Raw genomic sequence first — 121,896 nt, forward strand, 5'->3', positions numbered from 1 at the left:
TATTTACTTCCCGGGAACAATCATTAATAGATATTGATCAGTTTAACTGTGTTTTCTGCGTGATCTGTCAGATCTGAACTGAAATATCCAGCTGGTAAGTTTGCACACATTCAGTCTCTGTCCTAACATGCAGATCTAGTCTGGCAACTTTGTTTTTTGAATTATATAATCCATCAATGTGCCAGTGTTTCGGCAATAGAGTGTTAAAGTTCATACATATGAAAACACTCACACACCCAGCAGTAATAACGTCTCCTTCACAGACTCGTATCCTGTTCTTGCAAAATTCCAATTATTATTGTTGTATTGTACAGTATTTGCTATAATTGCTAAGATTTTAGTTGCAGTGCTATGAAGAAAACTACTCTGATTCATTGTTTTGTTACAGTGAGTGCAGTACTTGTTTTTGTTTTTTCGGGCAGATGTGTCTCAGTAAATGCAGATTCTTTCCCCACAGGGATGTAAATGAATGTTTAGCTCTTTTTTTTTTTTTTTTCCTCCTTTTTTCAATTTATTTCGAAATAACATCTAAAACTAACATGCAGATTGCCTCTTTGAAACAATGGACAATAGCTTTGAGGTTTGTTTTTTTTCCTCCAGTTTCCGTGTTAGAGACAAAAACAAGTTTACTCATGAGCAGACAGTCATTTTAGGTTATTTTCTTTGACCTCTCCTTTTTGCCGAAACCACGCAGAAAGACATGTCAATAGACTTATGACAACATTGCTTTTGATTTAAAAAAAAAAAAAAAAAAAATCCCACAATGAACAACTTGTGCTGTGGTAAAAGTTATCTTTCTTATTTCAAACATTTTAAGCAATCTAAGTGAGTCTAAAATCAGTCCGTTCACCAGCTGGACTCAGACTGGAATATTTCAGCTACTGAGGGGATTTCGGTGAATTTTGGGAATATTGTGTGAATATTTCAATATGCCAACTAGAAATCAGACTCTTCTCAAAGGCTCAAACCAATTAAAGAAATGACTCTTCCTCCTCCTCAACATTTGAAATCAGCTTGGAAAACTGCTTTGGACTTGTGCTTGAAGTGATTCATGAGATTTTTCAGGTTTAAAGAGCTTTGGCTAACGTGGATGGGTGAGGAAAAAGTACTCCTCCAATCCTTTTCTCAAAAAAAAAAACAAAACAAACAAAAAAAACGAATAATACATGACATGTATAATATTATTATAATTTATTTAAAATCCCTGTAAAGGTGTATAAATTGTCAGATAAATTCTATTTTCAGCATCTGTGAATACTTCTTTCGGTTTCAAAGTGAAGATGGTTTCATACTTTATTTCCTTTGCTCCAAAGTTTATTTGGAGATTAAACTCTTTGTTTAATTTTTTTGAATGCGGCCTCAGCACCGTCTAGTTCCCCCCGATCTTAAGTTTAAAAATAAATAAATATACTTAAGAAGTAAAATATACATCATAATATAATAATGTAAATGTACACAAACCCACAAAGGTGGATAATGATATCTGGACTTAAATGTAATTGTACTGTATTGTATGGAGCCTCTGTGTGAACACACTCATACACTCAGACACACTACTTATAGAAATAGAAACAGGAACTGCTAGCTTAATGGGACACACATTATTTGTTTCTGTCGCACAAATTCACATTAATTTCACATTTCAGACTGTTATCTAAATGGACCCATTAGAGAAGCCTCTGCTGCCAACGCCTGATAAAACATGAGCCCGACTCAACACAGCTTTTTGTACTGAAAGTCGTACCTGCTGGTCTCAGATAAATTCAGTGAAGTCAAAAAGTAGATAATAGGCGAGATATAGCTGGAGGGTAGAGAAATGAATTTATGTCCCATAATTGCAGCCAGTCATTACATTTCTGCATTCAGCGCAGCAAAATTAAAATACAGTAATTAATCACATTTGAAAAATGGAACACAGAGAAACACTGACACACCTGAATAACTGCTCTCGCAGCGGGGGTGGCATTGAAACAGACTGGAGAGAGAGAGCGCTGAACTAAAGCCAAACCTGATTGGTATGCAGAGACTTGCTCATGCAGCCATTTCTGCAGAAGCGGAGGGGAGGTGGACCGGGATGAGGAAGAGGCGGGGGAGGAAGGAAGAGAGCGGCTCTGCTCTTCAGAAAAATTCAAAGCTGATGTGGGTTTGGGTGGTGTTGTTGTAGATGATGCATTTTTTTAGAAATGCAGTTTTTGGTCCAACAAAGAGATAGCCTGTTGCTGTTAACTTTAAGATTATTATTAAGGTTCGTTTTTCTCATCTCACAATGAGGAAATTCACAGTGTTGACAGCAGCAGCACACACCTGCGTTTCATATCTGATTCTCCTTCCGTGGAGACAAGCTGCGTTCAGTTAGTATCGTCTGTTGTGGCTAATCACTTAACCTCTGACTCGGGTGTTTTCTCCACCTGTAGGAAAGCACCTTTGTGGACCAGTCTCGGGCTCTATGGAGACGACCGAGCAGAGGGACATGTGCAGATGACACGGTCTGACTATGTTGACATAGCAGGATGAACAGCTGATTGAGATCTCAACATCACCGAACACTTCCTGCCATCGCTGGGCCTGCTGCCCGCCGTCCGTCTGTCCGTCTGTCTGTCCATCCAGCCGTCCAGCCATGTTGTTGAGGAGGAAGCTGTCCTTTGCCTTGTTCATCGCCGCCATCCTCTTCCTCATGCTCGCCAGTCAGAGCATCAATAAGAGACACTTCCTGCCTGTGTCCTTGACCCTGCCCACCATCTGGGCCACGGGGGCCAGCAGGGACTCAGGTGCTGTCCACAAGCTTCATTTATTTTTCTGCCACAATAAGGCACGAACACCAGAGAGCTCAGCTTCAGTGCATGTGTCTACACAGTGACTTAACCATCAATCTGCTTCTGATCACATTCTCAGCCCCAACAGACTCTCAGCAGTAAAATAAAAAAAAAAAAAAACAACTGTCTGACGGTGGCTGCTCTTGGCTAATTGGCTCCGACCACAGAATATCCATCTCAGATACGCCGAGCAGTGATTAGTCAGTCTGATCCTCTGCCTCACCCCCTGCAGATGTTTGGCCCTCACACGCCTTTTAAAAATGTATAAACATAAATAAATATCATATAAAATATAATCTAAAAAATATACCAGAAGAGCGATTCACTAACAGAAGTTAAACCTTAAGGTCAGAACAGCAAATGGCAGGTGCGCCATAAAGACGTCAGCTGTTTTCTGACTCGGTTTTCTCTTTGCAGTGGTTGGACTCACAGAAGCCCCTGCTGATCTGACAAATGACGACGCTGAGGCGACCCCTCCTCCCAGCATGAACCAGCCAAAAACCAAGGAGGAGCCCAAAATCACCTCAAAGCAAAGGTAGCACACAGGAGGTCACGGACGCTTTGAATCCAACCGTCGTGCACTCTGCGCCTGTCTGACTCCACCGTGTCAACCTGTTTTCAGATCTTGTGGTTGCTCCAAGACCTGCATTTCCGACCTGGGCACGTCGAGTTGGTTCACCCAACGCTACAACCCCAAAATGCAGCCCATCATCCGAAAAAATGGAAACAACTTTGACCCCAACTCACTGAAGTGGTGGCTGGTAAGGAGTTTTTCTAAGGCTGATGTGATTTCCTCGACTTGTGATAACACTGAGAAAAGAAGCAGCATTATTACTAGACAGATAATCTGATGTCTAATCAGACATCTGCATTGTGTCCATACAGCGAGTTTAAGTAAAGCTGCCTTTCTATAGAAGGCGGAGATGTAACGTCTTAAATTTGTCTTTGTGGAGGCAGTCAGCAGTGAGCATCAGGAGACAAACGTCTCTTTTCCAGGCATTTATAGATTAGAAGTCCTGCAGCAGAAACCATTAGTAGATTAAAAGGAGTACAGCACGCAGCATCCTGTACATTCAGTGTGTGTTTGTGTGCGAGTCTGATTGAGCTGTAAACAAACCGGAGACACCTGCCATAGGTTTACTGTAACTGTGAAAAATACACAACTAATGTTACATTTCAGTTATTTCCGAGATCACTTTGACACTTATGGTCCTCGTGGAAGGATCAACTATGAACTGATAAATTCAGATACTTCCGATATCTCAGCTCGACTTCCCCCCTCCCCTCCATAGGGTCTTCAACATTCTGGAAACGGACAGAATCTGGAGGATGTGTTGTCAAAGCTATTCCAGGTCATTTCCCCTCCCACCATGGACTTCAGCCCCCTCCCCACCGTTTGCCGTAAGTGCGCCGTGGTCGGCAACTCCGGCAACCTGCGGCTGCACGAATATGGCAGCCAGATTGATTCCCACAGCTACGTGATGCGGTACGTATGTGCGCCCCATTCGAACATCTTGACTCTTTCTCCTCATCTTCCTCACCTCGGTTTTCCTGATCGTTCCTCAGGATGAACAAGGCGGTGACTCGTGGGTTCGAGAAACATGTCGGGAATCGGACCACGCATCACTTAATATACCCGGAGAGCGCCGTAGATATTGAGCCGGGAGTCAACCTCGTCCTGCTGCCGTTCAAAGTGAGGGATCTGGAGTGGCTGACCAGCGCGTTCTCCACCGGGGAGATTAAAATGTACAACACCTGCACCTGCTTTCTGTACAAATTCCTACTCATGTTTATATGCAGCAAAGAACAACTTTTAAATTAATTCATTTGGCACAAACACGGATCGCACTCTAATGTAATGTGTGTTTCTGCTCTCTAATCTTTACATAAATGCATGTTATAACAAGTACACATATTTATTTCTGCTTCAAAGTTCAAATGAACTTTTAAGTCTGATGGAGCAAAAAGTGTGCTTACACGTGAAGTGTGTGGATTTGTATGAATTAATTCGACGAGAGAAACTCCAAATGTTGTGTTTGTGTGTTCAGGACCTACATGAGGGTGAAAGACCGGCTGGTGGCTGACACGGACAAGGTAAAGTAAACACTTCTACATTGTCCTTGCCCTTATTTTGCTAATCCCTATATCCATCGCTCCCATCCTGGTGTACACAACATCAGGAAGGCCTTCAGGGCACAAACATTCATTTTGACTTGAGTGAACTGATCACATCTTGGTGCTGCTTGAATGTGATCTCTCACATTCCCCTGAAGGGAATTTCTGAAGATTTTGAGAATTTTTTGATCAAATTGAATCCCAGTTTAGGCCACAAATTAATACACTAATTATTCAGATTTTAACCATGTTTTCAGGATTCTGGCCCGCTGGCAGAGTTACACACATTTACAGCTCTAAGCTTATTATCTGTACGTGTCAGTTTAGACACGTACAGATAATATTTCCAGTTTTTGCATTTTGACTGTTACCAAAATTCAGGAACATTTCCTGGATTCGTTAAACTTTTGGTTATCAGATGATTCAGTTGACAATGGGTATTTATCAAGATGTTATAGTGACACATGGAAACTGCTGAGAGCCGATGAACGTCAGCACATTTATCATTTGATCATGGGGTGTGTGCAGGTGATGGTGTTGAATCCAACCTTCTTCAAATATGTCCACGATCATTGGAATGAGAATCACGGCCGCTACCCTTCCACTGGAATGCTGGCCATCATCTTTGCTCTGCACATCTGTGACGAGGTAGGTGGGGAGAGGCCTCCGCCCACTACAATTAAATCACTGGAACCAATCATGTCGTGACGTGACAAAAGAGTGCGCAAATCTGTCCCTGAATGCAGCACTAAGGGAAATAACTGCACGCGTGTTTTTTGAGTCTGATCTTAAATGCATCATCAGATAACAAGAATAAAAGTTAGAGCCTATTAAAGTGTCATGCAGCCGCAGGATGTTTTAGTGACCTAACAGCATGTCATGTTCAATTGTGTTGTTATTAAATGGCAGAATTTCAGGGCATCACTTCCTGTCCGTCCACAGGTGTCCGTGTTCGGCTACGGCGCCAACGAACAGGGACACTGGCATCATTACTGGGAAAACAACCGCGATGCCGGAGCCTTCAGGAAGACCGGCGTCCACAGCGGCGACTTTGAGGCGCAGGTCATCCAACAGCTCAACAAAGAAGGCAAGATCACGCTGTACTTGTGACACGGCAACTTGCCTGTCGACCCCCCGACCTGCTGACAGACCTGCAGACCTCATCACGGACTCACTGACAGTCTATCGCCAGGCGGACTTTCCGACTGACTGACACTTTTGAGAGCTTAGCATGCCGGTGGATGGACAAGTAAAGACGATCAGACTCCTGACGGACCAGCACACTGACACAGAAAGACCACAGTCTGGAGACATGCTGACCTTGAAGCCGACCTACACCCTGACTGACGGACTGACCCGCTGACGTGCTTGACTGTCACACCGGTCTGCTGAGTCCTGGATAAGAATCCAGGTATGCTGGACTGAGGCTGCTGTTGAGCCTGAAAATGCAGACTATCTGTAAAAAAAAAAAAAAAAAAATGGGGCTAATGGGGTGGGAGGAGCTGAATCTGCTACCTCCAGCTAGTTGTGGGGCTTCCTCCATGTGCAAACTCTTGCTGTTTTAAAGATTTTTCAGCTCAACTTGAAGAAACAAAAGTGCTTTTTCCGGGGCTCTCCACTGTTCACACAGAGAACTCGTCCTGCCATCTACGACTGCATGGACTGACCACACTAGTTTTGCTCTGAGCGGGACACAACCACAGACTTTTTATATCTTTATATTTTTTATTGGGTTTTATAGACATTAATAAATGGGGATAATATTTTTCTCTTTAATCAAAGCACTTTGCGCTGAAGAAGAAATGACACAAGGAGGCCATGCTGTTACTCTTCTGTCAGACCAAGTTACAGTACTTTTTTTTTGTTGTTGTTTATTATCCATCCATTTATCCTTTTCTTTAAAAAAAAAAACAAAACAAAAAACATCCTGATGTGGAGGATCCTGCCAAACCTGGAACTGAAAACAGGATGATGGTTCACATTTTAAGATATGTCAATCAGTTTTTCTTTTTCTGCCTAAAATGTCACTTCCTGTCTTGACAATATGTGGAAGCAGCGAGTGGGAGAGGCCTGTATGAGGCTCTCAGCCTGTGGTTACGATGATTCAGTAGTCTGCAGGTCAGCGTACGATCGAGTGTAGAAAACTGGAATGTTTTTATTAGTAGTATATTTGGCAGGTTTTAATTTGTTTTAAAGGAACCATCCAACATTTTTTTTAATGGCAGTTTCCCTGATGGCCATCAAATCCAAATAATAATACTGACTTATCAGAGCTTAAACTGCAGACTGCTGAACTTCATCAACACCTAATATACAGATGTAACTGCTCCTCCGTCATGACATAGATAGACAAAGACGACTTTTAACTTGTTTAGTAAAGAAAGCTTAACAAGGACAAAATCAAACAATCAGTAACTTTGAGTGTGAGAGCTGTGCATGGATGTAGTGCAATGCATCTTTAAAAAAAAAAAAAAAAAAAAAAAAAACTAATTCTGAGGTCCAACCAAAAATGGCCAGCCATATAAATAATATAAGGAGAAACTGACCAGTCCTGCAGGTTACAGAAGAGTGAGTCGGCCGACGGCTGAGGTTTGTGTCAAAGGGAGATAACAGCATGCTGGAGGTTTCACACCTCTACTGTGAATGTAGAAAAAAAGCTGTTGCATTTTATCTAGGGCTGGGAGATCTGAGGAAAATATCCCCAGATATTGTGATTGTGATTTTATTTTGTGCCTTTTTCCAAGTGGAGGTGGTTTGTTGTTTTGTTGTGTCATTCACAGCAGTTGTATTTTGTGTGAAAATGGGCTAACACTTCGTACTGAGAAGATTTCTTAATCAGCATCTACTATAGAATAAAATAATGTGTGAGGGGTTAATTGAATGGATTTAATTAATTTCCAGTGCAGTTGCAGGTTTGGTGTATTTCCGCTGATATGGCCACCAGTTTTTGAAAGTTGATGAGATTGCAGTGCGTCTCAGACATGAGGAAGATTTTCCAAAGAGTAACCTGATCTGCTTTACGGAGACATCAGGTTTGATGACCGTAGAGTCCTAAAGGCAGCGACACATATCCATTGGGGGATGGATCCTATCAGACACTACATGGGCCAATCAATCATTCACGAGAAACCACGAGCTGCTGTCAGTATCTTTTAGATTGTTAATTTATTGATTTGTGATTTATTCTGACTAATCCCCCCAAATATTTGTTTTTGTTCCTGAGATGAATTATGACGACAGCTTTCATCAACTTGTCTTCATGATGGGTCACGTGAACGTGGGTGTGCAGACAGCTGGCTGAGGCCACTTCTGATTTGGGGAACATTGCTCAGTATGACCGTCTTATAAGGAGAAAAGCCATGCCTTTGGTCTGGGTCCAACTCGCTGCATTAAATTGTTTTTACATTGCAGCTTTTGGCAGTTTGCTTAATGTGTTGGCTGAAATGGCAGTTACGATTAACAAAGGATTAATCGTTCAGCCGTACTATTGTCCACACAGATGTGTAAGTGTTTGTAGTTTGAGGTGTCTTCTCACTCGTTAAGTTTGTTGGATTGTGAGTCTGATTAATATGTGGTTTGATGTTAGAACAATTCGCTGAAGACAGAGTTTAAAAAAAAAAAAGCCTCACAGCGCCTCTTAGATTCCTCCAACAACTGTTTCTTTTGTGCGACGCACTCTCAGCTCAAAGAAAAACTGTGTTTTTATAGTCATGTTCGTGTGAAAAGTGACAGAAGTAGAGTTTGAGAGACAAAGAGAAGCTTAAAGACATTCTTACTTCCACAACTGGCCAGTCACTGTCTTCAGACCTTGTTCAATGCATTTGTCAGAAAAAGACGTTTCAGATACTGTCAGACAATCCAAGAAGCACTGTGCTTGAAGCCGACCGAAGCCTTAGAAATAATCATGAATGCTGAATCATCATTTGGAGGCTGCTGTGCTGTTGTTAGCTCTGCTGCTCTTCTCTTCTGCGTGAGAAGAGCGTAGCTTAATTTCTCTTCGTTTGGAACAACTCACGTAGACTCTTAAAGTCGACTGCTGAGTCATCTAAAGCTGCCGGTTTAATTTGAAACATCTGCTGCTCGTTTTTTAAAAGTTTTCTTTCAAAGCTGAGGTGTAACGTTTTGTTGGAAGACTTCCTGCTAGTAAACTCAGAAATTATCCGCTTTACGACTTGACAGGGAATGCCTGAATGTGCCATTAAACCAGCTCAGAACTAAGTGACAGAGCAGCGGCCCTCCAGTGTCCTGAGCTGGATCTAACTTCCAGCTTAGAACAAGCTAAGTTGTTTTAAACTTTTTGCTTCCTCACAATTAAGCAAGTTTATTGTAAGTATAAATCCAAAGTTGTGCTTCTTCATTTCTGTGCAGTCTGTATAAATTTTGAGTTTATTTCCATCAGGGACGCAAGAATGTGCAGAGTCATTAAAATCAACCAATCAGCTGCTTGTTATTTCATCATATTTGGTTGTTTGTGATCTGAAAAACTTAAAACAGTGTCGTCCGCTGACCAAACAAGATGTATGTGTGATGTATGTTCAGTTACTATAGCTTTAATTCAGCGCATCAATTTTAAACTGTGACTCTGTTTGAAAAAACAGGCGTCAGTTTCTCTTAAACAACCTACTGATCATCCATTCATTCATTTATTCATGTATTCATAGATGAATGACTGACAAACAGAAGCACTGTCATATCTCAGCCGACAAAAAAAACAACATGAACCATGAACCAGCCACTGTCACTTTGAACGAAATAAAAAAAAACAAAAAAACATGTATAACACAAAGTTCAAGGTGTTTTTGTCTTTTGTCCAAAAAAGTCCTTCAAACTTTGGAGGTAATGGTTGAAGCGATCAAACCCAGATGGGCAAGAATGGCATTAACGGCCACTGTGACAAAATCTGCTCAGTTTTGGACAAGATATTTTTTGTATTGTTAAATGTTAACACTAAGTCACAATCTTGTTAGATCAAGAGTTAATGACATAACACATATGTTTAGTTATGTTAGAAAAGTTTTTGGCTTCTTTTTTTTTTTTTTTTTGGTAGGAACTTTGTTTCTTAAAATTAAAAAAAAAAAAAAACAATTGTCATGGCACTTACTCACTGAGCTGTTGTGATATCTCGGGACATCGAAGGCAGCTGGAAGCATCAGATGTGTCTCATTTCAGGCTTCACCTCGTCTGAAGGTCCAACTTTACGGACCAAATCAGAGAAAACGGGTCAACAAGGTGAGACTACTTTAACCTGAATTTAGAGCAGGCGTGGTTTTGATCCTTTGGTCTTCAGTGTCACTTCACGGATCGGGTCCATTAGAGGACCCATCCTGTCGGGTCCTGCCCCCCCCTGAAGAGCAGAAGCCTGAAATGGGCCAGAGGCAGCTTGTATGAGGATCAGTAACTTTCAGTAGATTGAGATAAATAAACACGAACTGGAAACGTTGTTTAGAGGAGCCTCAAAATAAAAGTCCAGCAGACTGGAGTTTCGTTGTGCAGTCGTTGGATGTGTGCTTTTGCATTTTTAAATAAATCGACGGAAATAAATAAAAGAATCGTCAACGCTGAATCATCGCGGATCAGTCTCGGCGTGAGGCCGTCTCCATGGCGACGTTAAAACGAGACCCACTTTAAGATCTAGTCTTCACTTAAAGGTCATCTGTGACGTTTCCATGGTAACGGGAAGCAGACGGTGAGTAGGTTGCCATGACAACCCGGCTGTTAACAGGCTGTTAACATAAACCAGATCGCTGACCCGGTCCACTGAAGATCAGGGGTTTCAGCTTCAGCTGCTCAGCGTGGATCTGGTCTGGTGTCGTTTGGATCCGTCCAGGATTGTGTCAGTCTGAGAGTAGCTGGACGAAGGAGGACGGAAACAAACCTCTCTGCTCCGGTTCGTCTTCGATGTAACCGTGCTGCACACACAGACACACACTCACATGTTTAAATGTTCATTAAACGTTTTCAGGCTGTCCACAAGCCGGTTGGTTTGTGAGCTGCTGCTCTGAAGCCTCAAGTCTGCAATTTTGCCATCAAACATTTTTCTGGTTTTTTCAAACCAGGAACACTGTGTGTGGTCCAGTCTCCTCATCACACAGCCTCTGGTTTACTCCAATTTATGGCCTGTTTTCCTCGAAGCGGGGGAGAATTTTGAAATAGGAATATTGCATTGAAGAAGACTTGAAACTGGAAACTGGGGCCATAAACTCATGAAGAAAACATTTACCGATGTCATAAATCAACAGAAGGAGTGGAGCCATTTTCACTTCGACCTAAATACAATATGACTCCTGAGAAGAAGAGAAGTGGAGCCTGATGGTCATTAGACAGAGTGCAGGTTCAGGGCTCTTCTGCGGTATGGCTGCATCCATTTTTAAAAACAGTGAAAGGATTTAATGTTTCTTACTGAGACTTGTAGTTGAGTTCTAACCTGCACTCTTCATATTTTGCTGTATTTTTGTGGTGAAGGTCATTCAGCATAAGCTGCTGAATAAGTTTTTGTTCTAAAACTTTAGTTATTCGTTCAATGAATTATGTGATACGTTTGTTTTTAGTTTTCTAGCATCCAAGTTTCTATCATCCGGAGCTGAATATATCGATACTCACCCACCAGTCGCTGTCCTCCTGTCCCAGAACCACCAGCACCTGTCCCTCTAAGAAGCTCAGCTCATCGTGGTGATCGGCCTGGCAGTCATACAGCGCCTGAACCCGCCGACTCGCCGTGCCCCGGGGCTGATGGACACAAGGAAATAATTCTGGAGATGTTCCTCCTAATAATATTCTTTCATTTAATAATTATCAAAAATACACTACACTGCGTAGCTACATATTTGGTCACTTTCTTACTTTCTGTCATTTGTTCTATTGATTTTAAAATTTGAAGCAACCACAATAACAGCGTTTGCTGTCTGACTGACCAATGATCTTCGAGGAAGTGGCTGGGGGGCGGGGCCTCTGAGGTCATTCTCAAAGCTTTGAGAGCGCTGATTGGCGGGGGACCCATTGGGCGGAGCTTTACTCACTGGGTGGAGATAGTGGGAGGAGCTACCGTCGCTGTCCGCCCTCCAAAAACCTCAGAGATGAAAAATTCAAAAGATTTCATTATTTTAAGAGGAGGAGGAGCAAAACCGGAAGCAGCTGCTTCATCTGGAAAATTCAAAAACATTTTCTCTAACTCACTTTTATTTTGTAAAATAAAATTCAATTACAAAAAAAATGATGTTCAATTTCCTTAAGTACAAAATAATATAATCTGTTTTTGTTTTGTTTGTTTTTTAACCCCTTTTTTCCTTTTTCTTGGCCAATTGGTCAAAACTAAAAGATCTCATTGCAACAACAAGAAACTCTGCCATCAGGGAAATTCTTTGTTGGCTTGAAGATATCAAACACTTTTACTTTATAAGACAAATTGATAGATAATCACAACAGTTTCTCTTGACCACCTCATCATCACATCGTTAAAACAACAAATAAAATTATGAAGGTGATTGTAAACTAATCTGCTTAAAAAACTGGATTAAAAACCAAATGCGTGTCTGCCGTCCTCCTCCTCCTCTCCTGACCCCTGGTTGAGGACACCAGGCCTGCAGCTCACTTTCGCCGCAGGTACACATGATAAATTCAGCAGACCGCAGACAGGTAAAACAGATGTGGAAGCGAGACGAAGACTCTGGATCGTACCTCTGTCTGGTCGTTCAGCCAGCGAGCTGAGAGGAGAAGCCGGCCTGGAGACGGGGGGGACACAGACAGGGACAGGTTTGTCATCTGTGGTGTTTCCATTAAACAGACCTGAAATGAAGCTCCAGTCCACCAGAGGACAGCGCAGTCACATCATACGAACAGAACTATCTTCATTTCACTTTCCGACTTTACACTTTTAACAAAATGATCCTTCAATTTCATGAAAGGATGTTTTTTGTTTTTGTTTTCTTGTTGCTGCAGCTTGTTTCCCTCTAAAGAATAATAAAAAAAAAAATACAAACCAAAGGCTACTAGTTTTTTTTTTATGGCCCATTTGTCCCAGAAAGTGGAAATATTCTACATCTGCTGCATCATTTAAGACATTTAAATAAATTTCAACAAACCACAGTTGGACACTTTGGGATCTCACTCACCAAGGTCAGGGAGTTTAAACAAATACTGGGCAGAAATAAGTGCATGAAGATGAATGCAATTTTAGAGTAACTAATTCAAGAGAACCTAAAAATTTAACATTTACCCTAAATCAGCTTTATATATATATATATGTATGTATACATATATATGCGGGATGTCTGTGATTCAGATGTTTAGTAGTGTTTCTTTTTGTCTTGATGAGAATGACGACAACCATGTTGTTGTTGCGTTGACAGTTGTATTTGTTCAGACTGCCAAGGTTTCTATTGTTTACTTATCTCTTTTGACATGTGTTCCCTTTGATTATACGTAATTTGTTTTCTCTAAAACATGTAAAATGCTGCATGTTAGTACACGGGCTCAGCTCCTGGACCAATCAGAGGCCTCGCTCTCTTGTGCTTTTTGTGATACCATTTCAGTGTTTGTCTCTCAGATACTCACACACACTTCTTAAAGGAAGAATCTGGACCACCGTAGATCCTTGGACTGGTGGGAAACCCATAATCTGCACACACACACACACACACACACACACACACACACACAGTTAATTACATAGCGTCACTCAGACAGATTAATTCCAGTGCATGGCTCAGATGTTACCGTGCTTGCTGGACTCGGAGCAGCTCCTCTTGTGCCGGGCTGCGATGGGAGGGGGAGGGGTTGACTTTTTGTTTCCCGTTAAGGAGAAGAAAACCTCCCCCTCTTCATCCTCCTCCATACCAACTCCCTCCCCCCCAGCAGGAGGCGGAGGTGGGGGAACACTGGGAGCTGGGGGGGCGGAGGGGGGACAGAGAGCAGAGCTGGAAGACTGATCTTTTCTTTCTGCTCCTGTTTATATAAATGAACTTCCTCTATCTTTATCTGACTGCCTTGATAAAATCTGTGTACTTCACGGGCACATACCGATTGATTCACTGCTAAACGTGCCGTTTGAGATATTGCAGTGCAGGTGATCAAAGTCAGAGCTCACCTTTGACCCTAGGGGGCAGCGGGGGTGCAGGGGAGGACGGGGGAGGTGGAGGGGGGCTGGGAGCGGGGCCAGCGGGTCGGCCGTGCAGCTCCATGGCCATGGCGAGCCGCCTCCCCACACTGAGCAGACCCCCTCCTGCTGCTGCTGCAGAAGAAGAAGGCACGATGACGGAGGAGGACGTTGACTGGCTGAAGCTGAAGGGACGGGAAGTGAAGGAGAAGGAGGAGGTGAAGGAGGACGAAGAGGCGGAGGACGTGCGCTCCTTTTTCACGGGACCGTTCTGAAGCGGGACAAAATGCAATAAAAAGCTAAATAAATAATATTCAATGTACATAAAAGATCTCATACTACATATACAATGCTTCCAAATACTAGAAAGAGAATATAAAAACACATAAATGCAAGAATTACAATCCACAATCCAAAAACAGTACTATTTAAATGTCATGTCACTTTTATAGCTGCAGGTTGATTTTCTTATGGAAGCGTGTCTGAACTATTTTTAGTCTGCTCATCACAAACTGGATGAGAGAAGAGTTTCTAAAAATGAAATGAGTCTTCAGCCTTACAGCCTCAAACAAAGTAAAAAAGGAGTTTTGTTTTTTTTATTCTGCATGAAGGCTGTGCTGCCATGTTGGTGGACATTTTGGGACGAATCAATAAAATATGCTTCACTGAAGACTAATTAGTGAAGCACGGTTTAACAAAAGATGTCAATAGAAGTCTTGACTTAAATATCATCTATCAATAAGAATCACTCAGTTACTCGTGTTAATCGAATTAATTAGTTAATTTAGTTATTTTAAGCGACATTATTTCTTTATTTTATAAAAGCAAACCATGACCTATTAACCGTACACGCCTGGGATGAAGACAGATTACAGAGCTGTCCGTTTCCATAGTTACCCTGTCATCAAAGTCGTCATCACTGTCATAGAGGTCATCGTGACGAAGCCTCCATTCATACTCCACATGGATGTGATGGTCAAACTGGTTGGACTGGGCCTGCAGCAGCTGTACACACACACGTACAGTCACCACAAACAGTCTCATGTGAAGAAGGGGGACTATGATCAGAGGGATCAGCTCACCAGCGCCTCACAGTGGTTGTGCTTCAACCTGCGGCTCACATCCAGAGCTGTTTCTCCCAAATCGTTCTCTGGTCACACACAAACACACAAAATAATTGTCTGAGATGTCTTCTGGCAGCACAATTAGAAAAGTCTTGTGTATTAAAATGCCCCGGATTTGCATAATTGCCCATAAATCAAGACAACACTGTCAAAAAATGTTGCCATGTTTGGAAATTTACCCCCCTCGAATTTCTTTCAGTTATCATGTTTCTAAAAATTTCTTCAATCGTGGCCTGACCTTAGACATACATCCCCATGCTCCCTGAATGTCCTTAAATTTTGTAAAAATGCCTTAATTTCATTCTTTGAAATAAATCCTCACCTTCAGAAGTCTTACCATCTTCCAATAATAACCTCACATGATCTCATTATCAAAAATTTACCAAAAAATATCAGTGTTTCCTCTCAAAGCAGGTCGGTCAGTCAGTCAGTCAGTCAAATCCAATAACACAAGGATTGTGTGTTTGTATTACTGATGTGTGTGTTGGCTCTGGCTCTCAGCAGTAGTTTCACACAGTCGCTCTTGTTGTGCAGACAGCTGTAGTGCAGAGCTGTGTTTCCTGATGATGTCGGCATGTCAACATTGGAGCTACAAAAAAACAAACAAACAAAAACCCATGTCGGTAAACACAAGTAAACACAGTACACAGTACACAGTAACACACACTGAGGTGGAAAAATCATTGTATCAGACCAGTTTTGAGCCAGGAAGTCCAGGATGTGCAACGATGTCCTGTCAGCCAATAGGACGGCTAGATGGAGAGCGGTCTCCCCTTTTTCCTGTTGGCATGGAAACATATTTCTGAGTGTATGAACTTGTGTGCGTGTGTGTATCTCTACATACAGCAAAGTACATGTATTCACCTGTATGTGAGTGTGTGTACACTTCTATATCCATATATGTGTGTGTCAGAGTGTGCACACTGTGTGTGTTTGTGTCCCAAACACCTGTGTATAAAAACTGCCTGTTTGTGCATACTTATATGTATATGTGTGTATACCTGAATGTGTGTGTGCAGCGGCTGGCTCAGGTCCATCCTCTGAGCGTACAGCTGGATCAGACTGTAGATGTCGCAGCTCTTTGTCGCCTCCTGCAGTCCGAGCCGCAGAGCTACGGAGGAGCTGTGGGTCCGCCGGACAAAGTGGACGTCCTGATACTTTGACAGGATGAAGTCTTTGCGCTCCGCCCTGCGCAGCACCACAGTGTCAGCGTGTGTTCCCATGAGACGTGTGCGACCGTGTGTGGTTTGCTTACATGTGGCTGTTTTGGGAAGGCTTCAGCGACGGACTCAGCAAGTTTGCCTCCAGTATTTCATTAAAACCAGAGTTTCCAACATTCCTGGCCAACTGGGAGGGAGAGAGAGAAAGAATGAGGAGTTTCCTAAATGATGTACATGTCGAGGAAATTTGAATTAATTAACGATATTCACAATCTGACATTAATCCCAGAAGGCATCGCATCTGATTGAAAAAAACACTTTGAAACTGGTTTGAAAAGTGACAGTAACACAAAATATTAACACTGAATCTGTGTTAAGTCTAATAAGCCCACAGCTCCCCCCCCACACACACTGTGACTGCTGACCTACCAGCAGGTCTGAGGTCCCTAGACTGTCCAGACTCAGAGACTGGATCCTGGAGACGTGGACTCCCATCTCTCGATGGATCCCCGAGCACTCGATACAGGTCAGGATACCCAGGTTGGTCGAGAGCCATCCAGGATCTACAGAGAGAGAGAGAGAGAGAGTTAAACAATGAAGAACCACATTTCAAAGACAAAAATCACTGTGTTTTAGTTAAAGAGGTTCATCTGGAGCGCTGATGGCCGAGTGCTTTCGAGAGCATGCCATGTAATCGCAGCATCTCTGGTTTGAATTCAGTCAGGGATCTGCCCCCCAGCTTCCTGTTTCCTGTCGGCCTCTGTGCCAGTTACTGATTAAAATAGATGCATAAAAGACGAACAATAAATAAAAAGAGGGGAGAATTTATGGAGGAGCTGAAGATGACTGACTTTTAAAAATAGGAGAAGGCTTTCTTCTTTGTCTTTGCCTTGAAAGTGATCAAATCAAATCAATAAATGTTGTTATGACTTAAACTGTCCGAGAAGTCGTGATTGTTTTTAATAATCAGTTTGTTCTTTGTTCAACGTTTTCGTTGTCATGAAACGACCTGCTTAAGTAAAGCGTTACGGTCGGTGTTTGGTTAAAAGAGGGCAGAGATGAGGAGTGTTGATTCATTGGTTGATTGATCGTCTACCTGGAGCGCCGCAGTCACAGCAGTTGTTATTTCCTGGCATGCGTCTGATGTCATCAGTGATGGCCCGGGTCAGATCCTCCACGCTGTTCTCCCCGCCTCCTCCTCCTCTCCTCCCGCCATCCAGAGCCATACTGAGAGCTTCCTGCTTGCTGTTACTGAGCACCGAGATCCAGCTGAGCAACGCACAAATACACAAAACACATCCAGCATGTGTTCAGAAACACTGGAGATCCATTAATACTGTGTTGTAATTTTTTATTTTTTTTTTTAAGAATATAATCGACACATATAAACACACAAATATCAGTTTGTATCAACAAATGAAATACCGTTACTTACGCCACACATTCAGCTTCATCTTCTGCCAGGAAGTGGTACGTCCGATTGTCTGGAAGACAAAGTGTTTGTCATACATCACATTTTAATAATGCTCAGTATTAAAGCCCGTCAGATTTCTCGGACAGAAAGACTGACGCGCAGTTTCTGTCTTGTCCAGCAGGTTTACGTTCAACCCAGGTGTCCTCATCTAACTAACGTTGTGCATTTGTGTCTCCTCTTAGCGAGGCTTCTCCCTGCATCCTTATCTGGAAGAACCTGAGAGGATGAAGATGGATCCATACAGAGATCGACAGTCATAAGAGGAGCTAAATAGTGAATAACCGCCTATCAGTGAAAATGTTTTCACCAGCTGACCTCTCGGAGTGTGAGTGAAGCCTATAAAATAGGATTTGTTAAGCAGGAGGAATAATGGAAAGGTCGCGGCAGTAAAATGTCTCTCTAAACTCAGAGTAAACATGAGATTGGAAAAATATTTCTGTCCTCAGCATGTCCCTGATCCGCACCGATTCTTCTCTTAAGACAAAAAAACTGTGTCAAACCAGTGAAAGAGCAAAGAAACAAATCAAGACGAGTGAAGATCAGCAGTAAAAATCACGATGAATGTTAGTGAGCTGGGTTAGGATTAGGATTAGGCGTTTAGTCGAGATGGTGAAGAGCAGGGGAATACTTTACGTCAGTGTGTGTGTGTTTGTGTGTGAATCTGTCTTACGAGAGATGAGGTCAAAGCATTTCTTGTCCTCCACACTGGGTTTAACCTGACAGGTGAGCAGGTTAAGTCTGGTAGGAGGTTTGTTGGGCTGAGGAAGAGAAGGGGGGAGGGAGGGTGGTGGTGGGGGGTTAGGTCAGGTAGGTTAGTATTAATCCATTAACCAATGAGCTGGTGAAATGGCTGAAAACAAAAAAGGAAAGAATTAGCAAACATTCGTTTTCTGCCAGTACGTCACAATAAAAGCATGGCAGCTTTTATTGTGAAGCAGCCAGAATTCCTGCTCCGATTTTCACTTTAATGTTAAAGGTCAGAGGTCGCACACAGGAGCTTACAGTAGCATGTGCGATGGTCAGGTAACAGTTGTGAACTGAACATTTCCTTTTCTGCCACATTTTCCTCAACCTGAAACACAAACAGACAGAAATGTAGTCACATTAATGACACATTGCTTTGTGTGTGTGCGTTCCTTTTGTTTTTTTGTTTTTTTCTTCACCCGTCACTCTTCTTGTAGAGGAATCCAGATCTTTCTATGCCATATTGTTTGTCTCCCAGCAGCTGATGCATGCTGTACACCTGCTTAGGCAGAGAGTCCTGCACACACACAAAGAAACAGACACACACAGCTTAATAACCTGTGAGTGTGATAATGTCACTCTGTCGGTGTGTTTCTGTATCTCACCTGCTCTGTGTGGACGACCGGCCTCAGCTGATCTCTGAGCGTACAGAGCTGCCTCTTCTCCTCTTCCTGACGCTGCTTCACCTTCACACACAAGCAAACGAACGCACAACATGATTTAGCGACCAGGTTAAAGTGATCTTTGCTCATCAAACACTGTCAGACGTGTTGGACTCATCATACATGATAGTGAATTAGTGTGCTCTTATTTTGAAAACTCAGCATGTGATATGGTCATCGCTCTGATGACTGATGATAATGATGAGTGTTGATCTTTGAATAACAGCAGTTTAAAACTTACACATAGGGAAGACTTCATTTTCTAAAGCTGATGCACTTAGCGTCTCTTTGGAAGATTGGATGAATCACTGCTTATTATTTTGTCTGAGATGTTATTATCATGAGATCATCTCTGATGTTTTTCCAAATGACAGTATATTTAAACACAACTTTAAGAAGCTTTGATGCTAAATAATGAATTATGCCTCTTTTCTGGTTTGGTTGGTGACTCCTGAGTCACTGATCACTCACTATTGAGCAAAAAATCAAAGTTGTCGAATGTAAGATGTTGTATGCGTGCTGTTGTATACAGGATGTTGTGTATGGGCTTTTGTCGTACTGTGGTCAAGACCCCGTTCAGCTCCTCCATGTACTGCTTCAGCCTCTGAGTGGTGGATACACACTCCTGCAGGAAACTACGCAAACACACACACAAATTATTTTAGTGCATGTAGGCTGCTGAACGTGTGTGTGTGTGTGTGTGTGTGTGTGCTCTTACTTGTTGTGGCTGTGGTAGTGTTTGATGAGGTTCTGCAGCAGGTCGACTCCTCTCTTCGTCTTTATCTCATTGACCTTAATTAGATACTGAGAGAGAAGAGGAGGGTGTCAGTGTGACAGATCAGAAATCAGGCTGACGCACATTTCTCAAGTGATGATGGTGAAATTTCCTTGCTGAGTTGCTGAGAAGCAGCAGGGAGAGTGTTGACTATCTCAGATTCCTTTACTTCGGTCTTTCCCCTGCAGCTCTGTCTCTCCTGTTGGGCAGATTTGAATCATCACAGTGAAAGACGCTGAGCAAAGAGCTCGATGGATCTCATAACGGCTTAAACTGAGCATGTTTACTGAAGTTTTAACGAGCAGAACTGAGGAATCATCTATTCTGAGCAGAAGCGCCTCTGCTGTTGGCCTTTGTGCCCTTCCTGCCCTGAACCTCATATTTAGTCATATCTCTTCGAGGAATGTGCAGGAATCCTATTGGTTTGTTCACCAAAATCAGTGACCATGATTTCCACCGACTCAGCTGTAGGTCCTGAGAGAACAATAAACAATAAGAAACAATGACAAAACAATCCTAAACAATAGGAATAGCACAGCTGAGCCAGCTGAGCATTTACTAACCCAGCAGGGTGTCTGATGAAATCAAATTCAAATCTTTCCTTTTCCTTAAAAAAACTGAGGAGTCTGGTTATTTCTCAGGCCTCTTTGTGTTTTTGGTCTGGCCCAGCTGCATACCACTGATGAAGACATTGAACACAGCAGCACTGTCACAACTGACAAACGCTGATACCAGATTTAGAGGGTTCAGCTCATCGAGCGGCTGATAACGCTCCGGCTCGGTGAAGGACGGCCATGTGGATCATCAATCCAGCCGTAGATAAGAGGTTTGTCGTGCTGACTTTCCCACGGTAAGGTGATGATTAGGAGGAGGATTCGGTCACTGACCTCGCACATGCTCAGTTGGAAAGAGCGCCTCTCCTTCTCGAGCTCCTCTGCGATCTCTCCTCCGCTCACCTCGCTCCTCACCATCCCGTACTGACGAGCCAGCTCCCTCTTCTCCTTTTCCACCTGTTTACTGCAGACCCGCACGTAAAAACAATAAAAATAGATTCATAGATATGTTGATATTGTTCGCTGGTTTCAGATACTATGAAATGAACTTTCTTTGGAGGTTTTAGTTTCACTAAGCTTTATTATTTCTACCAGTGTTGGTCTCATGATAAAGCTCTTTTGTATCTTCCAAAGGATGTTGGAGTTTCTTCTCTTCCCACATCTACCTGGGAAATAATGAAGTCGAGCCAACAAACCTCCGCTGCGCTTCTTAATTAACAGATCAGTCTCTCTAATTTTATTTATTTTATCTTATTAATTTTTCTATTTTCCAGATTTCTCTCTTCAGCTTTAAACAACTAGAAAATCTAGTGTTGTGTGAAAACATCAACGGTCCAGAAAAGCAAAGCTCACATGTACTGTGTGACCATCACTCACAATCTGCTCTCATAGTCTCTCGAGGCTCGGTCAAAAGGCTTCTTCAGGTCCTGAAGAGGCAGACACAGCGGGAGAAGATCACACTTTAGAGCCACGGCACCCCTCCCTGCTGCATGAACCCTTTATGATCAGTGAGCTGACAGACAGCGCCACCCCGTGGACCAAAAGGTCTATTCCTGTTACACTTGATATGAATTATGCACAAGATACAGTGAATAAAGTCCTCACCCCCTTCACCTCCCGCAGGTCTCCTTTAACCAGAGAGTCCAGAAAGAAGTTGATGTTGTGGAGCATGCTCTTTAACTGCACACACAAACACAGCTCAGCAATTATGGAGAAAATCCATTTACATTCAGACAGACAAACTATATCTGCAAAATTATTACACATATTATTTCAGTCTTTGAGAAAAATGTCTTTAAAGTTATTTAAATAATGAATAGGAGATAATTTCAAAGTTATTCAGCTACAGACACAGCTAAGATCCAATTGTTGTTTAATTAGATTGTTTACCATCTGAAGTTTGACCAGACCTGATAAAAGCCGGCTAGTTTTCAAGATAATTTCTTAACTGCCTTGAATTTGGAAAGAACGTGTTAAGCAAATTAATCGGTTTTTAATTGGAGTTTCTTTTTTTTTTTTTTCCAATGAAGTTTGGGATGGAACAGTTCAGCAATTAGAAGTTTAAAATTGAAGGGATTCCTCAATGTAGTTTGGAAGAGATAACGTTTTCTAACAAGAAGGTGTTTCAGCTGGTGGTGAAATTAACCAGCGGAGATCAAACTGCTTTTGAATGGCTGAGAGCTGTTTTTTAGTGAAGCTTGGAACAAACCATCAGTTTGTAATCAAATTGTTCTCATGAGGGAGTTCTAATTGGAAAGGTTAAATAGATAGCAGTGTTTTTATTAGAAGACGGTGCTGAATTAAAAAGTTAAGACTCAAGTGGTTTTAATCAAAGGTGTCCCTAACTGAAATCTGGAATGACCAAGCAAAAGTAAAATTTAGACGGCTCAGAGAAGAGCTTGGAGTGGATTAGTTTATCTTATCTTAGATTTTTCAGTGGAGGTTTGGTGTGAGAGTTTTCAGCCAGAGGGTTTATCAAAGAAGTCTGGCCGAGGTAGCCTTCATTACTTGGCTATTACCATCAGGTTTAAGTTAGACCGATGTGGATTTTCAAAAGGTGAAGAAAGTAACAGAGAGTTGGAATCCACCTTTGGGTTCTTAATGCATTTATGGGTGGTGTCACACTTCTGTCACTTACCAGGTTCTTCATTGGAGACACAAGCTCTTTAGAAAAGTCTGCGAGGCGGCAGAAGGCCGAGCCGACCTCCGTCTCTCCGTTTGAGTGACAGTTGACGGACAGCTTCTCCATCGAACTGATGTACTGCTCCAGTTGAGACACGTGATCTGAAGGAAACGTTGAGTTACTATAGAGATTAATAGGTGTGTGTGTGTGTGTGTGCGCGTGTGCGTGTGTTTACCTTGTCCTGATGTGTATTTGGCTTTAGCAGCTTTCTTCATCTTCTGCAGCACCAGCCGGTCACTGTCCAGAGCCTGAACACACACAAGCAAATACACACATTGATCACTTAACACATTGAGTCATGTTGCAATTATATGTGCGTGGGTGTGTCTGTGTGGTGTTCATGCAGGAGGGGGGGGGGGGGGGTTGTGGTGCTGACTCAACACACAGGCAGAGGACAAGCTTTGTTCTCTGACAACAGACAGCTACATCCCCGTGTGGTTTCTCGTCAGCCTGATTGTCCGCATGAAGCGTCAGAGACACACGAGGAAATGAAGGCCTCAACTGTACAATTTCATCCTTTCTTAGCTCTCCAAATAAAACGTGGGGTAGGCTATTAAAAATCAACCTTCACAAGGCAGCAGGAAACTTTACGGTGTGGTCCTGTTAACAAGGTGTTTTATGAATAAAGGTTTTCTCATTAAGGTTTTCCAATCTCCCTTTAATCTGGCATCATTATGAGGGTTGCACATTAACGCTCCTCCTCGTTAACAATTATCTCTCTGGCTCCTCCTCATTAACAATAAATAACAATAGCTACGAATACTGATGAGGTTTAGCCTGCTTCTTGGTAACATATGCTGACTCTGTTGGGGTTTAAAGGTGGGGGCAGAGGGGGGGGGGGGCAGTTTGAGTGTCTGGTCTCAGCCAGGCCAGCCAAAGACCTTAAGTCTCCAGGTCAACGACTCCAACGAGCAACAGAGTGTGTCGGACTAAAATCCCTCATTAGAGTTTCCAGGAATTTGTGGTGTCAACATTTTTTCTTCACTTTATTTCACTTTCTTCATTCAGCTTCACAACTGAGAAATAGGCATCTAAAAGATGGATAACTGTGAAAGATAAGATGCAACACAACAAACAAGGAGTTTATAACAACACAAACATATGCAACTGGAAAAGGTGTATAAATTGCAGCAAAACAAAGTGGCACACAGTCGAGCCAAGCTGTCTACTGGATGTATGTAAATGGGATTTATAAGTGTGTATTTGTTGGTTGTTTACTGTTTAAAATGGTGGCATTAGTTTTGTTTTCCTACATTAGAAAAGAATTAGAAAAGCAGCAGAGGGAAAAGGTTGGGGTGGGGGGGGGGGGCTCCACAGTAACTCATTAATGGCGTTGGGGCCCCCAGGCGACTTAGACCAGCCCTGATTGAAAGATAAAGAAATGATTACTAGACCTGTCACTGGTTCCTCCCATTTATCTGGTAACATGAGTCACAGTTGTTGAATGAGTGACCACACAACCCCCCCTCCAGGGCCCCCAGGCCCCCAGGCCCCCATCACCCCGGCAGACTGACCTCCTCCAGCAGGTAGACCGTGTTTCTGCAGCTCATCATCTTGGAGGTGAAGGAGGAGGTGGTGGGGGAGCTCCAGTCATCCTGAACCTCCTGCACGAACTCTGACACCGACACACACTCCGGCATGGTGGTCCTCAATCCGGGACACACCGGGGCAGTCTGACAGAGTCCGGGACCGACGGAAGAGCTCCACACAAAAGACAGAGGGGAGCAGGCGCAAACACAAAGCCGGGGACGATAACAATGATGGCAATAATAATAAAAACAAGAAATAATGATTGTGGAGAAATGATCCAGTCAGAGCTGTTCACACACTCTCACAGTCCGGTAGAGAGAGAAATGAGCACGAACAGGCTGATTTAAAAAAAAAAAAAAAAAAAAAAAGAGCCACAATTAAAAACCGGATCCGGTGAGTCCTCCACCTCACCGCAGCGTCAGCCGCTTCTTTCCCCGAACAAAAGGTGATCAGATCCTGCAGGGATCCGGAATCCTGCCGGGTTCAGAGAAACCACGGAGGAGGAAATTAGAGACAAAACACCCCCCCCCCCCCCGGTCACCCCCCCTCCCCCCCCCCCGCCAGCCCCGGTCCAAACCGAGCAGTCTCCCTCCGGCGGAGCGTCCTCATTCACAGAAATCCTACTCTGAGCGTGAAGCGGCTGACAAAGAGCAGCTGAGATGGGAGGATGAAGGAGTCTCTGCTCTGCTCCTCGGCGCCGGTTTCATCTCTGTTTCGGCATCAACTGATTCTTTTCCTCCTTTATTCAAACCGCATTGGGAGGCGCGTTCACGGCGCACAGCGGCTGAGCCCACCGCCGCGGGGACGCGCACTGCTGACCCAGCACAGAGGTATGCTGTGCAGACCCGGAGACACATGAACCCCCCCCCCCCCCCCCCCCAAAACCTTCTACCAGGACACAGCCTAATTTATACCAAACACCTAACTGAAATAATAATAAAAATCATAAAAAAAAAAATTCCAAACCTTTGATTTTTACATTTCTTCTACAAGACAATAATAACAAAAGTCCAACAAGCATAATCTAAGAAAATTATTTTGAGCTTGCTCTTTTTCATGAATGTTTAGCATGCTAAGATTTGTAAAATTGAGTTGAACTGATTTTTAACGAGGTTGGATTTGCAGGTATTTAACTGTACAACAAAGAACTGGACAAAGGAAAGTTAAACGGTGAGGAATGGGAATGTTTGTCACAAATGTCTTTAAATTCACTGTGGGGTTTAAAAAAAAAAAAAAAAAAAAGGGGGGGGGGGGGTTAATAAAGTCAGTAACAAAAAATTCACATCAATCCCTCCAGCAGTTGTTGAGAGATCTGAGTCTGACCCAAAGTGGCAGAAAAACAAAAAACATTTTCAGACATCACTTCCTTTTATCGGCTGACGCAGACTGACCCCGACTCTGACATCATCAGAGGAAACAATCAGAGCGAGCGTCTGTAAACAAACAAATCTGACTTCCTGCTGTTCAGAGTGAATACGAGGACCAGACCTCAGTGAGTCTGAATCCTGGCTTCTCTTTTACACTCCTACACTTTGTGGGTCAAACTTTCTTTCTCTTGATTGGATCTATTGTGTCAGCCCAATTTCATCTCCTCATCTGCTGGATTGGATGTCATTCCTGCTCCCCAGAGGATGATCTCTCTAGGTTTTAATTACCCCCGTGACCCCAACGTCTCCAGCCTCAGGACAAGCTTTACATTTATGTAACAGATAAACCATCAGGATGTTTGTTCATATCCTGACTTTAAAGCACTTTTCCGTCTTAAGACTTTGATTTCAAACTGATGAACAGTTACATCAGCTTCAAATATCTATCCATGGAAATGAAAAAACTTTATTTATAATCAATGTATCAAACTGATTTGGTGTTCAATGCTGAATGTGGGAAATTATACACCAAATAAAATTTTTATTTCTAATAATTCGGATTGATCACCTTCAAACTTGCACAAATGAGAATATCAACTTCTATGGTGAGCAAAATGAAACAAAAATTAATTTATTTATTCTACAAACTTAATCACTTTCAAAATAAAAAAAATTGTCTGCAGATGTTAGAAATCAACAATTATACCTACGCTTGATTTATTACAACAGATAAATTCTCTGGGCTTTTTGCAGTGCAACTATACAGTTGAACAATATTTAAATTCCATTGTATAGATATATAAATCCTGAAGTAATAAGTGTCCAATAATGTCCTGAGGTGATCAATGAATCCAACTGTAAAAATGGATCCTGATTATTCCTCTCATCAGGTCATGTTTACAGCGACAGGGATGCTGGGTAATGTAGTGCAGTCCATGTTGAATATATTCAGATGTGCTTATTGTAAAAAGCATATTATTTTTAAATACCATTTGTGTTTCCCAGAAATTAGGCTGAGGAATAAAACGTGACGTCAACTCATCGTAAACGGCATCAGTCCAGGACACGAGTCCTGAGCCAGTCTGGGACATCAGGCAGGAGGAGGTGAAGACTCCAGGTTTGCTCATCCCTTGATGATGAGGGAAGAGATTTGCTGCGGCAGAGTGTAGATAATGAGGACAAGGAAGAGCGTGAGGATGGCGAGGATGACAAAGGCGATGATGAACTTCTTGAAATTTTTCCAGATGAGGAAGATGAAGGTCTTCATTGGGTTGACGAACCAGGTGAAGCTGGTGGTGGGACGACTGGGGAGACGACAGAAGACAGTTTACAGCTGTTTTCCTCCTGGACTACTCTAACAGGTCCTCTCTGTGTGTGTGTGTGTGTGTGTGTGTGTGTGTGTGTGTGTGTGTGTGTCGTACTTTGGTTTGTCCAGAGGCTCCGGCTCCTTACGGGCCCGTCCAACAGGATTGGCCTCTGCCTGCTCCAATGTCACCAGCTGAAGTTCGGCCTCCACCTTCCCCTTCACACACACAAAGAATTATGTCACCAAAAATATTTACACTTAAGCACTTCCCGTAGATTTGCATTAACTTAAGCTAGCATGGTAAATTCAGTATAATGTGCATTTCCTTTTTCAAATATTTCAATTGCTTTTTTTTTTTTATTTATTTTCTTACACTTCTGGGTTCCTTTACCTTTCTTCTCATCCCATCAAAATTCAAATTCAGAAATTAGAGTGATAAATGTAGCAGTAAGTAGCTGTTTTAGGGCAGCATTAGCTTAGTTTTTACCATTAACAGGTAAACGTTGCCGCTGCTGTCAGTGTACTGAATGTCCTCCTCCCTCATCTTGCTCCTCTTGTCTTTGCTCTTCTTCTTCTTCTTCTTTCCCTTTTTCTTGGCCTCCTCCTTCTCCTTCTCCTCCTTCTCAAAGTCCTCGGCCGTCTTCAGGCGGGTCAGCGGCCACCAGCCCTTCATCTTCTTGGCGCGGAAGATGGAAAATCGAGGGCTGGCCCGATCTTTCGCCATCTGAATTGTGCACTTTTTGGACGACTTCGCTCCTCGCACCATGTCGCTGAGACGCAGCTCTATGGAGCCTGTAAGAGGAGACACAAAGGAGTAATGGTGGAGATGATGAGGATGAAGAAGCTGAGAAAGTTAGGAGAAAAAAAGCTCAGTTATAAAATGCTTCGACGTCTATATTAACTGAAAGGGTGAATTTGCCCATTTTGAAAAACAAAACAAACCATATATATATATATATTTACACACACACACACACACACATATATATATATATATATATATATATATATATATGTATATATATATATATATATATATATATATATATATATATATATATATATATATATATATATATATATAATTCATATGTGAATATAACAGCGTTTGTTTGCCTATAATCTCTCTTAAATCAATAGTTTATTGAGTAAAAAACAGAAAGGTAAAGTGTAATTGTGCGTTTTGTGGATTGTAAACTCTAAAACAAAGCAATAATTAAGTCTGAAATACTCATCTAATAATTACATTTAATTCTAGTCTTGATTCTACTTTGTTTTTGTGAAATTATTGAAAGCCTGTGAATGTATTATACACTTTCAGCTGCTTTGATTTGAAAATGCTTTTTAAGTTTTTACTAACTTTATTTAGGTTATCACTTAAAAGAAGGAACAGCTAAAAAGACAGCAAAGCAGAAGTGATTAAAATAAAAAAACAATAATAAATGAAAATAGTATTTCAGTCAGAGTTGCATGTCATTAAAATATGAGAGCTGGAAAAAATGGAAATTAGTCGCACCCAGGAAGTCATTGGCAGCGATGCGGTCGTAGTCCCACACCTGCAGCGTCAGAACAGCTGGCTGTCGAAACTCCGACTCCTCCAGAGAGAAGATGGACTCCTTCTTTTTATAAACCACCTCTTTCTACAAGACCAGAGAGTTCTTAGAGTAACAAGACTAATAACAAGACTCTGGACGAAACTGTTATCACTGGGTTCATCTTCTGAGAAGCAGGAATGGGATCAGGATATTTACTGGATAATTCGACTAAATATTGATATTTGTTTGTGTGCAATGACTCATCTGATCTCACCAAAATATCAGTAATAATAATTCTAAAAATTGTTAGGTTACACTATTTTCCACTTCTCTTGGTTTAATATGTTTATAAAACCAATTATCTTTGAGCTTTTTAATATTGTCATGGAGAACCAAAGAGTTAATCTTTCTTACTTACATACTTTTATCTTTGTGAGGACCAGTTTGAGGTTTAGATCTTAGCAGTGCAGAAATTTTAGGAAAGTGAGGAAATTTTGTTCATCACTTTCTAAAATAACTTCAATTAGCTGCGAGTGTGTGTGTGTGTGTGTTCACTTGGCATTATAATAATAATAATTCAGGGTACTGCTCTTCGTCGTGATGGAAACGGGGCAGTGTGTTTTTACCTCAGTGGGTAGGTAGTCGAAGCGGAATATGAATCTCCAGTTGAAGTTTCCCTCTCCGGTCAGAGAGTTGAAGTGGACGTCAGTCTCCTGTTTGTCTCCTTCCATTCCCTTTATCCATCTGCACAGACATCACTGAGCCAGTCAGAGAAATCCCTTTCTTAATACAGCTCCAACCACAACAAGTCAACATGGGGACGAATCCAAAGACACACTCGATATTTTCCCCACTCTTTTAATCAAACTTTTTATTTTTGAGTCCTGGAGAGTTATTCATATTTTCATCTTTGAATTCTTTTTAAAGATGATCGAAGTGTGTGTGCACTTAACCCTTTGACATAGATGTCGGAGGACGGGTCACCGGTGAACGGGTTGACATCGTCCAGATACACGTCGTCCGTGTTCCAGATGATGACCCGAAGCTCGTACCTGTTGCCATGGAAACACTTCAGGTTACACACAGCGCCCTTCTGTTCTTTATTATCTGACATTGTGTTGACCTACTGTTCAGGTAGGCGGGGCTTGATGTCCACAGGGGGCGGGGCTGGGACGTCATTAGGAAACATGTCCACCCACATATGAAGGTACCCCTGTAACATGCACGTACACACACAAGTAGCATTATGGTGTTGTTATTTTCGTTGCTGACATTTCATAATGCTGTTTGTGTTGCGGTTACCTGAGGCATTCCAGGCTTGTCCTGGTCCATCAGAGACCGGATCTCCACGTGCTCCGGAACTAGAGGGAGAGCTCCAGGGAGGAACTCGTTCATCTCAGCCCAGCGCTGCAGCACGCTCAGGGCTGCATGTTCCTCCATCTCTGCCTCCTCCTCAGGAGACCGCTGGTTCTTCTTCAGCAGACCTGACAACAACAGCAACAGTCTTTATATTGTTATACTGCAGGAAATCTCATTAGAACTGCCTGTCTACCTGTCTGTCCTACCTTCAGGTACTGCCTCTGGTGGGATTTTGAAGATCTTGTTGAGCACTTTGACCTCAGATGTTCTGTACTCTGGAGATGGGATGCCATTCTTCCTGCAGAGCTCAGCCAAGATGGCTGATGGCTTCTTGGCATCACGCCACATGTTGTAACCATCACTACAGAAAGAAAGAAAGAGAGAGAGTTGTGTTAATGTGTTCTATTGCTGATTTTAATGTTAGTCTTTTGATGTTTTAGTTTTTGTATAAAATGTTCTTAAATGTGTTCTCAAGTGCCAGTTTTGACACAGATATGTACTTTTCGTAATCCTGTGCTGCATGTAACAGATTTTTAATAATAAGCCTTCCTTTTCCTGGTGCCCTAATACTGGGTCTCCCATGCCATGTTCAGACATGTATGACTGGTTCTAATGTGTTGTAATTCTGGTTTTGGTCCTCCTCTTTGGTGAGGCTGCCATTCAAGCTGGTATTACACAGCCTGTTTGGCTTTGTTGTATTATGTGTTAATGAACTTTTACATTTTGTAAAATAAATTAAATCGCCTTTAGCCAAATTGTGTAACATGACATGGATTAATGGTGGCATAGTTCCAGTACTAACGTGTCATAGTAAAGCGCCAGACCACAGGAGGCTCTGTGGCGGCTGTAGAATCGGTTTTCCAGGTCAACCCTCGTCTCGCCAATGACGTCATCAGCCCCCACAAAATCGTGGTCCATCACCATGATAACGAGATCTGTCTCCAGTGGGAACGACACTGTGAGCTCAAACACCCTGAAAGACAAAGTCAGACACCCAGACAGTCGGACCATTAGGCAGTCAGAAAGAGTTGGACAGGTTGGACAAACAGGTACTGACTCTCCAAATGTGGGGTTGAGCTGTTTGGGGATGTATCGTTCTTTGGTATCTAGACTCTTATCTCCAACTCGGATCACCAGGTATGGGTCGGCCTTGCCATTCGGGTCTGTGGGAGCGAGACTGGTGGCCTGGACACAAACAAGTGTTTATTTATTGGACAGCTATAGTAAGGAAGACAAAGACAGACTGTGACAGCGAGACAGGCACCTTGACGATATAGACTCGGACTAAAACTTTGATGGGCGAATTTTTGGGGATTCCATTTATGATCTGACACTTGGTGTCTTCCTCGTTTTCTGCATCAACAGGATAAACCAGGAAGGAGCCCTGAGGAAAGACAGTATGAGAGTAATGAGCACTAAGAAACAGAATCAGAATACATTTATTGTCATTGTGCAATGTACAACTAAATTTAATGCAGTCCTTAAGGTGCAAGTTCAACACATCTAAAACCACAACTATGAAAATAAATCATTTAGAAATTTACAGACAACCAGATGGACAAACAGCTCTTCAGCCACAGTACCTTGTACTTTCCCATAAACCTCTCCTCTTCATCCTCTTCCTCGTCCTCAATGCTTGATTTGCCTTTGTACAGTGGGAAGATCTGTAGCCAGTCCTGAAACTGACTGAACTCTGACTCCAGATCACCACCATACAGCTTAGGACGCACAAAGAACACACAAAATGTAGAGCTGACTTTATTTACTCATTCCTCCTTCCACCTACATCATAATTCACTCTTATATGGTTATTGAATTGAAGGCCTTTTTGGGTCCACCTGAGTTCCTACTGTCCAAGACCTGCGACTAGATTAAGACTGGGCCGAAAGTATATTTAGACCATTCAGGTCTGGTAGGATCCCTTTGGATTCAGATGGACCAAGTCCGTTTGAGTCCACCACCTTTTGGATAGGGCTTAATCATGGTTTGTTCGTTGCTGCCATGACAACCAGAGACACATTCAAACCTTCATATCTAATTCAGACTGGACCATAAAATGCGACCTCTGACCTTTAGTGTGGCGATCTTTTTGCGCTTGGGAGGCTCAATCTCCACCACCACTTCTTCCTCTTCCTCTTCAATATTTGCCATGGTCAGATTTGCTCCATCTGAGCAAAACAAAAAAAAGAAAGAAAGAAAGAAAGAAAAGATTATTTTATCAGCACTGACTCAGACAAAGCTGTTCTATTAGCATTTATTTCTGTGCTGATATGTTTAACACACTATTGACATTTACTCATTTTTGGTTTCATTCAGATTTTAAGTACAGCACATTCTAGACTTTAGAAAGGTTGCAGCAGATCACACTTAACCCATTAAACAATTTAAAAATACAGCAAAATACACTTTATTATGTCTGAAATAACAAAGTACCTTTCTCTGCTTGTTCCTCCATCTCCTCCTCTTCGGCAGCCTGCAGACACATTAACTCATTCTCAGCAAAGAACGTATCAGTGCAATTACTTTCCTTTTTTAAGGCTATCAAGGAGAGTGATTATACTAATTTTTTAAAACTTTTTTCCCATTTAAAGGCATTCGACTACACTCAATTGGTTCAGTTTAGTCTCGCCTGTCTCGCCAGCTCCTCAAATGAAGCGTAGTACTTGGACCACCAGTCCAACTCCTCCACCTCTGGTGGTTCCTCCTCCAGCTCCTCCCCTGTCTTCTTCAGTTTCTTCAGCGGGGCCTGAGGAGAGATCAACACCAGCCAATTCTTCATTTTTATTTGGTTCAAGGCTGGTTTAACTTTGTTTTTACAGCTTAGGCTTTGTGATTTTAACAAAACAACTGTACATTAACTAGCTTGATGGGGTTGATGGGAATCTTTGACGTTTTGATTGAAAGGGCGCTGAGTCCGATATCCTTCACCGACTTCAGAGTGTTGATCTTCACTGTGTTTTTCCTCACTGGGGAAACACACAAAGAAAATGTGTCAATAAGACGAAAGGAAGAGAAATATAAGAGTCCCAGGAGACTTTCCATTTCATCCAATCAGTTTAGACTCATGATGGGGGCATAAAGTCAGAGATCAAATCAGCAGCAGGAAAATATGAAAGGTAACTATCTATCCAGTTTTAACCATAACATACACATTAGGCCTGCAAAGATTTGAATTTCTTTGCATTTTGGATGTAAAGTAAGGGTTGGAAATAGCAAATAATGCTACAACTTTAAAATATGGACTGCCAATTTATCCACTTACTGTCTAAAGTACCTTTGCTTTGTCTTCCTAACGAACTTTTCAGAAGGTAGGGTGCCGGAGAAAGCAATATTAAAGGGTGTGTGGCTTAATTAATGGCCTTTTATAGTATATGTACAAAATAGAACAAAATTAGCACTTCCATTGCTTCCTTAGTAGGTTTCACCTTTGGGTTTAGGCTCCTCCTCTTCCTCCTCAGGCTCCCCCCCGAGCTCAGGTGGGGCGTAGTCCATGAGGCTCTGGACCACATGGGTCCCGACCAGAGCAAGCTGACCGAAGGCTCGCTGCTCCACCACAAACAATGTGAGAGGAGGGTGGAGGTAGGCCTGCTCCGGCAGCTCCTGATTGGACAGGTAAACAAAGGGGAGGATGTTTGCTGTATCTCTATTCTGTCTGCACGCAATGGACACACAAGTTAACCTGAGCACGACAGGAACGCACCACGTCGATGTAGCGGACCAGCTCTTTGAAGTTGGGGTAAGATTTGTAGCTCACAATCTCTTCAGACTCTAGTTGTCGTCCTGCACATTCGACCTTCACCATGGGACGCTCCACCTCAAACAGCTGCACCCTCTTCAGTTCCCGCAGACCCCAGAACAGCACCTGAGCGCACACAGAAACACACAGGCTTGGTTCGAGTTAGAGCCCAGTGTCCGAAAAACATACGGATGGCAACATGCTGACTCCTGGAGTGTGTGAGACCTCGATCCTGAAGGTCTTCAGAACAGGCCGGACTCCTTCGGGGATGATGTAGTATCTCTCCTCCTCAAGGTAGGTCAGCTCCTGAGGGTCCAGACTGCTGGGCAGGCAGGGCTGAGGGCACAAGATGATGTTCTACTTCGTTATACTTAGTAAAATTAGAATTCATTCGTACATAACAACTTATAACTCATCTCAGAAGTTTCATCCATCATTTCTACCAGTGAGCACATTTGCATTGATGGTCAATGCACAGTAAATAAAAATAATAATAGAAATAAGAACAAAGAATTATTCTTTAACTCCGAATTGTATGCTTGTTTTCACAATTTTTCCAATAAAAAGGTTCTCGCTGAGAGACACAGACTGAGTTAATGATAGATTAACATGTATCACCTCTCCAAACCCAGAGTAGTCGAGCTCAATGAGCTCAAACGCTGCCAACAGTTCGCCAGCAGGTGCCTTGCCCATGCTGACGTCATAAAAACGGAGTTGGGGCTTCTGATACAACTGCTCAACGATTTTAAACTCCGGCTCAGCGAACGCCCGACCCAGAGGCTTTGGGCCACCCTGCACACACAAAAAGAAAAAAGGCTGGTGCGGCACAATTTCCTGAATAAATTGACAAAAATAATAATCTAAGGAGATGAACTTGTTACCACTGCGTCATAGTCAAATATGCTGATGATGATGAGAGGTGGGTCTTGTTGAAGGTCCTCCCTGGTTCCTTCCAGCAGAACTCTGTCAAACACCAGACACTCACACCAGGCTGGGGAGAGAGTGCCAGACAGCACCTGAACGCAACACAAAGACATAAAAGCATTGATAATTTACATAAATTAAGAATTAAGAACAATTTTATAAATATCAGTGTGCCTACGTAAAGAGTGAATATTTTTACCAGTGGTATAATTGTACCTACCCTGGTCACCTGGCACTGGGTAGAGAAAAGGACCTTGGCGAAGGGATCTGATAGGCCATTAGCATCGGCTGCCCTCAGGCCACGCCCTTGGTACAGGTGACATCGTAGCTGGAAGTATCTGCTGTCTGCAGACAGAGCAAAATCTAAATCCACCTGGCCAGGACTGGATGGTTTTCTAAAAAACTAATCTCGGGAGTTTTATTTTTAGATTCAGGCTTTGTTAACTGACAAGAAGTCCCAAATATTCACTGTGCTGGAGGAGATCATGCAGCTTACCTTGGCAGGACAGACTAACAGGAAGCTTCCTATGCCCCGCTGGGACCATCTTCTTCTGCTCTTCGTCCTCCTCCTCAAAGACCGGCAGGAACTCCTCCGGCAAGCAGTTGGTGGCCTCTTTGCTGTATTTGGCTAGGCCGAGCCACAGATACACCTCCAGTTTTGCAAAGATCTCACTTGATGAACCTCCTGGAGACTGGGAAGACGGGAAGGACGAGAGGCAGATGATGGTGGTGATTTTGCAGACAAAATGACAACCGCACAGTTATCAGAGAGACAACAATGAAAAATCTTCAGGGATTTTCAAAACAGATTGGAGAATGGTGTTCAGGATTTTAAATACATAAAATACAGTGTTATCAATGGTTATAGACATGAAGTGACAAACGGTGTCATCAAAGTTTCTTCAAGACAAAATACACGGACAAGATGGAGGGTGTAGTTTTGGCCATGAATGATTGTAGAAACAGATTGCTTACCTTCATGTACAGAGTGTTTACTTTCCCACAGTCCCTCCCCCTCTGTTCCTCCACCAATGCGAACAGGATGGAGTGGATGGGTATCCTGACGTAAGCCAAACGCTTGTTTCCATTCAGTAACCACAGAAATACATCTGGGATGGTAGTCTGGGGCTGAAGAGAGTGTGATGTTTGAGTGGGGGGGGTGTCAGATCTCAGACATACTGTACCCTTTAATCGTTAATTGGTTATCCCTCCATGACCTCTGACCTCTTTAGCCAGAAGGCGAAGTTTCTTCAGAAATTTCCTGCCATCCATCAGCCGCTGTTTGGCCGTCCGCCTGGTGATCCTGCGCCTGGCCCTCACTGCCTGTCTGGCCAGCAGGACCTTTTGGAAAACAGGACATAACAATCTGGGGTGTTATAAGGTACTTACTTACATAGAAAAAAAAATCAGTGGAGAAATCCACCATAGAAAGAGAGGTTACTGACTATAAGAAACAGACACAAAGTTTTCAGGTATGTTCTGGAGCTGACTTGGGTTCATCTCTTGTCAAAGAATAAAGTCTGTTGGATTGGACTCTGCCTATCGCCAGGGAATTTTTAGACATTGTGAAGATTCCAGTAGGTGCACAATGAAGCAGTTTAAGTTGTTGGTGTGGAAGGAGTGAAATCCTGGAAATCCTGAAATTCTAACAGGTCCTGTTAGGACGTTAGCTTGGCCTGGTCACCATGACCTGGGTGCTGATAAGTCTGGTGTAACCCTGACAACATTTGAGTTAGGCGTAGTGAAAAAGTGTGAACCAAAGGAAATAAATGACCATTTAGCTCAAGCCCAAAGCTGGAATTATGACTATCCAGCACAACAGACAGACAGTGACCAGTGGAGGTAGAGAGAGAGACTCACCAAATTCTTTTTAATGAACTCCCTCCTGCATCTGTCCAGGTTGTTGGGGCGAGACTGAGACCTCCTGTCTACGGAAACACTGAACTGTCTAGAAAAGACACAATCAGACACACAAGGGGATAGTTAAAAAGACAAATGAAAACAACAAATCCATTGCAATAAAATTTTGAAAAAGAGACTGACTTGCAGGAGGCCACCAGCTCCAGCAGTACCTCCACCAAGCGCGCCTTCACGTTACTCCTCGGCCTCCTCAAAAGGCGTTCCACCTCATCTAGACCAATTTCCTGAACAGGAGGTGGACAGCAGGAAATATAAAACATGAACACAGTTTGTAGACTTTGCCAAATACACAGCACACTATTCCTTTAGTATGCGTTAAAAAAAAGAGAGAACTTAACACTCACCAGCCTGTCGGCCATTTTGCTGAGCCAGTTTGTTTGGTAGAAACGAAAGCTGTGATCTTCAAACTGACTCCAGACAAACAGACAAGGTTTCTGCCTCATGAAGGGGGGCTGGAGGGGAAGACACTGGTATGACCTGAATGATAAAGGGACAAGTATAAAGGTGAAATCGATCGGATAGACAGGAAGTGGGTGATGTTTGTGCAGTAGTTTTCCCCTGCAAGAATCGCCACCATTTTGTTCCCAAGGAAAAGTTTGTGTCTCTGGAAGTGGGACCAGCACTCTTCTGGGCCACACCTCCTGATGTTTCTAAAGGCAACATGCTGCTGGCTTTAGGGGCCAAGCTAAGAGCGTTTCATCTACGAACTGAGTTGTTCTTTCCCGGACGGTTCTGTGAACTGAGCTATTGGAAACCAGTTAGCTGTGTAGGTGAACAGGTGCACTTACCTGTCATATTCAGTGGGCTGGGGTCTCATGGCAGCAGACAGCGATCTGTTCTCAGGTTCAGGATTCAACAGCTCTTCTCTGTCCAGCTCATCCTCTGAATCCAGCAGACCCTGAACCTCTTCATTCAGGTCCTCCCGGCTCCTCCTCAGCTCCTCTCGGCTCCTCCTCAGTTCCTCCCTGCTCTGGCTCTTCTTAGATCTCCCGACTCCCACTGCCTTCCCATATTTCCCTGTCAGTCATAAAAGCTGATGAGGCTCACAGGTTTTTATTTTTATATGCAGGGAAAGAAATTAAAAGGATTGCTCAGCTTTACTGAGAATCTACCACAAATACATCATAAAATTTCTACTTAGAGAACAACTTAACATGAAGGTAAAAGGCAGTGTTTTGGTGCTCCCTCCAGTGAGCCCAGGCCATAGAAAACACATTTTACCTATGGATAGTTCAAAGGACAACGGTCTGGTTCCTACAGAGGGGTCTATCATAGTGACTTCAAACAGAGATGCGAACAGTAGAAAATCCTCCTGCTCCCCGAGAAAACCCTGAACGGTAAAAACAAGAAGAAAAATGTGATTCCTGTACTTTTATTTTAATTATTTTGTATATCCATCCACTTAGGCTAATAAGGAGTACAACATAAAAAGCACATTGAAAGAAAAAGGAAGAACTTATACAGAAGAAATTTCCTAATATTAAAATGTTCATGTAAATATTGACACGAGTGTGCTGACCTCAGGGAGAGGGTGGATCTCCTCCATCTCCACAGTAACAGCTTCAGGCACCTCAACTCCGGCCTCCCCTGACTCATCGACCACTCCACCAGCGGCTGGAGGTGCTACAGCAAAAACAAGCAATAACTGTTTCATTTTTTTATCATATCATTCTACAGCAGGTAAAGTAAGTAATATTACAGAGAAATATATCACTGGTGCTTCTAAATGAAAAACTTAGACGTGAAACCAATCATTTTAAACGTAACTATAAGAATCCAAAAGCTTTGGAGTCAGGACCAGAATGAGAATCAGAATCTAAAGGAGAGATCTCAAGAAAACCTTTAAATACATTTGGACCACTGCAGTAGAGTTCCTTGTTTTTTTTTCATTGAAATGATGATAGTTAACTAAACCCTCAGCCAACTGACCCTCCTTTTTCTCTTTCTTGCTGCTCCTCTTCTTCCTCAGTCCCAGCTTGCTCAATGCTCCTTTCATCTGTAGATCACAGAAATAAGTGGACCACAACAGAGTCGGTGAGTTAACAAGAGTGTTGTGTTGTTTAGGTCACAATATCATAATAACTAATGTAAAATAATATCCTGACTGACGAAAAAGGAAATAAATGGCGATCAATTTATTTGGTGCCCCATTCCATACTGTTTCGCCAGCTGCTATGAAAAAGGGAGGTACCTTTCCGATGGCCACTGAGGTTGTATCTGTGGTGACAGCGGTGGGAGAGGCATAAACCTCCACACTGAGAGCGAGTAGGAGCCGACCACGATAAAAGATTCCCTCACCCAGTCCCTGGTTCAAGGCCTGGAGAGGAAGTGGAAGGGTCATCTGGATTAGTCTGTTTTATTCATGCACAGCCTGAAATTATCCCGGAATCATTCAGCGTTTTGAGAAATATTTAATAAAAACTTTCTCGCTAGATTGATATGTTCTCATGTCTGTATGATGTATAAGATCATAGCTAGAAGCCTTTAGCTTATCTTAGCACAAACTATTTAGACAGGGGATTAGTTACCCTGGCTCTATCCAGATGTAATAGTTGAATTTACATTACCTGGTGGTAATCTCCGAGGGTGGAGTTCTGTGGAGAACCATAAAGGTTGACCCAACTTGGACCAAAGGTGGGGTTGAATCCTGCAAAGAGTGACTTATAGTTTTAATTTAGGGGTTAGGGTTTAGTAATTTGCAATTTGTTTTTTAATTACTGTCTATTAAACCTCAACACTTCAAGCAGTGATTTCACAGTAAAAGTCAACCAGGAAATGGTGGGAACTTCACTTTGAGCCACTGAAAACTTTCAATGTGATGTTTGAATAGATTAGGAAAAAAAGTGAGGCCTTCAATTAAAATAACATCAAGTATCCTTCTAGAATCTGCAATCAGAAACAAATACTAATTTCTAATATAAGTCTGTTTAGAGCGTGTGATAACTGTTGGGATTACCGTTCCTGGTGGGGTCAGAAATCTGCTGCAAGTCCAGGAAGTGCGTTGCCAGGGCAATGTCTCCCATCTTGGCATCGTCAAGGACCTGTACTCTGATTCGTTGTGCCAGAGGAGGAAACTGCTCAATAAAGGAGATCTCTTCATTCCAAACTGGAGAGCTGGTGGCGCTGGCAACTGATGTCTCTCCCTGGATGCACAAGTTCACACAAAAACACAAAATCCAAAATGTTTTAGGAGCTAATAGAACCAGAGAAACTAAACTGGGGGATTAAATGTCATACAAGTGTCCCATTTCTTCGCCCCTTTCTTTACACTGAGCATCACCATTAGATACTTGCTACTTTTCTGATCAATAGTCTAATAATAAGTGTTAACTTTTTATCTTGAGATTAGCAGTATATTTGTTCAGGTTAGTTGGTGACTCTAATAGAGAGTTTGCATGGAGGCCCTTGCAATAGACCGGACCAGGGTGTGACCCACCCTCACCCAAGGTCATAGGCTCCAACCATTCTGGCATCACAGAGGAACTAAATTTCATTGGAAGCTCATTGGTTTAGTCACAATCCAAGAGAACCCAACTGTGGCTTTCACTTGAGTACCTGTTGTCCTGCAAAGGTCACTTGCACGTAGGGGTCAATGAAGACTGTCCGATCGGTGACCTTTGACATCTTCGCCATTAGTCCTGCCTCCATGGTGGGCAGATCCTCAGCCCGGTAGATCCGGACACGGAACCGAGCCCACGGACGCTCAGAGGACAGCCCGCGAGGAAGCAGCAGGTTCCTGCAAGATTTACAACGTGAACTGCCCGGACCAGCTGGTCCCACATTTAATTAAGTTACAATGTGACTGGAGATTTTATTGATGACATCACTGACTTTTCTATGTCCTCACTGGCTCCAGATGAGGAGCTGGGTGGCAGACTGGGCATGCTCAAAGTGCTGCCCTTCATCAGCACACTGAGGGTGGTCTTAACGTAACCTTTGACCCCTGACCTGGTGTCTGTTGGGTCAGTGAGAGGAGCCCACTTCTGGTAGAAGCGGTGGTCTGGAGACACAGAGAGGTCAGAGGTCAGAGGTTGATCAGAGGTCAATGCAGTGTTTTGATCCGGACTGTTCCGCTACCTGGCTGGTTGTAGACAGTAGCGATGTCAATCTTAAAGGTTCCAATGTGGGTCATCAGGAAGGCCAGAGTGCGCCTGTGGAACACCTGAGAGGAAGTGACATCACAGGTAATGCCCAGGCATGTCACCATGGCAACAATGATGGACACAGATGTGAAAGAGACCCAAGGAAGTGGGAATTACCTTTATCTCTATGACTTTGTCAAAGAAAATCTGTGGCGCATCCTGAAACTCAAACTGGAAGTTCTGAAACAGAAGAGGGAAACACCAGTGTTTATTCTACTCTACTATATTCTATTCTGTATTATTCTTTCTAACTTACAGAATTCTACTGAATGATACAACTCAATTTTCTATGGTACTGCATTCTTTTGTATAACACCATATTATTTTGCACTATATTCTATTCTCCTGTACTTAATTTTTCACATACAATTCAGTTCTCTGCTGCTTTGTATTCTACTACATTGCAATAAATTGCGCTCCACTGTACTCTCAGCTTTACCTCATTGTAGAAGGGGCAGTTGGTAGATTTCTGTGTCGATGTGTGTTTTTTCTGATCTCCCACTCTGATGAAAACTGCAGGATTGATGTTCACTCCAACCAGCTTCTGAGCCTCCAGGATGTTCACATTGACCTGCTCAAACACGGCCAGTCATTTAAAGAAGCCAATGTCAGCTAAACAGACTTGACTGAATTTGTTTTGTATTCACTCTCTTTTAGTTCTGTTACTGAAAATTCTTGAAAATGTATTTTATCTGAAATAGGGTTAGGATTAGCTGGATGAATGAATAAACTCACCTGGAAGCTCTGGACTTTGGGTGTCCCTGCAATAACACTTCTGGACACCGGCCTGCAACGACTACACACACACACACACACACACACAATAGACAGACATACATAATATTGTCAACACTCACTTTCACTGCACCCAGATGAGTCAAATAAAACCATCAGACCTCAGCAGAGGCGTGAAGGTTATGTTGGAGGCCTCCATGTCCATCATGTCATCATCATAATCATCATCATCATCGTCATCTTCATCCCCGGTCCCGACCAGGCTACGCCCCAGACGACGAGCCTCTCTCTCCAGCTGATCGGGAAGAGGGAAATTCTTCTGGCTAAGAGTACAGACAGAGATGGAGAGTTTTTGCTGTGGGAATTGGTTAAATATTATTAAACATCATCACATGAAGTAAATTAAAAATAACAAGTGGTGTAAACATCTGAATATTTTATGGCAGGTATATGATATGGAATCTCTGACATTAGATCAGACTTGGAACTGGAGTCAGGACTCAGGATCATGACTGACATTTGGGCATGGCCTGTTTTTTAACAGATATATCAATATCAGGTGAGTGTTGATGTCGCTCAGAGGAATAAAATGTGAGTCTTGTAAAGTCTCACCTGTCGGTTTCATCAAATGCTTCATTCCTGATAACCAGAGCTGATCTGAGGATGGAAGAAAGAAGAGAAATTAAATAAAAGAAGAGAATAATTCATTCACTCAGGTCAGCGCTTCCTGTGTTGATCCGGATCACACAGAACTCTCAACAACCTTTAGATGTATCTCATTTTACAAAGCTTTGGTTGAACCATTTTGTGCTAAACAAGCTGAGACACATCCTGATCACACTAACAGACTTTAGATTAACATTTAAAATCCAATCATTGCACAAAGGTCTTCACTTCTCTGCAGCTTAGAAGTATCACTGCTTTAATTCGACAATTGGCCATTGGCCAATTATTGTGTTCAGATTAATAATAGGAAATATAACAAACATCACATCATGATGTGTTGTCACAGATATTAGATAAGATTCCACTGTATATTAACATTTGTACTGAACATCCTGGTCTTCTTATCTAATTCCAGAGACAACAGAGAATACGAGGATTTAAATTAAAGCACAGTGCAAATGAGGACTACAAGTTTTTATGTCCCTCATCCACACAACAACCAGAAACAGGACATGATCTTACTCATCGTTGTCTTCAACCTTCAGGAAGTCAAGTCCCTCCCAAGTTCCTGCTGTTCCTTCAACTGGCTGATAACGAATATCAACCTCTATATAGATCTAAAGACAGAAAAAACAGAGATCAACCAACATCAGTAGTCTCGTAAACAAAACAACAGTCAGAGATAATCCCTACAGATGTTGTTTATTACAACCAAAAATCACATTTTATGATGGCTGCAGTTCAGATGACGAAGTTGTCTTATGGCCGTTGGAGCAAAGGAGGAAGTCAGTGCAGGAAAGAGGTGGGGATGGATTGAACACAGGAGAGGCACCGTTTGTTTTTTCTTTTACCGCTGAGCCCTATACTTCACCAAACCTTTATCAGAGCACTGTTACAGCATAAAGTCATCACTATTACGTTTCAACACTGCTTTTGTCCTGTTGCCATAGCAATGCTGCTTCAGAAATCTTCCAGTTGCATGGATGTTCATGGAAGTTTTTCCACTCAGTATCTACTCGGGGTGAGGCTCTAAATGTACAAAGGCAATTTTCAGTTTTCAAGTGGTGGGTGTCGCTCTTTTGGCATTTTTCAACATACCAGCTGCAGGAAGTGTGAAAGGCACTGAGTATGAGAGCTGGTGTCAGAATCTACAATAAGCCCAGAGTATAAAAGTGTGTCGGCCAATCTTAGTCCCAGTCTCCCGCTCAGTGAGCCTGAACACTGTTTGGGGTTTTCAGGTTTTTATCAAAATCACCTGCAGGCAATATTCGGTTGATCAGTTTGGGTCAACACCAGTTGTATCACAGGATCGTGACACACAACCTGTGTGATTACTGGAGTTGGAGGACGTGTGCCTGTGCGTTTGTGTATTTACATCAGTCAAGCTGTACTTGGCATCAGTGAGTGGTTCCCGTAGCAACAGCCTCCCTGTGGTAACAACATGCTGGAGACTGATGACAAGTTTGCCAAGGAGTCTACACAAATACACACACACAGACGCAAAGAAAGAGAGAGAGAGAGAGAGAAGGAGTGAGTGTGAGAGACAGAGAGCAAGAAACACAATTAAAATGCATGACTGTACGTGTGCGCGCGTGTTTGTGTGTGTGTGCTACCTGTTGGAGAAAACTTTACTGCAGTTGTAAACGCTGATGGACAAAACTTCATCTCTGATAAATTTACCATAGTATGGCCAACGGAAGTTCTGTACAAACACACACACACGCATACATGCATACATACACACACACACGCGCACAAACACGTTTCTTTATTCACAAGTTCATTCTGAGCAAAATTTTCATTCATAAATTCTGGTGCTCAAATGTCAACATTAATTTTGCCAACTTTCTCAGTTTTTAATTGTAAGACTGTGCCATGTTTGATTTCTTGACCATGAACTGGAAAGTTGTGCCAATATTAACTTTTCGTCTAGTGTAGCAAACCAGTTTGCCCAAGTCTTTCATGTTCCAATACTGAGTCAATGTAGCAAACCAATCTGCTGAATATTTTGAATGTTTTGTGGTGAGAGTGAACTCTTTGTGGCTTAGAGGCTGTGATTAGACCAAAACACCAACCAAGGTCCTGCAGTTATTATCACATACGAATACCTGAAAGGTTTTTTTCTTTTTAGCATCAAGTTAGCTTGACCTCGCATTTAGCACTACTCTATATTCCCAGGGTCCAAAATGAATCCATGTTCATTAATTATACATTGACACGGATTAGTTCAAAGCAGGTAAAAATTTTCATTTTTTGCAAGTCCTCAATTATTGAGGTATTAGATTCATATCCATGAGGCTTCTCCAGTTGAATAGACTTTGTGGGATCATAAACATGTGTCACCACACGCGTCTCAACAAATCAAATTGCCAGCTTCTGTTTACACCCCAAAAAACAAACAAACAAAAAAAAAGACAATAGAAGAAGAAGGAAGAGACTTTCACCTACAAACATTAATCGCAATGTTCTCATGTTAGTTACACACACACACACAGACGCACGCATACACATACACCTGGTTACACCTGAAGAGCAAATACAGCCTGACTCAGTAGCTTCATGGAGAAACTCATAAGTCACTGTCGCGTTAACGTGACAGAGTTCAAGACCATCTGTTTTCAGAACAGACTATGACGTCATGTTCTCTTCTTTTCATTAGGAGGAAAGGTTTGGTGTTTCTCCCTCGGTTCGATCTGCATGGCTCCCAAGTCTCAGCAGATAGATGAATACATCATATTGAGCTTATGTGAGCTTCATTGATGCCCCTCACTGACTCAAATGAATTCCAGGACACTTAAAAATATGGACCTGATGATATTAGAGGAAAGGCCCAAAGTTAAAGTTATTAAAATCCCTCTTTGGGACCATTACTTCATCACAGTCCACCCAACATTTCAGTCAAAAACAAACTTCAGTGTTTAGAAAAAAAAACAAAAAACATCAGATTCGTGCAAAATTGAAAAAACAGGTGTCGAGATCTCCAAAAAGTAATGGACCAGCCAACCTAGACTGGCATCCTTTAAACTGTTCCGCCAGTGGCAGTGGCCAGTGGTAATTCCTGCGTCAACACTTTTAATCCAAGGGAATCTTTTCCTTTATAGGCTGCAGTCGAGTCACGTCCACTGTAGGTGTGTGTGTTTGCACTACAGGAGTGGTACAGTTCACTATCAGCCCCATTAAAATTGTTTCAGTATGAAGAAGACAAATAACTGCAGCCACCTGCTGTCACACAGTGCAAATGAACCAAAGGTTATGTGATCTGAAATCTCAGCCCCTCATCGTCTACGACATCAGAAGAAGCTCACTGATCTCTTTGTATTGGATGCCTTAAATTTCCTTCAGTATTAATACATCTATGTATTTCCGCTGAGAAGTTAGGGGTTTTCCCCATTCACTTCAATACAGTCACAGTAATATCACATCAGCAACAGGTGGGCATTACACTCCGCTGATGCTCTGACTGGATGTAACTGGTCTGAATGTGTCTGTGGTGGACGCAGTTTACATGTACGATCTGCTTCACCGACCTCGTTGAAGATGGCGATGTTCTCACACTGCAGGACTCTGGTTTTATGGGTGAAACCTGGTGGGGGACAGAAAGACAGACAGGTTACCATAGCAACAGTCTGCCATGACACTTCAGGGTTTTGGGAGCGTTTGACTTGACTGGTATGTACGTGGATACCAAGTTAACATATCATATATAGGCAAAAATACTTGGATACCCTTCCACACTACAAAGCAAAATAACAATACTACAAAGTTGGTAGTTTATTCGGTACGACTGCAATAAATCTTCCCTTTATCATAATGTTTTGGAGACACTGATTCAACTGCATGGAGGTTGTTGTTCGTGGTAATTGTTTCAGTTATTTTGCCAAACCTCTTCAATATAACTGTGGGGGACAGAATAATTGAAATAATTCAATTCAAAAATAATTAATAAGATATATTACAATCACAGACACAATCTGAAACCTCCAAAATGATGCCACAATTGAATCCAGACCTCCTTGAAATAAATGAAACCCAACCTGAGTATGACAAGCTTCATGAAGTGAGGATTTGTTTAGAAACAGTAAAAACTCTGATCCTTGGTGTTGTCATCATTTGATTAATGAGGCTTACACAGATAGGGTGCTAGAGTAAGGTAAAAAGAAATAATACCTGTCCCCACGGGGGGAGAACATGCAAACTACGCACAGGCCCCAGGGAATCAAACCGTGACTTTCTTACTGTGAGACAACAGCATTAACCCCGATGTCACCATGCTGCCCTTCAATCATTTGACTTGTAACAGGAAAAAACTGACTATACTCAAGTAAATATTTCTCTGTCAATGATGGAAGATCACTCCTGTCTAAAAGTATAATTTCATACTGCAGCCCAGACTATGATAACCAGATCAGACCGAAAGTAGACCTAAGCATGGCAGTACACATAGGATACAGGAATAATAATAATAATTATAGTAGTCTTAATATGAGAGAGGAGCTCAGCATAAAGCGTACGGAATAAAGGCCAATAGTGCGTCACCAACCTCTGAATGAAAGTTCTACTTTCCGATCAGCTCGTCCCGGCAGGTTTGAGATCCTCCTCAAGGTCACATTGATGGACATGATGCTGCCTGTTCACCTGTATGTTTACCTGTCTGTCCACATAGTGTCTCTCCAAAGCCGTCTCATCTGTTCACCTCCGTGTCTCTCTTCAGCAGTTGGAAACTAACTGCTGTGTGTGTATGTGTGTGTGTCTAACAGGGTGATTCGATGTATGTGTGTGGGCAGATCCTTCGTAATGTTTGAGAAAGCAAATAGAGTGGCCCAACTAGTTTCCTCCTTCGGAAACAAACAGTCAGTACTCAGCCGGCTCAGTTGAACACAACACAGTAAATGTTCCTTGAGATAATGAAAGGTTATAAACTGAAAACCAAAGACCAAACACAATCCAAAAGTTACCAACCAAGCTAAAAGTAAGAGACTTTTTTGAAATAAAAACAAGAACCTAAAAGCACGACACATTAATTTACTGTTTTTCAGTAAACACACAACACACAATTCTTCATCCATCATTGATTAAAAATTACTCCAAGTGCATTTAGCTGAACTTAAATTATGAATGCTGTCTTCAATGGATTTGATGGCATCATACGTAAATAAAATTGTTGGCACTGCAGGTATATATATTTAAAAAAAATATAAAATCACACTGTAAGCCAAAATAAGTTGAATTAAGTTACTGAAATGAAATTAAATGAAGGGAAATGAACCAAATCTATTGAACGGCTCTTTAACACGGCACAAGGATCTGTTTCATACACAGATGCATGTGCCACAAAGCATGCATAAAAGCATAGCACAAGTCAAAATAGCTTTGTATCTAGACACACTTTAAACAAAGGGTAAATCCAAGGAATGTGGCGCCACCTTGTGGGGTGTTTACAATGAATGCAGATAGGAAATAAAAATCTCATCCACACATCCATCCATTCATCTTCTACGACTATGCCGCCAAGCTGCCAACTCGCCAATACATGCCAAATGAAATTATAATCAATATTTAGGAGCTCAAACTCAGATATCCAACCTGTTTGAATGATTCTGATCCAAATCTTATTCTCCAAGTGATTATTTACTGGATAAAATTAGTCACCCTCAGCCTGGCTTCGAAATAAAATAAAATAAATAAATAAAATCTCAATATGCTCTGGATTCATCCAAGTCATAATTTCTTTTAATGCACAGAGTGTGGGAAAGCTCTGGAGAGAGGAGCTGAGACTGATTTACATCCTTGACTCCACCAGCAGCCGACTATTCTCCAAAGGGATTTGGCACACTTCAGGAAACAGCTGCCTCGACCTCCCACCCTCATGTGTTAAGCTGATCCAGGTGCTTCTATGTAGGCATGGTCATGAATGGATGATCAAAATGTTTGTCAATGGTTCAAAATTTACTAAAAAAAATGGGAGAAAGCATTGAAGCTAAACTTCCATCATACTTTTCGGCTCTGAAACCTGCCAGAGACAACCAATGGAGCTCTTTCCCTCCAGATGGTTGGTGACGTCGGGCCCTGTTTCCACTACAACACACGTCCAGTATGAGCCACACACGCTCCATTCAAAGTCCTTTTGTGGCTCAGTGACCAAAGAGCAGGGGAGTGTGGGAAACTGAGAGCAACCTTCAACTCACACTGATGACAGGACACAAGTCAGAAGACTGTGCCACATGGCCACAGCAGCACGAGCATTGTGATTATATTCTATTGAAATTCAGCATGGGAACGAAAACGTTATTAAATACACAATTCCATTGGTCTCAAAAAGAAAGTGGTACTTTTCCCTCCTTGTAAAAGAAGTCATTAAGTTACAATAAGAGTGACACGATTTGTATAAGCTGGTTTGAATGTTACTGGAAAACACAAAAACCACAACATACAAATTACATTTTGCAACCAATGATGAAATATTTTTTTAATGTGCCACCAGTATATAAAAAAAAAAGACTAAAAATAAAATGCTCAGTCAAACGCACCGATCCCAGCATCAGGGTGCAGATCTGCTCTCTCCATTGGGTCGGATCTTTTTCCATCACAACACAGGCAGCATCTGTCACTGAAGTCCTTTTGTTGTCCATTGACCACAGCTCAGGGAGTCAGTGTGGGAAACTGAGCTCAGCTTGTTACTCACTGACTACAAGACGGCACGTGTCCAGAAACTCAGCTACATCTGGACAGCAGCAGGATTAGTTCTGACTTCACTTTAAATGCCATTAATGGACAACACAGTGTTTTTTCATGTTTTACCATTTTGCTTTTGCTAATGTTGCAATTCTGGTTGTGCTAAATGAATATTTCTGGTTCTATATGAATACATTTCTGAATTCATCAAAATGCCGATTGATGGATATACTTTTAAAAGGGCCAGACACAGACTAACTAACTAACTAACTCATAAACTAGATATATATTTCCATCAAGTATAATTTTAAAAGTTATTGCATAAATATTTTTCTCCCTCATGTGACAGAATGATCAGAGTGTGTCCATCCAAAGTCATTGATCCCAGGTCTGCTCTCTCTACAGGGTCACCACTTTCCCAGATTCACTTAGAGCTCTTTCAGTCTCTCTCCATCACCCCCCCAGTCCTCCACCTGTTCCCCAGAGATCTAACTATTGTCCCCCGGGCATATGTAACACCATTCAGCATGTTGATGCTCCAAATGTCCTATTGTCTCAGCAAGCTGTCTGATTGGCTGAGACTGTGAGAAACTCCAACCAGACCAAGACCCACACATTCATATGGAGATGTGGGACTATAAATAGGAGGGATGAAGCCAGCAGAGATCACATTCTCTCTACAGAGACCTCTACAGCACACAGATCCAGCTATGGCACCTACAACCACTGCAGCAATGAGCAACTCTCAGGAGCATCTGACTCTGACCCACAAGGTGAATTGGAGATTCAAAACCGAAACATGATTTATCAAAAGGGTTCTTCTTTGACTGCTGACTTTATACAGCAGAATAAGTTTACTCATGACTTTGTTCTCCTCTCTACAGCTCAGAAAGCCTCTGGTGGAGAAGTTACGCAGAGAGCGAATCAACAGCAGCATTGAGCAGCTCAAGTCTCTCCTGGGTCCAGAGTTCCTCAAACAGCAGCCAGACTCCAAGCTGGAGAAAGCAGACATCCTGGAGATGACAGTTTGCTTCCTGACACAGCTGCAGCAGCAGAATCTACAGCAGAGAAGACTCCTGAACCACGTCAACAAGCTGCAGTCTTCCTCTGATAAGAACCTGACTGAGGCTGACTTCTCTCTGCAGACCAGCATCACCAAAGACCAGAGTCCAGTCCACAGCGCCCCCTGGAGGCCGTGGTAGACCCCTACAGACTGGACTCACTACCAGACAAACTCAGACCATGTTGGTCAAACATCACTGGAACTGACTTCTGTGAAACTTAAGGACTTGTTCTTCTGTATTAACAGAAGGTTGAATTTTGTGTTTTCCTCTCAGTAAGAGGAGATTTCCTGATGGAAACGACAGCAATAATATCTTTCAAGTGAAGAAAGAACATTTTTCATGCATGTTGCATGAACACAATTCTGATTGTGTCAACAATCATTATTATACTTTATTCCTGAATTCTATGAAACAAAAGACTTGTTCTTCTGTATTATCAGAAGCTTTTCAAATACTTTCGAGTGTTTCAAACTTTCTTGTTTAAAGAAAAATATTTCCTGTGGAAATAGTGTTACAGAGTGACATTATCTTTCATACTGAGAAAGAAGCTTTGTAGCTTTCATTGTGATAAAAACAGTTTTGATGTCCTGTTTTATGGACATCATGATCTTTACATCACTTTAATCTATCTGATTACTAAAAACTGATCTGTTGTAAGATCACATTGTTCATTGTTTTTTCCTAAACCTTTAGTTAAAATCCTAATTTTGCTGTGATATGTTTGTGCTTTACTGAACGTAAAATATAATCCATGATTGATGTTTGTTACCTCCTGAGTAGCATTGATCATTTTGATCAAACACCTTAATTGTTCAGTTGATGGACGTTCCCTCACTTTATGTGATTATTGAAAACTGATCTGTTTTAAGATCAGCATGTTTATCTTTTTACTGTAAAAGGTTTCATGTCACATCGTCACAGTTTTCCAGTGACAATATGACTTTTACATTCTGAGAATTTGCCGAATTTTGTGATTATGAAGAATGTGACCTGTTTTTAGGTCAAGTTTTACTGTTTGGAACAAACTCTCCTGGGACAGTGACTGCAGTGTCCACCAATACTGTAAATTGTTTGTCTTTTATGAAGACAGTCGTTCCTTTACTCTGTCTGAGTACAGCGTTTCTTGTAGAAATCTACAAGTTGTTGTTGTGATGTATCATCACCTCTAGGTGGAGCCTTCGTAGTCTTTGTGGTTCATTGTGTCCTGTTTAATAAACAAACATCAAGATGAAAATGTAACCATGTCTTTCTGATCCTCTATGAAGTGAAGAAACTTTTCATTTTTACTAAATTAGTTTCAAGCAATATTTTTAATTTTCAATGACACATCAACATAGAAGTTAGCACACTTTAGACTAGTAAATTATGCAATCTATGTGGTAGGATAGTGATTTTTTTTTTTTTTATATGGATGAACAATAACTTGTCACATTTCGAGCATATTGTCAAACCAAATTAGAAATTTTGGCTGACACATGCTGCACCATTTCTCTTGGATAACTATGTGTAGTGGCGTTAAAGCATTTAAAGTTAAACATTTTCCTCTTTAAAGAGCTGCAACAGTGTATCTAATGAGAAGTACAATAGGACACACTTCTATTGTTCCCCCGGTGAAAGCAGCAAATGGATAGTGTGTGGGAAAGCAGAGGAAACTCACTCACAGAGCCCTGAGGGACAACAGAGCCAGACCTTTGACCTGAGGAGAGGGAAATTTAAAGGGGCATCAGCTCTTAACCTTCCAATTGATCCTGAAATACACAAATCATCTTCACAACTTTTTAAGACACTTTTTAGTGTGTGAATGACAATGACAATCTTATATCTGCTATGAGTGAACCTGTGTTACAAAAGGTCCCTTCTACTAAGTTCCTTAGAATTAATACCTCATGATATTTGGACTTCAGACCGATGAAACAGAATATTGCTGCACAGTTTTTATATCAAGACCAGAGGTAGAGGCAGTGCTAAATCTGTCACCTTTGTAACTTAAAGGAAAGAACTAAACATTAAATGTGAAACTATCCCAGAAGAACTGAAGGTAAAGCTAATGTGTATGTAGGAAAGCCCATCTGACGACAATGTTTACTGTGTTGTTTGATCAAAACTACTGATGCTTTCGTGTGTGTGCATCTCTGCATCTCCTTAATGTTGCAGCAAATTCTAGTTATTGATTGTAGCCAACTGCTCAAAACTAAGTTTTACAATTACATGTAACACAATCAAGCACTAACATCCTCTAACTTCCAACTTCCTAGCACATCATTGTCTCCACCACAACTACAACGTTTAAACAGCACCGCACAACAGTAAAGTTGTTTGTCAGACTCAAATTGTCAGACGACAGTTTTAAAATCAAAATTTCTTGATGTGAAAAGGCAGCCTTGATACTCTTAATCTAGTTTCCAATTTTGGGAAACCATCATGAGATTTACAAAGTCAAAAAGTGTCAATTATAATTACTTTTAGGCGTAGATGAAAACCAAACTAATGTGGCCTGTCTCTTGTGTTCAGTTTATCTGGGACTAAATTACCTCCATCCAAATTTGATGAGTAGAGGTGTTTTTCAATATAGATCTTGCCAAATTTGGTTTAGGTGCAGAAAAAGTTTCACTAATTTCAAAGTTGGTTTTTTTTTTTTTTTTTTTGACCCAATCAAGTTAGTTAGCCCAAAAATAGTAAAGCTTTAAAAAGCCTAAGAGTGATTGTTGTTCAAGCTCTTACATGTGGGGATTTATTTTGTTTTCTTAAGCAATACAACCAATATGTCCTGGTTTCATCTGTAAAATTCAGTTTTCCCTAAATATGGACATGAGTTTCAAAAAATGGAGTATGAGAGATTAACGTTTGGGGATATCAGGTTAAAACGATTTATTTCGTCTTTAGCGCGTATTTTACAGATTATACCTTAAATTAAATCGACTTACTGTGCTTTGCTGATCTAAAAAAAATTATTAAACAAAAAAAAAATCGCTCTTCTGTTGGTAGAAGAAAAACCAGAACCAGGACCGAAGTGTCGGGAAGTTTGGAGGAATCCTGCACCTGGACAGCGAAAGCCGTTGACGCTCGCTGATGACGTCACTGGGATGCTCGCACGTCATCCCAATGACGTTTCTTCGCGTTCCGATCTCCGTCTTCCGGACTTCCGAAGTTTGGAGTCACAAAAAGTTTGTGTTTTTTTTTTTTTTTTTTAGTTTATGTTCATTTGATATTGTCTTTTCAAGCGTTGAGAGTTTCAATCAGTTTTAATGTCAATTTCTTCAAAAAAAAAAAAACAACTAAATAAATAAATAAGTCCACTTCCTGTTACATTAATTGGGGTCTGAGTTGGCAAAAATCAAAAGTTGCATCCTAATTTTCTAACCCCCAAACCCAGTTAGCAAATGATTAACTAATCAGTTCTCTAAATTCAATATATTTTTTTCTTACAAATTATTTTAGTAGTACATTTTCAATTTCACAGTTAAGTAGATGCACGTCTCTTTTCCGCACATGCACCAAGTGTGGGAAAGCTCTGGAGAACAATTATGGCTGACACCGGCCCCACCCGCACTTAAATTATTCTCCAAAGGGACTTGGCACACTTCGTGAAATAATTAAATTAGAACCTCCCACCCACATGTAAGTAGCTGATTCATAGGGCAAGATAATGGTCAGAAAAGAGATGAGACCCTGACTGCACTGTAAATTTCAAACAAGAAGCTAAAAATTAGGTAAAGTATTGTTTTTGCTATTTCGAGAGATTTTGCATCGTAAATTCAAATTTTAAAAGCTGTCAGTGTCAACCAATGGGATCTTTTCCCTCCAGATGGTTGGCGATGTCAGGCTCTCGGGTTTCGATCACAACACAGGCAGCATCTGTCACTGAAGTCCTTTTGTTGTCCATTGACCACAGCTCAGGGAGTCAGTGTGGGAAACTGAGCTCAGCTTGTTACTCACTGACTACAAGACGGCACGTGTCCAGAAACTCAGCTACATCTGGACAGCAGCAGGATTAGTTCTGACTTCACTTTAAATGCCATTAATGGACAACACAGTGTTTTTTCATGTTTTACCATTTTGCTTTTGCTAATGTTGCAATTCTGGTTGTGCTAAATGAATATTTCTGGTTCTATATGAATACATTTCTGAATTCATCAAAATGCCGAATTGATGGATATACTTTTAAAAGGGCCAGACACAGACTAACTAACTAACTAACTCATCAGCTAGATATATATTTCCATCAAGTATAATTCAAAAGTTATTGCATAAATATTTTTCTCCCTCACATGTGACAGAATGATTAGTGTGTCCATCCAAAGTCATTGATCCCAGGTCTGCTCTCTCTACAGGGTCACCACTTTCCCAGATTCACTTAGAGCTCTTTCAGTCTCTCTCCATCACCCCCCCAGTCCTCCACCTGTTCCCCTGAGATCTAACTATTGTCCCCCGGGCATATGTAACACCATTCAGCATGTTGATGCTCCAAATGTCCTATTGTCTCAGCAAGCTGTCTGATTGGCTGAGACTGTGAGAAACTCCAACCAGACCAAGACCCACACATTCATATGGAGATGTGGGACTATAAATAGGAGGGATGAAGCCAGCAGAGATCACATTCTCTCTACAGAGACCTCTACAGCACACAGATCCAGCTATGGCACCTACAACCACTGCAGCAATGAGCAACTCTCAGGAGCATCTGACTCTGACCCACAAGGTGAATTGGAGATTCAAAACCGAAACACGATTTATCAAAAGGGTTCTTCTTTTACTGCTGACTTTATACAGCAGAATAAGTTTACTCATGACTTTGTTCTCCTCTCTACAGCTCAGAAAGCCTCTGGTGGAGAAGTTACGCAGAGAGCGAATCAACAGCAGCATTGAGCAGCTCAAGTCTCTCCTGGGTCCAGAGTTCCTCAAACAGCAGCCAGACTCCAAGCTGGAGAAAGCAGACATCCTGGAGATGACAGTTTGCTTCCTGACACAGCTGCAGCAGCAGAATCTACAGCAGAGAAGACTCCTGAACCACGTCAACAAGCTGCAGTCTTCCTCTGATAAGAACCTGACTGAGGCTGACTTCTCTCTGCAGACCAGCATCACCAAAGACCAGAGTCCAGTCCACAGCGCCCCCTGGAGGCCGTGGTAGACCCCTACAGACTGGACTCACTACCAGACAAACTCAGACCATGTTGGTCAAACATCACTGGAACTGACTTCTGTGAAACTTCAGGACTTGTTCTTCTGTATTAACAGAAGGTTGAATTTAGTGTGTTCCTCTCAGTAAGAGGAGATTTCCTGATGGAAACGACAGCAATAATATCTTTCAAGTGAAGAAAGAACTTTTTTCATGCATGTTGCATGAACACAATTCTGATTGTGTCAACAATCATTATTATACTTTATTCCTGAATTCTATGAAACAAAGGACTTGTTCTTCTGTATTATCAGAAGCTTTTCAAATACTTTCGAGTGTTTCAAACTTTCTTGTTTAAAGAAAAATATTTCCTGTGGAAATAGTGTTACAGAGTGACATTATCTTTCATACTGAGAAAGAAGCTTTGTAGCTTTCATTGTGATAAAAACAGTTTTATGGATTTTCATGATTTTCATCATGATCTTTACATCACTTTAATCTATCTGATTACTAAAAACTGATCTGTTGTAAGATCAGATTGTTCATTGTTTTCTCCTAAATCTTTAGTTAAAATCCTAATTTTGCTGTGATATGTTTGTGCTTTACTGAACGTAAAATATAATCCATGATTGATGTTTGTTACCTCCTGAGTAGCATTGATCATTTTGATCAAACACCTTAATTGTTCAGTTGATGGACGTTCCCTCACTTTATGTGATTATTGAAAACTGATCTGTTTTAAGATCAGCATGTTTATCTTTTTACTGTAAAAGGTTTCATGTCACATCGTCACAGTTTTCCAGTGACAATATGACTTTTACATTCTGAGAATTTGCCAAATTTTGTGATTATGAAGAATGTGACCTGTTTTTAGGTCAAGTTTTACTGTTTGGAACAAACTCTCCTGGGACAGTGACTGCAGTGTCCACCAATACTGTAAATTGTTTGTCTTTTATGAAGACAGTCGTTCCTTTACTCTGTCTGAGTACAGCGTTTCTTGTAGAACTCTACAAGTTGTTGTTGTGATGTATCATCACCTCTAGGTGGAGCCTTCATCGTCTTTGTGGCTCAATGTGTCCTGTTTAATAAACAAACATCAAGATGAAAATGTTTTTTCCACGTTATTTCTGTTGTATTGATCTTGTATATCATAAGGAATCACAGACTTTCCGTGTCTGTGTTAATGAATTCCTCTCTCTAAAATGACCCTCTGTTGATCGTGAAGGTGAATGTACCAATGCGAGTGCCCGTAAATTACCAACCTCCTGGTTTACTGAAAAGTTTAGCACATTGAGATGTTTGATGACAGCCAGCCACTCTGTTTCTATCTAACAACAAAAGACATTAACACATGAGAGACCACACATCTTTAAAAACCTTTTTCGGCAACATCCATTTGCGGTTAATTGTCAAGTATTTTAATAGAAAATGTCATAATTGAACACTTTTGCTCTTTCAAGAAGTCAGATGTTATATTTAATGTGACGTATAATTGAACACACTTCTGTTGCTTCTCCAGTGAAAGGACAGAGTGTGGGAAACCAGGAGAGACTCACTCACAGAGCCCTGAGGGACAATAGATCCCGACCTTTGACCTGAGGAGGCACAGATTAAAGGAGCTCTGGCTTTAAATGTGCCTTCTTTCAAAACACTGTCTGAGAAAACGGAAAGAGGATAGTTACACATTAACTTGGTTTGGTTTACTTGTCCAAAAATCATCATAATAGTGATGGAAGAGCCTACGTGGGGGGGGGGGGGGGGGGGGGAGAGAATCAGTCTGTTAATAGAGGAGCTGAACTGATAGGCGGCACTTGACCAGTTTTAGCTGACAGCCCTTAACCAAAGCAGCCATGACTTAACTGCTGCGTACGTCTGTCAACCTTTAAACTGGACTGAATGTTTTCACATGCTGTCATTCTCTCTTCTGAAATATTCCCTCAGGTGGAGGTCTGCCACCACACTATTCACCATTCATATAAACATGAACTCACAAAAAAGTTTTTTTAAATCCATTCAAATTTTAGGTCTTCAAGCTAACTAGTCAATTTTGTGTGATAGGTTGTGTTTAGTGTCCACTTCTTGTAACCTCTAACACAATCTCAGATGGTAAAGTCACATAATCCAACTCAACACAAAAAAGGTTTTAATATTTTACAATGTCATTGTTATGTTGTTTGACAATATTAAAGCAATAAGTCTGGATTATGATTTAACCCGCTTATTTTTTTTTTTTTTACTGTTGATGGGTCACTGGTGTCCAAACATTGTTTATGCATAGAATCCTTAAACCGTCCATTTATACAGACACACGCATGCCTTTTATACATATGGATGGAGTGTGGGAAAGATCTGGAGGGCAGAGCTGATTGTGAAGAGGGTCCACTCCACCAGCAGCAAAGTGTTTCCCCACAGGGATTTGGCACACTTCATGAAACAATTAGGCTAAGCTGCCCATCAGGAAACCTCCTGTCCACACGTGCAGAACTGAAGGTTTGATCAAGTTGATGCTCAGTAATGAGACAAAATTATGACTGAAAATGTGAAATAACAAACACTTCCAATCTTCCTTATTTCCCCACACGAAACAACATAAAGTGAAGTTTTCAGTACTTTAAGAGATTTTGCACCGTAAATTCAAATTTTAAAAGCTGTCAGTGTCGGCCAATGGGATCTTTTCCCTCCAGATGGTTGGCGATGTCAGGCTCTCGGGTTTCCATCACAATACAGGCAGCATCTGTCACTGAAGTCCTTTTGTTGTCCATTGACCACAGCTCAGGGAGTCAGTGTGGGAAACTGAGCTCAGCTTGTTACTCACTGACTACAAGACGGCACGTGTCCAGAAACTCACTTACATCTGGACAGCAGCAGGATTAGTTCTGACTTCACTTCAAATGTCGAATTGATGGATGGTCACTCCAATTTTTTTTAGTTTTTATGGTATTGTTTTTTAGCCAAATAGTGCAGTTTTGACTGTCTACATTGAAAATGTAATATACTGATGTCCTTAATCAGTAAATATCTAAATTAAACCAAATTATGAATTGATGGATTTCACCTGCTACACTTTCTGTTGTGACTCAAAAGACAGGCAAGACAAAAAGAAATCAAACTAAGAGGTTAAATATCTATTTTCATCCAGTGTATAGATTATTATGGAAATTTGTTTCTCTCTCACATGTGACAGAATGATCAGAGTGTGTCCAGCCAAAGTCATTGATCCCAGGTCTGCTCTCTCTACAGGGTCACCACTTTCCCAGATTCACTTAGAGCTCTTTCAGTCTCTCTCCATCACCCCCCCAGTCCTCCACCTGTTCCCCTGAGATCTAACTATTGTCCCCTGGGCATATGTAACACCATTCAGCATGTTGATGCTCCAAATGTCCTATTGTCTCAGCAAGCTGTCTGATTGGCTGAGACTGTGAGAAACTCCAACCAGACCAAGACCCACACATTCATATGGAGATGTGGGACTATAAATAGGAGGGATGAAGCCAGCAGAGATCACATTCTCTCTACAGAGACCTCTACAGCACACAGATCCAGCTATGGCACCTACAACCACTGCAGCAATGAGCAACTCTCAGGAGCATCTGACTCTGACCCACAAGGTGAATTGGAGATTCAAAACCGAAACATGATTTATCAAAAGGGTTCTTCTTTTACTGCTGACTTTATACAGCAGAATAAGTTTACTCATGACTTTGTTCGCCTCTCTACAGCTCAGAAAGCCTCTGGTGGAGAAGTTACGCAGAGAGCGAATCAACAGCAGCATTGAGCAGCTCAAGTCTCTCCTGGGTCCAGAGTTCCTCAAACAGCAGCCAGACTCCAAGCTGGAGAAAGCAGACATCCTGGAGATGACAGTTTGCTTCCTGACACAGCTGCAGCAGCAGAATCTACAGCAGAGAAGACTCCTGAACCACGTCAACAAGCTGCAGTCTTCCTCTGATAAGAACCTGACTGAGGCTGACTTCTCTCTGCAGACCAGCATCACCAAAGACCAGAGTCCAGTCCACAGCGCCCCCTGGAGGCCGTGGTAGACCCCTACAGACTGGACTCACTACCAGACAAACTCAGACCATGATGGTCAAACATCACTGGAACTGACTTCTGTGAAACTTCAGGACTTGTTCTTCTGTATTAACAGAAGGTTGAATTTAGTGTGTTCCTCTCAGTAAGAGGAGATTTCCTGATGGAAACGACAGCAATAATATCTTTCAAGTGAAGAAAGAACTTTTTTCATGCATGTTGCATGAACACAATTCTGATTGTGTCAGCAATCATTATTATACTTTATTCCTGAATTCTATGAAACAAAGGACTTGTTCTTCTGTATTATCAGAAGCTTTTCAAATACTTTCGAGTGTTTCAAACTTTCTTGTTTAAAGAAAAATATTTCCTGTGGAAATAGTGTTACAGAGTGACATTATCTTTCATACTGAGAAAGAAGCTTTGTAGCTTTCATTGTGATAAAAACAGTTTTATGGATTTTCATGATTTTCATCATGATCTTTACATCACTTTAATCTATCTGATTACTAAAAACTGATCTGTTGTAAGATCAGATTGTTCATTGTTTTCTCCTAAACCTTTAGTTAAAATCCTAATTTTGCTGTGATATGTTTGTGCTTTACTGAACGTAAAATATAATCCATGATTGATGTTTGTTACCTCCTGAGTAGCATTGATCATTTTGATCAAACACCTTAATTGTTCAGTTGATGGACGTTCCCTCACTTTATGTGATTATTGAAAACTGATCTGTTTTAAGATCAGCATGTTTATCTTTTTACTGTAAAAGGTTTCATGTCACATCGTCACAGTTTTCCAGTGACAATATGACTTTTACATTCTGAGAATTTGCCAAATTTTGTGATTATGAAGAATGTGACCTGTTTTTAGGTCAAGTTTTACTGTTTGGAACAAACTCTCCTGGGACAGTGACTGCAGTGTCCACCAATACTGTAAATTGTTTGTCTTTTATGAAGACAGTCGTTCCTTTACTCTGTCTGAGTACAGCGTTTCTTGTAGAACTCTACAAGTTGTTGTTGTGATGTATCATCACCTCTAGGTGGAGCCTTCATCGTCTTTGTGGCTCAATGTGTCCTGTTTAATAAACAAACATCAAGATGAAAATGTTTTTTCCACGTTATTTCTGTTGTATTGATCTTGTATATCATAAGGAATCACAGACTTTCCGTGTCTGTGTTAATGAATTCCTCTCTCTAAAATGACCCTCTGTTGATCGTGAAGGTGAATGTACCAATGCGAGTGCCCGTAAATTACCAACCTCCTGGTTTACTGAAAAGTTTAGCACATTGAGATGTTTGATGACAGCCAGCCACTCTGTTTCTATCTAACAACAAAAGACATTAACACATGAGAGACCACACATCTTTAAAAACCTTTTTCGGCAACATCCATTTGCGGTTAATTGTCAAGTATTTTAATAGAAAATGTCATAATTGAACACTTTTGCTCTTTCAAGAAGTCAGATGTTATATTTAATGTGACGTATAATTGAACACACTTCTGTTGCTTCTCCATTGAAAGGACAGAGTGTGGGAAACCAGGAGAGACTCACTCACAGAGCCCTGAGGGACAATAGATCCCGACCTTTGACCTGAAGAGGCACAGATTAAAGGAGCTCTGGCTTTAAATGTGCCTTCTTTCAAAACACTGTCTGAGAAAACGGAAAGAGGATAGTTACACATTAACTTGGTTTGGTTTACTTGTCCAAAAATCATCATAATAGTGGTGGAAGAGCCCATGTGGGGGGGGGGAGAATCAGTCTGTTAATCGAGGAGCTGAACTGATAGGCGGCACTTGACCAGTTTTAGCTGACAGCCCTTAACCAAAGCAGCCATGACTTAACTGCTGCGTACGTCTGTCAACCTTTAAACTGGACTGAATGTTTTCACATGCTGTCATTCTCTCTTCTGAAATATTCCCTCAGGTGGAGGTCTGCCACCACACTATTCACCATTCATATAAACATGAACTCACAAAAAAGTTTTTTTAAATCCATTCAAATTTTAGGTCTTCAAGCTAACTAGTCAATTTTCTGTGATAGGTTGTGTTTAGTGTCCACTTCTTGTAACCTCTAACACAATCTGAGATGGTAAAGTCACATAATCCAACTCAACACAAAAAAAGGTTTTAATATTTTACAATGTCATTGTTATGTTGTTTGACAATATTAAAGCAATAAGTCTGGATTATGATTTAACCCACTTATTTTTTTTTTACTGTTGATGGGTCACTGGTGTCCAAACATTGTTTATGCATAGAATCCTTAAACCGTCCATTTATACAGACACACGCATGCCTTTTATACATATGGATGGAGTGTGGGAAAGATCTGGAGGGCAGAGCTGATTGTGAAGAGGGTCCACTCCACCAGCAGCAAAGTGTTTCCCCACAGGGATTTGGCACACTTCATGAAACAATTAGGCTAAGCTGCCCATCAGGAAACCTCCTGTCCACACGTGCAGAACTGAAGGTTTGATCAAGTTGATGCTCAGTAATGAGACAAAATTATGACTGAAAATGTGAAATAACAAACACTTCCAATCTTCCTTATTTCCCCACACGAAACAACATAAAGTGAAGTTTTCAGTACTTTAAGAGATTTTGCACCGTAAATTCAAATTTTAAAAGCTGTCAGTGTCGGCCAATGGGATCTTTTCCCTCCAGATGGTTGGCGATGTCAGGCTCTCGGGTTTCCATCACAATACAGGCAGCATCTGTCACTGAAGTCCTTTTGTTGTCCATTGACCACAGCTCAGGGAGTCAGTGTGGGAAACTGAGCTCAGCTTGTTACTCACTGACTACAAGACGGCACGTGTCCAGAAACTCACTTACATCTGGACAGCAGCAGGATTAGTTCTGACTTCACTTCAAATGTCGAATTGATGGATGGTCACTCCAATTTTTTTAGTTTTTATGGTATTGTTTTTTAGCCAAATAGTGCAGTTTTGACTGTCTACATTGAAAATGTAATATACTGATGTCCTTAATCAGTAAATATCTAAATTAAACCAAATTATGAATTGATGGATTTCACCTGCTACCTACACACTCTGTTGTGACTCAAAAGACAGGCAAGACAAAAAGAAATCAAACTAAGAGGTTAAATATCTATTTTCATCCAGTGTATAGATTATTATGGAAATTTGTTTCTCTCTCACATGTGACAGAATGATCAGAGTGTGTCCAAGTCATTGATCCCAGGTCTGCTCTCTCTACAGGGTCACCACTTTCTCAGATTCACTTAGAGCTCTTTCAGTCTCTCTCCATCACCCCCCCAGTCCTCCACCTGTTCCCCTGAGATCTAACTATTGTCCCCTGGGCATATGTAACACCATTCAGCATGTTGATGCTCCAAATGTCCTATTGTCTCAACAAGCTCTCTGATTGGCTGAGACTGTGAGAAACTCCAACCAGGCCAAGACCCACACATTCATATGGAGATGTGGGACTATAAATAGGAGGGATGAAGCCAGCAGAGATCACATTCTCTCTACAGAGACCTCTACAGCACACAGATCCAGCTATGGCACCTACAACCACTGCAGCAATGAGCAACTCTCAGGAGCATCTGACTCTGACCCACAAGGTGAATTGGAGATTCAAAACCGAAACATGATTTATCAAAAGGGTTCTTCTTTTACTGCTGACTTTATACAGCAGAATAAGTTTACTCATGACTTTGTTCTCCTCTCTACAGCTCAGAAAGCCTCTGGTGGAGAAGTTACGCAGAGAGCGAATCAACAGCAGCATTGAGCAGCTCAAGTCTCTCCTGGGTCCAGAGTTCCTCAAACAGCAGCCAGACTCCAAGCTGGAGAAAGCAGACATCCTGGAGATGACAGTTTGCTTCCTGACACAGCTGCAGCAGCAGAATCTACAGCAGAGAAGACTCCTGAACCACGTCAACAAGCTGCAGTCTTCCTCTGATAAGAACCTGACTGAGGCTGACTTCTCTCTGCAGACCAGCATCACCAAAGACCAGAGTCCAGTCCACAGCGCCCCCTGGAGGCCGTGGTAGACCCCTACAGACTGGACTCACTACCAGACAAACTCAGACCATGTTGGTCAAACATCACTGGAACTGACTTCTGTGAAACTTAATGACTTGTTCTTCTGTATTAACAGAAGGTTGAATTTAGTGTGTTCCTCTCAGTAAGAGGAGATTTCCTGATGGAAACGACAGCAATAATATCTTTCAAGTTAAGAAAGAGAAAATTTTTCATGCATGTTGCATGAACACACAAATGTGTGGAGAAAACAACTGTTGTAGCAGTTTAACCTTTAAACTGATCATTTTGTGATCATCATCATTGATCACTGATTGTGATCATCATTGATCATTTTGATCAACTTTGCTCTTTTTGGCCATATTGTGTCATAAATGACAATTATTATTATTATTATAATTGCCATTTATATATAATTATTATTATATTTCTGTGGCATGTTTTCTTTGATGAACATAAATCCTCTGCATTATGATCACAACATTTAATCTGTTTTAAGGTTATTTGTGACATTTTGCCTGTTATTTCATGAGGAAATAGCTGATATTGTTATGATGTTAACAAGAAGTTTGTACTCTCTGCTTTTTGTCTTTTATCGACACTTTTGCTCTTCTACTCTCAATGTGAGTATATTGTTCCCATGTAAATTTTTTGTGATGCATCATCACCTATTGTCAGCATTTCATACTTGATATTGCTTTATTTGATGTTTACAATAAACAAACATTACTATTTGCAAAATCTATGTCCTCATCCTTTTTTGAAATTTATGTTATCATCTCTCAGTTCTGCTGATTGTTGGACAGTTGCAATGAAAAGAAACCTCCATTCCTCCCCATGCCTCACTCTCTCTTTCACCAATGACATTACAGTACACAGACTATCACAGGCTATTACAAAACTTTACACTGAGTTCACCTCAGTGGCACCCTCACACACAAAATATTCTCAAAAATGTGAAAGAATAAGCTCAAACAGCTCATTCTGAGAACTGGATTGAATCACTTACCACTAATGTTGGAGTTCCTGCATCCGTCATGGTGGGATGAATCTGTATTTGAGCACATGGTTACTGTCAACCCTTACAGGGAAGGCTTGTATCTGTAATTTTCAACAATAGAAATAAAATTTCACTTATATTAACCTGGTTATATTTAAATGAAAGTTCTCGATGGTCTGATGTTCTCAAAAAGTCAGTGTACTCCTTCTCATGAATGACTGACATAAGAAAATATGAGGATTTTTCAATAAAATTTAGATCTATTAATTGCCACATGTTGTATGAAGCAGAAGCCTGACAATGTCTTTATAACTCCAGATCATTGATGAAAAAGTTCTAATTTGTAAACTGTGATGGAAGAAATTTTAAGATGCAGCAATACTGTGATATTTCAAAAACAAAAAAAACAGGTACTATAGCAGCCAACTGTATTATCAGTATTAATGGAGAAAATGGCCCATGTGAGAGTAACATTAGTTGTATTAAGTGGATTAAAAACACAGGTGCATTCATGTGTCACTGTAATGTCACTTGTAGAAGTATAACAGTAAAAGTATAAATGAGAGACAGAGTAGAAATACAGTTCTTCAGGTATCTCAATATTGTTCTTAATTAATTGCAGCTTGTCAGTTATCGTACTTTGTAACTTTCCAACACCGCTTGTTAAAATTATTCTTTTATGGCTGAATTCATAGAAATTTTCTCTTTGTTTGTGCCCTTTTATACACATAAACGTATGTGCTATGACACCATGGTAAGACTCTCGTTTCTTATTGATAAATGTCATAATCATCTGCGAGCACACAACAAAACAACCACAAACTGATGTGAAACCAGATTCAGGTGGGATTACCTCCCAGTTTATCTCTTCTCCATCTGTGTGTGTGTCTGTCTCTCTGCTGTTTGCGTAAGGGCCTCAGGTTTCCCACCGCCCCTCCTCCCGGCCCTCACGGCTCCCCGCCACAAAGCTGAACGTGCCCCGGTCACACGCCCTCCTCTCTCTCTGGTGCTGGGAGCCACTGCGACACACGGCTTCCCACACTTCTGTATGCGGCCGGCTCAGCCATGCACACAAAAGAAGTGTGTCTGCTCTCACAAAGCCTCAGGATTGTTCTCAGGCAGGGAAAAGACAGAAGGCCACTTCACAGATCAGCCATCTGGTTCAGCTGTAACTCACCACACAGGCAGTCAGAAAATACACCTTTAACATTTATCAATAATAATGTATCACTAAATTTATTGAATAATATTTCTGTCATATGTTTTACATAGCAGTTTTATGTACATTTGTAACGTGAGTGTAAGATTCAAAGTAAAATTGCCATCCATTTTGGTTTGTCTCTGAATCACCATTCATATTTGGTGTTTTAATCCTTTTTTTGTTTGCACTTTTCACTTTCACTTCACTTGTTTTGTTGCCATGCCAGTGTCATTGATGTCAAATCATCAACAGCTCTCTATTTTTTTTCCCGTGTCCACTTCAGGAAGAGCACTTTCCCACTGACCTCTCTGACGTGTGGCATTCATATGAAGCATCCCACCTGTCCTGTGTGACAGCCATTATGTTCACTCTTTTGTCCGATGCTCTGAGGCTCCTGATTGGCTGAGTGGCGGAGAGGGAGCGCAGTCTGGGCAGGATAAATTCAGAGCAGAGACGCACATTTCCACAGAGACGTTCTCCGAACCTTCGCAAGTGACTCCTGAAATCTTGAACTACCAGAAACAAGCACTGAAATGGCTCTGTATGCAGACCTCGCTCTTCAGGACAGCGTGAAGGAGCAGCTCTTTAGGTAAGACAAATCTGCACTTCTCTTTTGCTAAACCATCGTTTTTCTGTGAAAACCTTTATAGATTAAAGTTGCATGAGCATATATTAGTAAAATATTTGACTTATTTCTCTTGTTCTTTTAGGTATAAACTCCACATGTTGGAGAGGAAGTGCTGCACTGGAGTGGAGAAGCTGAAGGCTCTGATTGGAGAGCACCTTCACAATGGGATCCCTGTCTCAGACATGCTGGAGAAAACCAAGTCCTTCCTCACCTTGAGAAGAACCCTGCTGTCCCACAGCGGCTACTCCAAGTATTCACGGGACATTTTACGTCTGTTCCCTGATGCAGAGGAGGACGTGGCTCCACTCTGCTGTTGATGAGGACCAGAAATGGACGACAGGGATACACCAGAGAAAAGTATCGTGGAAATACAAAGACTTGGTGTGGGTTGTTTGCCTCATCGAAGAGTTTTACAGATGAAATTGAGGATTCAGTGTGACTGCCCACAGCTGGAGCTGAGGGTGAAGAGGTTACTGACTAAAACTGGAGGCTGTTATGACATGTTGCGCTGCTATTTGTGAGATTTATGATTCTGGTGGGGTTTTCTTTATTGACAAAACCCACTAAAAATAAATCCAATCTATGCAGGAAATGTTTAAATGTTTAGGGCCAAATTTATTTTAATGAATTTTCACTGTTTAAATTCAGTGAAATCTGCTTGACATTATAAGCCAAACAAAACAATGTTAACCTACTAGTTTCTCTGTATTAAAGAAAAGTATGGCTAATATTGGGTGATTATAGTTTGGATTCTTCCTTGTTTTCAAGGTTTTTATGTATCATATACTTAAACATCAGCCTTTCTTCTGAAAAGGAATGTGTTATTATTTTGTGTATGCCATGTATGCATATTTTATTGTTTTATTCATCTGTTTTATTTCTGTTCATCCAAAGTGGATTCAGATTTGTTTTGGTGTTTTTGCAGATTTCAAGAAAATAAAAATATAAAAGACGCAAATCTCATTTCAGTTGATCTGCTCATTTTTGTGAAATATTAATGAAACAGAAAATTGGATTCAGACCCCGATCAGAGGTCAGTTCTCTGCCAATATTTAGATTTGGGTGGACCTTTCATCACAATCCAGGTTCTTAAGAGGACGTACACAACACACACCGGTCCTTGTGTGTGTTGTGTCTGAAGCGTACTCAAAATAAACCCCCCAGGACCCTCCGTGTCTTTCTCTCTGTCTCTTCCTTTCTGATGGAGCTACCAAACTCTGTTTCTGACAAAGATAACGTTTTCTGTCAGGCTTTAATACAAGCTAGGCTAATGGACGTTAGCATTAGAGCTGGGGGGTATTCCAGGTAGGAGGTTCAACAAACTCTGAGTTGACCATGACGCATGATTGATTCACCGTAGATTATTATTTTGGAGGGATACTTTTATTACCTGTAACACACGTGCGTCCTCCAGGTAAGAATATAGCCACGATGTATAATCCTACCTGGATTATTTCTCCATAACCGATATCTACATCATACATCGTGGCCGTGTTATTACCTGGAACACACATTAGTTTGGATTAGAGTTTGGATGTCTTCTGTGGACATCACTACAACACGGTCCAACTCCTCATCAGTCACAGCTGAATACAGCTCTGTCTTCCTGCACAAAAAAAAAAAAAAAAAAACATGAACAAAGAGTAATGTCCCGGTGTGTTAACCGATCTGGTTCCTCCAGGTTCCTGTTCCCCTTTACGCTGATTTACTGCTGAGTCGTGCGTAGTTGCTAAGTTACCGTGCGTACTTGAAGAAACGAGAAGTAGAAACGCAAATAGAAACACAGCTGGGTGTACGGAAAGCGAAATGGAACAAGCCAGCGTGTAGGTGACTGGTATGTTATTTATTATCTAAAAAATAAATTGAGAATGCATTTGTTCGGCCAATCTCTGAGTAAATGGATACAAGCTAGCCTAGCTGTTAAGTAAACCTCAGTGCCGGATCACTTACACTAGTTAGTCGATTCGAAATGGACTGCTAGCTAACTGGTTAGCATGCTTGACTGACGAATTGATGACATTATTTTGATGTATTACGTTACTATAGTTTACCATTCATTTGGAAAAGGGGACATATTTCTGCTCCTCGGAAATACCCACCGGATAGTGTCCATATTTTTTCTAATTCACAAACTCGCTGAAGACGAGTTTGTCCAAATGAACATACACTCACATGACAAACGCTCATCCTGGCCACCCGAATGTATCAACTTAAACTGTAGCATATTTATTTATTTACTCATAGAAATTATAAACAAATCAACAGGCCTGGACTCGGAGCTAAGAAATCGCAAATGTGCAATAATCTCTTTTCCATTAAAAACAATGACTGGCAATACCGCATGAAATGAGTCCATTCATCTTCTACCGCATTTCCGTTTCCGGGTCACGTGGGGTGCTGGAGCCAATCCCAGCTCACTCTGGTTGAGCATGTCGGCACGGTCAGAGAAATAGCGCAAATGTATGCGGCAGCTCGAGCAGCTCGGTGGCGCAGTGGTAACGTTGGCGTCCCGCACATAGGAGTAACGGGTTCGATTCCCGGCTAGGTTAGGCTATGTGAGTGTAATAATGAATAATGATGTATGTAATGAATGTATGATGTAATGTAACCCCGGGGTTAAGTGATATGATGTACTGTAAGTATCTATATGTGATGTAAATGTAATGTTAACACTGTGTATGATCTAATGTATGTAATGTACTGTACAGGACGCGGTTCGATTCCCGGTGTGGGCACCTGAACATGTCTACGGAGTTAATTGGTTATGAGTGATGGACTGGGCTAAGGCAGATACCCACCCAGGACCTAGGCCGAACCAGACCAGACCGGTGACGGCACCCCTCCAGGAACGGACCAAGACTAGACCGGAGACAGGACGCTTCCAGAGACTAGACCAGTAAATTATGGAGGAAAAGGGAACATGTGAAAATATACGACTGTTTTAATGATAGATTATGTAATATTTGAGTTACATAAGCTTCTTACTCGTTTTCTTCCTAATTGTAACCCTCCTGTAACTATTTCATGGACCTGTTGTGGTGCTTCATGAATTTCATCTGTCAAACTCACTCTTCGAACTTTGACCCCCCCCCCAAACAAATGGTTTGGCCACCGATCCTTCGCTAAGCCCCGCCCCCCTTGGTTACTGTTGCTATGCTAGCCTGTTCTCTGTTGTCTGAAGTTCGGTAGGAAAATGTCCGGTCAGCATCAGTCCGGTGATCAGAAAGGAAAAGAAAGAAGAATGCGAAAATAAAGGGTTGAGAATTTTTCAATTCAAATACTTGACGGTGAATTTGGGACGAGAAACTTAAAGCAAGGTAAGAAACAGGGCTGTTAGCTTGTAACGTAAGATAACTGGCCAGCTTCAATGCTAGTGCTAACGTCCATTAGCCTAGCTTGTATTAAAGCCCGACACAAAACGTTATCTTTGAGTTTGGGAGTTCCATCAGAAAGGAAGACAAAGAGGAGAGTACTGCTGTTGTTGTCAGTGATTTCCACAGAAGACATCCAAATTCTGGCTACAAGCTAATGTGTGTTCCACATTTCCATATTCTTAACTGGAACACGTACAAACGTGCCACGGTGTATAATCCTCATCCTACCTGGATTATTTCTCCATAACGATCAGATCATTCTATATCATACATCGTGGCCGTATTATTACCTGGTGTACACAACACACACCGGTCCTTGTGTGTGTTGTGTCTGAAGCGTACGGGGGTTTTCAAATAACGGGGGGGGGGTATTCCAGGTAGGAGGTTCAACAAACTCTGAGTTGACCATGACAACCGAGAAAAAAAAGATCCAGTTATTTCAACCCAATTGAGTTGGAGGTCTTAATGCATGCCTGTGGAGAGGATGAGCACGTTTCACCATAAATGTAACACCGCTGCAGCAGGAGAAAAAAATACTACCCGATTCAATGCGTAAATTTGGATGAACTCTTCGATTGATTTTACATTTAAGAACGTGCCTTACAGTCATAAATATAAATGGGAATAAAATCTGATTTTCATTTAGGTGCAGTCCATCAGGTTAGAAGCGTACTTGTAAGCAGTAAAAAATGAAATCTCAAAACATCATTCAAAAAGGTGAGGGATATTTTGCTGGGCTATGATTGTACCTCATTTTGATTTTAATTTAATTAAATTTTTTTTTTATTCACTTAAGGTATTAAAGTAAATATTAATTTAAACCCCCAACAAAATGTTCTAACGTCATCTCATTTAATAGCCCACTGAGTAGATGAACACATCATACAATGTTTACCGATTTTTATTGAAGTAATTCCAAAAGTGACGATGTGTACATGAAGGAAATAAAATCTACTAATAAAAAAAAAAAAGAAAAGAGATTAACATTTGAATTCTGTTGAGCCAACAGAAAAAAGGCAGAGGCCCGAAACACAAGTGGAGCTGCCACCTCTGACAGAGGCTGAGGAGCTGAGGGCATCCCGGGATCACCTCCAGGACACAAGGGGCTACATCAGATGTAAGTATAAACTGTCTTTTAAAAAATAAAACATATATATATATATGTATATATATATATATATGTTTTATATATAAAAATATAAAACACTTCTTGCATATAAAATATCACCCCCCCTCCAACAGTTGTGAATGGTGTCATCTGCCTTGTAAAGAAAATGACCGTTTGCAAAAAAAAAAAACAACTTAACGCCATGCATAAAATTTGCTGTGATGTGAGCACACGTCCACGGTGTGTGAGGTTGGTGGCTATGTTCACAGAGTCTGTTACCATGGTGATTCAGATACCCCTCTTTCTGGAACAGAAAGCAACTCAGAGTTTCCCTCATCTCAGGGTTAACATACTCAGTTTCCCTCATCTCAGGGTTAACATACTCAGAATTTTCACATAACCCGCTTTCTGGAACACCCCTCAGGTCAGTTAGCTTATGTTACAAGCTAACAGCCCTGTTTCTTACCTTGCTCTACGTTTGTCGTCCCAAATTCATCGTCACCACCTTTTTAAAAATATTTGTTTATTAAATGTCTTATCCCTTTATTTTCTTATCCATCTTTCTTTTCCTTTGTGATCACCGGACTGATGCTGACCGGACATTTTCCTACCGAACTTCAGCCTGGCATAGCAACAGTAACCAAAGGGGGCGGGGCTTAGAGAAGGATGGGGGCCCAAACCATTTGTGTGTGTGTGTGTGTGTGTGTGTGTGTGTGTGTGGTTGGGGGGTCAAAGTTCAAAGAGTGTAAAGAGATAAAATTTATGTAGTACTGCAACAGGACCATGAAATATATATATATATATATATATATATATATTTATTTTTTTACATTTAATTAACTGGTATATTAATATAATCTATAATTAATCCATAAATAATTCAGTGGGTGATTCGGTCTGTTTTTTCCTGTCCGGTCTGGTCCTGTCTGCAGTCGGGTGTCATCACAGGTCTAGTCTGGTCTGGTTTGGCCTAGGTTCGCCTTGTGCAATATTTTTAAAAAAGAAGGAGAGAGTAAATTTCAATGACCATGTTAACAATCATTAATAGATTACCTGAGGTTTGCTAATAAAAGAAACTTGGCCATATATCATTTCAGGACGTCCAAAAATTGTACTCCAAATAACAAAACCTAGTTATTGCTGTCTTACAAGAGGTTGCGACATTTTGCTGCTCAATTTTATCAATCAATGTTGTTTTAGTGAGACATGTGCATGCTGTAAAGGTCATCCTGTGTTATGAAATACATTTACAGGTTCACCTGATGCCACCTGGGATGTGTTCCAGTTCCCTGCACTAACAATTGGTGTAGATAATACAAGAATAGATAGATTGAAGTATGACAGATAAAAAAAAATGGGACGAGCAGATTTTTTTTGTTGTTTTTTTTTTTTTTTTCTGTGATTGTTTTAATGCGCATCACTTGGCTTGAAGAGATACATTCATTTTGACACATTTTTCAAAGAACAAGGCCTTCATTGAAGGGATGGGTGCTGTCACTCGCAGAGTGATAAAGCAGCACGTTTGTCTTTAAAAAAATTTTGTTCATACAAAAACTTTGTCTGCCAAAAATGCAGAAAGATACTGAAATATAAAGATACATCATAACATTTGATGACATTTCAGCCAGAGGAATGTGAATATCACATATAAATATTAAACACGTTCAACATGAACAAGAAAATGGGTATACTTCAGTAATACCAACAATATATAGACATTCCCACAAAGAACTAGTATTTCTACTCGACAGAGTAGCTCACAAATATGTGACTACTTTTGCATCACAAAATAGCAGCCAACCTGTTGTCTGCAAATATCACCGAAACAATGATTCAAATCTTCTTAGAAGTAAATAAAATTAAACAGTGCAGCATCAGATGCAATGACTCTTCAAAAATGAGATGACCACGGGAGTACAAGCACAGCACTTGTAGAAAGGAAGGAAGGAAAGCTTCACTTGGAGACAGTCCTTATGGTGTCTACCACGGCCTCCAGAGGGAGTTGTGGACTGGACTCTTCTGTTTGATGATGCTGGTCTGGACTGTGGAGCTCAGGAGAGAGAAGTCAGCCTCAGTCAGGTTCTTATCAGAGGAAGACTGCAGCTTGTTGACGTGGTTCATGAGTCTTCTCTGGGACTGTTTCTTCACCTCCTCCTTGGACAGGAAGTGTGCCACCTCTTGGACACATCTAGAGTAGCCCTGATCGACAGCTGTTGAGTCTACAGCTTGTTTCAGCTGCTTCAGTCGTCTCAAGAAGGAAACTGTCATCTCCAGGATGTCTGCTTTCTCCAGCTTGGAGTCTGGCTGCTGTTTGAGGAACTCTGGACCCAGGAGAGACTTGAGCTGCTCAATGCTGCTGTTGATTCGCTCTCTGCGTAACTTCTCCACCAGAGGCTTTCTGAGCTGTAGAGAGGAGAACAAAGTCATGAGTAAACTTATTCTGCTGTATAAAGTCAGCAGTTAAAGAAGAACCCTTTTGATAAATCGTGTTTCAGTTTTGAATCTCCAATTCACCTTGTGGGTCAGAGTCAGATGCTCCTGAGAGTTGCTCATTGCTGCAGTGGTTGTAGGTGCCATAGCTGGATCTGTGTGCTGTAGAGGTCTCTGTAGAGAGAATGTGATCTCTGCTGGCTTCATCCCTCCTATTTATAGTCCCACATCTCCATATGAATGTGTGGGTCTTGGTCTGGCTGGAGTTTCTCACAGTCTCAGCCAATCAGAGAGCTTGTTGAGACAATGAAGGATGCAGCACAGTGAATAGTGTTATTGCCTCAGGGATAATAGTTAAATCTCAGGGGAGCAGGTGGAGGACTGGGGTGGGGGGATCTGGGAAAGTGGTGACCCTGTAGAGAGAGCAGATCTGCTGCCTGATGTTGGGATCAATGACTCTGACTGGGAACAGGCTCATTACCCCATCACATGTGGGAGAATGATATCATAAATATTTCACATTTTCATTTCCCTGAACAAGAATTTATTCATTTCATTTTTATATAAAGCAAACCGATTACATTTAACATATTGAGTCTAAGTCTAACACTGTGTAACAGGTGAAAAACATCCTTCTTTCGTTTTAACCAGGTTTTCAGTCCGTGTTAGTGCATTTACAGGTAAACTATGAGAAAGTAATATTGAACAACACACTTTTGCAAAACAACTTCAGGGATGGTTTAATCGTCTCTGAAAGTGTGACTGGAGCTGCAAGTTCACTGCACCAAAACCAGGGCCTGATCAATGCAGGAATGGACTCCCCGTTATTCCTCACATCAAAATGAACTGTCTGGAATGCAGAAGAACAAACTGAATCTAAAGCAGGGGGAGAAACAGGAGCTTTTGAATGTTCATTAATCCTCAGCATGACAGAATTCCTCATAGACGTTTACAAAAGCCTGGTAATGACGGTCCCGATGACAGGAATTTCCATTCAGGGGCGGTGAGACAAAACTCGTAAACTGACTCCATAATTAATGTGATGTGCAACCAGACACACTTCTTTTGTTCTTGAAGTCAGTGAATGGACAGAGTGTGGGAAACCAGAGAAAACTCACTCACAGAGCCCTGTGGGACAATAGAAGCAGACCAGACAAAGATGTCTGCGAGTGGGAGGAGGAATTTTACTACTGAATTTTAAATGTTTGCACTGATGTTATACACTCAATATAAGCATATTAAGATAATATGTGTTAGTTTTTCAGTTTCAAAAATGTATAAATGACACATTGGACAATCTAATAGATGTGTATCACTTGTTGACAGAAACTTAATGATATTTCAAGCGATAAACAAAATGGTTAATAAGCGTGATTGTCCTTTTTAATGTTGATTAGTGCAAAAATGCATTTTACTCTCAATGACAACTGCAAAGTTCGAAACATTTTAGAATGGAGGAAGTTAGTTGTTCCATTTAACATGTATAAAAATAAATACTAATTTTAATCCAAATTGTTGTATATGCCCCACACTGAAAATGTTCCAGCAGCATGGAGTAAAAAAGGGTTAAAGGTAGAAAGAAGGGAAAAGCACTAAATAATAAGTTTGGGAAATAGGGGTTATTTACAGTTATATGTGGGTTACATATGTTATATATGGTACATGTATATACATGCACTTATGCATGTGTGTTGAAAATGGTTAAATATGCAGCTTACAATGCTAATACATATATAATAGAGCATGTAAATGCAAGTATACTGTAGTGTGTGTCAAAAACTAATAAATATTTTAAAATCCATATAATGAATCATTCTTGAACATAAATCAATTCAAAGATACAATATGTTTTAAAGCTGACCGTAAATATCAACATAAATCCTTTAATAAATGTTCATTTGTTGCCTATAAAGTGACAGGGTTTAAATTAAATCACCAAATTCTTCTTCTTTTTTTTTTTTTAGTTCTGCACCTACATACATTCAGTAAATTGCTCATTAGGATACACCCCCAGTCAAAATATTTAGTTTACCTCTCAGCTCTCTTCTCCTAATTGAGGGCGTCCAAACAGCAAACTGAACCCCCCGGGGGACAAGAGCTGGGAGCTGCTTGTGTGGAGATGAATTAGCATTTAACAAGGCACATGTTTATTGTTGAGTGTGTGTGTGTGTGTGTGTGTGTTTGGGGTGGGGGTGATGTAAATGGGCAGAGTGTGGGAAAGCTCAGAGAGCCAAATCACAGTTCAGTGTGATTAGCATCCTCAACCCCACCAGCACCTGACTATTCTCCAAAGGGAGTTGGCACACTTCACAGGAAGATTTCTTCTTCTCCTTTATTCCTGTATTTCTTTCACTGTCTGGCTCTTGCTGGTGCCAGATGACTAATTTTTGCCAGCCTAATTTCCTGTCTGTATAACAGGTCATCACTTCAATTTGAGCCTTTTTATTTATTCCATTGATGGGTGCCAAACTGTCAGGGCCTTTACAACAGAGGTTATCACCACTTTGTTTTGACTCGTGTAGAGACACACTTATACTTTTATATAAATTCCATGCCTTTAAATAAACCACCAAATTAACTGACTATTTGACAAGTAAAAAGATCTCACAGTGGAGAATAACTGAAAAGAAGTTGCATTTATTATCTAATAAAAAAACAACTTGGACTTAAACATTGGAAAACACACTCCAAATAGTGTGGCAAATAATATTAGCAAAATAAAACAGTAGCTGACTTTCTTTCACCGATTGAACTGCATTGATCAGAGCTCATAACATTCAGTGTGGGAAAGCCTGACTAATTCTTTACTCAGTTGAACAACACAGCACATGAGAGGAGGCTTCCATTTTACCTTTGTTATTTTACATCCCGCTGGGATAATTGTGTTCCTCATTATATAGAGTACTCTGACTGTACATATACAGTAATGTTACATTTCTTTGATTTCAGTTTGATTATTAAAATAAAACAATTCTCCTAATGCATGGCGGCGTTGGGACTGTTGTCACACACAGTCTTGTGTGTGATGGGATGATTGGCGTGTGCTCAGTCAAAGTCATTGATCCCAGCATCAGGCAGCAGATCTGCTCTCTCTACAGGGTCACCACTTTCCCAGATTCACACAGAGCTCAGAGTCTCTCCATCACCCCCCCAGTCCTCCACCTGTTCCCCTGAGATCTAACTATTGTCCCCCGGGCATACGTCCAATTGTCTCATCAAGTTATCTGATTGGCTGAGACTGTGAGAAACTCCAACCAGACCAAGACCCACACATTCATATGGAGATGTGGGACTATAAATAGGAGGGATGAAGCCAGCAGAGATCACATTCTCTCTACAGAGACCTCTACAGCACACAGATCCAGCTATGGCACCTACAACCACTGCAGCAATGAGCAACTCTCAGGAGCATCTGACTCCGACCCACAAGGTGAATTGGAGATTCAAAACCGAAACATGATTTATCAAAAGGGTTCTTCTTTTACTGCTGACTTTATACAGCAGAATAAGTTTACTCATGACTTTGTTCTCCTCTCTACAGCTCAGAAAGCCTCTGGTGGAGAAGTTACGCAGAGAGCGAATCAACAGCAGCATTGAGCAGCTCAAGTCTCTCCTGGGTCCAGAGTTCCTCAAACAGCAGCCAGACTCCAAGCTGGAGAAAGCAGACATCCTGGAGATGACAGTTTGCTTCCTGACACAGCTGCAGCAGCAGAATCTACAGCAGAGAAGACTCCTGAACCACGTCAACAAGCTGCAGTCTTCCTCTGATAAGAACCTGACTGAGGCTGACTTCTCTCTCCAGACCAGCATCACCAAAGACCAGAGTCCAGTCCACAGCGCCCCCTGGAGGCCGTGGTAGACCCCTACAGACTGGACTCACTACCAGACAAACTCAGACCATGTTGGTCAAAAGTTATTATCAGATCACTTCGAAATTTAAATTAATTGCCTGAGCAAAGTGCCTTTATTTGTCTTAAAGTCCAATTGGACTGATAAATTGTTTCCTTCTTTTTGAGAAGGACAGCACTGTATTTTATGAATAACAGATATTTTTCCAATTGATTTGTCAGTTTGTTCAGAAATTGGCATCATTGGTCAGTATTACCGTACCTGTCTTATGTCCCTGTGGTCCAGTGTGTTGAGATCAGTCCAGTGACAGGAGATGGCACATATTAACTACTGTGTATGTATATTTTACACTGTAAAAGAACATTGACCCATATTGGGTCTTGAAGTAATTTCTTTTATGATCAACATGTTTTGCTAAGTCAGTAGTATAAACGTAAATCTCATGTTCTTATATTGAAACAGAGTTTGTGCACTGTTTTTCTTGGACAAAATGATTCTGTCTTTTGTGAAGATATTGAAGCTCTTTATTTCACTAAGGCTTTTATTGTGATGTATCATCACTACTACTGCCTCCACTGAGGTACAAAAACATAATGCCAACCATTTATTCTTTTTGAATGAAAATAAAAAACACCAAATGCATCTTTAACTGTGTGATTTCCTTCTTTCCTCTGAATTTAATGAGCAGTAAAGGAAAAGGCTTCATCTGTACTCAGGTACAGTCCAGAGATGCCATCATTTATTGAGCTGCATATACATTTTCCTCCCTCAGTCTGTAGTCACTGCAGCATCCTCCATTGGAGGTCACTTCATATTTCTGTTGTAACCTTCAGTGGCTAGTTTCTACATGCGTCCTTCAACACATATCTACATGGCATTTGATGCATTACCTGCCTAATGTAATGCTGTAACAGCTGGACCTCTCATATGGAGTTTGTCTTTTTTCTTTCTTCATGTTTAAGTTGGTGAAATCTACACTGTCTGACAATATTACAAATATAAACATGATATGATAGTCCTGCTCAGTCTTTACTTCACACTCTGCGATTATTTGTAGGCCAACATTTTCAATCAAAGCTGAAAAGTAATTCATAATTGTTTGTGTGTATTTCGACTGCCATGCCACCTTTATTCCAATCAGGTCAGCTTAATTTAGAGAACTTTCTATATTACATAATACATCAAAGCAGCAGCACAAACGTCTGTTTGATACAGTTTAAATGAAAACTCTGACTAATCCTCGCACTGCCATTGATTGGAATCGTTGTATATTATATATACATTTATAAATTCAGCACATACTTGAAATAAAAACCGTAAAGGGTTAAATGTGTGTGCGACAACGCCCACCCTTTGTTGGACCGTACGTGAAAGCCGATTGGCTAGCCCAGAGCAGCGTGCTGACGTCACGCAGTGCGTGGCGTCAAGTCATCGCCGACCATGGCGGAATGTGGCGGAGTTGACAGCAGCACAAGTGGCCACACGATGGATAAGAGCATCACTCTTCCGCCCGACGAAATCTTCCGCAATTTGGAAAACGCAAAGCGTTTCGCCATAGACATAGGTACCCGGAAATTTGGACCTTTTTCGGACTTCCTCCGCGACTTTTCGGCTAAACTGCGTGATTATGCGTCCGCTCCGCCGCAGCCTGATACTATGACAACACACGACTTTAAGTGGAAGTAAACAAGACAGCCAGCTAAATGTTAGCCCCGTAGATTCGTCTGTAGCTTGGGTGTGTTTATCTGCTCAACAGGCTGTTTCGGAATTAATTATTTTTTTATTTTTTTATTTTTTTGGCTTCATAAAGCGGATCTGATTCAAACAACCTGCTCAACTTTGACAAGTGCAGCAGCGGTGGCGTTAGCCGCTAGCTAGTTCAGGCTAATGTTATGTGTCGTCTCTGATTTAAACAGCCAGCGAGCTGTGTGTTTAAAAGCCTTGGTGTCAGCTCTGATTCGGTTTTATCTCCTGTTTATCTTCTCCCCCACTTTGGTTTCCTTATCGCATGATGTCAATGCTGATCTGCTTTAACAGGTGGGTCCCTAACAAAGCTTGCCTACTATTCGACTGTGCAACATAAAGTGGCCAAAGTACGATCTTTCGAGCACAACGCGAAGGTAATTATTCCAATTACTATCATTATCAGTTTTTAATGTCAGTTTGCATGCATTTTTAAACAAAATGAAGTATCTTGGTTCGTTCTGATTGCATGAGCACGGAAAAGCCTTTTACTCTTCTTAGCCTGCATTTCAGTCGATTTGAAGTTGTATCCACTGGACTCCAATAGCGAATCCATTGGCAGTCATCTGCTGTGCATGATAAAGTATTCTTCTTCTTCTCTGTGTTTCCGTCTCATCTGTACCCCAGGATGCGGACAGTGACAAGTTGTATGAAATATCGGTGCAGGAAGAGGTCACTGCACGTCTGCACTTTATCAAGTTTGAAAATGCTTACATTGAAACATGCTTGGACTTCATCAGAGACCATCTGGTCAACACGGAAACCAAAGTTATCAAAGCCACTGGTGGAGGGGCGCACAAGTTCAAAGAACTCATTGAGAGGAAACTTGGACTCAAGTGAGTCAAATATTACAGCAAACAATATATAACAGGTGTGCTGTGTTAGTTAGCCTTTTGTCTCTTAAGGTCCAGTGAAAAACTGCATATACTACATGTACCAAAAGAAGCGGAAAGGGAGACATGCTTCTGGTATACTCCGGATGACTTAGTTGATATAAACAATGGTGCTCCCTCCTTGCCGTTGCTGATCTGCTCACAAAGCAACTTCCTGCCCTCTTCCTGTGAAACGGGTCAAACCGAAGGACAGATTGGATTGTTTAGGAGAGAGCTTTTGGAGACCTTATGAAGACCATCCTGGAAAAGATTCACTGTTTACTGGCTTTCCAGTTTTAGCTGTCGCTTTGTTGGAGAACCAAGCATTTGAAAACAAAACCATTCACATAATGTTTGATTTCCTTGTCTTAATCCACGATGTATCAGCGCTGACAGCAGCATAAGTAGTTTATGCAGTTTTGAAGTTGAATTTTGCTTACCTGACTCAACTCAGGGAAGGGGATCTGAACTGTCATATTGGCTGGGTGTATTTGTTTGATGTTGAAATATTACTGTGTGGCTCTCAACACAACCACCAATGGTTGCCACCTGGTAAAATGCAAATGTCTTGTGATATTCTAAAGAGCAAATGTGCTTCATGGGCAAAATGGTTATCTTCTTTTTCTGGCTTTATTGCATGTGTGGCTGACAAAGATTCACGCTAATAGTCTCTTTGTATCTTGCATTGTGGCAGAGTGGACAAAGAGGATGAGATGACCTGTCTTATCAAGGGCTGTAACTTTGTGCTGAGGAACATTCCCCATGAGGCTTTTGTGTACGCCAAGCACGCTGACTCAGAGTTTCGCTTTCAGACGACTCATCCCGATATCTTCCCTTACCTGCTTATAAACATCGGCTCTGGTGTGTCTATAGTCAAGGTAATGAGCAAACCAGCAACTGAAGCCCTCCTACTGTTTTCAATGAGGCAATTTAAGCAGCACCATTTTCAGCAGAGTGATATTTAGTTCGATCTACATCTCAGATATATGTATTCAGCATAAGTATTTGCCAGTATGGGAAAGAAAATGTGCTGCATTCAGGCCAGGTTGCAGAGGAAATCCTAAGTTATTTTGTAAACAGTGGCATCATGAAGTTTGTGCTGCACGTTTTATTCTTTACATACTGAAAAACAGCAGCAGCTGTCAAATCTCTCAAACACTTTGCATATATCTTACAACTCGAAGAAAATATCCCCTAGCACAATAAAGGTTGGTGTCAGTTCGGCTCAGGGGTGACAGGCTTGTGACTTTATGTCCTTATCTATAGAATACAATATTTAAAAAAGCTGGCTCAGCTTCTTCCAGCCTAACATTTATAAATATTTAACAGCACATAAAGCAACATCCCTTCTCTTCTTCCTCAACAGGTTGAATCAGAGGACAAATTTGAACGAATAGGGGGAAGTTCTATAGGTGGAGGGACGTTTTGGGGTCTTGGTGCCTTGCTCACCAAAACAAAGGTATCTTAAGTAGCTTGGTCTTTGTTACATACCAGGCTGGTATATTTGCTTGAAAAACTAGCTTCTCGATGAGTTAATGTGATTCCTCAGGCATTTTGTGCTCTAACCTTTTCTCTCCTGCAGCGATTTGATGAGTTGCTACAATTGGCTTCAAAAGGGCAGCATGCAAGTGTGGACATGCTTGTTAAAGATATCTATGGAGGATCCTACGGGTCCTTGGGCTTGACTGGAGATCTTATCGCAAGCAGTTTTGGGAAGTCTGCCACTGCTGACAAAGGTGACATATGGGCATATGGACTTAATATGGCTTCCCTGTTGTGCTGTTTTCAGGTCACTGTAATAATTTCGAATTACTTAGATTCTTACATTTGCATTCGATTTATTTCATATAGTCAAATCACATTAAAGCAGTGTTCCTCCCATATTTTGAATATCAAAAACTTTTTCTATGTGGACTTGAGATGGCTACAAAAAGCAACTTGCTCATTTGCTTGCTTCAGAGGGCATCGGCTGTAGTAAAATGTATTCCAATGCTGACCCAGTTTCACAGTTAAAGGTTTAGCAACATTTCCATTGAAACTTGAACCGTTTCTTCAGTATAATCCACTTCTCCATATGCTCAGAATATTGCCAACAGTCATACTGTGAGTAAATCAACTTTGTGGCAAGTCCTACTGCCTAAATGTTTTCAGCATTGGTGCAAATCTACAGTTGAAATGAACTGACCTTTCACCAAGTTCCAATGCGGCTCTATGTGCTGCATTTATAACTGCTCAAATGAAATGAAGAGATGGCATGAATCCAAAGAAATTCAAAGCCGTTGCAGGCTTACTGACGCAAATCCTGTTGCTCTCCATCTAACAGTGATGGGAGTCAGTGTCTCTTTCAATATTATAATTTTGAGGATTGGCAAAAGAGAAGAGCATTGTCTATTCACCCCAATTAGGTGCAACTTTGGGTATACTGTGCATGCCTTGAGCAGAAGGCTCAAATGTTGCATCATTTCCAATTCCTGTAAAATGTTTTAATGACTGATATTTATAGCACTACTTAAGAATTCAGAGGTCAGTCTGTTAAAAGGGCTTGAATTTTTATGTGTGTTAATATGGATGTTTTCTCTGTATGTTTACTCATATGACACCTTTCAAACTGCAGAGTTTTCTAAAGAAGACATGGCCAAGAGTTTACTCCATATGATCAGTAATGATATAGGGCAGCTAGCCTGTCTCTATGCAAAGCTTCACAACCTGTCCAGAGTATACTTCGGAGGCTTCTTCATTCGAGGGCACCCTGTCACAATGCACACAATCACTTACAGCATTAACTTCTTCACAAAGGTAAGGCCTCTTTTTCTGAAAACTGAAAAGCCCCCAAACATGAGTCTCTGTGCCTTTCAATGGTTACATGCTTTGTTTAATGCTTTTGCAGTTTAGTTCTGGGCTTTGTTTGTTTTGAGCTGAGCTTTCACCCACAGCCCAGATTTTTTTTATATTATGACCTCCATCATTTGATTTTGTGTTTGTAGGGCGAAGTTCAGGCCTTGTTCCTGAGACATGAAGGCTATCTTGGAGCCATTGGAGCATTTCTTAAAGGAGCAGAGGAAGATAGTAAGAAAAAAAATAAACAAACAAACAAAAAAACTATGCATGCCCTCACATTCATGGGCTGACTGAAAAAATTTAGAATGAATTAAAGCTTATTATTGCATGAAGTTTTCAATATCAGGCATAAGTAAAACCCCCACAGCTGTAAAACAATTTAGTTTCAGTGTCAGTCTGTCCTTGAGATAATTTGAACAACTGCCACATCAGAACTGATTAGGTAATAATGCTGGAGGACAAAGACAGATGACAACTGCAATAAGGAAAAAAAAGAGAAAATGTAATTACAATCGCTATTTTAAAAGGTAATATTAGGTAATGAAGCAGCAAATATTTTAAAAGTTAACTTAAGTTAAAAATAAAATGTAATATATGGCATCATAAATGTGTCATAATATTGTGTTTCGCTCCTTTAGATCCAAACCAGTACAGTTGGGGTGAGAACTACGCTGGAAGCTCAGGCCTGATGAGTGTTTCTCCTGATATGAACCCCATGCAGCGTGCTCGTAGTGGAACGGTGAGTCTGCACAGGAAGCAAAGAGTGATCAGATATGTATATCTGAAGCTGTGCCCCACACAACAATCTGCCACTTTGAAAAAACTCTTGGCCTACTTTCATTCGGAAGGTTCATTTCTTTTTATTCCTCGAATCAATAACATTTCTGAAATATTTAAATTTGATCTTAATTTCAGTTCATTTTAATCAATTTTTTATTTCCAATATGGAAATACCACCACCATTGTCCACCTTCAAGCATCACGCAAAGACATTGCTCACATCAGTCTTTGCAATATGATAATATCTCTTTTCATTTCCTCTCCACACAATCCTCTGTCCACCAAACTCTGTCCTTCAGTTTCCCGTAAGTACCTCCGCCTGCTCACGTGTGTGCACTGGTTTGATGGCACATTGCTCCTGCTTTTGGTGCCTTCTCTCGCTGCAAATACTCAACTGAAGTCACTCAAGTGTTCACTTGTGCAAGAACAAGAGAGGCCTGATACTGGGGATCCTACTGCTACTACATCGCATATTATACCATTTTGGTTCAACCTTTGATATGAAGATTAGAAAGGGGTGTGTTTGTTACGCACAGAGCCAATAACAGTCTGCACTTTGCTTTTGGACTTCTTGTTATGATACTTTGAGCATGCAGGGCCTATGTAAAACACCAGGAGCTGTTGACTACCAACTCACCTCTATTAAATCCTTGCTTTCCTCTTAAGCTCACTTCAGCTAGTGTTTGTCAGTGCGAACAGGCAAAGGAGGATAAAGAGCTGCAAATAAAACATTAGCTCGTCTTCAATGTAGCACCACTTTAGAAACCTATAGATGCAATATTACCTTTAAACACACCTGACGTTCTGCGCTAATGACTCCACTGACTCCTAAGATATCCTGCTAGGACCTTCCCTACTGTTTATTCTTGTTGCATCTTAAGCTTTTTCTTGTCTGAAAAAGGAAAAATTACAGAAGAAGATGAGGCACTGATCTGTTAGAGGATGAAACAGACAGTGCATATCCTGTTTCTTATTATTATCTCTAGTTTGACATGTTGGAGATGGACCGGCTGGAGAGGCAGTTGGTGAATCTGCCTCTGCTGCAGGACCCTTCCTCTTACATCCCCGACACTGTGGACCTCACAGAGGATGCCCTGGCTCGCGAATACTGGCTCTACTGCTTCGAGGAGGCTCTTGACGGGGTAGGTTGGCTGTTTTTTGGAGGGGGGGGGGGGGGGGGGGCGTGGTTCTGAATCAAAAACCGTGGTCTAAAATTAAGAAGTTCCTTGCAGAAAATAAAGGTTACCTAGATGGTGGAGCAGATTTGAGCGGTGAACCAAAGCCAAAATTTTAATCGCTGCCTCTTATTCTGAATTGTGTCATTTAAAACAATTTACAAATTATGGAAGAAATACAAGCTTATAGCATTTCTTGTTGACGTCTTGGACTATTTGCATTAGAAGTCATAGTACAATACATGACATGTGACAAACATTTACTGGTCGGCTTTTCGAACGAGATTAACTGGTGTTTTTGGGGACATGATGGCTTCTGTGTCCGAGTTTGTGAACGTGGCTGATTACTGTTCTTGTTTGTTTGTCTTTTTTTTTTTTTTTTTTTTGGGGGGGGGGGGGGGGGGGGTGTTCGGAGCAGGTGGTGAAAAGAGCCGTAGCGAGCCAGCCTGACATCCCGGAGGCCAACGAACGAGCCGAGAAATTTCGTCAGAAATACAGACACAAGCTCCAGACCCTCCGCCACCAGCCATTGTAAGACCCCCCTCTGCTTCTGCTTATGTTGTCTGTCTGTTAAAACCACAACTTGCTTTTTAGAAGACTAAAACTCAAACTCCTTTCTTCATCGTCTGCATTAGCTTCACGTCTTCATACCTGCCTTAACTGCCCACGTGCTTTGTGAAGTCTTGAAGTAAATTCTGTCGTGTTTCAGTTTTTAGCAGTGGGACACAGCGTGTAAGTGTGTATCAGTTGTATGAACTGTGCCGATGACTTAGAAGAACACACAATATAACAACTGTCGGTATAAATAAAACATGACAAAAGGTGACAGGTTCTATGCATCTGTTGCCCAAGCCCCGTTGTGTGCCTGTGTTTCTCTCTGGCTAATGTAGAGTGCTTCTCTTCTCACCTAGTGCTTATGGATCCCTCACTGTCAGAAGTCTTTTAGACACAAGGGAACACTGTTTAAACGAATTCAACTTTCCTGATCCCTACTCTAAGGTCTGATTGAAATCTATCAACCATTTTTTGTCTTCTTGTTGCATTCTGTTGTGTTACACAGGTGGTTTGGTGCCTCACTGAATCTGTGTTCTTGTTTTCATACCGTGTCCTGCTTTTCAACACTTTCACGTGATACTTTAAGGCAATAGAGTCTTTCAAAAGCCTTTAGCCTAATTTTTAAGTTGCTTTTTTAACATTTAACACCACATATGAATTGTAAACTGTATCACGTTTCTATTGTGTTGCAGATCAAACAGAGGGAGAATGATGTTGCTCTTAAGTACTACCAGAAGGCAGTGAAGTCCATGGAGGAGTTGAGCTGGGAGCAGAGACAGTTTGCCCTGGTCAGGGGCGTCCTGGCTGGGAATGTCTTTGATTGGGGAGCCAAAGCCGTGTCAGAGTGAGTAGAGTTAACACCTCTCGCGTGTGCTGAGCAGACAGGCTGATTGTTAACAGTGAGTGAGGCTCTGGCTATGTATCTTGCAGCTTCGAACAAGGAATTTCCATTGATGTGGCTGCGTCTGTGGCAATGCTACGTTGTTTTGATAAGTTAAACTACTCTGATTTTGCTAAGCCCAAGTGTGCAGACTGAATACGAACAGAATAGAAAAAGTAAAAGTAAAAGTTGCTAATTATGGATCCAAACAATCAATGAAAGTGCATTCAATGAATGTCCTAAAGGTGCTTCTTTCTTTGCCAGTGACTGCAAAATGGTTACCGTTACCCAGTTATTGTGGGAATGCATCTTGTTGATCAAATGCTTTACTGTGGGAAGATACAATTACAGCAGCTTTCAGAACAGACAGCACCTCTTCATATTTACAGGCCAAGCTGCAGGGACTGATGAAGCCTAAAATTTAAGCCTCAACCTAAAATTTCACAGCTGCAAGTTTCTTTGCTTTGCACATATCTGCCTTGTGTTTGCATTGATTGTACTTTTGTATATTTTGCCTCGTCTGTAATGCAGTGTCCTGGAGTCTGATCCTGAGTTTGGCTTTGAAGAGGCTAAACGACAGTTGGAAGGTATCAGAATGTGTCCTGTGAACACTGTGTCTGCACAGGATTCGTAGTATGAGCAGTGTTTTAGCCAAGCTGCTCCCCTCAATGCTCAGTGTGGTTCTTCACACAAGGCATTCAGGCACTGGCCTGAGTTGAGGTTAAATCAAACTGTTCTTTGGGATGCATTGGAATATTCATCTGATATGCTTCCTGTGTAGACACGCCATTAACCTATGACATCAGATCTGCCTCAGTTCTTTCACACTTTTTAATGCTTTTTTCTTCTCTCAAATAACCACAAAAACGATGTTGGTACTGAGCCTGATATTGTTTTTCTTTTCCCATCCCAGAGCGGCCTTGGCTAGTTGATTCCTATGACCAGTGGCTGGAGAGGATGAGGGTCTGAATGTTTTTCTGTGTTTTCGTTTCAAAACCACAGAATGCTGCTTTTTAAAGGGGGATTAGAGGGTTTTATTAACAGTATAATGAGTGCACACACACACACACATACACTGTATTTAAAACAAATGACACTGGAATCAAACACAAAACATAGATAACATCTAAATGGAGCTTGTTAGTAATGCCTCACATGCCTATAATTGTGTTAATGTCTGCTCTTGACAATTTGTGTTTGAAAACAATCCATCCTGGTTTTCTCTTGCAGGGTCCTCCTCACAAGTGTGCCTTGTTTTTCGTAGATAATAGTGGAGTAGACATCATTCTAGGGGTGATGCCTTTTGTCAGAGAGCTTCTCTCTCGAGGAACAGAGGTAAGGATCTGCTAAAATGGCATTTAAAACGTATTGTATGTGCTTCTATTCATTTCAACTCCATTATCCATCTACCTGCAGGTTGTGCTGGCCAGCAATTCTGGTCCAGCTTTGAATGACGTAACAAACGGCGAACTGCAGATATTGACTGAAAGAATCGCTGCAATGGATCCAGTGATTCAGTGAGTATTGATGAAGAAAAAGTTTTGAAAATACAAACACATAAAGAACCAGCCGTCAGATCAAGTGAAACGCACCTAAAAACACTTTTTGAAAGAGTTGAAGATCTTCACTGAAGTGCGATCTGTTGTTGTGCAGAGCTGGTTTGAGGGAGGACAGGCTGACGTTGGTCCAGAGTGGATCCAGTTCTCCCTGCCTGGATCTGAGGTTGGTTATTTGACGTTTTCATTCTCTGGAGGAAACTTAAAGAGATGGACTGATCTTAGTTCGGCTTGGCTTTAGAGGCTGAGGACAAGTGGGCATGGAGTTTGAAAGACAAAATCCCTCTGAGATGGATTTTGTACATTTTCTGATAAAAGGGACTAAAAGCCTGGATATTTCCAGCCCTGACCATTTGTTTATCGCATTTGTTGAAACCTCCCAAAGCTCTGCAAGAGTATCACTGAATTACTGTAAATAGCTGACGTGTAGGACTGGAGAAGTTGCAGCATTGTTGCAATCCTGCATTATATAACACCTACAACACAGTTGAGTCAATTCACATTTCTAGCACTTTTTGGCCCGTCTTCCTTTAAAATTAAATTAAATTAAATGCATATATAAACTGATCCAGGGTACAAATCAATGTTATAATACAAGATTGTCATGTTTTGTTTTGTTTTTTTTTTTCATTGAAAATTAAACCTCAACACAGTCAGAAGGTGAGCATCTGTTGAAGGATTTGTGTGCGTGTTGTGGTTTTCTTCCTCAGCCGTTTAGACAAAGTGCTGGCGATGGTGGTGCGAGAGCGGCAAACCGACCTGGTGATCATCGAGGGAATGGGCCGAGCCATTCACACCAACTACTACGCCATGCTCAGCTGCGAGAGCCTCAAGATGGCCGTTATCAAGAACTCGTGGCTCGCTGACCGGCTGGGGGGGAAGCTATTCAGCGTGGTCTTCAAGTACGAGGTGCCGGCTGGTAAACCCAGCCAGGACTCTGCAGCACTGACGCCCTCGTGAGCGAAGTGGCGCTTATGTGTCAGCTGCACGGGGAAGGGGGTGGGGGTTAGCTGGAGCTATGAATGTAAGGATGGCGATTGATTACTGCCACTGTGTGAGTGATTGATAAATGTAAAGCTGATTGTAACATTGTGGCAGGTTTTTTTTTTAAAGTTATCATTTACAGGGACATTTTACATTTTATTTTAAAACACTATTGATTTCAGTACAAGTTTTGCAAAGAGAATTATCATTGCCTTCTTGCAAATCTCTGTCCGTTATCCTGTACAATCACTTGGTTTGCTCTCATTCCTCCCCACTGATCTCATTCAGCACCTGCCGTTTGATGTTCATCACCTGCTGGGTTCAGTAATGTGTACCTGCTCTAACGACAGATGAGACGTGCAGGAAAATGAATCAGAAGCAAACGTTTATTTTAAAGAAAATCTGCGTCAGTCACCAAAATGCTGCCAACACATGACGCCGTGGACCCATATGGACTTGAGTTTCCTTGGTGTGTGTGGGTGTTTGTGTGTTCGACATCTGCAGCTTTCAGTGGCAACCCATTTTAGAAAAAGTGCATTTGACGTGCCTTGAGGTTGACGTGAGGAAAGCATTGTTCACTGGAACTGCTTTGCAGACAAAGCTACACAAATACCTGCTTTTGTTTTCCAGCAGTGTTGCACCTTCAACTAAGAAAAAGGCATACATTTCCTGTTTTCCATGACTGCACTGACAAAATTGACTTTATGAATTAAACCATTGTCACTGTCACTTGTGTAGCTGTTGAAGTGGCATCAGGGAGGTTCTGTTTTTTTATTTTTACTTTTTAATTTTTTTCCATCAGTGGGCGAAGCTGCACTTTATCACGGAGACATTTGAAGACTTTTGGTCGCGCTCCTCCACAAGATGGCACTGCTCTACTGTGCTGTGCATCTGCTCAAATCTTTTGCAAGGTGCTTGGTGTCAAAATTAACACTGCATATATTTCAGGTGAAATATCCTTATGTCACATGGAAGTTACTGCCACTGAGCTGGGTGTGGCTTCAGTTCCTGTGTTCACTGTAATTAACATGGACAAATCCACTCTGTGATCCACCCAATCAAAAAAATGCAACTGTTTGAAGGCAATAATACTGCAGAACCTCGTTATAACAAGCGTTGAACACTGTGGTCGTGAAGTGGCTGACTGTATTGGTGACTTCATCTTAAATATCTGACGTTAAGGCGGGATCAGATCCGCCCTGCCTTGGTCTGAAAATATTTCCCAAAGTTACAGTAGTTTGACATGTGGACTGAAATTACAGTATTGTATGTGTTGTACATATGTGATATACAAGTGTGTATACATATATATACATATAAATGTATATGTGTATATATATTTCATTTGCATCACTTCAGTTTGACACACCAAGCACAATTTTGTGTATTATTCTCCTGACAATCAATTTAAATTAAACGCTTTAAACCTTTTATTTTATTCTTCTTTTCTATGTGTGTGTGTGTGTGTGTGTGTTGAGTTTGCAGCTGTGTGGAGAAATATGGAGAGTTGAGGGTTGCCCTATATTGAAAAGCTGAACCTGCCCCCGGCGGTATAAAAGCTCGACACCCTGGAATGTGGTGGTTGATGTCTGCTGGGGAGCTGCGCGCTGATAATGCATGAAGAGGCCCAGCAGGGGGTCCTCCTGCTTTTCCTCGCTCATCGCTCCGTCTGCCAAAACACACTCGCCAGGCTCTGCAAGACGCCCCCGAGGATTTTGTGACATCCACATGAAGGTCTGCTCTATTGTAGCTACACTTTTGTTTATCTGTTTTTCTCTCCTTCCTTCTTCTGTAATATCTGGCATGGAAAGGAAACATATCTCTGTTTCCAGGATCAGTGCAGGCATTGATGGATTGAGGGACAGGTCGTCCTGAGGAACAGGCATGTAAAAGGCCCATCACCTTTTTAAAATAAGAGCATGAAACAGGACACAGACGGGTGAGTCCAACCTTCTCAGATGCAGCTATTGGTTTCCAAAACTGATCCTCAAACTTCTGTGTTTGGGTGAAGATGAGAGAGAATCTGCCCAAATGAGTTATAGCTCCAGTGCACACAAAGACACACAATGCCACAGCACAAAAGACAAAAATATAACAGGAAATCAACAAATAAATGCTGACTGTATGTTGTCTTGCATCAGATATAGTCTGAAATGTCTAATTTGACTGTATTTAAATATAATTGTTAGAACTTTCCATTTACAGACGAGGCTCATAACACAGTGATGCCAGAGGGCCTGAGAAAACAGTGCAGCTTTGACTGGCACTGTTTGCACAGCCACCAATTACTGTAGTTACAGTAAACAGCAATGTTCAAAGGCAGTTTTTCCCCTCAGCTTTGATTTCAACACATAGAAGCTGAACCTTTTGTGGCATCTGGGGAACAATAAACACCAATTTGATTGATCGTGTGACCTGAAACATACAATCTGCTCATTTGTGTATTCCACACATACATATTGTGTGTTATGATTTTCCTTAGATGCATCGAGATAGAGAGAACTTGTTCTGCCATTTTAATAACTTTTTCATCACAGATCTGAGATAAAACGCTAAACTAGTCTGAAAATATTCATCTGTCGTCTGGTTTTCATTTCGGTGTCAGTTACAGCTTCTCGACATAGTGTTTGTGATGTGTTGGTCTCACTTTTGGTCAAATTTGTGTTCCCGAACTTGGAGAGTCAGAAACTGCATATTTCAATTATTTCATCCATTTATGTGTTTTGATTTATGGAACTGTTTTAGTGCACGCTTTATCTCAGCACATTGTTTTAGAGGGCTGGCTCAGGTTAGTGGCAGGTTGGTCCTTCGTCTGTCTGAGGTGGCAGTGAAGGTAAAAAGTGCACATAACTCTTACGTACAAATTCATTTTTTCTTTAATCTATTGTCGCAAACTCCACCATCTCTGCATTTCAAATGCAGCGTGTGTTCTGCAGAATCCAGACCCGTGGTAAAACATTTATTAAAAGAGTCGGTCTCCTGTCTCACAGGAACCGCAGGGGTCCCATTCAAATGACATTTTGTCATTGACAGAGCTGTTGAGATCTTGCTCACATGTGCCTGTAATATCTGCAAATCTCACCTTGAAGCTTTCATACATTCATTCATCTTCTAGCTCACATTGGGTCGAGGGGCGGGGTCACCCTGGACAGGTCACCCCCCCTCGAGTCCATCACAGAGACACAACAACCATTCACACTCAGAGTCACCAGCGAGCCTAAACACGATGTCCTTGGACGGTGGGAGGAAACCCACGCAGGCATGGGAACCGAACCCGTGACCTTCTTGTTGTGTGGCTACAGTCCTAACCACTATGAAGGGAACAACTAAAAGAGAAAGTCAAAGGGTGTTTTTAAATCCCGAAAATACTGATTGGAGGATCAGTGTGCCAGCAGAAGTCCTGTGCCCAGTGAACAGATGATTTATACATGAATAAATAAAGGAACATGCTGCATATGTAAGCTAATAGGAATCAACACACAGAGCATGTTTTACACACATTCATGACTAGACCCTTCAAGAAGTGAGATGTTTGAGCGTTCAGTCGAATTTTCTAAAGGTATTTTGAATGTCGGTCTGTTATCTTCCTTCAGCAGACTCAAGTCCCTCTGTGCCACACTCACAATTCACTAAGTGACTTGTCAGCATTGTTTGTATTTACACCAAATGAATATGAAGCTTGTTCATTGGCTTCAATAACAAACATCTCCCTCTTGGCTTCAGCAACAAGCATTTTTTTTGTTTTGTTTTTGTTTGTTTGTTTTTTCAGGGCTGACACACAAATCAAAGCAACAGGAAAAAAATGCTAAATGTCAACCAGCTCCCTTAAGTGATTTACACACAGTCACTCTGCAAGTACACAGCATTAAATCTGTTGACGCACAACAGGCTCACACAGCAGATTTAGGATTATTTCTTTCTGGAGTCAACTGTGTTTTTGAGACTAATGAAGTAGAGACCACGAAAAATGCAGTTATAGTGTTTGACTGCAGAGGATGCAAACCAAATTGTACACATCCTTACTTAAGACATTACTGCCAGTTTCATGGATTTATCTTCCAAAACTTGGATGCAGTGTCTTATTTTCCCCCTAAACTGAATAAAAACCAGGCCAAATTTCAGATTTCTTTCAAATAGGTTTATAAGTTTCAGTTGATGCCCGACACAGACTGAAAAGTAACCTGAACTGGAACCCGTCCGCAAACTGTTGGATTCGGGCATTTGTCTGTTTTGTGAATTTGCAAATTTAACCCAGCTGGATTTCCTCTCTGGTGTGGCGGAAGCCGAGAAAATACCGAGCAGTTATAATGAATTCTATGTAAATACTGATCGGGGTTTTGCTCTCTGAAGATTTCAGAGGGGCTGAATCGTGTTTCTGTCAGGGTGTCGCTTTGTTTACCATCACATCAGAACTTCACAGTCACCCCACATGTGGTTGTAAAAACGGCAGCAGGCTGGAGGTGTAAGGTTATACTCTTTTGGCATTTGGTAAACAAAAATGATAGCAGGATGTGAGGAGTTTTTAGACATCCAGACAATCTGAGGTGCAAATCACAAGAAACGTTTCTGAGGGGGGAAGAAAAAAAAAAAAAAAAGATGGATCACCTGTGAATAATGGAAAATTGACTCTTTTAACCAATACCTCCACACTTCCTCCACTCTGTCCTTGTCTCACCTGCTGGGACAAGCCCCCACAGCCTGTCCTCCTGACGGGGACGCGGACTCGGGAGCGCGCAGTCGGAGCCGGTGACTCTCCTCCCCATAAGAGGAAGGAGACAGTCCGGATGCTCGGCACATCCCGGGCTGCTCGGAGATCGACCTACAGAGGTGCCGCTGCCGCTGCTGTCTCAGCCTGCAGCCCTGTGAGCAAACTGGCCTCCAAACCATCAACCACATAAGAGGAAAACAACAACAACAACAACAAACAAACGCGAGGTAAGGAATGCTCTTCATGATGAACTGCATCATTCCCAGTCCACCTGCTTGGTTCGGTCATCGCCGTTTGGTGGCTTTCATCCTTTTGTGAGGCGGTTTTCTGCTGTTTTCCCGCGATGCCCCAGATGAGTTTGCGGCAACTTTACGGTTATTAGTCAAAATTAAATCATAATTTCTTTCCATTTCTGAAGCCCACATCAGCACGGCGGGTGTACACTGTTCCACCTGCCCGCCCTGGTTTCCGTCTGTGCGTAAAAACGCATCAGTGTCTCATCTTAATTATAGCACAATAGTTAATAACTCTACTAACGCGAAGCCACTTGTTTGACTCTCTCACACACACACACACATACACACCGACACACACAAGGTCGAGCGAGAAGGCTGGCTGTTTGGAAACAGCGAATTAGATTTGGTGTGATACCGGAAAAACTGATTTAATCCGATAATCACTTAAACTTTTGTGCGCTCGGTTTTTCCCTCCTGTCATGCTTTACAATCAGATTAACATCAGTGAGGAATTTATTGTATCTGCAGTGAGGAGAATCAGAAACGATGGCAGCGATTATCTCTCCTTGACAGCTCATTGTTGCTCAGTGCACACTAAAGAGCAGTGTGTGTGTGTGGTGATGGTGGGGGAGGTGTGGTAAAGGTTGGGAGGTGAAGGATGAGAAAGAGAATGATTAAAGTTGGGAGTCTCAGTGTGACACCATTCAATTAAAAGTGTAGGCCTCAGAAAAAGGAGCAATATTTGAGGAGCTGCTGTTAATTAATCTGGAGTCAATCAGCAGGGAAGCATTAGACCTGATCAGACTGTGGATGGACCCCACAGAGAGTCGACCTCAGGCCTAAACAAAGCTCAGCCTCACTCTAATCTGAGCGCTGTGAAAATGAGATAAACTCAATCCTCATCGCTCAGGATCTAATCTGAAAGTGTCAAACATGGATTCAGACCATCCTGACAGAGTCTCGCCTTGTTTTTAATGTGTGATCTCCGTCTTAACAGGAGCAAATCTCTTCTGTTTCTACTGTGCCGGCTTTGATCTTCAGCCAAAAGGCTGCATTGCTCGACACCCGTCAATCCGATCTCCCCCACCGTGGTGTGAAAGTTGCCCTGAACGTCACTGCCAAGCGTGGCTGCGTCTGTTTGATCAAGACTCTTTCAACACTGGCAGGCGGTCAATGCTGCTCGCTTCCACCAAAGGATGAGAGGATGGGGGGGGGGGGGGGGACTATTGGGGGTTCATATAATGCTTCATTTGATCATCTCCAAACAGGAGCGTCTCCCCCCCGCTGACCGGTCAAACTGTTCCCATCCAGAGATGGACCCAGGTGTCTGGATTTCCCAGCCCGAGCAAAGAACAAGTTTTGTTGTTGGTTTTGTTGGTGTTTGGTTTCTTTTTTCGCGTTTTGAGGGGATTCAGCTGGTGTCCTTATCTGCCACTGAAAATGAAAGATGGAACCAGCACTTTGTTCTAATTAAGACTAAATAAATCCTCCTATTGCCTCCCTCCCTCCCTCCTGCTTTGATTGCAGCTTCTCTCCCTCCCTCTCACTTTCTTTCTCACTCTCCTCTCTTTCGCTCTCTCTCAGTATTACATCTTATTTTCTGCTCTCCTCGCATTTTCCCCTCCTCCTGCTCCCCTTTTGTCTCTCTCGTTCTCTCTCCTCTCTGTGGGACGCCTCTTGCTGTGCTTCTGGTGCTTTATGTGTCTCGCAGCATTTTTGGAGCATGCCTCTATGTAGGTGTCTGGAGGAGGTTTCCCGCTGTGAGCGTGTATTCTTGTGCGTGCACTGATTGCAATACAGAGGAAATCTCTGTGTGTGTGTGTGTGTGTTTGTGTGCAGGCCTCTGTGCACTCAAAGAGGGAGATAAAGGCCTCATTGCAGGATGTCGCTGATGTTGCCATGCATCAGTGACAATGTTCAGCTCTGGTCCCACATCTGTTGTACCTGTGACCGAATTACCAGCGAATCACTCGCCGTCTCCACGCGCCTCTCCTCCAGCTCTCTTGCTGACAGATGGACCTTCCTTATGGCTCTTGTTTTTTAACACCCCATGTTGCTTGCCTTTACCATCCAATACACACCTAAAAGCCGCAGAAAGCCTCCCCCGATCGATGTGTGGATCTCACCAATATTGTTTTGCCAAGGATTCTGGGAGACAAAGCGCTTTTATATTGCAGAAGTCAGTCATATCGGCCCCTCGAGGAAATGAAGTTTTATGGTGTTAACTGCGGCTTTGACGGAGGTGTTTATTATGCAGAGGCATTAACTAGAGCTGTAATTTGGGTGCTTGTTATTGAGCTGATATTTATGAGAATTAAGTGGCATGAATGAGGCCTGTTTTACACCAGATCAGACATGTAAAGGGAGGAATTTACACTTCAGATATTCCGCATTATTACTTTCTCTGTGCAGAAAAGCTCAACTGTGTTTGTGACACATTTATTTGTTTTTTAAACTGGTACATTTGATCATGTATTTGTTTTTCCCCCCCCCCTCATTCTTACAATTATCTGTTGTGCCTGTTTAAAGCAGACACTCAAGCTGCTGCTCAGCGAGCCACGCTGAAATGAGAGATTTATCCAGTTCCTGTGTAGCCACACACTCCCAGAGTGACCTGTGGGTCTGTCTTTGACAGCCGGCAATAAATTTTCAAATGGAGCGCGTGTTGGAGAGGCCTGATTAATCGGTGGAGGAGGACGTTCTCTCATTAATCGACAGGCGATTCTTTTTTTTTGTCCCCGATCGAAACCTTTACTCGCTGCATGTGTCCAGGAATAAGAGCACAGCCTCTGCCCGTCATGACAGCTCCGCTTCAGCAGCCTTTGTTTGCTGGATCCTTATGGCCCTGCTGGTTGCCACGAGAGATAAAACAACAGGAGCAGATGGCTCCTGGAGCTTTGGTGTCACAGCAGGTGAAGCTAAAAGATGCGCACAAACAACAGTTTTGTGGAAGGGGGTTGCCTCCTGCTTGCTCCTCCTGCGTGCTCATCAGATTGGGGTCCCCTTTCCGTTAAGTATATTTTCATAACGAGTGTGCCGCTCAAGTACGGTCTTGCTTAAGGGACTGACCGGATGATAGCAGACTGGAGAGAGGTCTCTGATCTCATCAGAGCTTAATCATCCAGCCTCCAATAGTGCCCCCTTTGCAATTTCTTGCAAGATTACCTATCGTTTCATACTTATCTCTCTCTGCTCTGATGCGTGTCTCCCTGGTGGCCGTCTCTCACTGTTTCACTGTGCCTGTGAAAGGCTCTGGCTCACACACATTGTGGTTTTCTGCGAAATGTTAACCACGATAACCAAAATATTAACTTCTCCGCTTCAGCTTCCTCAAAAAGTAAAATAGTTTTTTGTTTGTTTGTTTGTTTGTTGTTGTTTTTTTTTAGGTTTAGTCATGTTTGATTTTGCTGTACATCATTTCTCTCCTCATACTGCTGAGCTCAGAAGGTCATAACTTCAAGATCTGAGGTTACGCTGAGATATGCACTGAGATTAGTGTTTTTTTACTCAGTTATTACTTCTGTACTGTTATCTTTCCCTGATATCAGGAGCTTCCTGATTTTAAGAAAATAGTCCTGTGAGCAGGAAGACCAACACACAGACCAAATGTGATTTAAAAAAAAAAAAAAAAAAAAATCCTTTAGTTTCATTATGTTATATTGCTTTTGCTACGATAAATTATATTATTCAATCTTTTTCATACCTCTTTCTGATTTTCAAAGCATTTAATCAATATCAAGATTGAACATGCTGACATTTTTTAAACTGAGGTGATTTCACACATGCTGGTTTTCTGAATAGCTGCCAGTTCATTGTGTGCCATGATGGACTCCTTTAAAATGTAAATGTCGAAAACACGTTTGCTGTTTGTGTAGTTTGCAGAACTAGATAATTGGTTGAACTGAATGAAACCATCACCTCATATTATTCCTCTGGCTGCGTCACATCCTCCACCTCCAGCTACGACAGTAAAACTTCCCTTACGTTGACCTTTTCAGGAGAATACCTTTGTTTTTCAATATATCCAATGAAAAGATGTATTGTCTCATGTAAAGTCCTTGACAACTGGATTGGAAACACCTTTATTTTTCTATAACTGTAAATATTCATCACTAAGTAATGCTTGAGGCTCAACAGTCAAAACTCTTGAGGACTCCTGAGGTGTAATTTGTACAAAATCACATCCGTCTTCACTTGAATATTGTTAAACCCAGATTGGTGCAGTAATAAGTGACACTGCCTTTTTCTCAGATAAAATGTGTCAATAACCAAAACTTTGGGGACTTTAACGTTTTTATTCCTTCAACAAAGAAATGAAAGGCCCAACGTTTGCCTTTCATTTTTCACCAGCAGTCACTGTTCAAATGGTGGATGATATCATTTGGGAGTGAAGCTCGCCGGCTCTTGGCCGTTCGTTTGGCCTCCCACCACTCCACCGGCAGATGCTTGCCCTGCTGTGGCGTACCTACTGCACACAGCCATGTAAAACACAGCGTCTGGCAGGAGGCTGTGTTGTCCGCGGAGGTTGTTTATCACACACAAGGGACTGTGCGTTAAACCCGAAATGCCACCCAGAGTGCTCCATTATCATCCCCGTCCTGTGCTTCCTCAAAGGGCCACCTGTTAGGAGGAACATGAAAGTCTGAGAAGGAAAACAGAGCGCTGCTGCGCCGAGATACTCGGTCCTCCATCACCGCCCGCCTTCTCTTTCACATGACAGGTCTATTGAGGTCCGAGGTTTGATGAGGTTGACACACGACAACTTCTGTTGCTATGGAAGCATCACATCTTTGGAAGGATTGGTTTGGGAAGCATTGCGTTACACAGTTCGCACGATAGCGATTACTTAGAAGCAGTAAGATCAGGTTGCCTGAAAAAAAAAAAAAAAAAAAAAAATCTAAACAGTTCAGTAAGGCAAATATTTATTCCAAAAGAAGCCTCTGAATAGGGAGTGAGGCAGTGATTGTTGTGGTAATGACAGCTCATATCCTCAAACAGTCTGTCCTGAAGAACATTCACAGAAACATGGGGGGGCGAGGGGTTTTCCAGAGCTGCTTAATGACCCAGCAATCAGTTGGGTCATAAAGCATTTGCTGTAGATCGTACGAGAGGCTATAATCTTGAGAACAAAGTCGGGGAAACAATCTCCTGATGTATCGATCCTTTAGATGTATTTGTTTGGACTTCTTGACGCATAAAGCCTTCCTTAGAATATCAGCCAGCATGTTGTGCCCTCTTAAATATCGATCTGCAAACACACACCTTCTGTACATGTTTTTTTTCTACTCACATCCCTAAACACACATCAAGGACTCCCACAGACCACCCCGGCTCACAGTCAGGGATGTTTTCTTTGCTGTCTCTCAAGATCAACCTTTTTAGCCACTTCACACCAGCAGCACCTCGTGTGTCCAAACATATGGAGTGTAATCCCACCTTCCTGGTTAAACACAGACATGGACGATCCCCCACACACACACACACAACAGTCTGACAGCCTGTTTGGAGATTTCTTTGCGCTTTCCTTCTGCTGTGATAGCTCAAAATAAATATATGAATAAATGACTAAATGTGATGCATGCAAATAAAGCGACAAATAAAGTGACCGACTTTGCAGTCAGCAATCATCATGACTGTCATGTCGTTTGCTATATAAAGATGGGAATGAAAAGGGGAAGAAAATTCCGCCCCGACTTTCATTTGACTCAAAACCATCATTCTGTCCGCATTCAAACAGGATGCTAGGCCTTGAATGCAGGTCTACAGATTCATATTTCAGTTCAGTCACACCTCACAGATATGTTGACTTTACTAATGAAATGTGGGGTCGGGGGGGCCTTTGACACTTAGACAGTGATGAAGAATGAGCAGAGCGCGGAAATCACACACCAAGAAAGGCATGAAGGTACAAGAATGAAGTCATTTGAAAGAAGAAGCACCAGAGTCCGCCATTTCTTTCTCACCTCCTCAGACTCCCAGAGTCCAGATAAATGGGCCCGTTGAAGGGGCTAAGAGCGATGTAGTCTGATTGTGAAGATTGGTGATGGGAGAGTGGATGCTGGGAACGGGAGGGTATATCTACAATAGATGAGGCCTTATGTGAGGAAAAAAAATCTGTTTTAGTTGAGAGATGTCCCTTTGAGGCTTGTTAAACTAATTTACGCGACTGACATTCCCCCAGAAAAAAATCTCCTAAATTGGAGGATTTGTTTACGTGTGAGTAGTAAAAGTACCAACCTGCTGCTAATTTGTTATTTAAAGATGCTATTTGGTAATTTTACAGAATTATCAGTCCAGAAAAAATGTTCCTCGTTCAGCATCAGACAGGTGGAAACATGCTCTGAGGCCATAGTGCCGCTCAGATGGCATATTCTAACCTCTTGTTCAACGCCACCTCTCGCTTAGCCAGAAATCGGACTTGTTGTGACATGACATGATGTTTACTACAACATTAAGAATAAATATGAAAACATTTGAGGCGACAGGTTTAACAAGAAATATATATTGATTGGTTTAGTGATTTTGAAATGATTTTAATCTGGTGGATTATCAGGTCTTCTGATTATCGAACCGTCATACAACACAACACACGTCTTCTGTATTCCCAGCAGGTGGATTGTTCTGTACAGAAAATGGCTCTCTCCTGGAGTCTGCTCTTGGCGTTCCTGTTTGTCACCATGGCGCTGTCTCACACCACCGAGCCCGGAGCTCCTCACAGCAAGAGAAGACAGGCTCAGGCCTCGGCAAGTCGCAGCAACACCCTACAGCACCCTCTGCAACGTCTGCAGGGCCACGGCTACAGCAGGGACCGAGGAGACCTCGGGGGCCAAGGGGCCCGCGTCGCCAAAGGTGGAGCCGGGCTGCTCTCCCACGGACCCCTGCACCCCCTGGCCAGACCTGAGGATGATGGGATGGGCTTGGAGGGTTTGAGTCCAGTGAAACTGGAGCTGGGCCCGGGCAGGGACAGAGACAAAGTTCGAATGAGTATGAAGGGTCCCGCCCAGGCTCGGGAAAACCACCTAATGGGGACACGCAAAGGGAAAGGACACGGACAAGGGAATGGGCACGGACATGGACACCACTTTGAGCACAAGAGACAAGGGAACCGGCGTGACAAGGGACGACACGCTACAGGTGAGCTCTTGCCAACTTTGGATATATTTAAATTCCAAACAAAAATCTCCTTCCATCATTGGACAATGAACAATTAAGCAAGTTCAAGGACAAACAACCGAAATGTAAATGAGTAGAAAGCAACTGAATTCCACTTAGCTGCTTCAGTTTCAGGATCTTCATGGTCAATGTCAGGACTTACAAAGACATCTCTGTTGTACAGAGCCAATAGTCAACAATAGCACCTGCAGGACCGTGACTGGTTCAAAATGTCTCTTCTGGCTCGTTGTTTATTTTGAGATAACATTGATGGATGCAGATCAATATCAGATAAAGGTCAAATGACCCAACGAACAAAAAACAACTTTAGCATCTGTCTATGCTTTGCTAACATCAATCTAGCTGTTTACTATGCTGGACTCTGTCTGTGGTCCTCCTGGCATTAAAAGACATCTCTGTCCACAGAAAATACTGCGTTTATTTCCACGGATATCATTAATGGAGAGTTTTTTCAGAACTACTTTTTAAACTGCAGTGAAATGATGTTCACCTCCACAGAAATGGGGATAATATAAAAGCTGGACAGATAAAAACAAAACCTGGGATTGAAAATTAATTCCTGATCTTGAGAGCAGCATCTGATAAAACAATCCCGTCACAAAGTCCATTTGTCATTTGTCAGCAGATGGAGTTTGTCCAAGAGCTGGTTTGTTGCCCACGTTGAACTTCAAACATCAAAGATCGTGTAGTACAATAAAAAGCTGCAGAAGAGCAACTGAAGGGACCTCATGTATGACAGGATCCACGTTGGTGACAATGTTTTCTCTTCTCTCCATCCAGTTTTATTTCCAGAGCCCGACTTGAGATCAGGGTTGAAGGACAGAGATCTGTTCGAAGACCCTCCCTCCTCCTCTTCCTCTGCTGCCTCCCCCTCCATCAGTGTGACCCCGGCCGCTGATACCCCCTCCCCCATCGCCACCGCCTTCGGCTCAGGCTCCTCCATGGTTACCACGGCGATGAACGAGCATCCCCCAACGCTGCCCCCGGCCTCCACCAAACCCCAGGTAACCCCGGCAAAGCCCAAGCGCTTATTAAAAGCTGTGTCTGTTGTGCCGGTTTCAGTCTGCGTGTGTGTGTGTGTGGGGGTGGGGGGGGGGCTAAAAGTGAAAATGGGCCCCATTACTGCCGTTAAGGGGCCGCAAACCTCACAGCTCATCTTCGGAAAATGACACTCTCGCTACAGCACGGACCTGAAAGTGCTGCTGGTGAAAAATATCCTCCGACAGGCCAAACTCACTGGCTCTTGGTCAACGTGCGGTTGATAGATATGATGCCGTTCTGCAGCGTGAAACGACACCTCTGGGATTAAAATCACACAGTTCAGCGGCAACTACTTTCCTTTTCCTTTATTAGAGGGCACGTCAGGACAAAATGTATGTGACTATGGAGAGGCTTTTTTTTTTTTTTTTTTTTGTCTCAGACTCTGGGCACGTGTTATGAGAAATCTGCAGGAGTGCGTGGGGCCCCACTAACCACCTGCCATACTCACCCAGCAGGATGGTTCAGCAGTATGTCAAAGCAGCGTTTATAAGCACAGGAAAAAAAAAATTTTCTTGTCCCTCTTTCAATCTTGGAACTGACACAAATGAAGCTTTTTAAGAAAAAGTGGCACCTAATGCCAGTTAATAATCAAGATGGTAAAAATCTGCCATGTTCACATGATGGCTGACTGTGTTTGATTTAAAAAAAAAAAAAAAAAACACTATTCAAGACGAGACATTTAAAGGTGCCACATATAAGTTCATGTTAACATTTAGCTGCTTACTTATCAGTCTGGAGGCAATGTTTCGAAGTTCAGCAACTAACTGTAGATGATTATAGCAATTGCAAATCTTATTTTCTTCCCATTTCTGAAGTTTTCATGCGAACCAGCTAGCCCTGACTCAGCCTCTCTCATAAAATTACTTTGTGAAAGCGAGTCACTCCGGTCTGCCCTGTGTTCTAACCTTTTGTAAACATAGCAATGGCAGCATCTCTTGGCAAGCGACTGTTACCAGCAGCGCCATCTGCCCCCCCCAGCAAGATTACACTTTTAACCTTTTGGGAAATGGCATCGACTAAGAAGTATGAGACTAAAAACTGCTGAGTGTTTGTGTGAAGAACGATGGCATTTCTTTTTGTAAACCAAAAGGATTCTTCTGTTCTTCCTGTGAACTCCCATGCAGTGATGGGCTGAGGAAAAATACGCCCACCTTTACCGTTAAAATGAAGTTTGGTTATTTGTATTAAGCTCTTTCTAGACATTGAACCACCTGGACGATTGTGATGAACCCTCACAGCTATAGCCTGCAAAGCTGTTTTTCCAAGTAAAATAATCCATAACTCAAATTCAGCTCAGCAAGTCTCGTTGGATTTACTCCTTACTCCTGCTTTTTGGGGTTCTGCCAAGTCAGTTTTATTTGTATAGCCCAACATCCAACAGCACAAATTTTCCTCAAGGGGGGCTGTACGATCGGTGCACCAGACTGAGACCCCTCTGAGACCCCATCATCATCTGACTTACAGTCCTTCACCCTCCTCCAGGATCATCCCTCCATCATTCCTTTTTCTTATCCTGCCTACCTGCTGGGGCTGGGGTCAGTCCCAGCTGACACTGGGTGAGAGGCCGGGGTTCAGCCTGGATTGGTTGCCAGTCTGTCGACAACAATTCATTCTCACCCTCTTGCCTACGTGCATCGATGCAGAGTCACTGATCAGCCTAAAGATGCAGACTGTGGGAGGAAGCCGAGGTAGCTGGAGGGGAACCCGTGCAGGCCCAGGGAGAACCCGCCAACTCCACAAAGAGGCCGTCACATGATCATCCACTTTAACTGATTAGAGTAGCGGCAGCAATCATCAAATCCTCCAATTTAAATTATATTTAAAGGGGGTGCTTTGTTTCCAAGCGTTTCTGATGTGCTGTCCTCAGCAGATTGGCATCATGTTTCAGTGTCTAAAAAAATGTCCTTACTGTTACAAAAACTGTTGATGTGTTCCGCCATAATAAACCACAAACGTCAGCCCGTTCAGGTTATCTTACTGGTGAGGACAGCCTCAAAAACTGTCAATTCTACTGTTCAGAAAAATCAGTAAGACAAGTTGGACCCCAATGGAAATATCACGCGTCATTAATAAACAAATAAAAATTTGGTGCAGGACAAACTAACGGGATAAAAGGGAACAGGTGAAACTAATTGGTTGGGGTTCACCTGGCATCTGTTTTCAGGACGTGTGATAATGTGAATGTCTTTAATGTGGAAACAGTCAAATATTATTGGATGGAAGAAAAAGAAATGAACCAAGGGGGGGGGTCAGTGGCAGTAGCACGAGCTCACGGCAAGGCTTCTTAATTAATGTTCGATCTTCTGTTGATATTTTAATGAGTAGCTGTGCAGACGGAGGTAACCCCCCTGCAATTAATCTCATTGATATTTCCATATAGGTTTATTTCCTCGGGGTAAAGGGAAACAAGTATGGATCTGTTGAATGGAAGAGCTTTTTTTTTTTTTTTTTTTTTTTTTTTGATGGATGAAGTGTTCCTCATGAGAAATATCAAATGCGTGCTGACTTAATTATCTCGTGTAACATTTCAATTTAGTTTCCTCTGTTTGAGGAAAATAATAGAAGTAATCTTTTAGGGCTTTTTATTGCTGGAAGTTACGGCCGAGCTATTTACTAAGGAGTTTAATTTTACGGCCAAATCATAAAATACTCATCTGAATGACAATATTTCACAGAGGCGAATATTTGAATTTATGGCACTTGGACCTGTGTTTGAATTTACGGATCGGCCCTGAGGTATCAACATTCTGGTTTTGGCTTTTCAGGAAGCAAACAGAAATTCAGACAGTGCATCATCATGAAAATGTGCCGCTGCTCAGAGGACATATTAAAACCTCTTCCTGTAAACACAATAACGGCTCCCAACAAGAAACAGTGCACAAATTGCCTCTTTAACGGTGACTGATGAAATTAACACTTTTTTTCTTTTTTTTTTAAGTTGCCTCTCCTAACAACAATGCATGTGACACCCTGACTTGACTTTTAATTTTCAAATATATAAATATCTTTCTCAACTGAAATCACACATACAGTGCAGAAATGATTTGTTCACTCCTACATCAGTTTCCGGTTGTTATCACTGTCCAGAAATAAAGCAGGAGGTTGTGTGTAATCGGCTGTATGTCTGCATTTATACTCTATGCTTGGAATTGTGTTAACATTTATATATATGTATATATTAGTATTCCAGGCTGCAGGTAGACATGTTCTCTGTTATGGATGCTTATCGATTGGATTTTAAAGCTCTTGTGCCATCTCTGTTTCCTCCATGAGGGTGTTTTATGAATCAGTGGCAGATTACTGCTGCTCATCACAGCACACACGTGCTCCAAAACACCCTGAATGTTTCACTTCACTGAGGAGAGAGTGAAGTAACCAGACTACAGTCACCATCTTCTCTTTAATTGAAGTAGGACTTTCACTTGAGGAGAACAAGATGATCTCTCCAATATATTCTGCACAGCCGCTCACAGCCTGGATAGTATTAAATTTGGGATTAGTTTTTAATACATGTCTTCATATTCTGCTCAGAGTTGTTGTTTTTTTTAAATACATAGATATAGAAGAATTAATAAATGTTACAATACCAACAGAATTTGGACAGCAAGCTGAAAATAAATGAAGATGGGATTAGGTGTTTACATATCTGCACATCAGCGTGTTTGAGCTGCACTGGGTGGATTACTTATCCAGATCATGAATTAAGCTGGTGTGCAAATGTTCCAACTGAAATGCGATTCAGCTCCAGTTCTGATGTTATTGAATGGTTTCCCTCCTACAGAGGTCTGGCCAAGGAGAAGGACAAGGCGAGGTGATGCCAACGCTGGACATGGCGCTCTTTGACTGGACGGACTACGAGGATATGAAACCTGTGGATACCTGGCCGCCCTCCAAGAGGAGAGGTGAATTATTGAACATGGGAATCAGAGATTTGGTGGAAATAATTCATATCAGTACATGTTTGTAGCCGTAGATTCACAGATAAGCCTTATGCTCTTGTCAGGACTGTGTCCGCAGAGAAGAGCCCCAGGGCTTGAATCCAGAACCTGCACCTCTGTTTAAATCAAAGATTCATTGAAACACAGAAGACTCTCCGGCTCTAAGAAGCTGGATGTGAAACGGTGCATGGAACAAAATCTTCAGTGTCACAGCAATGGCACCGCTAGCATGCTGATGTTTAGCAGGAATATCTGATGAGTTAGGACCGTCACTCTAAAAATAATAATAATCATAATAACACAGCCGGGGTTAATGTGAGTAAAAACAACACACATTCACACATTCACACAGTCACTGTTAGAGTCTTAAAAATAAAAACAAAGAGGGTGGAAGTCAGCAAAGGAATGATAGAATGAAAATTAGGATTTATCTACAGGGAACCTGGAATATCTGCAGCACATTTCATGGCAATTTATCTCATAGATATCTCTGTGAGAACCATAAATGTCAAGTTCATGGTGGCAATAGAGGGTGGAAAAAAAGTCATTGTGGTTTTATGCAGAAGTTTGTTGTGATCCATCAAACAGCTGCTGAGATATTTCAGATGTGAGCTTGGAAACATAACGACAAAAATTGTGTTATCGCTGCTTTATTTAAACCATTCACTGATGTCTAAACTCTTTACACTGTTTATGGGATGTCACGGTGGAAAGGTGCTTGATGCTCGTTCATCTCTTTTGCTGCAGACAAGAAGAAGAGTAAGAACCTCAGCAGTGGAAATTCGTCTGTGGACGCCGATACCATCGAGCCGTGTGACCACCACCAGGACTGTCTCCTCGGTGAGTCTAACCCTAACCCGATCAGTGATGCTCAAACAAAGAAATCACACTAATCATGAATAGAGGCTGACCCAGAGGCCAATGCACTTAAAAAAAAAAAGTTCTTCACTCTGCAGGCTAAAAACACTCACTTCCTGTCGGCGTGCTCCAATTACACTTTAGCAGAACATTCAGCGCCTGCAGGGCTTTGAAATGATGAGATGATTGTCAGTCTCTGTATCACTGGCACAAGCTGTTCTTCAGCATTTCACATGTTATTCAGTGGTTGACATTGTGTTCTTGTTCCTTTGAAGGTTCTTGTTGTGACCTGAGAGAACACAAGTGTAAACCTCAGAACCGAGGCCTGAACAACAAATGCTACGACGACTGCATGTGTGAGGAAGGTGAGTGAGGAGAGCGTCAGGAGCGTGAAGTGATGTCACGGTAAACTGTGACTTTAAAATTAAAGTAAGGTGGAATGTGTCACTGTTTTGTGATGGTGTGGGTCCTTGGAGTAGACAAATCAGTGGAGGTGACACACAAAAGTGGATTTTCTGATTTTAAAAAGTTAAGAGAAGTTGGAGAGGTCAATTTTAATAAGAATCTTAAAGTGGTTTCATCTTAATTACTGTAGCTCCTCCATGGTGACGCTCTTTCATATCCGTGCTCCTCCGCTATAGTCAGTTGCTGTGTTTTCCTTTTCTCTCTCTACTCAAGGGTTTCGTTGTTACGCTAAATTCCACCGGAAGCGGCGTGTGACCCGGCGGAAGGGGCGCTGCGTGGTGCCAGAGTCGGTCAGCAGCGACCAAGGGACCTTCATCACCATCGAATGAAAAAGATGGAAGATGGAGGAGGAAGCCCGCCCTCACACCAAGACAGCCGACACATCACATGACATTATTATAAGACAAATCAAATCGCCCCCAACAAGGTAAAACATCCAAAAGCCAAAATCCCCTCAGTTGAGAAAAGTGCTGTTGCATTGTGGGACGATCCCGCCACCCGAATCCAGCAAATCACCATCATTAAGCACTTGATTGATTTGATTGCAAATGGAAATGCATCAGTCTTAATCGCATTTTTTCAATCCACAGTCACTTACAGAGGCAAACAGTTTATACGATGAGTCACTCCATCACCAATGATCCAGAAAATGTGTTTTTATTTGTGAGAAATATTCACCGGTGATGCATCACTGACCGATCGCTGCATACCTCAGCTGCAACTTCATTTGGAGGGGAAAAAAAAACAAATAAATAAAAATCAAAGCGTATGAATTGTGAATTTCGAGAAGCCCATCGACTGTCTCTGTCCTGCTGAGTGAAAACAGTGTTTACAAATCATGTTTAGCATTGAGTCACTGCTCAGAGGTCCAGACCGGCTCCTCTGCTGTTTCAGCTCCATTCACATCGACCAAGTTGTCGCCCGCAGACACAATGCTGAAATCACCCTCAAATACATGTCTGCTCTGGCACAATTTGTTTCTTGGAAGTCCAGAACACACTAAAGATTCTTTGTAAATGCTGTTTGACCCCGTTTGAACCTGCTTCCCTCTGTTGTAAATATGAATGTCTTTCAATTGCTAAGAACTTTCATTTTTCAGTTTAAATTGACAACACCACTTTTCAAACATACATAACAGTAGAATAATAAAACAAAGAAGCTTGTTTGACCTTCCTCATACATGTATTAATATATGTTTTATTTATAATGTACCTAAACATATGTTAGTCTATATATTGTGTTTTTCTGCCTTATTTGTTTTCATGATTAAACACTTAATAGGATAATGTGTGTGCTGTGACTTATTTTCATTTGGTACTTCATAAGAGCACGTGTTTAACATAATTCCCCGAAAAACAAACAATGGCAAAATATTTATCCAATAATTATTTATATTTTTGAGCAGGCTTTATATTGGGACATATAATCCATATAACACAATAAAAGTCTTGTTGTGCCACTGATGAATATCATTATATTAGATTAGATGAGATTGTTTATCTGTGAAACTAAGAAGTTCAGTCAGTCAGAGTTATTCTAAGACTTTCATTTTTTACTTTCTTTGGGAAGTTTTGCTACTTTGGACCTTGAGGAGTTATTTGACAGAGGGAGAATCACTTTGAAGGACTTGCTACTAACTCCGTTGACGTAGCTGGAAAAAGTCCAGCGTTTCTCCCTGAAATGTGGTGGAGTTGAATCCTAAAGCAAATTTAGCAGAAAAACTTTGAGTACCAGAGCAAGAATAATCATTTACTCCACCTCTGAGCTGTGCGGCAGGTGAATGGATGTCAGGATGTTCTACAGAAGAGCTGAAACTTCCTCAGTCATTACCTTATATCAGTTTAAGTCTAGAGAACGAGAGAAACCTCCCGGTGTTTTTTTACAGGAGAATAAAAATGCTGACATTTAGATCTTTTTTCTCAAAACTAATGCTGTCACATTAAAGCTTGGAATATCTTAACATCATCTTTTTCCTTTTCTTTATCTTGGAAACGTTTCAAGTGAGTAACACGAAGCCATCCATCTCCATGTGATAAACTTAAGGCTTACAGTCTTTGATGCTCATTATCTCGTAACCGCCCTGAAATGTGTCAGAAGCTTTAAACATAAAGCTTACGACACATTAGAGCAAGTGCAAGAAATAACGTTCAGCTTGTCTCTGATCAGGACACACACGGCCTCTGAGAGTCTATCCTCATCAATATTTGATTAGCTGGAGAAAGTAACACTTATTCCTCCTTCCTAAGCAGCAGCTCAGTCGGACTGTGAGTGTGCCATCCTGATTTACGGCCGAGGAATAAAAGCAGCAGTGATGTATTTTTAATACTTACCTCTGACAGAGCGCCCCGGTGGAATGCCCTGTTGAATCCTGGCCAGCGGCCAGCGAAGTGATAGATTGCACACAGCCACATCCCGGCAGGCCTGCAGCTTCACATCACCGACACCACGAAGGCCCTTCCACCTCTCTTAAGCATTTCTTCAAGTCATTAATTACCAAAGTAGCTATCCTAACGCAACTTATAAAGAGAGCAACGCCCCAAAGGGAACCCAGGTAGAGCTCAGAGGAGGTTTTACATTTGAGGAAACAAAAGAGCAGGAAACAAACTCAGCTTCTTGTCGGCTTCAGAGACAACAAAGCAGACCATAAATCATTTCCTGACAAGTATTGAAAATAGATATGAATGTGTATAAATGAAGTGTGGAAGATGTTTGTTTTAAAGAGCTTGTGCAGAATAACATTTTTGCATTCATGTCAATCCCTTGTCAAGTCTGTCACGGCAGGTTAAAATGCGAAAGAGATCATTCGTTTGCAATGAGATTAGCTGCTCCGTCCGTCTGATAGTTAAAGTCGTTACATCTTGAATTAAATAACACGTCTATCACACCACCATCTCAATTTGACACACACAAACACACCACGTAAGCAATTTAATTTGCTTTGGCAATGAAAAGGGAGAAATCTTGCAGCCGCAGGGTTCAGGGGTCACCTGGAGGTCAGAGTTCACACTCTGAAGGGGCCATCTGGCTATTTTGCATTTGTACGGTGGATTATCTCCTTGGAGGCACGAGAGGACAGAGGCAAAAAAGGAATGAGTCCTCCTGTGGTTAAAAATATTTTACATTAGCGCTTTAAAGGCGTCACTGCCGCTCGTGTCCACAGTAACAGTTCAAAGGTCAAATTTACTTCATTCCAAAGAGTTGATTTCTGAGGAGCAGCATAGTAAGGAGGAATATCTACGAAAGTAAGAGCTGAGCCTCAGTTATGCTGAATGCATAGAAATGAGAAGTTTCATTCACTGACCTTACATCAGTCTGAGAAAATTATCTTAATGCACAATTCGCATTTCCACAGCCCTCAGCTCCATTTCATGATCTTCACCGAGACGTTTTGTGAATAATAATATTAATAATATTAACAATAATAATAATAATAATAAAGCAAAACCACATCTACTTCTGAGCTGACAACAGCATTTACAAGATTTTATGTATTTCAGTTTTCAAGATTTTGTTTGCGAGGCACCTTGATCATAAAACTTACATGTGCACAACGATGCTTTTACGGAAACACAACTCTTCCATCCACAGTCGCACTCTCACACACAGACGACAATGCTGTCTAGAATAGTGTGCGCAAGATGTATTAATGGTGTGAATGAGATTTGATACATTGCAGTTTTTGTGTACATTTGAGATTGTGTGAATTATCTCTGAAGGGGGCCTGTTATAGGTACGTTTCCCTTATACGCCGGCCTTTTACACCCCAACTAGAGCTCACCGTCGAATCTGTAGGCGGCTGTCACACAAGCAAAGCGTTTTCATTCCAGGAAATCCCACTTTTGTGGAGTAACTTAATCTTCAATGAAACCATCCCAAAAAGGGCAAACATACTATCTCCAGGTTCTGATAAAAAGACTTCACTTCAAAGAAGCATCAGACATCCTTTGGGCCGTTTCTTCCTCCTCTTTAGGCTGCTGCAGTTGTGTGTCTTCTGAGGAGAAGAAATAAAGTTAAGATCTCACAGCGTTTACTCCTGTAGGAGGACCGTGAATGTCATCGGGAAAATAAGACTCCACTTGTTTGAAAACGGGAAACTGTGAAACGTCTGTGACGTGGGACTATAATGTCAGGGCACAAATCGTCCTCTGGGGGTTTATGGATCTCCACTGTTTTGGCAAACTGTAAAAAAAAAAAAAAAAAAAAAAAAAAATGGACACAACGTCTTCCTGTGGAGTGTGAGGACAGATGGACGGAGCAGCAGCCTGAAAACAGCCATTTAACGTCAGTCTCTGTGTGTGTCCTCAGTTTACGAGCCCCAAACTACAGTCACCTTATTGTTGCTCTGAACAGAATCAGTGTGGAAACACGGAAGAGAAGGTTTTTATGGTTACAGGGAAGTTTCAGGGAGTCGAAGTGCAGCAGAATCCGTTTGTAGTGATTCTGTAATTCAGCACTGGAACTGAAGATATGAGCTTTTCTATTCTATATTCATTATCAACATCTAATTTACACATTCAAGTTTATTCAAACTAAATGGATTCCAACATTCGATACTCTGTTTTTTTTTTTCCTTTCTTTTTGAGTTTTTGTGATTTTATCAATTCTGCGTTCCATACAAACATAAACAGACATATATTTTATGGAGCTGTGTTCATATTTGTTAAGGTACCATAAATGTCATTTAATACGTTTATTAAAGTAAAACAGATAAAAAAAAAAGAAAAAGAAAATGCTACAATTAAATTTTTCTTAGAAATTTCTAAAGATTTATAAATTTCTATCCAACTTCAGGAAAGTGATCTTAGACTTTTGGAGTGTATTATATATCATAATGACATATATTGATAGGATTTGGGACGGATATATATTCATGCTTATATTTTATATTTTATCATATTTATGTCATGTAAATAATGTATGTAATGTGTGTGTTTGTATAATTATTTATGAATTTTATATTTACATGGATGCTCATTTTGATATACGTTTCAAAATTTGTTTGTTTTTTTTTTTTTTTTTCTGATCATTAAAACCAGCGGAAATGTAAAATGATTAAAATCCAAATCTGGTGTTTGGCATCAGTTTGTCCTGCTTATTTGATCTTTGCCTTTAAATGTCATGCTTCCATTCCTGATGTTTCACAGTGACGAGAAGCGACCGCTGTTGATGCTCATGTGGTTTCATAATGAGTGTGTGTGTGTGTGTGAGTGTGTGTGTGTGCGTGATGGGAGTCACATGGGCAGCAGTCAGGTTGATGTCACATGGTTTGTGTTTGCAGGCTCAGGAGGGAGGAGGAAGGAGGAAGGAGGAAGGAGGGGGGGGGGAGCTTTGGAGAGAAGTTTTGTGCCGCATTTTTTTTTTTTTTTTTTTTTTTTTTTTTTTTGCACGAAGCTCCTCAACAAGTTGGAGCGGTGAGTCGGACCGAGGCAGCGCTACCTGCAGCAGACGGCCCGTCATGGAAGTCCCTGCCATCAATCTAAAGGTGAGGCCGCTGCTCACCTGAAGGCTCAGTGATGTTCAGGTGAAGCAGCAGGTTGTTGACAGTGATGAGGAGCTGGCAGAGGAGTGATTGTCTGTCTGTTTGTGTAGCATTGTTCAGTGGATTTGCTTCAGGGTGTGTCGTTTTTGTTTTATTATTTATCACTTGATAAGATTGTGACAGCCTGAGTTACTCAGCAGCAGAAGTAAACCTTCCTGTGTACTTAAACCAGCAGGGTGGTGTCACGTGTTTCAGGCTGTTGAGGTCTGTAGTGACTATTTTCATGATTTGTTAAACTGTTGGTGCAGCTTGTGACTCATTGGTTTGTTATTTGGTTGGTAAACTGGCACACAGCGAGACAAAGTAAAGAGATTAAACTTCGGTGAGTCAGGGAGGAGGAGGAGGAGCCGTCGGGACTTTTCACCCGTTAAATGGCTGATTGTAACTCTCTCTGACTGCTGCTGTTTTCTGTCGCAGGCCATCGTCCTGGTGCACTGGCTGCTCACAGTGTGGTGAGTGTGAACGCAGCTTTTCCTGCACAGACGTGGGGAATTTCTCTCCTCCTCGCTCACTCGCACACACTCCTGCACATAAACTGACTCACCCTCTTAATCCAGGCCTCCTCTTCACCCCCCACGTCGGCCGCTTTGTGTGTCATCTTTCCTGAAGTGTGTGTACGAGTGTGTGATTCGTGCCTCTCCTGTAGGGGATGCATGGCGTGGCTGCCCCCCTCCTTCGCTTGGGGGAACTTCAGCGTTCTAGCGGTCGGGGTCTGGGCCATCGCACAGAGGGACTCCATCGACGCCGTCCTCATGGTGAGTCTCCTTCACGCAGGCTGCGGCCTTAACGTCATGTGACACGTACAGCAGTCTAACTATAGTCGCGCCGCTCTGGATCCTTGCTAACCCATTTGTCTGTGGAATCTGGGACAATCTGTGAGAGTCCCTTTGAGAAAGTTGCCCCTTCCCCTCCCTTAATTCAGCACAGAGCTCAGTAACTGTGCCTTTCATGGCCCGTCAGTTTACAGCAATGCCACTTCAACAGAAATTCCTCAGGCGGGCCGTTCGTGTTACTTTTAAGCTTCATTTCATTTAGATTTGTGGAAAAAAAGGAAATACTGTCTGTGCACAGTAACGCCGACGTTTTAAGCTCCTTGCAGTTTGTGTGTTGTCGTCCTCTTTGCCGTTTCAAATGAAAGCTCAAGTTTCAAAACACAGACGTTTTCTCCCGGAGACAGCAGACCTCAGCTCCCCCATCAGTTCTGGAGTGGAGAAGGACTGAATTTAATAAATAGTCCCGATGGAGACAGAATAAGTTAGATACGTTTGGATGCTTTTCTGAAGTTTGAGAATGAGTTAAGTCTAAGTCGGGGTCAAAACCAGCTCCAGGTGCTGCTCACCAAAGCAAACATCTGAGGACTTTGCTGGCGGAGACGGCAGCTGAGGAAAAACTTGCCGTCCAGTTTCTTGCTCAACAAGACTTCTTGGGAAAAGTGCGAAAAGTGTTGTCACTGAGAAGAAACCTATGTTCGTATTCTAAAGCGATATTGTGATGTGTTTTTATTTTTATTTATTTATTTATTTATTTATTTTTAATTTAAAGTAGCCCAAGGTGCTGCATAAACACTGAATAAGTATCGGAAAGAGAAACGCACACAGTATTCCCTCCTAGCTGTCTGAAATTCTCGATGAGCCAATCTCTCAGCACGGTCCAGCTGGACCCGCCTGCTCTTGTCGCACCATGTCAGGAAACCAAGACATTGATGTTTGATTGATTACCGCGTTTTGGGTCGGTCGCCATTTGCATTTCATTTCACCCCCTGATGTGGTTTTTGGTTCAGAAATATTTTGATTTAGTGTTGCTGCTGCTCTCATCCCGGGACCTTCAAGAAAAAGAGGAGCGTCCTACCTTGGCAGGAGGATGAAGAATTGATTTTAATGTAATTAAAACGCACAGGACTCTTGACATCGCTCTTCATCTCTGTCTGTTTTAGTCAAATTAGATTTTCTGCCCTCATCATCTATTCAACCTGCTGTATGATTCCTTTGGCATTAACTCCGGGCTTCACGCTCTCATTTGATTGAAACGATTTAAGTCGATACATTCCTCCTCCTTTTAAATTGATTATATCTATTAGGCTCACATCTTTTGCGGAAATGTGGATTTGGCTGAAAATTCACAACAATAGAGGAATGTGGTATTTTTTTTTGTGTTTTTGTTCAGCGATGTGCATTTTTCATAATGACTTGCAGGCACCTTTTTTTTACAGGCAGAGTAGTTAGTTATTAATCTCCCCCTTTGAATAGCCATTTTCTTTAGCACTGAAGTTTTGCACACATCCTCCGGTGGAGGGAAACTTCCTCTGAGGAAGCATTACAAAAATGTGTACACGTTCCATACTAAGCCAAACTGTGTCTCTGTCTTCTTTTTTCTTTTCTTTTCTTTTCCTGCAGTTTCTGATGGGAATGATCGTGACGGTGTTGACTGACATCATCCACTTTGGGATATATTACCCACGTAATTCCCTGACACCTGACTGGGGATGGGACGTGTTTCGCTTCAGCGCGGGAATGGCCATCCTCAGCCTGCTGCTCAAGCCGGTGTCCTGCTTCTTTGTTTACCAAATGTACCGCGAACGTGGAGGAGATTACAACGTCAACTTTGGTGAGTGCGGTAACATCAAAAAGATTCAAATGAAAATGATCGTGAAAGCTGGTTAACATGTTTAGGTCTGCCAAATTTAGCAGCTGCACATTCTGGTGTAATTTTTAAAACCAATGTGAAATTCTTTTGGTTTTCTGCTTCCCACAGAGAAAAAATGAGTGTGACCAAAGCTTGAGGTGCGGTGTAATGCATGTGTTCTGGTTGGGGGGCCCTCTGAGATCCTCCTTGTGTTGCTTTATGCTTTCATGAAGGGCCTTCCAAATGCTGCATGAACTGAGTTGTCTCTGTGCTAAACCACCGGCAGATGAATTCTCAGGCAGGCTAATTGGTTACAGTCACAAGACTTAAAATGCAATGAAATATCTGAGCTGCAGTTCGGCTCGGGCAAGGAAATCGTTTTTCTGCGAGTTGTTTACAACGTGTCCGTCTCATCCCGGCCACCAGTTTATACCGCAACACATTAAACTCACAGAGACTGAAAAAATAAAAATAAAAAAAACGTGCTATCTGCCATGAGAGCAAAAATGATTGAGGAGTGATGTGAAAAGAAGCCCAGATGGAGTCTGCACTCACTCAGTCTGAAGCACAAACAAATGAGAAGTACCCCTCTTCCAATGAATAGTCAGGAGACACTCCAGATATGTTTTCTGATTAATCGCGTGCGGTCATTGATTTGTGGATTTGGACTTGCCTTGCTGAGAGCTTTTCCATCAGGAACCCCTCTAAGCTCTATCAACTGCTGCGCTGTTGAATCCTCAAAAATGTTGCTCCTGGAGTCGTCTATATGGAGTCACTCCGCCGCAGTGTATGATTAGAACGGCTCCATGCAGGAGTGTCTACCTTTTCTTTTTTTGTTCTGTAGTGTTGTCTTGATAAGTGGAAGGTGGAAAACAAATGAGGTTAATCAGGATGTGGGACTAATTCACTTTTTGTTAGCGCTAATATCGCCAGCTAAAATGTAAACGTGTCGCGCTTCACAGGGACGTGTAATGAAATTCTTCCTGCATTGCCACCCGACACCGCAGTTGACAAAGTGCATCTCTTGATTTTACTGGAAGATAATTGAATATTGATGAATCTGTTCTCTGTGGTTTTTACCTCAGTGCCACACACACACACACACACACAGCAGGCGCTTCCATTAGACTGTGATTGGCCGAGCAGAGGCTGATGAACACAGCTAACAGTCGTTCCAGACAATGTGTGTTTTAATTGCCTTCTGGCTGCATATCTCTCATTAACATGGCCGCCCCGCTGTTCTGAGCCCTGTCGGATGCAGTTAATCAGGTGCATGAGTGAGCGAGCGCTTGATTCAGGTATCTGGGGTGAAACGTTGATTGGCAGCTCTTTTGTGCTGCCGTGTGTTTTTACATCGCCTAATACAATAAGGGATGCAATACTGAATAATTTGCCATTTGCTCTCAATTAAATTGTCTGTTTGCTGAGCAAATCACCCGAGCGGCAATTGTCCAATTGCCCCTAACCAAGGTACCATCAGGCCTGTAATCGCACTGAGCTTTGAGGGTGATATGCAGCAAAACTGTAAATAACAGACGCAGTAATGTGTTTGCTTTAATTTAAGCAGACAACGTTAGAGTATCTATGTCCACTAATGAAATGTTACAATAACAAAACTCTACCCTGCTATGCTATGGTTGGCTGTGGTATATTGCATTATATAATACTATTCTATACTACGCTATATTGTGCTTCGATATGTTAGACTTTCACTATTTAAAAAAAAATGCTGTCGACCGTTAATGTCTTGGATATTTCAGCATGTCATGAATTTCACTGGATTAGCATTGAAGCTAAAGTTAGCATCTTGATATTGGAGTGGGGAAAGTTCAGATTCCAGCTCGCGCTACGTTTCTTGTTCATTATGAAATTAAAAATAATTTTTTACTCCTCCAGATACAGTAAACTGTATTTTCAGGTATGTTTTTTTTTTTTTTTTTGAGGGGGGGAAACCAGTCTGGCCTTTTTCCACCTCTAGTGCAGTGCCAGGGACCGATTTAAAAGCTTCAGTCGTGTGTCATTCATTTAGAAAATGCTTCTGTTTGAAGCGTCAAATGAAGGAAAATCCAAGTCACAGTAGCTTGAGAAGAAGGAAAAATAATTTGCAAGCAACAAGCGCCATTTCCTGCTTCTCCCTGACAAAAATCCGAGGGGGGGGGGTCATCTGCCATGCATTACCGCTATATCAGCTAAATCATGGTCACACAGTCAGTTATTGTTTTGTAAGATTTACACCAAACTGAAGTTTCCCTGTTCCTTTCTTTGCATGTCACGATTTCTCCCTCGGCCCGTCTTGCTCTGCGTTTTGTTGCACTGTGATGTTTTCTGAACACTTGATTTGTGTTGTTTTTTTTTTTTTTTTTTTTTTTTCCTGATATGTTTTGACCTTTTCTCTTTTCTTCTCTTCTCCCCTGCTGAACTTTGACCTGTCAGACTTTGAGACCTCTGTGGACAGTCGATGCACTACGGATAGTGCTGACAGTGCCTTTATTGGCCGCCGTTATTGAGTCCTGGCTTTCTTTTTTTTTTTTTTTTTTTTTTTACACACCGTTTCTCTCCTCCAATCATCTTCTTCCATCTCCTTCCACACAGGAAGTAAGAATACAAGCCAGGCTGTGGGACAAAATAAAAAGAAATGCCTTCTCTGTTATCATGTCATAAGCTGTCTTTTCTCACCATTTGCACGTTCCTGTCTTCTTCAGTCTTCGTTACTTTTTATGCCGTCGTATCTGTCAGTGTAGCATGTTTGTGTTCATGTCTTGTCTATTATATGTTTATATGTATCTGCAACTTTGCATCTATGTTTTATTCATGCTATTACTCTCCAGACACCTCATTAGTGTTTGTGTTTTCTGTTTGCATATATTTAAAACAGAGCTGCATGATGGTGCACCTTCTCAAATCTGCCTAATTAAAGTCAACATAATGTTGACTCATATTGTACCGTGGATGCAACATGTTTTTATCCGCACTGAAAGGCAGAGGGGTGATTGAAGGTTTTTGTGTTTCACCAGCATGACACAGTTCTTTAAAATTATTCATGTATTTATATGCTTTTAAATAAAATACAATAAACATCAAAGTTGCGTTTAATAAACAAAATATGTTTTTGAAAATCATCAAAACTCGGCAGTGTCGATCGGTCCGTGTTTGTGACTGTAGCAGATGCCAAGGTAAGAGTGTGTGGGCCTTTAAACCTACAAAGGCACGTCATTGTAATTCTGGCCATGTCCGAGTCGGCGCTGTTTGTAGAGCATCACAGGGAGTCCTGTAAGACATTATTATGACTCATTCTTTGTAGAATTCATTTTTAATGCCTGTTTACATGACACACAGTGTAGCCATGAACTTGTATGCACAGGTTTCCAGTGCAAACAGTTCCACAGCGTCACTCACTGCAGCGGCTTCAATACGATTTAATGCTTTGGGTGGTTTTTTTTTTTTTTTTTTTGTGTAACATTCCCCAGCAGCAGTGTGCGCTTCTCTGTATGTTGGTAACACAGTTTTCTAGCATTGTAATCTATATTTATTCAAAAAGGGGGCCGGATGCTTGAGTCAAGACACCAAATCTGCCAAAGTGTGTCATGAATCTGTGTGTGAGGTGAAGTGAAAAAACCCAGAAAAGGCAGTTGTGTAGAGAATTCAAACTGTTTTAATATGCATATCAACAATACTTCATCCTCCAAAGAGGCTTGATTAGACGCGATAATGAATAATACATTGGCATGCCAGGGATTGTGGGTGTGTGCGCGTGCATGTGTGTGTGTGTGTGTGTGCGTGTGTGTGTTGAAGACTTTCGGCTTGTCTCTGCAGGTTTCCCCTCCGTATCCCGAAACAGAGACACGTACCAGTCCATCGACCAGCAGGACGAGTCGTCCAGCCCCGCCAACCCCTTCAACCAGGCCCAGGACAGCAAACCCGGAGCACGCACCTACTGAGAGAGGCAGGCAGGCAGGCAGCGGCGGCGTCCTTCCCCCCTTCATGCAGCAGCGCAGTGCTGAGGGCCAGTTTGTACAATCGATTTGTCTCCAGTCCATTCGTTCTGTACAGACGTGCTGCTGCAGATTGCACCGCTGAACACAAATTGAATACCTTTATAATCGTAAATCATGAAATCCGTTCAGGTTTTAGAATGAAATGTGGCATAATTAAACCATTTTAATTTTTTCTCTTGAAAGATGGGATTTTTTTTTTTTTTTTGCTGAGCCGGCTCATTCCTGCTGAATAAACAGAGGGAAGACTGCTTTGCCTATCCCATACAGATTTTTTATTTTTTTTTTTTACATTTGGCACTAGATATGAAGATTCGAGTCTGTTTCTCTTTGCGTTCTGTAAATTATGAAGTACCCGTACGCAGTGTGAAGCGGTCTTCTTGTACTTTAGAAACTACCTTGTGCCTTTTTGCAGCCTCGACAGAGTTCACGACACAAGTTACCAAAAAAAACACTGGAGCTACGGTCGATTTACCTTTTTGTGAATCTATGCAACTATGAAAAATAGAGAAATATGAAGGTGATCTTAATAATCAAGTCTTGAGCCGTTCAAACGCACTCATTTCAAATCATTTTAGATGCATTAGACTTGATATCAGTGAACAGCATCACCACTTTGTAAATCACAGCTGATGTATGTGGATGAGATACTTATTTTCCACGTCACAAATGTTGATGTGTATAAGTCAAGGTTTCACATCTTGAAATATTCACAGCAGCCCTGATCTCAGTTTCAGTTAAGAGTTGGAGTGTACTCAGATTGCGTCACTTTTTTTTTTTTTCAGTTACTTTCAGTTACTCTTTTTAAACTTCCTGTATTGAAATCACAGTGACTCCATATCTGATTTCACGGCACGTGATTATGACTTCATGTTGTCCGCCTCATCCGGTCTGCTCGCTGTCACGTTGAGGCCGTAAGTTCAGAGGTTTTCTCAGTAAGGACGCACTTTGTGTGGATTCAGAGCCACATGCTGAGAGGCAGATTTATTGTTAGCGGTTAAAAATCATATAAAAAGCTATCTTCTTTGCTCCAGGTGCTGACAGCTCTTGAATTAAACAGAACTTTATTAAATCCTCTGACAGACGACTAGATCAAGTTTTGCTGCAAAAAAGGCCCCGTGTGGTGTTCAGACAACTCCCATTGTTTCAACATCTATTAAATGCTTGTTTTCTGAGAAACTGGAAAACTCTTTACAGAGATTACAACAAAATGTATCTTTTTTTTTCCCCCCTAATTGTGTTTCATTAGCTTCAAGGATCCTGTCCAAACGGGGCCATAACTTTAAACAAGGCAGATGTTGTAGCTGTGGTGTTTCAGGTTTGACTAGTTTAGAGGTGCAAAGACTGTTACTACTGCAGAATGTGTTAAGATGTACAGACTGGGAATTGAATGTTTTTGGTTTTTTTTTCCATGAACAATTGTATTTGCCGCATTTAGTTTTTGTTTTACAAATTGGGAGTGTTTGTGTTTTCCTAAGGTCAGAAATGATTTGAAATGTTACGCAGCACAATGTTTTTTGTTTCTAGTTTTTTTTTTTTTCTTAGAAATAAAGAAGAATAATGTACGATACTTGTCAAATGAACCTTTGTTATGGAGGATGACTGAAAAGAAATATCGCTTATACATCTTAGCATCTTACAGTAATTGGAGGCTAATTTTGAGATGAGCCGTGCAAGTTTACGCAATTTCTCTCTCTCCGCTTTTTCCTCGGGGTCCTTTTGTATTTTTATTCCTCTTCTCTGCCACACCTCTGTTTACGCTCACCCTGCTCCTCTCCAATATCCCTTTACCACCCTGCTTTTATTTACTCTGCCAGACAAGACATTTATCTTCCTGCTTTTCTCGTCTTCTGCTGCCTTTTTTTTGCCCCCCGCTGCTCTCCAATGAGCATTTTCCCAGAAACCGCACCACCTTCAGTCTTAACCCATCTTCACTGACTTGCTAAAACATGTCACCTCAGACAACGGCTCCAGCATCACCTGTATACTCAGTTTTAAATGGCACTTGATGCGTTTAGATGAAAAGAGTCAGTCATTAGAAGGATTATGAGTTTGTACCTTTGCTGTAAAAATACCTGCATTTCATATTTCGCATACACACACCACATGAAAACAAGTGATCTTCAGTAAAACACACAAATTGTTGAAGTAGTACACCCAGTATATGAACTTGCAGTTAAGGTTTGTGTCCCCGATGGCTTTCATTACAGCGAAGCCATAACTCTTGTTAGCCTGAACGCTCTATTGTCCTCAAGTGTGTAGGCTGTAGAACTGAAGCTCTTGGTGTATCAGCATTGTTGTCTGTTTACATAGAGCCTCGCAGGCCTCTTAACAAAGTGTGAATGGAAACTTTTATTGCTGTAGCTGCAGCAACAGCAGCAATGTTGTCCACAGACTCTGCATACATAGACACACAAACACCGACGCAGGGCAGCAGCTCCTTCTGCATGTTTTCGACGTGTCCCTGCTTCAACGCACCCGATTCAGATGATCAGCTCGTCATCAAGCTCTGCTGAAGTCTGGTAAGGAGCCGCTCATTTGAATCAGGTGTGTTGGAGCAGGGCAGTAGCTGTCCAGGACCGGGGTTGGAGTCACCTGATCTAAATGGAGTAATTGGAGGAAATTGGTGGCATAACCCAAAGACAGTATATTGGAAGTCATCAACTCTGAGGGAATAATCATTGACTATTTGTTGTGATCTATATGTACTGTGCAGTACTTAAGAGTAGATTCTTTAGAACAATGCAGTAAAGAAACAATAACATTAAGTTGTAGTATAATAAGTTAGTGCAGCCAAACTCCAAAGCAAAGTAATGCGTGAAGATCCGAAAGAGTGGCATTCAAATTAATACAAATCATCACATAATAAGGAGGAAATGCAGTCAAAGGTGACTGAAGAAAAAACATATTAAAACTAATTAAAGCTGATTTGGTTATTTCATTTCATTTCATCCTGGCTCTGATGAATCTAATCACAGTCCAGTCCTCTGATCCACCTGCCCACCTGTTCCCCATTTCCCTCATTTTCTCCTCTCGAGTCACACCAGCTCCCTTTTCTCTCTACCAGTCAGTTGCCAGATTGTGTGTCCTACTGCGGACTGTTCCTGTTGTCTTGTGTGTTCACTTGTGTGTCTGCCTGTAGGCAGCCTGGACCTTCATCACTGATTCTGCTGAGGTAACTTCATCGCTCCTGCCTGCCTGAGCTGAGACGGCACGATCTTTTAGTAATGAGGCCAAACTAGCCAAAAAGAAGGTAACAAAATTATCTGCTGTCTGTAATAATTATTACAGTTTGTTTTTTTTTATTCTTGATTTCCATATTGAATCCTGTTGTGCTGTCTTGCTCTCCTTTTGTCAGAATGAAAAGGGGGAAGGTCTTGAAGCCAAACTGTGTTAATGATTCATCTGTGCTGAGCTCTTTATCAGATTTCATTTTTTTTATACTTATTTATTTTAAGGGTGGGGAGGAAAATGAAAGGAGATGGGGGAGGAGGGCCGGCAGCCCAACAAGCTGTTGATTAATAAGGAGCTGTGGGGCGAGCTCTCCTGAGC

At 41.7% G+C, this 121,896-nt stretch overlaps 6 protein-coding genes and 6 pseudogenes across 11 annotated transcripts in view; 9 read left to right on the top strand and 3 right to left on the bottom strand.

Annotated features, from left to right (window-relative positions):
• Window positions 1-7,431, top strand: part of st3gal8 (ST3 beta-galactoside alpha-2,3-sialyltransferase 8) — a 15,343-nt gene extending 7,912 nt beyond the window's left edge. For 2 of the 3 annotated variants that reach the window (XM_029502066.1, XM_029502067.1), the window contains exons 2-9: window positions 2,415-2,768; window positions 3,231-3,348; window positions 3,436-3,574; window positions 4,106-4,299; window positions 4,380-4,559; window positions 4,862-4,907; window positions 5,457-5,576; window positions 5,871-7,431. In XM_029502066.1, coding sequence (XP_029357926.1) covers window positions 2,618-2,768; window positions 3,231-3,348; window positions 3,436-3,574; window positions 4,106-4,299; window positions 4,380-4,559; window positions 4,862-4,907; window positions 5,457-5,576; window positions 5,871-6,038 — 1,116 coding nt within the window. In that variant the 5' untranslated portion in view covers window positions 2,415-2,617 and the 3' untranslated portion in view covers window positions 6,039-7,431. Of the gene's footprint in view, window positions 95-2,414; window positions 2,769-3,230; window positions 3,349-3,435; window positions 3,575-4,105; window positions 4,300-4,379; window positions 4,560-4,861; window positions 4,908-5,456; window positions 5,577-5,870 lie in introns of all 3 variants that reach the window. The other variant, XM_029502068.1, reaches the window with a different exon arrangement.
• A 2,571-nt stretch (window positions 7,432-10,002) lies between these two features.
• On the bottom strand, window positions 10,003-24,471 carry unm_sa1614 (un-named sa1614). The gene is made up of 26 exons (XM_029502065.1): window positions 24,209-24,471; window positions 22,870-22,942; window positions 22,650-22,795; window positions 21,617-21,691; window positions 21,389-21,438; window positions 20,846-20,975; window positions 19,902-19,987; window positions 19,743-19,818; window positions 19,127-19,207; window positions 18,941-19,038; window positions 18,780-18,849; window positions 18,448-18,535; window positions 17,739-17,787; window positions 17,400-17,572; window positions 16,733-16,866; window positions 16,399-16,490; window positions 16,145-16,331; window positions 15,617-15,923; window positions 15,102-15,169; window positions 14,917-15,024; window positions 14,011-14,290; window positions 13,479-13,542; window positions 12,603-12,646; window positions 11,840-11,994; window positions 11,529-11,654; window positions 10,003-10,837 (listed from the first exon to the last, which is right to left on the bottom strand). The coding sequence occupies exons 1-26, from the start codon at window positions 24,332-24,334 to the stop codon at window positions 10,763-10,765; spliced, it is 2,961 nt and encodes a 986-aa protein (XP_029357925.1). The 5' UTR covers window positions 24,335-24,471; the 3' UTR covers window positions 10,003-10,762.
• A 1,632-nt stretch (window positions 24,472-26,103) lies between these two features.
• On the bottom strand, window positions 26,104-46,627 carry fer1l4 (fer-1 like family member 4). The gene is made up of 49 exons (XM_029502064.1): window positions 46,455-46,627; window positions 45,442-45,497; window positions 43,528-43,616; window positions 43,290-43,389; window positions 42,437-42,531; window positions 41,861-41,905; window positions 41,410-41,571; window positions 41,249-41,309; window positions 40,953-41,084; window positions 40,631-40,693; window positions 40,449-40,533; window positions 40,203-40,371; window positions 39,927-40,107; window positions 39,328-39,514; window positions 38,939-39,018; window positions 38,563-38,688; window positions 38,301-38,367; window positions 37,891-37,994; window positions 37,593-37,701; window positions 37,160-37,388; window positions 36,716-36,848; window positions 36,495-36,595; window positions 36,312-36,399; window positions 35,676-35,792; window positions 35,427-35,579; window positions 34,948-35,143; window positions 34,672-34,796; window positions 34,409-34,543; window positions 34,146-34,319; window positions 33,753-33,863; window positions 33,492-33,653; window positions 33,217-33,391; window positions 32,645-32,757; window positions 32,421-32,537; window positions 32,225-32,264; window positions 31,862-31,959; window positions 31,375-31,509; window positions 31,056-31,175; window positions 30,849-30,976; window positions 30,594-30,764; window positions 29,998-30,152; window positions 29,735-29,916; window positions 29,560-29,645; window positions 29,386-29,484; window positions 29,059-29,176; window positions 28,414-28,537; window positions 27,385-27,689; window positions 27,013-27,113; window positions 26,104-26,895 (listed from the first exon to the last, which is right to left on the bottom strand). The coding sequence occupies exons 1-49, from the start codon at window positions 46,531-46,533 to the stop codon at window positions 26,715-26,717; spliced, it is 6,162 nt and encodes a 2,053-aa protein (XP_029357924.1). The 5' UTR covers window positions 46,534-46,627; the 3' UTR covers window positions 26,104-26,714.
• Window positions 46,628-49,174: 2,547 nt separating this feature from the next.
• On the top strand, window positions 49,175-49,843 carry LOC115043516 (transcription factor HES-1-like; annotated as a pseudogene).
• A 4,345-nt stretch (window positions 49,844-54,188) lies between these two features.
• Window positions 54,189-54,842, top strand: LOC115043515 (transcription factor HES-1-like; annotated as a pseudogene).
• Window positions 54,843-58,189: 3,347 nt separating this feature from the next.
• Window positions 58,190-58,814, top strand: LOC115043519 (transcription factor HES-1-like; annotated as a pseudogene).
• Window positions 58,815-62,196: 3,382 nt separating this feature from the next.
• On the top strand, window positions 62,197-62,865 carry LOC115043517 (transcription factor HES-1-like; annotated as a pseudogene).
• An 8,771-nt stretch (window positions 62,866-71,636) lies between these two features.
• On the bottom strand, window positions 71,637-72,809 carry LOC115043950 (transcription factor HES-5-like; annotated as a pseudogene).
• Window positions 72,810-75,809: 3,000 nt separating this feature from the next.
• LOC115044194 (transcription factor HES-1-like) lies at window positions 75,810-76,399 on the top strand (annotated as a pseudogene).
• A 1,429-nt stretch (window positions 76,400-77,828) lies between these two features.
• pank4 (pantothenate kinase 4 (inactive)) lies at window positions 77,829-92,591 on the top strand. Of its 3 annotated transcripts, XM_029501980.1 has the most exons (22): window positions 77,829-77,953; window positions 78,427-78,509; window positions 78,760-78,968; window positions 79,699-79,882; window positions 80,371-80,463; window positions 80,587-80,740; window positions 81,619-81,800; window positions 81,989-82,070; window positions 82,481-82,581; window positions 82,922-82,927; window positions 83,609-83,764; window positions 84,216-84,328; window positions 84,709-84,796; window positions 85,045-85,196; window positions 85,764-85,819; window positions 86,146-86,195; window positions 86,463-86,567; window positions 86,649-86,749; window positions 86,886-86,954; window positions 87,499-89,506; window positions 89,605-89,711; window positions 92,461-92,591. In XM_029501980.1, exons 1-20 carry the CDS (start codon window positions 77,830-77,832, stop codon window positions 87,746-87,748), a joined length of 2,358 nt encoding a protein of 785 aa, XP_029357840.1. In that variant the 5' UTR covers window position 77,829; the 3' UTR covers window positions 87,749-89,506; window positions 89,605-89,711; window positions 92,461-92,591. The 3 variants fall into 3 exon arrangements, with proteins under 3 accessions (XP_029357840.1, XP_029357839.1, XP_029357841.1); XM_029501979.1 differs by lacking the exon at window positions 92,461-92,591 and having other exon boundaries at window positions 89,605-92,286; XM_029501981.1 differs by lacking the exons at window positions 82,922-82,927; window positions 92,461-92,591 and having other exon boundaries at window positions 89,605-92,286.
• Window positions 92,572-107,474, top strand: draxina (dorsal inhibitory axon guidance protein a). Its single transcript, XM_029501982.1, has 7 exons — window positions 92,572-92,707; window positions 99,325-99,850; window positions 100,670-100,893; window positions 104,712-104,832; window positions 105,616-105,708; window positions 106,002-106,091; window positions 106,405-107,474. Exons 2-7 carry the CDS (start codon window positions 99,349-99,351, stop codon window positions 106,518-106,520), a joined length of 1,146 nt encoding a protein of 381 aa, XP_029357842.1. The 5' UTR covers window positions 92,572-92,707; window positions 99,325-99,348; the 3' UTR covers window positions 106,521-107,474.
• Window positions 107,475-111,585: 4,111 nt separating this feature from the next.
• On the top strand, window positions 111,586-119,796 carry agtrap (angiotensin II receptor-associated protein). 2 transcript variants are annotated; one of them, XM_029502625.1, is made up of 5 exons: window positions 111,586-111,673; window positions 112,148-112,182; window positions 112,377-112,485; window positions 114,124-114,334; window positions 118,166-119,796. In XM_029502625.1, the coding sequence occupies exons 1-5, from the start codon at window positions 111,647-111,649 to the stop codon at window positions 118,288-118,290; spliced, it is 507 nt and encodes a 168-aa protein (XP_029358485.1). In that variant the 5' UTR covers window positions 111,586-111,646; the 3' UTR covers window positions 118,291-119,796. The 2 variants fall into 2 exon arrangements, with proteins under 2 accessions (XP_029358485.1, XP_029358486.1); XM_029502626.1 differs by lacking the exon at window positions 111,586-111,673 and adding an exon at window positions 111,964-112,052.
• Window positions 119,797-121,896: the final 2,100 nt, after the last annotated feature.

This window comes from Echeneis naucrates, chromosome 5, assembly GCF_900963305.1.
Source record: "Echeneis naucrates chromosome 5, fEcheNa1.1, whole genome shotgun sequence".
NCBI lineage: Eukaryota > Metazoa > Chordata > Actinopteri > Carangiformes > Echeneidae > Echeneis > Echeneis naucrates.

Excerpts from the sequence above, each read along its gene's own strand:
- unm_sa1614 (XM_029502065.1), bottom strand. The coding sequence starts at position 24,334 with ATGCCGGAGTGTGTGTCGGTGTCAGAGTTCGTGCAGGAGGTTCAGGAT. Across the intron at positions 14,291-14,916 it reads ATGACGACTTTGATGACAGG|AACGGTCCCGTGAAAAAGGA; the intron begins GTAACTATGGAA and ends GTCCCGCTTCAG. Across the intron at positions 12,647-13,478 it reads TCTTCCTTTAAGAAGTGTGT|GCCGGCTTCTCCTCTCAGCT; the intron begins GTGAGTATCTGA and ends CCCCGTCTCCAG.
- fer1l4 (XM_029502064.1), bottom strand. The coding sequence starts at position 46,533 with ATGTCCATCAATGTGACCTTGAGGAGGATCTCAAACCTGCCGGGACGA. Across the intron at positions 41,572-41,860 it reads GCATTTGATGAAACCGACAG|CCAGAAGAATTTCCCTCTTC; the intron begins GTGAGACTTTAC and ends CTGTACTCTTAG. Across the intron at positions 37,995-38,300 it reads CAAGAAAGAGAAAAAGGAGG|CACCTCCAGCCGCTGGTGGA; the intron begins GTCAGTTGGCTG and ends TTTTTGCTGTAG.
- agtrap (XM_029502625.1), top strand. The coding sequence starts at position 111,647 with ATGGAAGTCCCTGCCATCAATCTAAAG. Across the intron at positions 112,183-112,376 it reads CACTGGCTGCTCACAGTGTG|GGGATGCATGGCGTGGCTGC; the intron begins GTGAGTGTGAAC and ends CCTCTCCTGTAG. Across the intron at positions 112,486-114,123 it reads CCATCGACGCCGTCCTCATG|TTTCTGATGGGAATGATCGT; the intron begins GTGAGTCTCCTT and ends CTTTTCCTGCAG.
- draxina (XM_029501982.1), top strand. The coding sequence starts at position 99,349 with ATGGCTCTCTCCTGGAGTCTGCTCTTGGCGTTCCTGTTTGTCACCATG. Across the intron at positions 99,851-100,669 it reads CAAGGGACGACACGCTACAG|TTTTATTTCCAGAGCCCGAC; the intron begins GTGAGCTCTTGC and ends CTCTCCATCCAG. Across the intron at positions 106,092-106,404 it reads CGACTGCATGTGTGAGGAAG|GGTTTCGTTGTTACGCTAAA; the intron begins GTGAGTGAGGAG and ends TCTCTACTCAAG.
- pank4 (XM_029501980.1), top strand. The coding sequence starts at position 77,830 with ATGGCGGAATGTGGCGGAGTTGACAGCAGCACAAGTGGCCACACGATG. Across the intron at positions 82,071-82,480 it reads TAAAGGAGCAGAGGAAGATA|ATCCAAACCAGTACAGTTGG; the intron begins GTAAGAAAAAAA and ends TCGCTCCTTTAG. Across the intron at positions 84,329-84,708 it reads ACCCTCCGCCACCAGCCATT|TGCTTATGGATCCCTCACTG; the intron begins GTAAGACCCCCC and ends CTTCTCACCTAG.